At 39.0% G+C, this 139,997-nt stretch overlaps 3 protein-coding genes and 1 long non-coding RNA gene across 10 annotated transcripts; 2 read left to right on the top strand and 2 right to left on the bottom strand.

The window, feature by feature from the left end:
- Nucleotides 1-2,673: 2,673 nt before the first annotated feature.
- On the bottom strand, nucleotides 2,674-32,302 carry LOC134534742 (GPN-loop GTPase 3). Of its 4 annotated transcripts, none has more exons than XM_063373251.1 (5): nucleotides 32,063-32,302; nucleotides 10,452-10,648; nucleotides 7,681-8,115; nucleotides 4,905-4,943; nucleotides 2,674-3,052 (listed from the first exon to the last, which is right to left on the bottom strand). In XM_063373251.1, exons 1-5 carry the CDS (start codon nucleotides 32,105-32,107, stop codon nucleotides 2,782-2,784), a joined length of 987 nt encoding a protein of 328 aa, XP_063229321.1. In that variant the 5' UTR covers nucleotides 32,108-32,302; the 3' UTR covers nucleotides 2,674-2,781. The 4 variants fall into 4 exon arrangements, with proteins under 4 accessions (XP_063229321.1, XP_063229324.1, XP_063229322.1 ...); XM_063373254.1 differs by having other exon boundaries at nucleotides 7,681-7,884; nucleotides 32,063-32,299; XM_063373252.1 differs by having other exon boundaries at nucleotides 7,681-8,001; nucleotides 32,063-32,295.
- Nucleotides 32,303-81,153: 48,851 nt separating this feature from the next.
- LOC134535309 (uncharacterized) lies at nucleotides 81,154-89,250 on the bottom strand. Its single transcript, XR_010075605.1, has 2 exons — nucleotides 89,080-89,250; nucleotides 81,154-81,649 (listed from the first exon to the last, which is right to left on the bottom strand). It is a non-coding gene; the product is annotated as an uncharacterized LOC134535309 (long non-coding RNA).
- A 613-nt stretch (nucleotides 89,251-89,863) lies between these two features.
- On the top strand, nucleotides 89,864-98,386 carry LOC134535308 (uncharacterized). The gene is made up of 4 exons (XM_063374377.1): nucleotides 89,864-90,904; nucleotides 95,967-96,156; nucleotides 96,605-96,772; nucleotides 98,244-98,386. The coding sequence occupies exons 1-4, from the start codon at nucleotides 89,992-89,994 to the stop codon at nucleotides 98,359-98,361; spliced, it is 1,389 nt and encodes a 462-aa protein (XP_063230447.1). The 5' UTR covers nucleotides 89,864-89,991; the 3' UTR covers nucleotides 98,362-98,386.
- Nucleotides 98,387-108,779: 10,393 nt separating this feature from the next.
- LOC134534740 (GATOR complex protein NPRL3) lies at nucleotides 108,780-133,713 on the top strand. Of its 4 annotated transcripts, none has more exons than XM_063373247.1 (6): nucleotides 108,780-108,934; nucleotides 111,912-112,133; nucleotides 113,178-113,352; nucleotides 115,186-115,350; nucleotides 119,744-119,923; nucleotides 127,687-133,712. In XM_063373247.1, the coding sequence occupies exons 1-6, from the start codon at nucleotides 108,927-108,929 to the stop codon at nucleotides 128,215-128,217; spliced, it is 1,281 nt and encodes a 426-aa protein (XP_063229317.1). In that variant the 5' UTR covers nucleotides 108,780-108,926; the 3' UTR covers nucleotides 128,218-133,712. The 4 variants fall into 4 exon arrangements, 3 of the variants coding, with proteins under 3 accessions (XP_063229317.1, XP_063229316.1, XP_063229318.1); XR_010075532.1 differs by lacking the exon at nucleotides 108,780-108,934 and adding an exon at nucleotides 108,951-109,745 and having other exon boundaries at nucleotides 119,778-119,923; nucleotides 127,687-127,797; XM_063373246.1 differs by lacking the exon at nucleotides 108,780-108,934 and adding an exon at nucleotides 108,951-109,745 and having other exon boundaries at nucleotides 127,687-133,713.
- The last annotated feature ends 6,284 nt before the right edge of the window (nucleotides 133,714-139,997 follow it).

Raw genomic sequence — 139,997 nt, 5'->3', positions numbered from 1 at the left:
CCAGAATTTTCATTCTGGTTTTAGTTCATACAGGCGAGCTTCTACATTGAAACATGACATAGTTGTAGTTTGTGAAAAAAGTAATTTCGCCAAAGTGCTGTTCAGAAGATTTATTTTTATTTCTGTGCGTGACTATCAAGTTGAGTTTATCTTCTCTCTGGTATCAATAGTGTTGTGTTATGTTATGGTTTTGCATGGGTAAAATGTAAGTAAATTTATTTCCAACCACAAATCATTAGTTGCATACTTAACTGGCTCTATCAATACTGAGGCTATTTTTTTTTGTCTGCCTAAAACAATTTAAAGCCCTGGTACAATTAGGCGGTTCTCAGACATAACCCTACCCGATTCAAAATTGTATTGTACGTGACGTCACTATGAACATATCAAGATGGACAACTTTAATATTTTGAGTCATCAGCAGGGTGTGTGGATTCCATTCACCATCGTTTTGTGACATCATGAATGACATATGCCAAATCAAAGGTATATCTAATGTACAAAGGTGCAGTAAACTTTATTCTATACTAGGGATGTGCGAATCCTTGATTTTCAGTTTGGTTCAAATCCGATTCGAATCCCTGGCAATATTTGAGATATGAATCCGATTCCGAATATTAAGCACAGAATAATTAAAAATAATGTGAGTTCTCTTTTTTCTAACTGTAACTACTGGCAATTATTTATTACACTGAGATTGAAATGTTTATAATTATGTAAACTTAATTAATAATAAACACTTTAAAATATGAAAACCAAAACATATTCGATTCTCCAACTCAATCGTAATAAACTGCACGCCACAGGGAAATCTTAGTTTTATAAACGTTTCAGCAAACGAAACCATTTTTTCTCCAATAAATAGCCAAGACTTTTTTTCTTGTAGGTATGTAATTGTTTTTAGTTTATATAGTTTGCTATACAACGAAATTCGTAATTATAGTTTAAGCTCTCGAAATTCTTTTAATGTCACTGTGTTAATTATTTAATTTACATATCTTTCTTTGATACATCATATTATAAATACTTACGTAATTGTAGCCTAATTTTATTTTTCACTGCTAGTATTTTTGAGCCGTATTAAGTTAATTTATAACTTTTGTGAATATTCGTAATACTGTTCGAATCCATGTACTTAAAACGATTCCGGGTTCGGGTAATTGTGAATTCGAACCGTACCCGAAAATATTGGGTACTCGCACATCCCTATTCTATACTATATATTACATGAAATAAAACATTTAACAAGCAAAGTATATTGTTAAAACATGTTCACTCTCAAACTTTGGCTGGCTGAAGATGAGTTTGAGAGCATAATCAAGAGTGTTGCATTCACATATTTTCACTTTATTATTTTTATTATGTTATTTATTGAATGGAAATGCCAATTTTCTGAAAGCTGCTATTCACCAAAAAAAAAAAAAAATACAAGTATTTCAATGAGCACATGAAAATGTACATAGCCAATGTTTACTTTATTCGCAAACTCAGGATCTGTATTGACTACAGCAGGTGCTTAGCAAATTTTTGCTTAGTTTTCTTGACTAACATTATTATCTTCATTCTCAGCAATTAATAGTGTTATGGTGAGCAACGAAATGTAAGATATAATAATTTCAAATTAAAACTATGACCTTTAAAATATAAAAGTACCCATTACAACCATTTTAATATTTTCTGATGTTTTAATAAATAGCTTATGTTTCAGTAACTTAAGAAATTAAACCTGCCACATGAATATGTATATATTAATAATTTTTGGTTCTATTCAAGTATAATTTTTTTCAAGTTCAGGAAACTCAGAAACCATTATTAAATTGTTTACACTGTCTTTTGTTGGAATATAATATATTGACATCTTAAATTTGGTTGGTTTCATCATTAAGAAAATTCCTTGAAAAACTAAAATTTTGTTCCTTGAAAACCTGGAAATGTGCATGAATTTCAAAATAAAATTTTAGTAGCCACCCTGTTTTTGCAACCACATAACAAATTTGTGGTTCCGTAACTATTATTACGGATTGCCTCGCACACGTCATCTTCGAATGCAAGTTTTTAAGAGCTGGTGTGGACCTACCTATAGAATTTTTTTTTCCTTCCAGAAAATAAGTTTGAACTGAAAGTTGACTTACATGGATCTACAATTAAGCAGCCACATTTTTCGCTCACTGTAGTGAATAAACCACCTGCACACGCCATTTCTAACACTACATAAAAAAAAAGTTTTTTTCTAAACTGTGTTCCTAACCCATTTATTATATCTTGCACTTTAACCACATTTCAATGTCGCTGTACGTTACGTAACTAAAACACGAACTCTGTTGTCAGGTCTATGATGCGCTCAGCTCAGCGTGGAGGAGAAAGTTTACCCTTCCCCCTCTTCACTATAGGAAGTCATACCTGTCGTGTCTCAATTTCCAGTCGGCTGATATTGGCTTCAAGCAAGATACAATCTGCTTACAACGTACACAGCTGGGTTTTAAACATCCAGGCAGATGGTAACGGGATGCCCAGGTGAGCAGACTTCCACCCTCCCTCTGGCACCACACACATTCAAGAGTGGGGGGCGACGGACAGGCCCAATTCTTTCTTTCCCATTCAGAGCTGGATTATATCCCTCTCCTTGAAGTGTAAAACTACACTGCACTCATTAAAAAACTGGCATTCCATAAGTATGAATAAAATAGTGGTATATTTAAAAAAAAGAAATCATCACATAATTTCTTAAAAAATAAAAAAAAAATAAAAACCTTAACTTGCAAAAAAGCTCAAAATGTCTGATCAAGTGTCGCCACCTTCATCATCATCATCTGGATAGTCGAAGTCCCTGGTTTTCACGTCACTATCTTCTCCAAACTGGATGACATTATCAATGGTGAGCAACAAGTCTGCGATGTTTTCCTCGTCACGTACGTTCAGTGGGTAGAAACGAACCAGGCTATAGTCCTCGATGATACGACCAATAGCTTCAGTCAGACGGCGGTACTTAACACCCCACTTTGACTTGGTTTCCATTTCACCCAGCAAGCTGTGAGGGTCAGGTTCTAAGTAACTGCAAAAAAAAAAAAAAAAAAATACCTTCAGTTGTGAGCTTTCAATCATTAACATATTCAGTATAATTTTAAATATATAAACAAATATCATGTGAGAGCTATTAATTGTCACAAAAGTTATCATATTTATGAACACTCGCATAGCCTTTTACCACAATTAGACAACACTTAGTAAATACCAGGTGACAACATTTGTGAAGAAACACAAAATTCAAGAGCATTATTGAGCCATATTTACTGGAATAGCTCTAGAATGAGAGAAATAGCAAAGAAAAGGAAAGAAACTACAGCATAAGACCAATACCTAAAAATGTATTTTGATTTTACGTCTTCTCTACAATAAGAACTTTGACTATGACTTTACTCATCACAAATCAAGAAATTTGGGAAGAAATTGATTATAGCCTACAGTGAGGAACAATTCCAACATTTGCTTAGAGTGATTTAGGGAAAATTATGTAAAACTGAAATCAGGATAGCCAGACAAATTTGAACCAGCATCCTGGAATGTGAGTCCAGTGTCTTACCACATGGCTACCTTGATTCGTACAGAGCTTACTTATGTTACTGTTGCATGGAATGGTGGGCAAGGGCACACATATTTGAGGAAATTAAATTAAATTCTGCATACGCTCCTGCTGGTGGGGTAATGTACCATGCTTTAACTGTCCTGTGTTGCTTTAAGATACCTTGATTTCTTTCAAGCTGCAGAATTTAAAAGCATGGTACAGTAAAAGCTCTTTAATATAGCATGTTTGGGACCACTGATATGCTGGATTATCAAACATCAATGTAGTTTTAACAAAAATACCAAAGAAAAATATCCAGTACAATCATATTTAAAACAAGTCATTATAAGCTGCTCTATGGCAAGAAAAAAGACACACAAATACAGAGCAAACTGAAAATGCAGGCAGCACAGTGGTACAACCTGGCGGTAAAGTTAATAAACACCTAAATTACCTCGAGAAAAAAAAAACCAATTGATCTGTGTCTAATTACAGAATGTGCTGAACCCAATATACACTAGATTAAAGAGCACCATCTGTAGTCACATTGATCTACTCCTTCATTTGTTTATAAAAACAACTGGTTGACTTAGGTGGGTTGCAGAGTATAAATCTGCTACTTTGTAACTGATACACGCCTGTTTCAAGTACTGCAAACGAGTACACTATTCAAGTATCAAGTACTTTAGTATCAGTTTAGAATTCACCTGGAACAACACCACGGCCAATGTGCGCAGAACCCGATCGCAGATGACGGTCACTTGGGCGGAGCTTGTGAAAGGGGAGGGAGCGGGACGACGAATAAGGGATAAAGAAGGGAATGAATGTAAGGGAGGGGGAAGCCTAAGATGTACATCAAGATCTGTCCCTGCCCGAACACGCCCGAATATTCACCTTCAGCTCCGGTTTATTAATATATATTTATATTTCTCTGTTTATTTTAATGTAGCTATACTAACCTAACTAACCGTCCATAGTGTTCTAAAGTATTTTAATGTAGCTAACCTAAACGACCAATTTTAATATTTGAATTCATTTTTCCTGCGCAAAAATAAAACAAATCCCGAGGTTGGCCGAATGTGAATATTCGGGCGTGTTCGGGCAGGGACAGAGCTTGATGTACATCTTAGGCTTCTCATCAAAGTACGCTCAGTGCGCAGTGCGTGCTCCTTGCAAAGATTGAAGACTCCGATTACAAAAGGCGTGGAAAGAGAACACCGATACCTGTTTTGACTACGAAGAATGTAGAATGAGAAAACGGATACCTTTTTACGACTACGAAGAATGTAGAATGAGAAAACTGATACCTTTTTTACGAATAACGTGGAAAGAGAAAACATACCTTTTTACGCTGGTGATGACGGCACGGAGGATGTGTAACCTGTAATGAGAATGCTGATACCTTGTTGCTTCCTGGGACCGCTACTGTGTAGCTGATACAGAAGTATCAGCTACTTGAAACCAGTACATTATTGTATCAGTAACTGGTTGGAACTGATACCAAAAATTGCTGTAACAACCCACCTCTATAGGTGCCCGACCTGTCCCCCCGTCACGCCAATTCGTATCACGCGACATGGCAACACCTGGTCCTTAAAACTAAGTAGCCTCACATCTGTCATAAAGTGCAAATCTGTTTCATAATTTTCATTACCGAAAAGCTGACTTTACCTATCCCTCACTTAGCACGACTAATTACTTCCTAACAATGCTTGTGTTATTCTAAATTGCATATTCTGAAGCATTAGTTTCCACAAATAGCAAGGCTAATTTAATTCATGTGTTCCAAATATTCTAGTAAAATATACTTTACGTAATATAAATGTGTAGAATAAAACTCAATGATAAATATGTCACACCATAAATCTTTATATGCCTCCTATCGCACTTTGTATGACAAATATGACATTGCGTAACGGGAGATACATGGTTATGTACTTTATCGTCAGTCGGCTGGCTGACTTGCCCACCCGGGTGTAACCTTCAACTCACGTCATGTATCTATCCAAACCATCCTTTACTGACAGTGAAACCATTATATTTGTCCGGATAACTACATTTTAATTTTTCAAAAATTAGAGTGCTTAATGTGTCTTATCGCAAAATTGTTGCACAATTTATAAATAGATCAAGTTTCAAAATTAGGGGTGCAATTTTTATGCGGAAAAAAAAATTGTTGTTAGGTAAAGTTATTCATAAAAAACATAACCCTTTCATGGAAAGTACATTTATTTAAAAAGTAGAGTATAAAAAAGCAGGCCAAACAATTTAATTTAAATTAATAAGTCATGCAACAAAAACCTTTCTTCAACTTTAATAGAAAAATAAAATCTGTGACCCAAATTCGAGCCTGAACTAACGCATAACTATCGTCGTAGTACACACCACGAAAGAGTGCGGGCCATCAAATGTAGTAAACTGGGCACAAGACAAAAAGCGCGCATTGCATGCAATCGGCGAGATATCAATATCGATATTCAACTACGTGTGCGCGCTCTATATGAGAAGCAACATAACCAAACATGAATGATGCCAACTAGCACTGGCTACATTTTTATAACAGTACACCGCTGCGACACAGACTAACAGATAAAGGTTATAACGTTTAAAAACGTCTTTAAAAGAAAATTAAGCACACAGTTGACTTGCTTAAAACTAAAGTGCGACCAACATAAGCGTGGCCTTCATGTCAATCTGCGCGCCGTAATACTTCTAGTTTTGTCTCAAATACTTGAACACAATTCATTTTTAAGTAATCAAGCACGTACAGTTACTGGCAGCTGAATTGGCAGACGTTGCTTTTGTTTGTGTGACTGAGTTCACAGCCCAGTCTGTGGCCAGGCGACAACAGTATGGCACGGCGGTATATGCGCGGACGTAAAAACATTTGGTTCTTTACACTATAGCCGCAATTTAACTTGCCATAGCTGATGTTTGTACAACAGCTGATAGCGTAGTCAGACCTGCACACGCATCTCTTCCTTCCTTGTTTAGCTAACTGTATCCTATAGCACTTTTGTTGTTTACAAAAGTTGAAACAGACTTTGTGGCGTCGTGCCCGACTTTTTTTTTTTTGCCTGTGGAGATTTCACGCTAACTGAAATTTACAGACGTGCTATTCAAGACTGGGACAGTAAAATTAACATCGTGCTAAATTAATCCGTGTAATCTGAAGACGTGCTAAGTGAGGGATAGGTGTACACCAAAATGTTCAGTTCAAGTTATAGTACTAACACTTGCACTTTAATTATGGACTGCATTAGTTGTATACAGAATAATTTAAAGAAAACTACATACCATCATTCTAACATAAATTTATGTTTTACTTAGCCTAACCAATGCAATATTGTTATTTTAATAATATTATTTTTAATTAGAACAGTTATATTTTATGTATATAAAAGCAAAATGAAACTGTTATACCACTAACTTAATGAATTTCAAAAACAAGTTAAAATTTTTTGCCTTGTAATCATAAATAACACTTCTATTGATAACAATTTAAAATAAAATAAAACATGCTATACTTTTGGGAATTGGGGGGGGGGGGGGGGGGGGGAAATGTTTGATGCAGCAAAAAAATAATAATCAGAAGCATTTGACTAGTTAATGTAAAAAAAAATTACTTTGCTAACTTAGCAATTTATTTGAAAAGACAGCTAACAAAATCAAATACCTTGCTAAGTTAGAAAAGTCATTTTTTTACAGTGTGACTAGTAAAACCAGATTAAAAATTGTTGCCGCATATGTCCTGAAAAGAATTCCCCCCCTCCACCCGCCAAATGTGTGATTTTTAAAAATTGTTATCAATAGTAGAGTTTTTTATGATTACGTAGCATAAATGATTAGACACACTACATAATAATTTGGTGCAGGGTATGGATTTAAAATCTTTTGAAAAAGTGCTGATAACTCAAAAACTATTGACACTTTTTAATTTTTCTTATCACAACTAATTGATTGGCCTATCACCTGTTGTCAGATTCACGTTGAGTTATAAGACATTCTGTATATTCATAAATGCACAAGTCATTTCATTTTATAGGTATTCAGTCGTTTTTCTTCATGAAATTTTACAGCAGCTTAGTGGAGGATTCGCGAACGGTACCTAAACCCACCTGTCCAACTGGTTGCGCGCGGTCTTGCTCAGCAGATCCATCTTGCTGAGCACGTTGACGTGGGGCAGCTCCACGTTCACCATGACGCTGAGCGCGGCCATGGTGCCCGACAGGAACTTGGCCCCGTCTATCATGAACTGGGCGTCCAGCAGGAAGACGACGCAGGCCTGGAAGTTCCAGCGCTGCAGCAGCTCCACCAGCTGCCTGACGGTGGTCATGTGCGTGTACAGCTCTATCTGGCCGGGGCAGTCGAACAGCAGGTAGTCGTCGTCCCCTTCGCCCAGCTGCTCCTCCAGCCACTCCGGGTTCTCCAGCAGGTACCTGCAAGTCACTTCCCACCTCACCCTCACCATCGCTGAACTTCGCCCAGCTGCTCCTCCAGCCACTCCGAGTTCTCCAGCAGGTACCTGCAAGTCACTTCCCACCTCACCATCGCTGAAACACACACACCTGGTGATTTAGTACTACCGCCATTAAACAATCTTTTTGATAAAATAAAGACAACCTGTTTTCACAATGCTAACACTTCACCCAACGTTTTTAAGAATCCAACAGACATGAAGCGAACCGCAAGATGGACAAAAAAAAGCAGCTTCACGTAGTATTCGTGTAGTAATTCATGCATGACCTTCCCCCCCCCTGCTTGTTATGCATCACAACATAGAATAATACAGTTACTAAATTATCCACACAGGCCCCTCGAAGTAACGCTGTTCGATTTCGCTGTTTTAAGTAACGATGCCAATAAATTACGGCACAATTTGAAGGAGCACATTTTTTTTCCTTTTGCGTGAATTTTTATTTCCGCGCGAGCACAACATCAACAAATGACATTTGTGTAGCATTAAATATAATGCAACAAATTAATAATGTTACAATCAACTAATAATTTGCTCTTTCCCCATAAGCTTTATGCTTCCTTCATTGTGTATTTATTTCAGATGATGCCCGAGTGTTCAGCCAATGTTTATATTACGCCACTCTGCATGTCAGCAGCAGCTCTGGAGAGAGAAGTCAGTAGCTTTCAGGACTAGTTTACAGTGCGCCTCCTAGGATGTGCTAGTGGCAAATAATGTCTATGTCTGGTATCAAGTTAACAGGTTAAAAATATTTCTGATAATAGAAAATGTTAAGTTTATGCTTTTTAAAATATTATCAGAAAATAAACATATCTCCTTTATTAACAACATTATTTTGTACCTCATAAACGTCGTTAGCACCTACTTAGGAATGTTATACCCAAGCCCTATTATGAAAATAATACGATGCATGAATTTTTAAATTTAAATATTAGGTTGTTTAATCTCATACTGATATTCAACATTTATTTAAAAGTACTTCAAATGTATTTAATCATACATTAGTACTGTAAATTAGTTTTTCCGTAAGATGCATCTTGATTAAAATGGTAGTCAGCAAACACACTAACATAATTGGAAAACAAATTATTGTGTTTACGGTCTGTTTTCCTAGAACGAATTAGGGTGTTACTTCAAGGGTCTCAGATATGAATCCCGCTACCGCCATCCTGAATTCGGCTTTCCATGGTTTCGCCAAAATCACTCCGGAACAAGTGTTGGGATCATTTCTCAACATCCAAAGTCATTAATGAACTCGTCAAGATGGAAAGCGCCATCTGCGTTGTTGGAAGACTGCAGGCAGATTCACAGTCTGTGGTTCATGAGGGAGAGGAGAATGGAAGTCAGGCCACGGGTAAGACAGCAAGGGGACAGGATTGGTCTCCAAGTCTGGATGGTTGGACTAAGAATAACATGTTTTAAGTTCTCTGCAAGCTTAATGAAACAGTTCTGACTGGAAGATTACAATTTTGTCTGAAACAACTTAAAAACTAACTTGCAGGAAGTGAGGACGAAATACCCGGGCTAGAGGAGCGAGGAATTAGGCGACTTGAGTGGGCAGACTCTCGAGTTAGACTGACTCCTGTTACTACTCAAGGGGTTTCGTGTTGGATACTGCATTGGTACCCATACCATACGAAACGTATGATATAATACAAACATATCACATAATAATGTCTTAATTTAAAAAAAAAATGTTTTGTAAAACCCTTGGAGATAAAACATTAAAACACAAAATGCACTCTTAATTACACATGCTTTGATGCACCGGTTCACACAAATTACATACTGGACAGTTGGCGAGGGGTACTTCATAACAACTTTAGAAAGGCCTCGGGAAACCAAGGATCAGTGCCAAAATTTAAAAAAAATTAATAAATAAAAAAATTCTCATATGTTTACTGTTTATAATAGACTTAGTCTAGTTGGCAATAAGCTAAGAACAGTAGTTCACACTGTGATCCCCTTATTAATAGCAGCATAATGTTAGATTTGGTAATCAGTAAAATATGCTTTGTTTTTCATTTATACTAATTATTGGGAGCTGGAAAATTTCACCTGTGAGTTAGACTTGACATGATGATGCTATCTGATAATTTACCATTACCTTAAGTATTTTAACATTGACTAGGTTGGCACAATTAATGCCTTCTTTTTCTGTCAGTTTCCAATTGGCTTAGGGTTCTCAAAGCCATCAAATTATTAGTGGTGTGACTGACAATGAAATTGGTGGTGAAACTTATGCTTATGTGTAAGATTTTATTAAAGTCTTTCCTGTCATCAATTAGAATAATTGGAGAAATTATTCAATATATAAGTTTCTAACATCTTTGCAGTTTCATGTGAGTACCGATTGAAGCATGGGCACACCGCATTTGTAAGCAGATAAACAAAACTTTTCCATAGACTTACTCCATGCAAAAAATTAATCCTCCATTTGGCCCAAATCTGAGGTCTTCATCTTCCATAGCATCATCAATATGAATCAATTCTCGTATGTCAACCAGTGGCTGATAATCAAAATATTCTGCTGCTGGATCCAGGTTAACAACGTCAATGGTCCTCTTATCATCAGCAGCATGTTTTTGGAGAGTGGCACAATATGTTGACTGGAAATGAAAAAAAAAAAAACCAAACTAATTAACCATTTTAAAACAAGCAACTTAAAAACACCTATTTTTAATGACATAAGTACTGTGAGTGTAACTGCCCTATCACTTATTCAGAAAACTTCATTGTTCTTTAAACATTTATTTTCTCACAAATCCTTAAAGCATCTCTTAACATATTCTGGTTCATGCTCGAACTCAGATAGAGCATAGTATTTTAATACAATGAACAGCACTAAAGCAGAAAATGCATTTGGATTGTATGCATGCAAACAAAGGCTGCTAATTCTTACTAATATTATAAACCCAAAAGTATTTTTGATGGTTTGTACTTCTTTTATGCTGCAACAGAGCAAAATAGCAAAACAAATCCCCATAGAGCCAGGGAGCGATACAGGCTACTGATTATACCAGAGAAATGCACGGTTCCTGTGGGATAAATCTGAAGCGTGAAACTATCTGCAGGGTGTCTACCAGATCTAGTAAATTAAATTCCCTGATTTTTCCAGGTTTTCCAGGTCTAAAACTGAATTTTTCCAGGTTTTCTTTAACACAATTACGACATTCCAAGAAACTGAAAAAAAAATTGCATAATATTACATTGACGGGTTTCAAAGTATTTCAACTTACTTTAAAAAAATAAAAAATAAAACAAAAAAAAAAACACTTCTTCCAAACGTGGCCAAAGTGACTCAACTGATGGCAAATAAAACATGCTGCTACAAATATTTCACACACTTCCTTTTGCAAAAAAAAAAAAGTAAAAGGAAGCTCCCATCAATTTCACAGTGACTCAACTTTTGCGTCTATTGCACTTACTTCAGAACGAGCCAAATCCAACCTTCGAGCCTTCTTCAACTGCAATGCCTTGATCTCCTCTTCAACTCTTCTTTTTTCTGCCTTCTTCTTGTCTGTAGCTTCCTTTTCTTTTTGTTTTGTTTGCAGGGCTTCCTTACGCCTACAACTAGCATTTCTTACATACTGCTCTACACCTCCAGAATGTTGAACAAAGTCATACATCTGTCTTTGTGCGATCAGTATTTCTTCCTGCAAGTTTTCAGTCAGCTGATTAGAATTCACTGAAAATCATCTTTCCAATGATGCATTTCCATGGGAAAGTACAAACACCATCCTCACAAACTTTAGAAGGCCTGTTTTGGAAGCTACTGTATATGCCTTAAGAATGAGCATCCACAAGTGATCAAGGCGCCCGTCTTCTCGAGAAAAAGACGAGAACAGTGCTGCAGAATCTTGCAAGGAACATACCAACTGATATGATCACTCAATGTTATCAGCTTCTTGTCCTCATAGCCACCTGTTTTGAAGACAACATTCTAAACTGTACTTCACACGCTGTTTCCTCACACCCGAATTTAAAGCCACAGACGGACATAAGCAGGAAATTCCCTTGGTAAGATTGTACTTCAGGGGACTTTTGTCTTGAAGTTTTTTTACCATAACCTTTAGACAAGTCCTATCATTTTTCTGTAACAGGACAGACTTTTCTGGTACTTTCTCTTTCTTGATGGCATGGCGTACTGCATAACCCAACTAGATATTGTTTGCAGTCAATAGATTTTCCTGGTTATCTACATCCAATCGAGATACATTGCGTTTCTCCCTAAAGCTCTTCAGTACTTCTGGTTTCAAAATTTTCCTGCCAAAGCTAATAAAACCAGTGAATCATAGAGAAAAGGTGCCACGGGTGCTTCACTTTGGAACATTGTGAGAAACAATTCCAGCTCTCATGCCAAAAAATGGAAGAATGTCAATTTTACTTTTAGAAGATTATCTTCAAGAGCACATTTCACTACACTGAAAGAGAGAGATGAAATAGAAACTTCACTAACAAATTTCTTTCGGTGGGGTAACGTTTTCATGGCACGCTCAGCAACTGCAGTATTCCATCTGATTGCACAAAATTTCTCGGGAAAAAGCTCTGATCCAGTTATTCTAATGTAATCTGCCCTCCTTGCAGATATGTGCTTAAACAAATAGTAACTGTGCCTCAAAAAACTAAAAACGTCCCATTGTGTAACAGAAATTCCAGTTTTGAAAGCACCATGGACCGTATGAAGCCCACAGCTACCAATTTCTAGCAACGATGGTGAATCTTCACCAAAAGTGTCTGTGATATGTATTTTCAACGCTAACAAAAATGTCCAGTTTACGTTGAGGGCATCCATAAATACTTAAAATTAAATGCACCTATCGGTATAATCTGAACGTGGGAAGCACATGCTGCAGCACGTCATGTCAGCAGGATAACAGACCATCTTGAACCAGTTTGTATCACGTGATTTGATGCCACTTCCGAATCCGATGGTAAATAAAAGAATTTTGACGTGGGAACTGTTCGTTATTTGCCATTCAAAAATAAAAATGGGAGGGGATTCACATGATGCCACGTCAATGCAAGCTGATCAATAAACAAAAAACGTTATGCCAACTACAACCTACCAAACAAAAATTCCCTGATTTTTTAAAAAATTCCCTGATTTTTCCCTGATTATTCCCTGATTACAAAATTCCCTTATATTTCCAGGTTTTCCAGGGTCAGTAGACACCCTGTATCTGTGATATGACGGGCTTTTACATTTTTCATACGTTCTGTTGTCTCCATTGCAATGGCCATGGCATCGATTGCTTGCAGTTCAGGTTGTATACAGACCACCAAACATGGGCACAAAGGATTGGTGCTCTATTGACAAAAACTATTTTTATTTTTATTTTTATTTAGAACCACAAAGCCGTTTGTTTGTTTCTTAAACAAATTGATGAACTTTTGCACATTTGAAACGGGGGTGCGGCGTTTGTCCTAAAATCGTTTGTCCTAAAGCGTTTATCCTAATTTCGTTTGTCCTAAAAATTAGGACAAACGACTTTAGGACAAACGACGTTAGGACAAACGACTTTAGGACAAACGAATTTTAGGACAAACGACGGAACAGCTTCAAAATATTTTTACTCTGAGTTTTAGGACAAACGACTTTAGGACAAACGACTTTAGGACAAACGACTTTTAGGACAAACGACGGTTCCAGTATCGATAAATCCTTACTCTGAGTTTTAGGACAAACGACTTTAGGACAAACGACATTAGGACAAACGACTTTAGGACAAACGACATTAGGATAAACGACTTTAGGACAAACGACATTAGGACCAACGACTTTAGGACAAACGACATTAGGACAAACAACTTTAGGACAAACGACATTATGAAAAACCAAGTTAGGACAAATGACTTTAGGACAAAAAACTTTGAGTCAAACTATTTTATTTAAAAACAACAGAGAATGTGAGAACTTACAGTAAAAGAAAACGTTTGAAAAAAAAATGTTATATACTGGGAAAATACTTCACATTCTATGTAAAAAAAATTCAGCGTTTACGATCGTTACAATTTTTAGACATCTAGGAATGGACGACTACGGTTTCAACGACCTAAATCTGTTTTTTTTTTTATTTTGCCATCTTGGATCCGCCATATTTAAATAGAGCGCCCCACTCATTATGATGAAATTTTCGTCAATACCGCCATATTGAATTTTTCTGTTCCACTGGAGGCCGCCATCTTGGATGCCGTCGACTTTGTTTCTGTTCTTTGTTCCTAGATAGCGCCAGCAACGCTCTTGATTTTTTTGTTCTTCTGGAGGCCGCCATCTTGGATACCGTTGACTTTGTTTCTGCTGTTTCTTCCTAGAGAGCGCCAGCCTAGCTCTTTTTTTTTTTGTTCTTCTGGAGGTCACCATATTGGATACCAAGGACTTTATTTATGCTATTTGTTCATAAAGAGCGCCAGCGTCTCTCTGATTCATCACATAAGGTCGATGTTCCATTACCTACCATAGCTATTATGGTCCTTATCGACATATTAAATTTAAATTTTTTAACAAAATACATTGGAAGTGCTGTGATTCGAACCATTTCAGCTCTGATCTTTAGGTTGAAATACATACGCCTTTAACCGCACGGCCATCGAGACATTTACCAAACTGAGAATAAAAAAAGGTATATATACAAATAACATGCATATTCGGACTTGTAATTTTTTTGATTTGAAGTAATAATAGCACCACCTGTTCGAGACAGAACCACCATCATGTATTAAGACGTAACTGTAACAATTATCGTTACAGTCACAATCTTGAATATCCGTAATTGTTTTGTTAGAAAATCGGGAAAAAATTTAAAAATCATTAAAAAATTAATCAATCGAATTCAATAATAAAAATCTTAAAAAAACACCTTTGCACTTTTCGTTACGGTCGCCATCTTGAAAATACATAATTTTAATGCTAGAGATTCGAGGAAAAAAAATTACTTATTAGAATACTGATTAATTAGTTCGATTCCTGTCCTTGATTCGAAACTATTAGAGCAAAAAAAACAGATCCTTCCTCCACAGAAGCCACCTACAGACTGATCGCCACCAATAGCAAGGTATATATATATCGTCAGCTGGTATGACGACATGTCCGCAATCTTGTCTTCATCCGCTGGAGACCACCATCTTGTTTTCGTCTGCTAGAGTGTGCGCTGATACCATGTTAGTATAATATTCTGTTCACCATAACTTTGTCCTCAACTGTTGGCATTGCACTTTAACCTTGACCTGGAAATTTGACCTTGAACCTTAAAATTTGATTTTACCTTAACGACCATCATGGATCCGCCATTTTGCGTTCAGTACATGCTACCAGGAGCTACCACCTGCTAGAGGTCATTGCCACCATCTTGTTTTCGTCTGCTGGAGGACACCATCTTCTGCGTGTACTCGTCTTATAGAGTACGTTACCATCATACTTGTCTAAGTTTTACACGCTAGAGTGCAGTAATCATTTATTATTACTGAAGTGCCTGCCATCTTGAAATTTGGGCGCCATCTTGGAATCGTGTAATTATTTAGCTAGAAATTCTGGATAAAATTCCAAAATTCATCGAAAAATTCAGTCTTAAAGTAATGATTGATTATATCTATTCCTGTTCTTGGTTCGATCCTTGGATGATGCAAAAAAATAATTTTATGTAAAAAATAATTATTATAATAAATTATTATCAAAGTACTAAAAGAGACTTAAAATCATATATTACCCTCATCCTTTAAACCATTACGACCGCCATTTTAGATATTTGTATTTATTGACTTATTAGTTCGGGAAAAAATCAAAAATTCACGGAAAGATCACACATTATTTTACATATTGAATCGAAACTTTCTTCGATATATGAACGAAGCTGAAAATAAATTTAATTTAAATTCCAGAAAAAATGTCAGGTTCAAGAAATAAAACACCGCAAGTTCTTTTACAAACATCATATTTATCACATAATTTCTATCCTACTAAAGGAACACTTGCGAAAGCCAGCAATCTTATAAACATTTAGGCCTGCATAGACGAGAAACGACTAGTTTTTAGATCCAACAGCTCCAACTACTCCAAATGCTCTAACAGCTCCAACAGCTCCAGAGGCTCCAAATGCTCCAAATGATCCAACAGCTCCAAATGCTACAAAGGCTCCAAATGCTACAAATGCTCCAACTGCTCCAAATGCTCCAACAGCTCCAAATGCTCCAAATGCTCTAAATGCTCCATCATTTACAAATGCTCCAAAGGCTCTAAATGCTCGAACAGCTCCAAATGCTTTAAATGCTCCAACAGCTCCAATTACACCAACATCTCCATATTCTCCAAATGCTCCATCTGATTTCAATTACTTTTTTTATCGAACTTGACATGATTACATGCATGACTTTATTAGTATACATTTTGGATGTCAGTGGTGACTTTTTTACACCTTTTAGTTATAAATTTATTTAGAAATGAGCTTTCGAGAAATAATAAAATACATTTTTAAAATATCTTAATTTTTCTTCAAGTTTATACACATGCAATTAATGGAAACCATTATTTTATGTAGCCAGCTTCCCTCAGTTCTTTAAGTATGAAGGATATTTCTTTGATGCTCGAATAGTTTCCTGCACAAAGCGAGCCATGTAGAAGTCTTAGCCTGTCAACCAATATGTTAGGATCTTCCCATGAGGTATAATCAATATCTCTGCTACGTTCATCTTCCTTGTATGTTTATAATAAATATGATTATCCCTGGTGTCTTCTGTTTCAACACCAACCACAAGATAACTTTCGTCATCGAACCAGTGATTATCACAAGCTTGATTAGGATAATTTATTTTGTGCCGGAAATTAGGCATTTCGTCACCTTTTTTTTAATTTTTCTATAATTTTAAATATTTTTTTGGAAAACTTATTTTTTTAAATTTATCTGGTTGTTAAGGGGATGATTTACTCTTTGTTAGGCCGGTGTACGCCATGTGTTCAAACTTTGTGCCAGTGGACCGAAGACCCCTTTCCCAGGGGGCCTATCTGATATTTTGCTGTCAAATGTGGACGTGGGCAGCCCAGTTGAAATTTCTCTCGCTTGCAGTCACGTCCCGAGTTTGTAATTTTATTTCTCTTCATGACAAAAATTGCATAGAGCAGCTTCTGGGCTGCAAGCTGCTACTTCCTAGAGGCCTGCTGAGAATAGCAAGTCTCGTCACGAATGGGTCTCCAGTGGACCTGTGTTCCCACCTTAGTGGCTATTTCTGTCCCCCCTTCCTCTCACTCCACCTCACATTTGTTCTGAGAAATCAAGTCGGGAGCAGTGACCTGACGTGAACTTAGCCAATACGATGGGCTATTTCAAGGACTTTCTCCCTGGTCTTACAGTGACGTCCACGACATCTAGCGGCAGTAAAAGTAACTGCGGGCCTGGTCGCCAGCATGTAGAGCACACCCTCGCGACACCTGGTGGCAAGTCAGCTCACCGCCTCAATAAGTTCCACTTTACGCCGCTAGAAAGCATCACCGCAGCGCCATAAGGCACAATATTTCTTTTCGCGGCCTGTAGAAGTCGATTGTTTGTTGCCTTCTGTACTTGCCGGTAGTGAGTGCGCATGTCTGTGTTCTTGTCACGACCGCCTCGGACTCCTTCGCATGTTTTCGGCCATGAGCCGAACCTTCCCCCTCTTTTTTCCTAGGGCCGACCACCCGATTTAATTAGTAGCTTTGACTGTCATCGCCAGGACTCAGTACTCTGACCTCGGCTGCTGACCACTTATTCTCGGCGTCCTCTGCACTAAGAGGCTTTTCGCGGGAACGGCGTTTTTCGGTTGCATAAAAGATGTAGTCAGTTACTTAAGGGATGTGATCCCATTTGTACAGTATCCAGGCAGATGTAGTTTTTAGAAAAAGTCATGTGTAGTTAAAATTTTTATTTTTTTTATTCTTTAAAAATTTGTTTTCCTAACACACATCCGCGATTTCTCGGTGCGCGTCATCCTGATGTCGGCGCGAGACACCTCGGAGGCCCTGTTTCCACACCCTGTTTGGTGAGTAATCCGTTTTTTTCCCCTACCCATACTCCCGTTTTTTGGACTTTCGCGCCGACTGTGTATGATTGTCTGGAAGCAGGTCTAATTCGTTTTGAATTTGACTTGTGTTTCAGACAGGGTCCAAGTTTCTGGGGAGAGAAATTGCTCCCCGCATGATTTTCGGGACCTCCAGCTGATTTCCCCCTTTAGAAGTGTTTTCCTCTCGGTCCGACGTCATCCTGGGAAGACCCGGGTGATATGAGCTATATATATTTTCCGCTTGCATAGAAGGAACTAAATTCATTAAAAAGATACCAGTGAGCAGTGCTTTAAGAACGTAATCCTCAAGAACATGTAAAATCAAGGAAACTAATATATATATATGTAATCGTTCGGAGAATCTAATTTTAGTGCTATATTTGAAATTTTTTTAATGTAATCATTTGTTTGTTAAGGTGTAATATGTATTGTTTTAAATATTGTAGGGGCTCCCCCTTAACTATGTTAATTACTAAGATCTTTATTATCATGTCGAAATAATGCTAAAACAAAGCCTCTTAATAATAAACCAGGAAAACCTATAGTCCAAATTATTTATATAGTGTATTTATTTATCATATACCTTCTTCTACATAACGATCCACAAACTATCAAGTTACTAGAGTGCAGGGAGTGTAAATTTGGTCTTGTTCACCGCCTCGTGTCCTCTCTGGTAATTAACTTTAATTTTCTTAATATTTTGCCCAGCAGTTTCCAAGGTGTTTTTAATTAATTTAAAATAATATATTTTTTGGGCACGAGGAGCGTTACAATTTTATTACGTCATTACCATCGTTTTGATCTCAAGCCACCATCACTGTCTTCGCTCTTGACCGCTTTAGTTGCTTCAGCACAGTACTCAATTATGACAGCATCACAAGCTTGATCAGGAAATTAATTTTATTACACCGTTTCCATCGTTTTGGTCTCAAGCCACCATCACAGTCTTCGCTCTTGCATGATTTAGGTGCTTCAGCACAGTACTCATTCATGTCAGCCTTAGATTTGTCAGCACAGTCATCGATCATGTCAGCCTCAGATATGTCACCACAATCTTCAATCATGTCAGCTTCAGATGTTTCATCACAGTCTTCAGTCTTGTCAGCTTCAGGTGGTTCTCCATCTTTCACATTTTCATGGAGATGACTAGATATTGATGTAAATATATTTTCATTTCTAATGAGGTTTCTACTTTCTTCGTTTTTTTTTTTTTTGAAATTATTGTCTTGATATATATCAGTATTTTTAGCATTAGCTTTTTTACATACTTCATAATCATTATTGTCGTCTAATATTCTGCCTTCGTTCCTCTTCCACAATGTTGTAGCACAGTATTCGTTATCTTTATTCATCTTAGTTGTACAGTTCTTGCAATGTCTATCCAAGTAATATCTTCAACCGAAGGATTTATGACACTGACTGCAATTATATGGTTTTTGACAAGGACCCAAATTATACTCCTTCTCTCATGTCATTTAGCATTCTTTCTCAAGGTAAACACCTTGCTGCAGTATCTACAGTGATGTCGTTTTGATACAGCTACAGGCAACGAACCAGGGTACATGTTAGATTCTGCTACTAATGGCAGATGCAAACTAAGAGTTTTAAATTAAAACCATTACACAAATAGAATTTTTTAAATATTTCGTCAGCGAGAGTTAAATTATATCATGCAAAAGTACTGGTTGTAAGTAGTTATGCTTTTCAACAACAGATGATGCCTCGTGTTGCTGCAGGTAAATAATATTTATTTATTTTATGCGGGATGCGTATGTTCACTAACGATCGCAAAAGAAGGATGCCTTTGCTAGACTCCAAGGAGAAGGAAGTTTGCTCATCCAGTTAGTGTTTCTCATATTTCTCAGGGGATATTATTATTTGACTGAATAATGATTTTTTTAAATTCCACCTGATAAAAATATTTCAAGTGGTGATTTAGTAGCAGAAATTCACTAATTAAATTTAACCTTGAATATAATGACATGTCTCATTAAAAGTAAAACTCCTTCATGGAGAGATCTGTTTCTCAGAAATAACCAGAAGCACTTGGAGAAACCACAGGAATGATCGCAAGCACACGGAAAAAAACCATCAAAATATTGACAAGAATAATTAGGAGCACATGGAGAAAACCATCATAATATTGACATGGATAATCGGGAGCACACGGAGAAAACCACTACACATTTTCTTTGATAAATTACAAAAAAAAATTAAACAAAAATTACAAAATATAAAAAAACTGATTCTGCTAGCTTATGAACTTCTCATTATTGAGCAAAGATAGAGTTCTAGTCCAAGCCAGAATCAGTTTTTGTATGTTTTGTAATTTTTTTTTTTTTTTTGTAATTTATGAAAGAAAATGTGTGATGGTTTTTTTCTGTGTGCTCCCGATTATCGTTGTCAATATTTTGATGGTGTTCTCCGTGTTCTCCTAATTATTCTTGTCAATATTGTGATGGTTTTTTCCGTGTGCTTGCGATCATTCCTGTGATTTCTCCAAGTGCTTCTGGTTATTTATGAGAAACCGATCTCTCCATGAAGGAGTTTTACTCTTGATGAGACATGTCATTATATTCAAGGTTAAATTTAATTAGTGAATTTCTGCTACTAAATCACCACTTGCAATATTTTTATCAGGTGGAATTTAAAAAAATCATTATTCAGTCAAATAATAATATCCCCTGAGAAATATGAGAAACACTAACTGGATGAACAAACTTCCTTCTCCTTGGAGTCTAGCAAAGCCATCCTTCTTTTGCGATCGTTAGTGAACATCCGCATCCCGCATAAAATAAATAAATATTATTTACCTGCAGCAACACGTGGCATCATCTGTTGTTGAAAAGCATAACTACTTACAACCAGTACTTTTGCATGAGATAATTTAACTCTCGCTGACGAAATATTTAAAAAATTCTATTTGTGTAATGGTTTTAATTTAAAACTCTTAGTTTGCATCTGCCATTAGTAGCAGAATCTAACATGTACCCTGGTTCGTTGCCTGTAGCTGTATCAAAACGACATCACTGTAGATACTGCAGCAAGGTGTTTACCTTGAGAAAGAATGCTAAACGACATGAGAGAAGGAGTATAATTTGGGTCCTTGTCAAAAACCATATAATTGCAGTCAGTGTCATAAATCCTTCGGTTGAAGATATTACTTGGATAGACATTGCAAGAACTGTACAACTAAGATGAATAAAGATAACGAATACTGTGCTCCAACATCGTGGAAGTGGAACGAAGGCAGAATATTAGACGACAATAATGATTATGAAGAATGTAAAAAAGCTAATGCTAAAAATACTGATATATATCAAGACAATAATTTAAAAAAAAACGAAGAAAGTAGAAACCTCATTAGAAATGAAAATATATTTACATCAATGTCTAGTCGTCTCCATGAAAATGTGAAAGATGGAGAACCACCTGAAACTGACAAGACCGAAGACTGTGATGAAACATCTGAAGCTGACATGATTGAAGATTGTGGTGACATATCTGAGGCTGACATGATCGATGACTGTGCTGACAAATCTAAGGCTGACATGATTGAGTACTGTGCTGAAGCACCTAAAGCGGTCAAGATCGAAGACTGTGATGGCGGCCTGAGACCAAAACGATGGAAACATCGTAATAAAATAAATTATCCAAATCAAGCTTGTGATGCTGACATGAATGAGTACTGTGCTGAAGCACCTAAATCATGCAAGAGCGAAGACTGTGATGGTGGCTTGAGACCAAAACGATGGAAACGACGTAATAAAATTAATTTCCTGATCAAGCTTGTGATGCTGTCATAATTGAGTACTGTGCTGAAGCACCTAAAGCGGTCAAGAGCGATGACAGTGATGCTGGCTTGAGATCAAAACGATGGTAATGACGTAATAAAATTGTAACGCCCCTCGTGCCCAAAAAATATATTATTTTATATTAATTAAAAACACCTTGGAAACTGCTGGGCAAAATATTAAGAAAATTAAAGTTAATTACCAGAGGGGACACGAGGCAGTGAACAAGACCAAATATACACTCCCTGCACTCTAGTTACTTGGGAGTTCGTGGATCGTTATGTAGAAGAAGGTATATGATAAATAAATACACTATATAAATAATTTGGTCAATAGGTTTTCCTGGTTTATTATTAAGAGGTTTTGTTTTAGCATTATTTCGACATGATAATAAAGATCTTAGTAATTAACAAAGTTAAGGGGGAGCCCCTACATTATTTAAAACAATACATATTACACCTTAACAAACAAATGATTACATTTAAAAAAATTTCAAGTATAGCATCAAAATTTGATTCTCTCAACTATTACATATATATTAGTTTCCTTGATTTTACATGTTCTTGAATATTAATTAACAAAGTTAAGGGGGAGCCCCTACATTATTTAAAACAATATATATTACACCTTAACAAACAAATGATTACATTTAAAAAAATTTCAAGTATAGCACCAAAATTTGATTCTCCCAGCGATTACATATATATTAGTTTCCTTGTTTTTACATGTTCTTGAGGATTAAATTAACAAAGTTAAGGGGGAGCCCCTACATTATTTAAAACAATACATATTACACCTTAACAAACAAATTATTACATTAAAAAAATTTCAAGTATAGCACCAAAATTTGATTCTCCCAACGATTACATTTATATTAGTTTCCTTGATTTTACATGTTCTTGAGGATTACGTTCTTAAAGCACTGCTCGCTGGTATCTTTTTAATGAATTTAGTTCTTTCTATGCAAGCGAAAAATATATATAGCTCATATCACCCGGGTCTTCCCAGGATGACGTCGGACCGAGAGGAAAACTCTTCTAAAGTGGGAAATCAGCTGGAGGTCCCGAAGATCATGCGGGGAGCAATTTCTCTCTCCAAAAACTTGGACCCTGTCTGAAACACAAGTCAAATTCAAAACGAATTAGACCTGCTTCCAGACAGTCATACACAGTCGGCGCGAAAGTCCAAAAAACGGGAGTATGGGTAGGGGAAAAAAACGGATTACTCACCAAACAGGGTGTGGAAACAGGGTCTCCGAGGTGTCTCGCGCCGACATCAGGATGATGTGCACCGAGAAATCGAGATGCGCGTTAGGAAAACAAATTTTTAAAGAATAAAAAAAATAAAAATTTTAACTACACATGACTTTTTCTAAAAACTACATCTGCCTGGATACTGTACAAATGGGATCACATCCCTTAAGCAACTGAATACATCTTTTATGCAACCGAAAATCGCCGTTCCTGCGAAAAGCCTCTTAGCGCAGAATATGCCGAGAAGATGTGGTCAGCAGCCGAGGTCAGAGTACTGAGTCCTGGCATGACGGTCATAGCTACTAATTAAATCGGGTGGTCGGCCCTAGGAAAAAAGAGGGGGAAGGTTCGGCTCATGGCCGAAAACATGCGAAGGAGTCCGAGGCGGTCGTGACAAGAACACAGACATGCGTACTCTCTACCGGCAAGTACAGAAGGCAACAAACAATCGACTTCTACAGGCCACGAGAAGAAACATAGTGCCTTATGGCGCTGCGACGCTGCTTTCTAGCGGCGTAAAGTGGAACTAATTGAGGCGGTGAGCTGACTTGCCACCAGGTGTCACGAGGGTGTGCTATACACGCTGGTGACCAGGCCCGCGGTTACTTTTTCTGCCGCTAGATGTCGTGGACCAGGGAGAAAGTCCTTGAATTAGCCCATTGTATTGGCTAAGTTCACGTCAGGTCACTGCTCCCGACTTGATTTCTCAGAACAAATGTGAGGTGGAGTGAGAGGAAGGGGGGACAGAAATAGCCACTAAGGTGGGAACACAGGTCCACTGGAGACCCATTCGTGACGAGACTTGCTATTCTCAGCAGGCCTCTAAGAAGTAGCAGCTTGCAGCCCAGAAGCTGCTCTATGCAATTTTTGTCATGAAGAGAAATAAAATTACAAACTCGGGACGTGACTGCAAGCGAGAGAAATTTCAACTGGGCTGCCCACGTCCACATTTGACAGCAAAATATCAGATAGGCCCCCTGGGAAAGGGGTCTTCGGTCCACTGGCACAAAGTTTGAACACATGGCGTACACCGGCCTAACAAAGAGTAAATCATCCCCTTAACAACCAGATAAATTTAAAAAAATAAGTTTTCCAAAAAAATATTTAAAATTATAGAAAAATTAAAAAAAAGGTGACGAAATGCCTAATTTCCGGCACAAAATAAATTATCCTAATCAAGCTTGTGATAATCACTGGTTCGATGACGAAAGTTATCTTGTGGTTGGTGTTGAAACAGAAGACACCAGGGATAATCATATTTATTATAAACATACAAGGAAGATGAACGTAGCAGAGATATTGATTATACCTCATGGGAAGATCCTAACATATTGGTTGACAGGCTAAGACTTCTACATGGCTCGCTTTGTGCAGGAAACTATTCGAGCATCAAAGAAATATCCTTCATACTTAAAGAACTGAGGGAAGCTGGCTACATAAAATAATGGTTTCCATTAATTGCATGTGTATAAACTTGAAGAAAAATTAAGATATTTTAAAAATGTATTTTATTATTTCTCGAAAGCTCATTTCTAAATAAATTTATAACTAAAAGGTGTAAAAAAGTCACCACTGACATCCAAAATGTATACTAATAACGTCATCCATGTAATCATGTCAAGTTCGATAAAAAAAAAGTAATTGAAATCAGTTGGAGCATTTGGAGCTGTTGGTGTAATTGGAGCTGTTGGAGCATTTGAAGCATTTGGCAGCTGTTGGAGCATTTGGAGCATTTGGAGCATTTGGAGCCTCTGGAGCTGTTGCAGCTGTTAGAGCATTTGGAGCAGTTGGAGCAGTTGGAGCTAAGAATTAGTCGTTTCATGTCTATGCAGGGCTAAATGTTTATAAGATTGCTGACTTTCGCAAGTGATCCTTTAGTAGTATAGAAATTATGTAATAAATAATATGTTTGTAAAAGAACTTGCGGTGTTTTATTTCTCGAACCTGACATTTTTCTGGTATTTAAATTAAATTTTTTTTCAGCTTCGTTCATAGATCGAAGAAAGTTGCGATTCAATATGTAAAATTATGTGTGATTTTTTCGGTGAATTTTGGAATTTTTCCCGTACTAATAAGTCAATAAATACAAATATCTAAAATGGCGGTCGTAATGGTTTAAAGGTTGATGGTAATATATGATTTTAAGTCTCTTTTAGGACTTTGATAATAATTATTTTTTACATAAAATTATTTTTTTGCATCATCCAAGGATGAACCAAGAACAGGAATTGATATAATCAATCATTACTTTAATGAGTGAATTTTTTGATGAATTTTGGAATTTTTTCCAGAATTTCTAGCTAAATAAATACACGATTCCAAGATGGCGCCCAAATTTCAAGATGGCAGGCACTTCAGTAATAATAAATGATTACTGCACTCTAGCGTGTAAAACTTAGACAAGTATGATGGTAATGTACTCTATAAGACGAGTACACGCACAAGATGGTTTCCTCCAGCAGACGAAAACAAGATGGTGGCAATGACCTCTAGCAGGTGGTAGCTCCTGGTAGCATGTACTGAACGCAAAATGGCGGATCCATGATGGTCGTTGAGGTAAAATCAAATTTCAAGGTTCAAGGTCAAATTTCAAGGTCAAGGTCAAAGTGCAATGCCAACAGTTGAGGACAAAGTTATGGTGAACAGAATATTATACTAACATGGTATCAGCACACTCTAGCAGACGAAAACAAGATGGTGGTCTCTAGCGGATGAAGACAAGATGGCGGACATGTCGTCATACCAGCTGACAATATATAGGGGAGGACGTGGCAAGTTGGCGATGTTAAGAGTTCGCCATTGTTTATAATTTTAATTTTGGAAATACGATTTCCTTCTTTCCATACACGATTAGAATAGTCTTTTGTCGTGGTGTAACTACGTGGAAAAATCTATATTTCTATATTATCTCAAAAATTCTGCCCTTTTAAAAATATAATGCAAATGTGTCATCTTGCCCCGTTACCGGAGCAAGATGACTTTGACTACTGGGTAAGATGACATTTTTGACACAAGTTTAAACATATTTATTCTTAGAATGCAAACTACTGTAAACTAACTAATTTAACATTTTTACATGCTTTTTTTTTACATATATGGCATGTTATTAAAGGCTTGGTTTGTTGAAAATTACAATTAATAGTTAACTTACATAACTAATTCAGAGTTGGTGTTTTTATAAACAATAATCGTAAACAAATGTTCCTCCTTCAAAGTTCGAGCAGTCCTCGTTCCACCATGCGTGGCATTTGCAACACTCGATCCAGTCTTCTGATGGAGGGTCGACATAAATCTCATCACACACAGGACACTGCACTTCGGATATTTGAGCTGAAGTCATGCCTGGCGAAAGTTGGAGCTTCTTGGATTTTTCTCGAGAATCGAACTTCAGTTTCTTAGTAACAGTTCCTTTTTTGGCATCTCGAGACTCATGTCTTTGTTGCTTCAAACGTTCTTGTTCTATCCTCTGAGATTTTCTCTGAACCAGCATCGCTTTCATGGGTGAGCTTGTGATGACACTTGCACATTGCTTATGACTTCTCCTTTTTCTCACATATGGTCTTTCTTTAGGCAATGGTTTGAAATCGAAAACACTTCGGCACAGTTTTGGCTCAACAGGAGTAGCATTTCTTATAGGCCCTATCTTATAGAGAGTAGCATTTCTTTAAAGTCCTGGCTCAACGGGAGTAGAATTTCTTGAGGGTCCTGGCTCAATGGAAGTAGCATTTCTTGAAGGTCCTGGTTCTTCAGTTTTCTCTGCCTTATGTTCATTTACTGCTTTTTCCATCGCAAGATCATGATCGGTGGGGTTCGCTGCAGCTAAATCATGCTCAGCAAACACAAGGGGATCATAAGGCTCGATTCCACATTCTCGGAACCCATTGACTGCATTGCCGACTGTAGCTGCTTTTAAATAAGCAGTGCTCAGTAGCTCACCAATTTTTTTGTTAGTTAAGGCTTGCCCTGGATTAGTGACCATAAAGTTGTCACAAGCTTGACTGTAATAGGTTTTTAATGGCCCAAAAAAGGAAACATCCAGCAGTTGAAGACGATGGGTAGTGTGGGGTGGGAATCCGACCATAACAATGTGATTTTCCCGGCAAAAGTTTATAGCCTCCAGTGTTAAGTGTGGTTTATGGTTGTCAACAAGCAACAGGACATGAAATTCACTGGTTGCTTTGACATGTAGTTTGAAATGTTTCAAAAACAACACAAATATTTCTCCATTGCTCCAACTATTATCACTGCATTGCCCAACGGTTCCCGGAGGGGCTCTTTCCACAAGTTCAGGTCGCATCCGATTTCTTGCGAAAACCAAAAAAGGGGGCAGGTAATATCCGCAAGCATTAATGCAACAAATAAAAGTAACATTTCTTCCTCTCTCTGCCGAAACGATCTTGGAAACTCTCTTACTTCCTGTGGGTGAAATAACCTTTGGTAGCCTATTAGGTACAGTGGAAAGTGCATATTCATCTGCATTGTAAATGGCAGAAGCTGGAAATCTATGTTTTTCCCGCACTTCTTTCAAAATTAAGAAAAACTTGTCAACATTTGGCTTGTTAAAGCCCATTGCTCTAGCAATGGATGTTTCCTCTGGTCTACGAAAACTGAACTTACATTTTTTCAGAAAACTAGCCAACCAATCCTCACCTGCCATCCTGGTCTCCACATTGAACGGATGTGAAATTCCACTATATTCTGCAAAGTAAAACACAAGTCTTCTACATTGCTGTTTTGTCATCCCAAAAAACATGTTATCCGTTGCTGTCGAGTAGTTCCTTAAATCTTCTAGCTGCTCTTCAATGAAAACTTCTCAAAATCTTCCACCATGAATAGGCATTTCCTAGAAAAAAAAATACAATTAGGTAGGCTAAATACTTTTTAATTAGAATTTTTGTTTAATGAAAGCCTGTATGGCATGGACAATTAAGACACAACTGTAAAAAGCACTTGGGGCAAGATGACGAGTCGTCATCTTGCCCCAGTCAACTTGCCCCGATCAGCAACGTTATTAGTATTGGATTTTTTCGCTAGGAAAAAAAATAAAAGGTTAACAATATATAGTGGTTAAGAAAAGTATATTGTCTAAGGTAATAATGTGTGGCATTGAATAACTAAATATCTTACCTGTTTGTCCATGAGATATTACTTAGAAGTTCTTGAAAATTACAATACGTCAGACCAAATGTACGAACATCATCTAACAAACAACTAAATGATGGCAGCGGCTTCATTGTGCGATTCTTTAGTGCCCACCAGTGTGGAGCGCTAGTAGTGTCTGTTAGGTGGTGCTATCTAGTAACATGACGTGGAACTAAGTCATTCGTCATCTTGCCCTACTCGTCAACTTGCCCCGTCCTCCCCTATATAGGCCTACCTTGCTATTGGTGGCGGAGATCAGTCTGTAGGTGGCTTCTGTGGAGGAAGGATCTGTTTTTTTTTTTTGCTCTAATAGTTTCGAATCAAGGACAGGAATCGAACTAATTAATCAGTATTCTAATAAGTAATTTTTTTTTCTCGATTCTCTAGCATTAAAATTAAGTATTTTCAAGATGGCGACCGTAACGAAAAGTGCAAAGGTGTTTTTTTAAGATTTTTATTATTGAATTCGATTGATTAATTTTTTAATGATTTTTAAATTTTTTCCCGATTTTCTAACAACAATTACGGATATTCAAGATTGTGACCGTAACGATAATTGTTACAGTTACGTCTTAATACATGATGGTGGTTCTGTCTCGAACAGATGGTGCTATTATTACTTCAAATCAAAAAAATTACAAGTCCGAATATGCATGTTATTTTTATATATACCTTTTTTTATTCTCAGTTTGGTAAATCTCTCGATGGCCGTGCGGTTAAAGGCGTATGTTTTCCAACCTAGAGATCAGAGCTGCAATGGTTCGAATCACAGCACCTCCAATGTATTTTGTTAAAAAATTTAAATTTAATATGTCGATAAGGACCATAATAGCTATGGTAGGTAATGGAACATCGACCTTATGTGATGAATCAGAGCGACGCTGGCGCTCTCTATGAACAAACAGCAGAAACAAAGTCAATGGTATCCAAGATGGTGGCCTCCAGGAGAACAAAAATAAAATAAAATAAAGAGCTAGGCTGGCGCTCTCTAGGAACAAACAGCAGAAACAAAGTCAACGGTATCCAAATGGCGGCCTCCAGAAGAACAAAAAAATCAAGAGCGTTGCTGGCGCTATCTAGGAACAAAGAACAGAAACAAAGTCGACGGCATCCAAGATGGCGGCCTCCAGTGGAACAGAAAAATTCAATATGGCGGTCATGACGAAAATTTCATCATAATGAGTGGGGCGCTCTATTTAAATATGGCGGATCCAAGATGGCAAAATAAATAAAAACAGATTTAGGTCGTTGAAACCGCAGTCGTCCATTCCTAGATGTCTAAAAATTGTAACGATCGTAAACGCTGAATTTTTTTTACATAGAATGTAAAGTATTTCCCCAGTATATAACATTTTTTTTTCAAACGTTTTCTTTTACTGTAAGTTCTCACATTCTCTGTTGTTTTTAAATAAAATAGTTTGACTCAAAGTTTTTTGTCCTAAAGTCATTTGTCCTAACTTGGTTTTTCATAATGTCGTTTGTCCTAAAATCATTTGTCCTAAAAGTCGTTTGTCCTAAAGTCGTTTGTCCTAAAGTCGTTTGTCCTAATGTCGTTTGTCCTAAAGTCGTTTATCCTAATGTCGTTTGTCCTAAAGTCGTTTTCCTAATGTCGTTTGTCCTAAAGTCGTTTGTCCTAAAACTCAGAGTAAGGATTTATCGATACTGGAACCGTCGTTTGTCCTAAAAGTCGTTTGTCCTAAAGTCGTTTGTCCTAAAGTCGTTTGTCCTAATGTCGTTTGTCCTAAAGTCGTTTGTCCTAAAACTCAGAGTAAAAATATTTTGAAGCTGTTCCGTCGTTTGTCCTAAAATTCGTTTGTCCTAAAGTCGTTTGTCCTAAAGTCGTTTGTCCTAAAGTCGTTTGTCCTAATGTCGTTTGTCCTAATTTTTAGGACAAACGAAATTAGGATAAACGCTTTAGGACAAACGATTTTAGGACAAACGACGTGTACCCTTTGAAACTACCAGATGACAATTTGCTATTAAATTGTTGAGGCTCTCTGTCTCCTAACAATGCCTATTGCATTGTTTCTTTCTTTCTTTTTCGAGGTGCAAACGTGGCATACTTATGCTGAGGGGCATATGTAATAAGCTATGTGTATTCTGCTTATAGCACAGGTACTTTAGCTAATACGCTATATTAATATTATACCAGATAATATTTATTTGTTAGAAGATTTTTTAAGCGGGCCACAGGAAACAATCCAGTCCGTAGTCTGATATTGGCTATCATCTAAAATATCCTAAATCATTAATGTAGCTTACCAATTTTTTTTATGTTTTTGAGGGAGGACTACAACCCCCTTCCCCATCAACCCCCTGAATATTATGCCAATGATTTTCATATTCTCTTCTTAATTTATGACTAGACTCATTTAAGAAACGAGTTGAAAATCTGAAGTAGCACACTAATGTTTTGTTAGGGATGATAGTATTTTACAATATGATTAAACATTTTATTCAGTACAAGAGTTTTAATAACTACTTAGTTTTAAAGTATCATATTACTTGTCTCAGAGAATGATTGGAAAAAATGTAGGAATATTTTAAAAAATCATTATTTATGGAAATAGTTTGTTTTTTTTATGGAAAAGAGGCTCTCCTTCAGAATAACCCAGCAGAACTTTAAGAACTGAAGTTGATTTAAAAAAAACATATTTTGGCAAACAACAATAATGTTTTTGATGTTGGGCCCTGTTCAAGAAGATTCGTAATTTTACTGTTTCAACTGATTTAGAGGACCATAATTATTTATACTTATCCGCTTCTGTTTTTCTCTAGTTTAGAAAATGAAAGCTTATTAGGTTGTTACATTAAGTCACCTACTTTAATAAAATGCATTTTAAACACAATTAATGTCCCTGACCTGACCTAACCTAATGCTAACGTAACCATTAAAATGATAAACTAATAGTAAACAACTTGAAATATCACAATTCAATTTTAACGGAATAATAAAAAAATATGACAGGAAGTAAAAAAAAAACCTTTCCAGATATAATTTTATTTTTTTTATGTGCCACTCTCCAAGATAGTAACCCTTTGCCGACCTCCGTAGCGTAGTTGGATGCACACCGGCTTACGGTGAGAGGGCATCTGGATTTGAGTGCCAGGTAAGGTATGGGTGTTAATTTACGCACAATTTGAATGACGATATGATAATAAAAGACTTTGAATAAGAAATAAATTACCCCATGGCGCACATTTCAAATGGAGTAAAATGCTGCAGTTAAACAAGTTTGCCTTTCACACAATGCAGGCATTCAGATGAATGGTGGAAATGTGGAGGAAAGATAAGAGGAGGTTAGGGAGACTCACAGGCCTCGGTATTATTCAAGAACCTGTGATAGTGCACACATCAGGAGAGAAGGATGAAGAGGCTAAAGAGGCTGAAGAGGCTATTTAAAGATGTGAAGGAATAAACAGAAAAAAAAAAGCTACATTAACATGTTCTACATGAGAAAAGGGGACCATCTGAGGTAGGTAGGTTGCATTTCGTGTAGTGGAGGTTAAAGAGGGGAAAGCACTAATTTCTGGTAGGGACATGGTGGGATTGTGATGAGTTACACGGGCGTATATTGTCAGTTGGGGAAACAAGAGCTTTTATGATTACATTGAGAAAAAAAAAAGGGTATCGAAGGTTACAAGAAGGGTCCTAGTAACTGAGCAGTAATCCAATTACATGACGGCCAGTAAAAAATATAGTACAAAATACCGCTGTCTCTAGAGCAGACAATATTTTTAAGTAGCATGTTTTAACACCTGATAACCATATAATTTGTCATAGAATTGTTAAAAGTTAAGTCTTTACCTTTCCACTCCCCGCAGGTCCTAGAACGAGCTGTGCATATCGCATGTTTAACAATTAGATAACTTGTTGTCAAACATTACCGCGTGAACGAATTCAGACAGTAAACACGCCACAAAATCAAATCGCAATGTTGCCAACCACTAAGTTCCTTGTCATCAAGCAATTTAAGGTCGTTTATTTAAGGTAGGACATTTTGTGTACGGTGTACACTACGCAATAATTGACCTCAAGCGTTTGACGTAACGTAGAGGTTACTGAGCGAGCTGGGGCCTTATTCTTGACGCTGTCGGAATAATACCTCTAGCGGAATTGCTTAATTACGATAGAGAATTGCTAACCTGTCACACTGTCAAATATATTGTATCCAATAAATTGGACAACAAAATTTGAAGGGTGATTTTGGATGAAATACGTCTTCAAATATATTGTATTCAATATTATTTGACGAGCAATGTAAAATATATTTGAAGTCATTTCACACTATCAATTTTCTTTGAGTGAGCTCGTTTTACCAAACATTCTGTAGAGAACTTTAAATGACAGTATTTAGAATCAAAAACAAATTTTGGGTCAAGGAACGCGGGCTTTTTTAAGTAGGTTATATTCCAATTTAGGTATATTGTGATCATACACAGTTTAAAATTTACGTTTTCCAGGTGTTTGCAATGCCTGCATTAAGAGCATCAAAGTGTTTCAAAAGCTGTAGCTGTAAATGCAATTGTAGCAAGTCTAAGTAAACTAGAAGAGAAATCTAAGAAAAGGAAACGCAGATGGTGGACGAGACAGTGGATACTTTCCCGGCAAACAAATGGTGTTTTACCCCTTTTTGTCATGAACTTCGATACGAAGATGCCGATTCATTTCCGAACTATGTAATAATGGATTCTGAAAGTTTTGATCTTCTTCTTTCAATTGTGGAGTCTCGCATTGCAAAGAAGGATACTCATTTGTGCCAGTCTATACCAGCAAAGCAGAGGCTGGCAGTTACATTAAGATTTTTGGCGACAGGGGAAATGTTCTCTACAAGTATTCCACACAACACCATCTCAAAAATTTTACCTGAAATTTGTAGTGCGATTTATAGTGCTCTTCAAAAACAATATTTAATGGTATGTTTAGTAAGAATAAAACATATAATTAAATGTAAATCTGCAAGTAGGCATATCCCTTCTCATTCCCGCTTATTTTCTCACCCAACTAGCTGCTGTTGTATGGACACTTTCACATGTATTTCATCAAAATTGTTCCTATACTTTAAAGTGAATGTGTTAATTTTTGCTGTGTTTAGAAATTGGCAATTTTGTTTTATTTTGAATTAAGTGTATTTACTGTTACAAACCTCAACCTGAGCCTTTAAGCTAACTTCACCTCAGTCACATTATCTCTTTAAAATAATTTTTTAACGAGATATTAGACCAGGTATGCTTGTTTCGAACAGCCTGGGAAGTATAGGCTTACTGACAAGGATCTGCTACACAAATATTTACATTCACGAAAAATGGTATTACTTTCAAAACTTAAATAATAATAATTGAACACGTAGGCAGAATTTTAATATTTCTAGGCCTTTCTTGCAAATAACCAGAGCTACTTGCTTACTCAGAGATGCTACTTTAACATAAGTCAGTACCATCTATTGTCAGGAAATTATGAGTCTATATTCCAGAAAATTCCAGACAATACTTACAGAGTAGCAGCTATTGTGAAATAAGGAGAACAATGACTTATAAGAAAGATTGATTGGGTAAGCCAAAATAATTTTAGTTACATTAAGTCTCTGAATTGAAATATTTTAAAATTTATTTTAGGTGTTATTAATTTGGATTTGTAGGTAAAAGTTCCGAAATGCATATCCTAGTTTTGATACCTCATTCCTGATTGCACATTTTGTACGCAATGCTTGCTGTTTTAATTTAGTGTATCAACAATACCTGAACATAAGCAAAACTGGTATAGCAGTCAAATAATGATCGTAAGTTGAATAGAAGATGTTTTCTGGTTTAAGGACCATTATTCCAAAACTACAGTAACTTCTTTTAATCAAATATATTAACCTGCACTTCCGTACATACAGATTCAATTGGAGGAAAATATACAATAACAATTACATATTCCAGCAGGAAATAAAATAGTATTAATTCAATTACTGCATTTATTTCCCATTCGCCATTGCTGATATTTAAACTATTACACTTCGGAAACGGAAACAAAAGCGGCCGCTTTATTTTAGATAACTCTGATTGGCTGATCCCATCCAACATCCAACATATTTTAGAACCAGTCCTATACGTAAAATATTTGAAGGAAACTCTAGACATTCAATCTCTCAAATAAACATGGCTGCGATAGTGACGTTTAACGTGACGTCACAACCCTCAAAGATATTGGATCCAACATATTGGAAGGTGTTGGAAGCTAAAATTTGACAGTGTGACAGGGCCTTAAACACAATTCTTGAACGCTCGCTAGCGGAATTATGTATCGGAATGTCACAAACTGTCGGAATTATTCCGCCACCTCCATTGTTGGTGGAATCACAATTTCGATTGAGTTTGAGATTTTGTTGTCCTTTGGAACTTCGATTTGTTCAAAATGGACGCTCTGTTATGGTTCCGAAATACTTTAAAATCTCATGGTTAAGTTAGGTTATCTACATTTAAATATTGTGAAATAGTGTGGATTACTAGTTATATTAAGTCACATACATTTAAAACCAGCAATAACTTATTCCCCCCGTTATATTAAGTGATGTATATTCAGATAAAAATAAGCGACGGAATACTGTAGGCAGACCTATTACCGAGTCGTAGATAATTTGATTGAAATATAATTTATTCCTGAAGGAAACAAAAACATTATTTATATAAACTCATATGCATTGTTTTTAAAAACATGTCCAATTTATTGTTTTTTTTTTTTTTTAATTGCAACAGAAGTGCCAATCCAACCTTTAAAATCCATGTGTTCGTGTCGAGAAATAGCTCGTAATTGAACTACAATTTAAAGTCTAAGAATTTTATATTTGTGTCTGTGTTTGGTAATGTCAGTTTACTAATTATTAGGTAGGTACCGGTAACGAACGTTATATTTACAATTTTTCGATACTTAAAATTTTACCTACTTTTCATGAAAAATATCAAAATTTTCGGTGTGTGGAAATTTGATTCTTATTTGTTGTGTTTTGTGATAAGTAGGTACTGTTACATAGTTTCCATATAGCGTAATTCTTTTTCACACTAAATATTGCAAAAGTGTTTCATGTTTTGATTGGATCAGAACTAGAGTGGCAGGCTTATACAGGCTATCCACATTTATTCGTAAAATATTTTAATCTATTATGGGATTGAAATGCAATCGAAATGAGTGAATTTATATATAGATTTCGCTAAATTACAATTGATTGTGAAAATAAAGGTTATCTTTTTTACCCCTTCCTAACTTGCAAACATAGCCAACATTCATGTCATTCAGAAAATTTAGCTGAAGACAACATACACCCATAAAATTACACACAAGTATTATAAAATAAATAATGACAGAAAAGAAAGTTGCTAAAATATTGTTTAATAAATAAATATAGTGTTCTATGAAGCCCCTACTACAAAAATTACATTTCTCCCCGAAATAATTGCCAAGAAATTGTACATAAAAGTTATCATTATGGACTTGCAGTGATTATAAAACTGTTAAATGTACATATTCATAAATGATTTACTGAACCATGAAACACTTCATATTTTTTTTCTGTTCAAAGTATTCATAAAAATTTGATGGGAAGACCTATCTGTCCCTTTCCTAGATGCTGACTTAACAGCCATTATGGATTCGCCCACCATCCTGTACGTCACTCGAGCTGCAGTTCCCTACCAACAACTCACCATACCAACTACACTGGGCACCCTTTTAGCCAGGATCCATCAGGCCAGCATGAAGTCCACATGAGTTGAAGCATTTTCATTACTTTAATGGTTTTAGCGAGGGCCCAAATTAAGTTTATGCATGGCCAGCTATTCGAGGACAAAAGTGAGGTGGTGGGTATGATCCTCACACCTCTGAGTCTAGATGATCTCATCGTTCAATTAGACCGTGGGAAACTTGCCGATGTACCAGTCCATCATGGCAAGGAATGCGGCTGGTACAGCCATCAGCCCGAACAGCATAACAGAGAATTGGAAACTGTTCCCATTAGGAACTGTGAAGGAAGCCTTGGGCCTTTCATTCGGATGTACTGGCACCTGCCAGTACATGGACTGTAGGTCCAGAGATGTAAAAACCTGGGTGTTGCCTAATCCAGCGATGACTTCAGCAATGTTGATTAAGGGTGGTGGTGTGGGAATGGTGAGCTCGTTAATAAACTTGAAGTTTATACAGAACTTAAGGGTGCCATCCTTTTATTCGCCAAAACAATCCGGCAGTTATACAGGGACTCACTTGGCTCGATCACCCTGTCACTCAGCATATTGGTCAGCTGGTCCCTTATTGCTGTGAGCTCGCGGGGGCTGAATCCTACTGCTTGAATGAATGAGGATGTGTATTATACCATGGGAATGTGGCATTCTGTAATGGTAGTGTGGCACAGCAGGTTGACTGCCCCAACACTTGGGACAAACACTAACCACTCCTCTGTGGCTATATAGTGCCACACCAGCTTGTTGCAGCACACCTGCACCAACAGGCCCGGATTTTCGTGTGCAAGCAAGACAAACTCCAGTAGAATTACAGGCTCTCCTGTGGCACACGAAGCTAGTGCCTATTGGACAATCAGGGGCGCAACAACAGGGGGGGGGCAATGGTATTTTGCTCCCCCCCCTCTGAAACCTTGAAGTGGGGGCAAACATGGGCAAAGAAAGTGCTGTGTAATCAATTTTTAGATAATAAAACTGCTTAAATAGCACCATTTTCCACCTTGAAATACAAATTTTCCCGGACCCCCCGCTTCAACAGGGGGAATCGATGATTCTTTATAAAAAGGTATATTGCCCCCCCCCCCCCCCCCCCATTTTGGAAATTTAGTTGTTGCGCCCCTGATAGACATGATACATCTTGTGGATTAAGTCATCACATACCTCGCACATGAACAATCCATCGCGGAAAAACCAAGGACTCCTGTGCTTTTAACAATGCTCAGTGTTTGACAATATGGCAGTGTTTAAATTGTTCATATTCACTTCGGTATCATGCTAAATGACTCGCTATACAACAATCGTTATGTGTGTTGCTTCAGGTTATTTACTGGATTGTGATTTTGCTCATATTGTGCATACGCAGTACACCTGGGAGTGTTCGACAGCTGTGCTATCCATTGTACACAGTTATGTCTTTGGTCGCATGCAGGCTCCATCTCAACATGTATCTATGTTCTGGTACATTATGCTTGTTCGTTGATTGTGGTGGCTGTGCGGCCTGGCTGGAACTTGGTATTTATCACTTAGTGAGGGAGGGGAGGACCAAATGCATTTGCTCGGCTGTGTTAGGCTCTGTTTGGTTCCGCTTTGCTTTGGGAGCTCTCGTCACTGCTGGTTCTGCTTGGCATTCGGGTGGAGGAGGATGGTATCCTGTATTTTCTAACTAGGTGTGCTGCCAGAAAGAAAAGGAGGGGAGTGGTTTGACCTAGTGCATTATCCTGTTATTGACATCATTTTGGCATGTACAACAGGTTTCTACTGCACACAATAAAATTGAGATAGTCCATTGTTGCCCTATGCATATCATTCTCATGCACGTTGAATCATTGTTGTAGATCTACTTTTGGGGGGGGGGGGGGAATTGTGTATTTTTTTCAGCAAAATTCAACTTTGTTGGTGTCTAGTGGGTCTCCATTAACTACAAATTAGTATGATTTTAAATTTTATCATTTAGGACTGTTACTCTAGATGTTAAATCACGCACTAGATGTTTAAGAAATTCATTTTTCATGGTTTTATCAGAGTTTTATTTTTAACAACCTCTGAAGTACAAATTTACCCTAGACTTTGGGGCAAATGTTCACTGAGCTTGGAATTTCTATAAGATATAGTTGTTTCGCTGTTGGGGAAAATGTGTACACAAGAGCAGTTCAAGACAAACAAAACCATATAGGAATTTTTCTCTGACATTATTTTTGGGCAATCAATTTTTTTTTTTTGCTTCCAATATTTCATATTCACGTTGGTATAATTTACAAGGGTGAAAAATCAACTGAATTAGTATATAAGAAGGATCAATAAAATGTATTATAATAAATGAAAAATTTATTTAAATCAATTTAAATTTGATACAATATAAATAAAAATTTAAAGTCCTAGTAACTATAAAATCCAGAAAGATAATTTAAGAAGACCATGGGAAAAGAAGAAAACTGAACTGGAAAGGTCAAGATACCTCTCCTTCCGGCTGTTGACGCTGAAAGCTTGGTTATTATGTCCTCGCGATTCGTTTTACTGACATCATCACATTATGCATAAACAAAAGTGTGTTTTCCACTATTCTTTATATTTTGAATAACTAGCGACCCGCCCCCGATTCACACGGGTGCAATGCTGATACTAAATATACTACAGAATGTCTTTACATACAACTTTCACAGCTTTTTTGTCATTAGACAATACAAACATGTTTCTTTAGAGGTTACTCTTGAAAGAGCTACATATAATTGGCCATGTGAAAAACACTCAACACTGAAATCTAAGCCTGCAACGTTGAAAGTTTAACCCTGCGATTTATTAATGGTCATTGAAAAATATATCTTTACCGGAAATTGTAGGCGTTTAAATTGAAACGGTAAATCCGATGGTATCAGAGGAATTCGGGGAATCAATACATCTTCTCCGGTACCACATTATTTCTCGTAAAAAGTAAAGGATAAAAAATGGTTATTGTCGGTTATCCCTAAGAGATAGACATATACCATCGCGGACATTTTTGTAGACTTTTTTAAGGTGTACAATACTGTAGTACATTATTTTTATCTATCTCGTAGGGTTCAGCCAGCGTTTGCAATGTAAGAGCAAAAAAAAAGTGTTTATTTACGACATCACATTAGAAACCTCTAAAATTATCACTTTTTCTCTACCACATTATGCATGTATTATATATATAAACCTTCCTCTTGAATCACTCTATTAAAAAAAACCTCATCAAAATATGTTGCATACATAGGGACAGACAGACAGCAGGAAGCGACTTTGTTTTTTACTATGTAGGGATGATGCTCTTACTTTACCAACATGGTATTTAATTGTTTTTTTTTGGGTAGCAAATCATAGTAAAATCCAATTTCCTATTTAAATTTCCTCACTTATATATAATCAATATTGTCTGAGATGGCATACAACATTTCTTCTGGATCACTGTGAAGGTTATCTTAACTTTGAAGTCTGATGTCGCTAAGCTGAAGTTTCAGGTGGGAGGGTTTATCTTCCCTTCTGTTTTCTCTTCTTATTTTCGGTCTGTTTAGACTTCTCTCTCCAATGAGGAAGAACTACCACATGGGTAAGAAACCGAGATGGCATTTTCGAGGTGAGCCAAATATGAAATTTCAGCATGCAGAATAGGTTGCATCGAGGCGGAAGCTGGAAGATCTTAAATGTTTTCTTGCAAAGTTTGCTGATGGCGGTCGAATCTTTCCAGAGATTTAGGGTAGAATTTGTCGCTAGGAACCACATCCCGGTTGAAAGGATGAATACCACAACCTGCAAATCAATTTTTTTTATTAAATCCTCTGGCATTTCTATCCATGCTTGGCCCAACATTAGAGAAAACTCTTGTTTGCTTACTTTTGATCCATGAGTTGTTCTTTGCTAAAAGACAGGTTTTCATCCCATTTAAGCTTCAGGGATCGAAATATGGACTTGTCTAAGGGGTGCAGAAGATGCATCATGTAGGAAGGGAGTCTGAGAATCACAACATCTTCTTTCAGAGCCTCCCCTACCACTTCGGGACTTACATATGTGGAATGGCCATTAAAAACTACTAGAGCTGGTTGCTCAGGTCCCAGTGCAGTAATCAACTGCTACTGAAAATAATTTTGGAATTTTTCTGTTGTCATCCATCCTTTAGCTCTTGCAGAGTATGAGATCCTTAGATATCCTGATCCTGATGGAGCTAACCAATCACCCAATTATTTTTAGCTTTAAATATTATGAGGGGAGGAAACGTTTTTCCTGATGCACTACCTGCTGCAAGTAGAGTAGTATTTTCTTTTCCCCCTCCGCTTGTAATGCGGGATGATGGTGTGTTTTAGCACCAACAACTTTAGTTCGCAAAGGTTTAGAGCAAAATGAAAACCCATCCAAATTCCATATAAGGTTGGGTTTGTCATAAGCATTATGGGTATCCACAACGTCTTTCAACAAATATAATTTATTTCCCCACCAAAGATGGGTCTGTCATCTATTGCCTTGCATATTTTAGAGGTTCGGTTTTTTTTAAACAGATAAACCATGCTGAGACTTGAAGTTCGGAAACCAGTCTTCACCAGGGTAATTATTGTTTTATGATTCCACGTACTAGTGAACTACTTCCAACACCTCCTTTCTTGATAAACCAAAACCCCATCTTTCCATAGTTTTCAATGCCAGGGCTATGTTTTCTTCTTCAGCTACAGAGATTGCAGTAGCTTGATCTCTTACTGAACCTTTTTTTCTGAACTCTTGTACCTTTAAGCCTACTATACAATGTTTTTTTTTAAGGGATGCTATAAACACCATGAGCTCTGTGTGTAGTCATAACACCTTGACGTCGTCCGACCGAAGGCCACCCTAAAGCCCGACCTGCAACCGCCAGTATCCGACCCCGCTAACGGAACGCGCCCTTAGCCATGGCCCACCCGAGTCAGGCGAGCGCCGCGGAACAAAGGTATAATCAACGCCCATGACTTAATCGACCAGAAAACCCGAATCCCGCACATCTTAAATTCAATACACATTAACGGTGACATAATTTTTAATTAACAACCCCGTGCAAGGGAAGTGCGACGTAGGAGTGCCCGGGTCACTCACGTGTGGTATTTTAGTAATACAGTTGTGAGTGCTCCCCTTGCGGCCTTCAGCCTAATTTCGATAACGTAATGTGTAACTTAATTAAAACCACCTCAAATTTCCGTGTATCATTCGCCACTGGAGCAGTCATCAAGCGACAAACAGTCTCCAGTGTGACCCAGATTATTCAAACTTATTTCATATAAACTTGTTAATCTAATTTTCATAACATATATGTGTATTAGGTTAATTATTAATTTTTAATGTGGGAATTTAGAGCCACTTACAATCTTTTGTTTATATAATATTTTACGAATAACGGAACTTTTGAAACTTTGTGTTCACTGAACTTCCTTCTGGTAACTATAGTCAAACTTCAAAACCTTTTTTAATTACTCCCCGTGTGCGCCCGGTCCTTTTACGGTGTAGGCCCTATCCCAGCCTCGTAAACATAACACTCCCCGCACAACGCATTATGCGGGGCAGTGCAATATACGGCCGACACCCGCAATAACAGACTTTCAGTTAACTGCCGAAGAGCACAGGCACTGGCCACATCTAAGTGAAGACTTTAATTAATTTCATAGCGAGCCACGGTCCACGCAGGTGGGCCCGCGCCTCGCCGTTCGCAAATTACGGGATTGGCCGACTCCAATCAAACTCTCCTCCTCAACCTCGACTGGAGCGAGGACTTAACTTTAGTGACGACGCGTCAGAGCATCCAGTGTACTCGTAGTGTACTTTGTGTAGGGAACTGTAAATGCAAGTGTAATTACCAACGTTAATTAAACATCCACTCCGCACACTCTGTGCGCGACGTGTATGCAAACCAGACTCGTGTGTGTTATTTGTGGAACCTCCCCAACCCAGTTAGGGATCAGCGTGCTATGCTGTGTGGGGCCAGTAGTGCAGCAGTAATTAGGGGTCCCTAACATCACGACCACCGCCGCCGTTTCTAGTGGGCCACGCAGGGGCTATCGTACCCACCGACCCATCTTGTGGTTAACCACCGAGTTAGCCTGGCGCCCTCCTGGACACGTTTCACACAATAAAACAGCCTTCCCGCTAGGAACCCCGCCGGGCCTCGAACGCGAGGACCCGGGCGACGGCAACCTGCACGAATTTCAGCAAGAACTTCGTCCAATAGTGCACAGCTTTACTTGCGCTGAATGTTTTTCCCCTACAGGATTTCAATGCATCTTCTTACCGAAAAAAAGAAAAAAAATAGTTTCTTGGTGAGGAACAATCAAATATGTTTAGAATTAAAATCGAAAGCAAGAAATAAGAATGTAGGAACCACAAGAACACTGGGGTAAATGTCACAGAAAAAAGTACACAATACCTCACAACAGGAAAAAGTACGAGATGATTGTGTACTTCAAGACTATGTAAAGGTAGACAGTAATTTAAAGCCTTAGCTACTTAAAATAAACATAATTAATTACCTTGAAGTGATTTCACCACAAAAAAATAACTCCATTTGAAAATGGCAACCTGGCAACAATCCAAACACAGTTCTCCAAAATGCAGCTCACTGTGAAACACAAACCTTGAATAAGCAAAACAATGTTATAAAAACCTTCTCAATGGGATGAATGCACTGCCCTCTGAGAAGTGTCTGTGGTACTCAGTGCTTACATGTTTCATAACTAAGGAGCACTAGCTATCATAACCATACATTTCTTTTAAATTAGTACACATTTAACTCAAGTACACATTTACCCCATTCCACCCTGTTTTGGTCTGGTATCAATTCTGCTGGTTTTCTGCATGATTTTAACTAGCCATGCGAATCGTCACCATTTGTCATATTGTCTTGGTGGTTTTCGGGTGGTGGTGATGAGCTGGGCACAAACTATCAGGGTTCAGGGAGCTATGTGCCAGTACACATTGAGACTCTGAGTTCTCGGTCATGACCTCGCCACGAGGCTACAAGGCGGTAGGCAGAAACACAGAAAAAATAAACACCAGGATATAAATCCTCCAGGACGCTTTGGTAATTATGACAGAATCAAAGAAGTGGTTCGGGCGGATTGGTTTTATTGTAACATGGCGCTCTTATATGTGCGTCTCTGGTACATGGCATATCCCGGTTCTGGAGTAGATGCTCATAACATCATATACTGTATCGTGGCTGATACATGCATCATGCGACTGAAGGCATTATGACCCGTTCCCTCACTAAATGGTCATACACTCAAAACAATAACTTTGAAATGAAGATACATACCATGAAGAAACATTTGATACATATCACTGAAACACGAATGGTGTGATGGTTGGTTAACATGCTACACCCATTTGCATGCAAATGTTACAATACATTACATTATAAAATGATAATGAGCCATGTTATGTGCTCGCGAAGCATGACCACATGCTCCACAAACCCTTACATACAACAAATAATGTAATGTGAATACTAACGACCTCGTGGATCGAACAAAGAAAGGGACCTTGTAAGTCCGTGGGTCTTAACCAAAATGCCATTGCACTAACCACCAAACCGGCGGTTTGAATCCCTGGTTGCATCCTGCGACCAGGAATATGAATTGTATATGACAATAAAGACTCTCACTTGGGGCAAAAATATTTACATTAAGCTGCTGGTAAGTTCGTGGAGCCGTGGGACTTGCCATTGCATTTGAAAACTAAAGATTAAAGAAGACTTACTCTTGTTGTGAAAATCGGTGAAACACAAAGGATGAGGTGAAGTTCTGCTGTGGGTATCTCTCTCTACCCTCGTTGGCGTCAGGGCAATATGCTGTTGGTGAACTTACCAAGTGGTTATTCCAGCTAGCACGCCACTGAATGTGTGAGAGCGAGTGTGAGCTTGTTGCTATTGAAACAAATACTGTTTGTGTTAGGTGTGTGATGTACATCTGCATAAAGTTATTTGTCAGGTACATAGAGTATAATTTCCATTTAATAAAATACAAATGATTAAAAAACAATAAATTTATTCAATAATTAGCAATGACTGTATGGTTCTATGACGGCTAATGCAAATACCACTTTCACTTAGGTATTAAAAATAGGCCTTAATATTGTCGCGGGTTGAAATTTTGCAGGGTTGTTGAAATCAAATTTAGGGACTTTACTGACGGGACTCTGGGCTGGCTGCTCTGTTCACTCGTCAGCGCAAGTGGCGTGACCATGTAATTGGGGCACGGGGCCGGCGCGGCGCGCTGCGGGCTTGCAGAATTTTGTTTGTTTGTTTGGCCGCGCGCTGGCGCAGCCACGGGCCGCAGTTACTGGGGCGCGCTGTCGTAACAAGCCGCGCGGTGTGGCCTGCACATCGGGGTAGAGGGGGGGTAGTCTTCCCAGATGTTCTAGTTAGTTGTTTAGTAAATTTGACTTCAATAACGAGCTTTTGTTATGCTAGGCGCGGCAGGGCGCGCAAATTTAAGCGCAAGTGATTGGTGACTCGGGGCTCACTCAGGCGGAGGCTATGCGTCTCACCTGTGGTCACGAGTTGTTAGTTCGTTCGTGATGTAGGAATTCAGGCTCACTCAGGCGGAGGCTATGCGTCTCACCTGTGGTCACGAGTTGTTAGTTCGTTCGTGATGTAGGAATTCAAGCTTTCGGGCAGAAGCTATGGCCGACGCCAGAGGCCACGAGTCGTTTAATTTAAGTTAGGTCATAATGTAGTCATCTTCAAGCTTTCGGGCGGAGGCAATGGCCTTCGTCACTAGTCGTTTAGTTATAATTTTTAAAATGTAATGTTCGTTCGGATTTTAAGGGCAGGAGAGGCCCCTACGTTAGTTTTAAGTAATCGATCAAGAAAGGCTTTTCGGAAAATGTGAGTATGGACTTATCTTTGTTTTAATTTTAAGTATTAATTATGATTTGAGGTATTCGGAAGGACTAGGGAAGTGTTTAGTGAAGTTCTCTCATTCTCTCTCTTGTAAGGTCGTTCAATCGTTAAGGAAGTAAAGAGATTATTGTTTTAAATTGTAATCCCGCTATTTAAATGTTCTTTAAAATGATGTTGAGTATTTGACTTTAAGAATAAAATAATTTTAATTAAGTATTATGTTATTTTGCAAAATCTCCTTAGTTCAGCTCTCACCAGACATCCTGTACGGGATGACGAACCTATGATCCTAGGTACAGTAAAGTATTTTATGAAGTTAAGACTAGTTGATGCCAAGCGAGTTGTTTCTATGTAAAGAGCTACGATTCTCGCCCCCCCCCTCTGAAGGTGGATCGTGACAGAAATGGCGGTGGCACCGGCTAGGTGCACGTGACAGAAATGGTAGAGTTCGCCGGATAGGTTCTATTTCTGGAGAGAGAGAGAGGTAGATTTTTATGTTTATTATTAAGTTAGTTTCAGCTTCTGATAGCAGGTTATTAAGAGTTTACTTGAGGAGAATTTACGGAATTTAATCTAAGTGGAGGAAGTCTTTGAGATTTTTTTTTGACGTAACAGATGTTTATTTGAGGATACTTGTAAGGATAAAGTTTATAGTGATAAGTTGTTTTAAGTCGTTGAATTTATTGTAGATTTATATCGGGGATTATTACGTGAGGAGAATACGTTATAAGTTAAATGCTTATTAGAGATAATGCAAGTGGTTTAATTTAATTGAAGTTCATTTTAAGATTGTAGGTTAAGAGAATTATAATTTAAAATAAAGTTTTTTGTCGTAAATAGGAATTATTTTCAAGAGAAGTTTGTTTTGTTTTCGTGCGCGTAGGAGACGAGACGTACGAATTAAATCAGTCGAGGGAAGGATAAACGTTAGAAAGGAATTAAAGAGAAAACAAGAGTTTATTTAAAAGAGAGTTATAGAATTTATAGTGATGTTTTGTTTTAATTAGAAAAATGTTGAGAGTTGTTTCAGAACGACACGTCAGTGGACGTGGCAGAATGAACACGTGACGGGGAGGTGCTGAGACCTAGCGGAGAACGGAGGAACCGCAAGCGAGGGTTGGCGCACCTGATGGAATTCGGTGACGTCACGGGCTCATACGGAGACGTGGACGGCCGTGACCTTGTTTTGATCAGCTGTACGGTAACTTAGCGATAAGAAAATAGACTATTGGTTAAATAAATTTAAATTTAAGTGTGTTTTAGGAGAAGAGGAACTTTCAGTATGTAAGTAATTTAATTTAAGAAGTGTATGATGTATAGGCTAGAAGTGTTTCGTTGTAAGTTGTTTATGTTTTTGTTAGTTAAATTCTACCTCGGTTTTAAAAATATTTTTTTGGGATTTGTAAACATTATTAAGGAGGTACACTATAAAATCGATAAGCATTGAGAAAAGTGGGAAGGATAGTTTTTGTGTATAGAGGGAATTTACTCCAAAAGAACAGAGAGACAAAATTAATGTTTTCATTAGGGCGAGGGACCCTAAGGTGAGGCGTTGTGTCCCTGGGAAGAAAGGGAATTGTAGCGCAGACCATAGGAGATGGGCTGACTACGGAATTAAGGGTCAGGAGAATCCTGAGAGTTGTGAGTAGTTTGGGGCAGGAGTTCCCCATGGTAGTACCGAAGTGGCTATCCTGTATGGGATAGGGTACCATTTCAATGAAGTTTGTTGGTGGGGTTAGAGCCCCCTGTGTAGTGGGCCTATAGCAGATAGGCACTACAGTGAATTTGGTTATTTTGTGAGGTAAATTCCCTGGAGGTTAAGTAAGATTGGATTCAGTTAGGAAGGAGGGAAATGAGAAACATTGCTGTAGAGAGTTAGTGTACTTGCCTAATGTGAAATTGAATTTTACTAAATTAATTTAGGAGAAAGTTTTGTTCGGTAAATAAATAATAATGGAAGATAGCTAGATAATTAATTAATTTTTTTTTGAGTAAGGTGTTTTAAGTAATGAAATAAAATAAGGTGAAGTAATTTGAATAATTGGGGAGGAGTTTCTTTAAGAGTTTAGATAATTGTTTTTGAATTTATTGAGATATTCAGCCAGTGAAGTTTGAGTGTGAGAGATACAGTGAGATTTTAAGGAAATCGGTTGTTTATTAATTAGGACAAATGAGATTTTTTGATTAAGAGTCAGTAAGCATAGTTAAAATTTACGACATGATATTTGTTGACAGTTTACAGTTATTAAGGAGAAAACAGAGTAATCTATTTATTTTTATTTTAAGGGTTTGAAGATAAGATTATGAATTTTTTTTTTGAAAGTTTCTTGGGCATGTTTGAATAATTTTTATTTGGATTTTAAGAAATTACAGAGAAAATTTAATTGATTTACATTAGTTTGGAAGTATGGAGGTTTAGTGTTCGATTAGCCCTAACTTGATGGTCGGATCCCAAAAGAATGCCGTAAAACCGATAGCCAATTGAGAGGAATGCGGTAGGCGCTTGTGTAGAGAGGGGTTGTGGGAAAACTCCTTGGGACTGATGGCAGATCAGGGGCCCTAAATAGTGTGTGATGCTGTAAAACCAGTGCAGAGAAAGCCTGGTATGCTTAAATTTTTGGGCACAGGTTATGTAAACCTGGGGTTCCATGGGATTTAGTCATGTTAGCTGCTGTGAGACATTAAGATTTCCAGGCTCCATAGTAAATTCAATGTAAATTTTTGTTTTCTTAAAATAATAAATTTGTTTTTAATTTTTTTTGAGATATTTGATTTGTAACAGTGAATACAGACCCCGAGGAATAAGAGTTGTCATGCTGTGAGAGGAGAAGGTGGTAGGCCTAAAAGGGTACAGGCACCACAGAGGTTATGTGCATTGCATAATTTAAATATAAGGAAACTTGAGAATTTGAAATTTTGTTGTTGGGTTGGACACCCATAAGAAGAGTATAGGCAGAATTTTTATTGTTATGAGATGTCTAATTTAATTGAAAAGAAGAAAGTTTAAAGATGCAAGGTAACATTATTATTGTAATAATTGAAAGAGATTAAGAGGTAGAGAGAAATAGGCAGTTTTTGTTTGTAAGTACTAAAGTTTACAAATAGAAATTTAGTAACTAAGAATGAATAATAAGTTAAGTCTAGTGTAAAAGTTTTTTTTAAGTTTGTTAAGTTAAGAGTCACAAGTAAATTTTTTTTTAGAGAGAATGTCTTTGATAGGAAGTATTAGAAACTTATGGGAATTTTAGGGTAACATAAATAATGTAGGTAATGAATAATAAATAGATGGTAGGTCTTAAGTTAGGATTAACATTTGAAGCAGAATTTAATTAAGAAGAAGGAAAATAAATAGGCCTAATGAAAAGAACAAAAAAGGATTTTATGGTAAAGCATTTTTTTTAAGTAATAAACAATGAATAATAATGTTGTTTCAGGGTAATGTGTACTAATAATACAATTTTTTTTTTAGGACCAAAGAACAGGAATTATGTAATTTAAATTAACATGTATTTTTGAAACTGTTACAGATTCCTTAAGATGAGCTGAGCAGCAGTCCAGTTTACAAGATGACAAGAGTTCGAGAGACAAGATACAAGATCACTGAAACAAGAGCCAAGACTGAAGATTCAAGAGAAGAGAAAGCTGGCAGCCATGGACTTACAAGTGGAGATTAATAAGGTCATGTAAAGTTTTATTTTTTTTTATGGAAGACAGTAACTGGAGTTTTTTTTTGTTATAAACATTATTTACAGAACTTTTTAGGTTATAGTAATGTAATGGAACTAGTGAGTTGTGGTAGCTGTCAAAAAGAACTAATACCTTAAGTTTAATTTTTAAAGTTAATTTTCTTAATTTACAGAGGGATTAGTAGTTTTTTTTAAAACCTTATTTAGGTTGGAATTTAAATACAATAGCTTATTATAAATGTGTACGAACAGTTCAAGTTCACAGTACTGATAGGTAGGTCAGATGATCTTATTGATTTTGATGATTTGTTGTTTTGAGTTGATTTTTAAGTGTTGTGAATTAGACAATGAAATAGTTCTGAAAACTTAAATTATTTCAAGCTAAGAAATAGTAAAGTTAATTGTAACTCAAAGGACACCAGAATTTAATTTTTTTTTGAATTAGTAATGTTTGAAAATTTTATACTTTACAAGAAAGGTTATAAACAAACAGATCGGATGGAACAAGGATGCAGTAAATCACAATTTCATTTAGAATTATTGATTAGCTTTTGAGGTTATGAAGTAAAAGTAATTATAGTTTAAAAGTTTGAATAAAAAAAAAATGTTTTTTTTTTTATTTGTTTGAAATAGAAAGTTTAAAAGTTAATTAGTCATGATCTAGGTGGGTGATGGGGTGGGAATTGGCCACTCTTTTTCCCTATAACCTCCCTAACATGGCCTTCTATTACATCTAACAGAAGAAAAAAAAAGAAGAAAAAGAAGACTTAGTATTAGTTAGAATGTTTTTTCATGAAGATACCTGATGAACTTTTTTTTTTATTGTTGGGAAGAATAGTAGCAAGATTAATCAGATGTTTTACTCAGAAGAAGAAGAAGAAGAAGATAAAGCAGTTTTATGACTCGACAAGCCAGAGATTGGTGTTTCCCCTCTGCGCTTCTATTGACTACGTTGTTTACTCTCATGGGATAGCTGGTTCGGCACCATGGAGAGAGATTGGTGGGCATTGTGGTTGCCCCCAGAAGAAAAGAAGAGTAGAAGAGGTTATGGGTGGGTCATGTGAACTGACCTTCAACCCAGTTACTTCGTGGGGACTATTTGCTGTATAGAGAAGATCAAGACTCAAGAGTTATGGAAAATCATTGGAGGTCATGTTTCCCTTCCTTAAGTTTTTCCTATCAAATTATTTGCCTGATTAGATTATGCTAAGGGTGGGATACTTTATGTTAGCAGTTGAATTAATTAATTTTATTTTTTTGTGTGTTTGCATCCTTGCCCATCGATTGCAGTTTAGTAGTTAGTTTTGTATTTGTCAGGCGTGATGGTAATGCCTGTTGATGATGTTTCAGAATTGTAATCTGTTCGTGATGAGGATGGCACAACTCCGAAGCAGATGTGGGGAGAAGTTGTGAGCTGCCCTGGAAGCCAGTCCAGTAGCTGTTGGAGTTGAGTGGTGTTTGCTGATGGCCAGCCCAGGGAGCTACTCTTCTCGACAACACTGACTTCGAGGAGTTGCACCAACCTTCACGAGATAAGAGTTTAATTAATTGAAACACTGTAAGGACACTTAATTTTTTTTGAAGAACGAAAGAAGTATGGTAATAAACGGAAACCGAAAAAAAAAAAATAATAATAATTATCAAGAATTTGCACATTGTTTAACGAATACTGAGAAACTAAGAACAGTAATTTAATTTGTAAAGAGAGCTTCACTAACAGAACAATTTTTTTAGAATTGAGAACTCGAGCCTCTGAAGGTTCCTGTGAGAACAAACCAGATAAAAGTTTTACATTTAATTTTATGAATACTTGTTGTTTTAAAATAAATCTTATGCAGAATCTAGATGTATGTTCAGACAGCAAGGAACTAAGAAAATTATTATTTTTGTGAAATGAGGAATTTATAGTTATGGTTTAATGGAAAAAGACAATTTGTAATTTTGAGGTAGCTCGATGGGGCTCGAGCTCTGTGAGGGGAGGGTTATGTCGCGGGTTGAAATTTTGCAGGGTTGTTGAAATCAAATTTAGGGACTTTACTGACGGGACTCTGGGCTGGCTGCTCTGTTCACTCGTCAGCGCAAGTGGCGTGACCATGTAATTGGGGCACGGGGCCGGCGCGGCGCGCTGCGGGCTTGCAGAATTTTGTTTGTTTGTTTGGCCGCGCGCTGGCGCAGCCACGGGCCGCAGTTACTGGGGCGCGCTGTCGTAACAAGCCGCGCGGTGTGGCCTGCACATCGGGGTAGAGGGGGGGTAGTCTTCCCAGATGTTCTAGTTAGTTGTTTAGTAAATTTGACTTCAATAACGAGCTTTTGTTATGCTAGGCGCGGCAGGGCGCGCAAATTTAAGCGCAAGTGATTGGTGACTCGGGGCTCACTCAGGCGGAGGCTATGCGTCTCACCTGTGGTCACGAGTTGTTAGTTCGTTCGTGATGTAGGAATTCAGGCTCACTCAGGCGGAGGCTATGCGTCTCACCTGTGGTCACGAGTTGTTAGTTCGTTCGTGATGTAGGAATTCAAGCTTTCGGGCAGAAGCTATGGCCGACGCCAGAGGCCACGAGTCGTTTAATTTAAGTTAGGTCATAATGTAGTCATCTTCAAGCTTTCGGGCGGAGGCAATGGCCTTCGTCACTAGTCGTTTAGTTATAATTTTTAAAATGTAATGTTCGTTCGGATTTTAAGGGCAGGAGAGGCCCCTACGTTAGTTTTAAGTAATCGATCAAGAAAGGCTTTTCGGAAAATGTGAGTATGGACTTATCTTTGTTTTAATTTTAAGTATTAATTATGATTTGAGGTATTCGGAAGGACTAGGGAAGTGTTTAGTGAAGTTCTCTCATTCTCTCTCTTGTAAGGTCGTTCAATCGTTAAGGAAGTAAAGAGATTATTGTTTTAAATTGTAATCCCGCTATTTAAATGTTCTTTAAAATGATGTTGAGTATTTGACTTTAAGAATAAAATAATTTTAATTAAGTATTATGTTATTTTGCAAAATCTCCTTAGTTCAGCTCTCACCAGACATCCTGTACGGGATGACGAACCTATGATCCTAGGTACAGTAAAGTATTTTATGAAGTTAAGACTAGTTGATGCCAAGCGAGTTGTTTCTATGTAAAGAGCTACGATTCTCGCCCCCCCCCCTCTGAAGGTGGATCGTGACAATATTGTTACGAACGTGAGCAAGGCCGGGACACGGGCGGGTACAGAGTTGGCTGGCAGCTGCCGCAACATGATATGCGCCGCGCGCGCCTGGAAGATAACAAGGATTGTCGCTTTCCCCCCTCCTTCCCACCACTGCCCGCGCGGCGCCCTGCCTTTGACACGTAACTGAAACCTGGCAGCTGCAGAGTTACGCGAGTCGCTGACACGTGTTTCGAGAGATTTCTGCCGTCGTGTCGGCACGGAATGACGCGACTGGCCCCGGCCCCACTCGTGAGTTCCAGAAATGGCGGCTGATATATAAAAAGAGGATGTCGGCCTCAGCGGGGAGCTGTGGAGAGTTCAGAGAGAGAGAGAGAGAGTTCAGGCGGGAGCCTTCCCGCAGGGGAGCTTCCGGGGCGATAGTGCCGCGGGTACGGCAGAGTGGCGAAGTCCTTGGACGAAGGTTCCAGGGCAGGGAGTGAGTGAGTTCAGAGTGAAGTCGGGAGTTTTCCCGCGGTGGAGTTTCCGGGCGATAGAGCGGCGAAGTTCCTGGACGAAGGTTCCAGGGCGAAGAGTTCAGTTCCGGGCGATAGTGTCGCGGGCGCGGTGGAGTTCCGAGCGAAGTTCCGAGCGAGGCGTCGAGTGGGATCTCGGCGAAGGGGAAGTGCGACGGCGGCGTCGGAGTGCGGCGACGGAGGACCACGAGGGGTGCTGCGGCGAGAGTTGCGCCAGATGTGCGGCCCAGTGAGGCGTGTGGATTGTGAGAAACGAGTGACTGGAGGAAGCAACATTTTTTAAGTACAATTGATTTTTGGCATTTTTAGATTATTAGCTAGTAATGTAAATAGTGGCAATAAATAAAACTGTGTGTGATAAAAATCTTTAATTGGGTTATCCTTTACGAACCCGCAGTAAATCGTAACAATATACTAGAACACAACTCTAGTTAAAGGATATTTTAATTCCCATTTTGATGGAAAGCTGTGCCTTTGTAACTTGATATCTGATAATGCAAGAGGGCACACAATAAAATTCCGGAACTAGCTTGTATCTATCGGACCTCCAGGTGGTACTCAGCTACACTGGAAACTGGAGGGCTTTGCTGATAATGCAAACTACGGCGATGGCGATGCCTTCAGGAACTGCATCGAAGATCGGCATAATTCTGGTCCTAAAAAGTTTATAGTCAAATTTGATCTCACCAAACGTCGTAAATATTTGTTGTGGAATACTGCAACATTCGTCTTGAGGCACTAGATGTACGAAAGCGACCGACGCGGAAGTGTTTCACAAAGGCGTTGTAACTCCCTATTTCTGATGTACAATGTCAGATAATACTATCTCAAGACTTTCAGAAGATAGGATATATATCTAATTAAATCGCGGGTGATACGCATCTTCGGCCACTCGAGCGGGCAACCAAGGAATTGGCAAGCCCCAGCCCGAGCAACGTCTTCACCAAGCAATCCCGAAGGCTTCTCCTTATTTATTTTTTTTTTTTTAAATTATGCTGTTGAATTTGGTTGCTCACATCAACCAAAGAGCTGAAAGGTTTTCCCAGTCATTTCTCAATGGCAAGGTAGTTTAAATGGTGAAAAAAAAAAGAATAAATATCAATGTGTGTGTGTGCAAAGCTATGGCAAAACTAATAAAACTCCAAGGAATAATAATTCAGAAGACCCTGAAACTAAATAGGTATTATAAGAGGTAGTGTTGTGTTATATGACTGTCAAATGGTTGTCCTAACATACATCATTTATCACATACAAACATTCAACATATAACATACAAAATCAATATGATTTATCACAAAATGTTGGAAATTATTTTAGAACAATAATAAAAATAATAAAATAAAAGCTGTAAATAGTCTGACTGATTACAACGTGTGTGGTAATATGTTAAATTGAAGTGATATTTAAGTACATAAATATTTTTAGGCGTCATTAAAAAATTTTATTGACCAAGGATTGAACTAAGGACTACTATTAATATACAATAATTGATTGGTGAGATTTTTTGAGATTTTTCCGAATTTTTAGTTTATAATTTACAGATTTTCAAAATGTTGGTCAAGTTGGTCGACAAGACAGCAGATGCTATGACAGCTGATGTGATATTTAATTATATATATTTATAACTAAAATTATATTTTTTGTATCGTTAAGGAATCAAACCGTGGATGGGAATCGAACTAATCAATCAATAAATTAATGAGTTACTTTTTTGATGATTTTCGGAATTTTCCCGAATTTCTAGATTAATAACTATACATTTTGAAGGTGGCGACCAATATGGCCGATAAGATGGCGGATGCCACGATAATAAATACTACCACTGCACTCTAGCGGGTAAACCATTAACTAATATGGTGACGAAATGAAAAAGTGGATCCAAGATGGACACCATGTCATCATACTGGTTGACGTAATATCTAATATCTGCCTTGATATTAGTGGTGGGGGTCATATGCTGGTAGCCTCCGTGAAGGAGGGAACCCAGTCACCATTTTTGTTTGCCCTCATTATAACGGAGGACTCCATGATGTAAGTGCTTTTTAATTAAATTTTTTTTTAAATTTGTATTTAAATATATTTATTAATTTTGAAGCAGATGCTTCTGCTTCCAGCCGCAGCGCAGCGCTCCTATCCCCTTTTTCCCCTCTTCCCCCACCCTGCCGCCTGCATCCCTCCCGTATTTTCCCCACTCCTGTATTCTCCTTCTCTGTCCTGCGCTACACCAGCGCTCCTGGTGTCGTAGTTTCCAGTGCTATATAAGCCCGCGTTTTTTAGAAAAAATATCTCTCGTCCCTGTCTTCACTCATTAGGAGCTGTAGACAGTCCATCGGGCAGCAGTATTGTCTTTCTCCGCGGCATTCGGCGAAGCTATGTTCAAATATAACCTAACATTCTTGTTCGTGCGTTGTTACCGCGTCACTTGATATATTAGATATGGCCAGTCGTATTAATTATGTTCAGTTTTGTGTCCCTGCTAGTTTGTCTCTTTTCCATACCTAATTTGCTTCGTCGAGTGTCTTGTTACCTTGGTCATACAAATTATATTTCAATGGTTTACCCCGTTTTCACGTCTAAGATTTTAGCCGACTATGTGGGACTCAAGTGATAGCCAGCGACGCTTCTCGTCAAGCCACACTTACACTTGCCATAGAGATTCTTGATGATTAAGAGCCCTCTGCTCAGCCTAGCGGCCCGCTGTTTGTCGTTATTAGTATTATCTGTCAATTATTCTTCTGTGCCCGATGTATTATCTACTCTTATGAATATTTAGTAAAGCGCGACGCGTCGCCCCTGCTTAACAGTTGTGTAGGCTAGCCATGTACTCCGCCCATAAATGCGTATATCGTAGTTAAGTGCTGTTCGCTAAAACATATCAAGCTTGTATTTGTTCAAGACGTTATACGGAAGTTATTTTTGTTGTAACAGAATGTTTTAAGAATTATTGTAAAAGATGCTGTTAAAGATTGTTTATAATAAAAGTCTATTTTTCCTGCCTTCTCTTTGAATACGCGTCAAACTCCGCAAAACTTAGGTTTTATAACCTATTTGATTTATTCTAGTGAATTGTCCTCTGGAGTCAGGCCGCGTGTCTAGTGCCTAGGCCTAGCTTCAATTTTAAAATTTTATACAAAAATTGCATGTTTTCTTTCGCAGGGAATCGAACCGAGGACCAAAATGGATTAATTAAACATTTTAAGTAAAAAAATTTCTAAAAATATATATATTTTTTAATTTTTCCAGAACTTTGTGTCAAAATATAAATACTTTCAATTTTATGGTCAAAGTCAAGATAAGCCCTCTGCTGGGGCTTTGTGAGGAAAATTGCACCTTTGTCAGAAAAATTACCCTACTCTGAGGAAAATTGCCCCTCTTTGAGGAAATTAGGCCTCTCTGAATTTTTTGAGGGAAAAGATGGGACATTATCCCTCTTTCCCTCAAAAAGGGAAGTTCTCCCTCAAAGAAAGGAAATTTATAAGAATTATGAGGATATTTGTAGTAATTTCTGAGGAATGTTGAGGACATTTAACACCAAGATGGTCACCCTGACGTCGATTTCCGGTCGGTAATTGACCCCATCCATAACCAAACTCCGACTCCAGGGCCAGTAAATACATTCATATACTACTATTCAACTATTTATCTACAAATCATTCGACCCCCAATTTCATATGTCTGTTAAATCTGGGGCCATGCAGCAAAATACAATTTTGATAGGCTCCAGATAACCCAGAAATAAATTCCTCCGAGCCATTGCCGAAAGTGACTGGTACACCAGCAATTTATAAGTACACAAGCTGCCCAGAGTGGAGTATGTTCCAGATTTCATAAAACGACAAAATACCTAAGTAGTATAGGATAGCCGGAGCTGGGACATGGCGCTGGCGCGTGGAGCCGGAGCCGGTGTCCGCCATATTGGATTGTGACGTCACGGCGGCCATCTTGGAGGAGTGTAACGGGACATAGCGTAACGGGACAAGTTTGACCTTGACCTTTGACCCTCAAAATTCGCCAAAATTGTGCAAAAAATGCCCAAAATTCCTCAAAATTCGCCAAAATTTACATTTCTGTGAAAAAAAATTCCGCCAAAAAATCTCAAAAAATTCCACAATTCAAAAATCAGGATTTCGAAAATCCTCAAAAGTCGTTTTGCCCTAGAAAGAACCCAAATTCCTAAAAGCGGCTTAAAACTCCTAAGAGCTAGCCGCTCTAAGCCGTCGAGGACATGACCTTGAAAAATAGGATGCCATGACAGCCATATTGGATGATGACGTCACCGTTGCAATTTCCGTTACGGCCGCCATCTTTAAAATCTTTATTTATTATCCGATTTTAATGAAACTTTTTAAAAATTATAAGAAAATTCAAATAATAACATTTTAATAAAAAATATTTAAAAAAACAAACATTAACGACACGGAGCTCGGAGTCCTCGGTTCGAACCCGACGAGTGCAAAAAAAATTAAAAATGGCGACCGATCCTTCCCCCTAGGTGGGTGCTAGCAGACTGACTCCCACCACTTTTCTTAAAGCATATATATCGTCACCTAGTATGACGTCATGTCTGCCATCTTGTCTTCGTTGCTGGAGACCACCATCTTGTTTTCGTCGGCGAGAGTGCGCTGACGCCATGTTAGTTTAGTTCTTATCCGCTAGAGTGCAGTAATCATTTAGTACTGTGACACCCACCATCTTGAAATTTGGCCGCCATCTTGAAAATCCGTGATTATTTAGCTAGAAATTCGGGAAAAGTTCCAAAATTCATTAAATAAATCACTCATTAACTTACATATTGATTCGATCGATCCCTGTCCTCGGTTCGATACCCGATCGATGCAATAATGTTTAATTTTATGTAAAAAATAATAATTTCAATAAACCATGTTCAACATTCGTAAAGAGACTTTAAATCATATACTACCATCATCCTATCAGACAACAAGACCACCATATTGGAAATTCGTAATTGTAATGCTAGAGATTCGGGAAAAAGTTCAAAATTCATTAAATAAATTTGTAATCCATATAATGATTGATTGGATCGACTTAGGTCCTTGGTTCGATCCCTGGCCGATACAAAACAACTTTAATTTAAAAAAATACTAAAAAAGTGTTAGGTTTGAGAAAATAAAAACACCACAAGTTCTTTTAAAAAAAATTTATTACATAAATTCAATACACTACTACAAGTACAAAAAACACTGACAAATTACCAAAGCCTTTTGGATTCCACGATTCAAACAGTCTTCTTAATGGACGAAGTAAGCCTTTTACATGACTTTAAATGTCTATCCGATCCGATCATCACCACAGCCAGAGACGGACTGAAGTTCATATCACTTATATAGTCTCATTAGACGGTACAACACATGAGTCAAATCGAAAACCATGTTCAGTATACTTCTCGGAGCATTTTTTTATAATGTCGATGTAAGCTATCGAGACGTGAAATTAGTTTATTGCACTTATTGCACTGAAATTGTATTCTTTGAACATTATTAGAACAACCGCTTCTTTCATGTCTGCGAGCATTTGAGGTAATAGTAAATGATGCACCACAGTATTTGCACTGATGCGAAGTACGCTCTTCATTAATTGAAGTATTCAATGCTGATGAAAATTCAGCTGATGGTGGAACCGCACATATCGAAGTCTCCTCCAGTGTTGTCAGAGGCGTTGCCAACGGGATCTGCTCCAACATCGTCGGCGCCGAAGTCATGGTTCCCGTAGTCGATGGTACATCCTCCATCGAGTACGACGTTAAAGTCGGTAAAGATGCCATCGAAGTCTCAAGAACAGGCAATTACGCGACTTATGCACCAGAAGAAACAAACTAGGTGATCCGTACACCGTCGACGGCAGTAACAAACTGAGCGTCCTGCTGTCTAGGACTCGTTTATATACATTAACCGGTTTGAATAATACGCTAGTCAAATCAAGAACAATTTACTAAAATACTAGAGTCAAAACAACATTAAAAAAATAGAAGCACCATCAACAAAAAAGGAAGCACATTTGGAAGCACCTTCAAAAAAGGAAAAACAATAGGAAGCACCGACAACGAAAAGGCAGCACAATAGGAAGCACCGACTACGAAAAGACAGCACATTTGGAAGCACCGACAACGAAAAGGCAGCACATTTGGAAGCACCGACTACGAAAAGGCAGCACATTTGACAGCACCGACAACGAAAAGGCAGCACATTAGGCAGCACCGACAACGAAAAGGCAGCACATTTAGAAGCACCGACTACGAAAAGACAGCACATTAGGAAGCACAGACTACGAAAAAACAGCACATTTGGAAGCACCGACAACGAAAAGGCAGCACATTTGGAAGCACCGACTACGAAAAGGCAGCACATTTGGAAGCACCGACTACGAAAAGGCAGCACATTTGGCAGCACCGACTACGAAAAGGCAGCACATTTGGAAGCACCGACTACGAAAAGGCAGCACATTTGGCAGCACCGACAACGAAAAGGCAGCACATTTGGAAGCACCGACTACGAAAAGGCAGCACATTTGGCAGCTCCGACAACGAAAAGGCAGCACATTTGGAAGCACCGACTACGAAAAGGCAGCACATTTGGAAGCACCATCATCGAAAAGGCAGCACATTTGGAAGCTCCATCAACAAAAAAAAGGCAAAAAGGAAGCACAAGTTACGAGATCTAAATCTTAGTTAGAAATCAGAATACAAGAAAAAAAAACATTAAATTCTTATAATTTTAATTATTTATTTTATTGCTTTACATTATACAAATGCAAGTAAAACAAGCCATTATTGTATGTAGCCAGCATTCCTCAGTTCCTTGAGTATGAAGGATATTTCTTTGATGCACGAATAGTTTCCTGCACAAAGCGAACCATGTAGAAGTCTTAGCCGGTCAACCAATATGTTTGGATCTTTCCATGATGTGTAATCATTCTCTTCTACCACCATCTTCCTTGCACCTTTATAATAAATATTATGATCTCTGGTGTCTTCTGGTTTACCACCAACCTCAGGGTAACTTTCATGTTTGAGACGGTGATCATCACAAGCTTGATCAGATTTATTTAATATATCACTTCGTTTCCATCGTTTCGGTCTCAGGACACCGCAACATTCTTCGATCTTGGCAGCTTTAGGTGCTTCATCATAGTCTGTGTCTTTGTCAACAGCCTCAGAGTCACTGTAACAATCACCGTAGAAGGAATCGTCTTCACCCAATTTACCGTAATAATTCGATGTTGATGATGTTGAAGTGTCTTCATCGTCTTCATGCTTCCTTTTTAGGAGTCCATCATTTTTACAAAGTAGGAAAGATCTACTTTAATTCGACTGGAATATATTCTCACTTTTCACGTTAAGGATTCTTCCATTGTCTTCATTCTTCCGTAAATCATCAACCTCCTTCAATTTAAGTTCTTTGACGAGATCGGAAGAGCCAAGAAAATTATTGTCGTAATGCAGATCACTCTTCCTTAGGCTAGTAGATTCATCGTTGTCCTCTAGCTTGTACGCAGGCTTGGCGCTACAAGTTCTGCCATGTCTTTTTAGGCTCTCTCTCCGCGTAAACGACTTGCTACATCGAACACAACTTATCATATTGCGCAGTGGATTTTTAACACAGTCATTCTTCTCGTGTTGTCTTTTATTCTTTCTCAAGATAAACTCTTTACTGCAAAACTTACACCTATGTTCTTTCGATACAGCGTCAGATCCCAAATCGGAATTCATATTATTTACTGAGACTAATGCCAGATACCAATTGAGTGATTTAAATTAGATCCAATACTTAAATAGAAATTTTTTCATATTTCATCAGCGAGAATTAATATATCTCATGCAAAAGTACTTTATGCATGTAGTTCTGCTTTTCAACAACAGATGTCGCCACATGTTGCTTGCAGGTAAATAATATTTAGTTCTTTTATGCGGGATGCGGGATGCTCACTAACGATCGCAAAAGAAGGATGGCTTCGCTAGACTCCAAGGAAAAGGAAGTTCGTCTTGCATGTTGGTGCTCCACAGATGTCTCATGGCGTAATATTAATTTGACTGAGTAATGATATTTTTTAATTCCACCTGATAAAAATATTGCAAGTTTTGATTTAGTAGCAGAAATTATCGAATTAAATGTAACTCCAAATAAAATGACATGTCTCATTAGACAAAAAAAAAATCCATGCAGAGAACGGTTTCTCAGAATAGTCAGAAACACTTGAAGAAACCACAGGAATGATTGCAAGAACACGGGAAAAACCATCAAAATATTGACAAGAATAATCAGGAGCACACGGAGAAAACCATCATAATATTGACAAGAATAATCAGGAGCACACGGAGAAAACCATCATAATATTGGCAAGAATAATCAGGAGCACACGGAGAAAACCATCATAATATTGACCAGATTAATCAGAAGTACTCGGAGAAAACCACCACATGTTTTCTTTGATATCATAAAATTACAAGAAAAAATATTTAAAAATAAAAATAAATTAATAAAAAAAATAAAAAAATGCATAAACAGTTTCTGATAGCTTGTAAACTTATCATTGTTGAGCAAAGATAGAGTTCTTGTACAAGCCAGAAATTTATGCATTTTTTTATTTTTTTTATTAATTTATTTTTATTTTTAAATATTTTTACCTGTAATTTTATGATATCAAAGAAAACATGTGGTGGGTTTCTCCGAGTACTTCTGATTAATCTGGTCAATATTATGATGGTTTTCTCCGTGTGCTCCTGATTATTCTTGCCAATATTATGATGGTTTTCTCCGTGTGCTCCTGATTATTCTTGTCAATATTATGATGGTTTTCTCCGTGTGCTCCTGATTATTCTTGTCAATATTTTGATGGTTTTTCCCGTGTTCTTGCAATCATTCCTGTGGTTTCTTCAAGTGTTTCTGACTATTCTGAGAAACCGTTCTCTGCATGGATTTTTTTTTGTCTAATGAGACATGTCATTTTATTTGGAGTTACATTTAATTCGATAATTTCTGCTACTAAATCAAAACTTGCAATATTTTTATCAGGTGGAATTAAAAAATATCATTACTCAGTCAAATTAATATTACGCCATGAGACATCTGTGGAGCACCAACATGCAAGACGAACTTCCTTTTCCTTGGAGCCTAGCGAAGCCATCCTTCTTTTGCGATCGTTAGTGAGCATCCCGCATCCCGCATAAAAGAACTAAATATTATTTACCTGCAAGCAACATGTGGCGACATCTGTTGTTGAAAAGCAGAACTACATGCATAAAGTACTTTTGCATGAGATATATTAATTCTCGCTGATGAAATATGAAAAAATTTCTATTTAAGTATTGGATCTAATTTAAATCACTCAATTGGTATCTGGCATTAGTCTCAGTAAATAATATGAATTCCGATTTGGGATCTGACGCTGTATCGAAAGAACATAGGTGTAAGTTTTGCAGTAAAGAGTTTATCTTGAGAAAGAATAAAAGACAACACGAGAAGAATGACTGTGTTAAAAATCCACTGCGCAATATGATAAGTTGTGTTCGATGTAGCAAGTCGTTTACGCGGAGAGAGAGCCTAAAAAGACATGGCAGAACTTGTAGCGCCAAGCCTGCGTACAAGCTAGAGGACAACGATGAATCTACTAGCCTAAGGAAGAGTGATCTGCATTACGACAATAATTTTCTTGGCTCTTCCGATCTCGTCAAAGAACTTAAATTGAAGGAGGTTGATGATTTACGGAAGAATGAAGACAATGGAAGAATCCTTAACGTGAAAAGTGAGAATATATTCCAGTCGAATTAAAGTAGATCTTTCCTACTTTGTAAAAATGATGGACTCCTAAAAAGGAAGCATGAAGACGATGAAGACACTTCAACATCATCAACATCGAATTATTACGGTAAATTGGGTGAAGACGATTCCTTCTACGGTGATTGTTACAGTGACTCTGAGGCTGTTGACAAAGACACAGACTATGATGAAGCACCTAAAGCTGCCAAGATCGAAGAATGTTGCGGTGTCCTGAGACCGAAACGATGGAAACGAAGTGATATATTAAATAAATCTGATCAAGCTTGTGATGATCACCGTCTCAAACATGAAAGTTACCCTGAGGTTGGTGGTAAACCGGAAGACACCAGAGATCATAATATTTATTATAAAGGTGCAAGGAAGATGGTGGTAGAAGAGAATGATTACACATCATGGAAAGATCCAAACATATTGGTTGACCGGCTAAGACTTCTACATGGTTCGCTTTGTGCAGGAAACTATTCGTGCATCAAAGAAATATCCTTCATACTCAAGGAACTGAGGAATGCTGGCTACATACAATAATGGCTTGTTTTACTTGCATTTGTATAATGTAAAGCAATAAAATAAATAATTAAAATTATAAGAATTTAATGTTTTTTTTTTCTTGTATTCTGATTTCTAACTAAGACTTAGATCTCGTAACTTGTGCTTCCTTTTTGCCTTTTTTTTGTTGATGGAGCTTCCAAATGTGCTGCCTTTTCGATGATGGTGCTTCCAAATGTGCTGCCTTTTCGTAGTCGGTGCTTCCAAATGTGCTGCCTTTTCGTTGTCGGAGCTGCCAAATGTGCTGCCTTTTCGTAGTCGGTGCTTCCAAATGTGCTGCCTTTTCGTTGTCGGTGCTGCCAAATGTGCTGCCTTTTCGTAGTAGGTGCTTTCAAATGTGCTGCCTTTTCGTAGTCGGTGCTGCCAAATGTGCTGCCTTTTCGTAGTCGGTGCTTCCAAATGTGCTGCCTTTTCGTAGTCGGTGCTTCCAAATGTGCTGCCTTTTCGTTGTCGGTGCTTCCAAATGTGCTGTTTTTTCGTAGTCTGTGCTTCCTAATGTGCTGTCTTTTCGTAGTCGGTGCTTCTAAATGTGCTGCCTTTTCGTTGTCGGTGCTGCCTAATGTGCTGCCTTTTCGTTGTCGGTGCTGTCAAATGTGCTGCCTTTTCGTAGTCGGTGCTTCCAAATGTGCTGCCTTTTCGTTGTCGGTGCTTCCAAATGTGCTGTCTTTTCGTAGTCGGTGCTTCCTATTGTGCTGCCTTTTCGTTGTCGGTGCTTCCTATTGTTTTTCCTTTTTTGAAGGTGCTTCCAAATGTGCTTCCTTTTTTGTTGATGGTGCTTCTATTTTTTTAATGTTGTTTTGACTCTAGTATTTTAGTAAATTGTTCTTGATTTGACTAGCGTATTATTCAAACCGGTTAATGTATATAAACGAGTCCTAGACAGCAGGACGCTCAGTTTGTTACTGCCGTCGACGGTGTACGGATCACCTAGTTTGTTTCTTCTGGTGCATAAGTCGCGTAATTGCCTGTTCTTGAGACTTCGATGGCATCTTTACCGACTTTAACGTCGTACTCGATGGAGGATGTACCATCGACTACGGGAACCATGACTTCGGCGCCGACGATGTTGGAGCAGATCCCGTTGGCAACGCCTCTGACAACACTGGAGGAGACTTCGATATGTGCGGTTCCACCATCAGCTGAATTTTCATCAGCATTGAATACTTCAATTAATGAAGAGCGTACTTCGCATCAGTGCAAATACTGTGGTGCATCATTTACTATTACCTCAAATGCTCGCAGACATGAAAGAAGCGGTTGTTCTAATAATGTTCAAAGAATACAATTTCAGTGCAATAAGTGCAATAAACTAATTTCACGTCTCGATAGCTTACATCGACATTATAAAAAAATGCTCCGAGAAGTATACTGAACATGGTTTTCGATTTGACTCATGTGTTGTACCGTCTAATGAGACTATATAAGTGATATGAACTTCAGTCCGTCTCTGGCTGTGGTGATGATCGGATCGGATAGACATTTAAAGTCATGTAAAAGGCTTACTTCGTCCATTAAGAAGACTGTTTGAATCGTGGAATCCAAAAGGCTTTGGTAATTTGTCAGTGTTTTTTGTACTTGTAGTAGTGTATTGAATTTATGTAATAAATTTTTTTTAAAAGAACTTGTGGTGTTTTTATTTTCTCAAACCTAACACTTTTTTAGTATTTTTTTAAATTAAAGTTGTTTTGTATCGGCCAGGGATCGAACCAAGGACCTAAGTCGATCCAATCAATCATTATATGGATTACAAATTTATTTAATGAATTTTGAACTTTTTCCCGAATCTCTAGCATTACAATTACGAATTTCCAATATGGTGGTCTTGTTGTCTGATAGGATGATGGTAGTATATGATTTAAAGTCTCTTTACGAATGTTGAACATGGTTTATTGAAATTATTATTTTTTACATAAAATTAAACATTATTGCATCGATCGGGTATCGAACCGAGGACAGGGATCGATCGAATCAATATGTAAGTTAATGAGTGATTTATTTAATGAATTTTGGAACTTTTCCCGAATTTCTAGCTAAATAATCACGGATTTTCAAGATGGCGGCCAAATTTCAAGATGGTGGGTGTCACAGTACTAAATGATTACTGCACTCTAGCGGATAAGAACTAAACTAACATGGCGTCAGCGCACTCTCGCCGACGAAAACAAGATGGTGGTCTCCAGCAACGAAGACAAGATGGCAGACATGACGTCATACTAGGTGACGATATATATGCTTTAAGAAAAGTGGTGGGAGTCAGTCTGCTAGCACCCACCTAGGGGGAAGGATCGGTCGCCATTTTTAATTTTTTTTGCACTCGTCGGGTTCGAACCGAGGACTCCGAGCTCCGTGTCGTTAATGTTTGTTTTTTTAAATATTTTTTATTAAAATGTTATTATTTGAATTTTCTTATAATTTTTAAAAAGTTTCATTAAAATCGGATAATAAATAAAGATTTTAAAGATGGCGGCCGTAACGGAAATTGCAACGGTGACGTCATCATCCAATATGGCTGTCATGGCATCCTATTTTTCAAGGTCATGTCCTCGACGGCTTAGAGCGGCTAGCTCTTAGGAGTTTTAAGCCGCTTTTAGGAATTTGGGTTCTTTCTAGGGCAAAACGACTTTTGAGGATTTTCGAAATCCTGATTTTTGAATTGTGGAATTTTTTGAGATTTTTTGGCGGAATTTTTTTTCACAGAAATGTAAATTTTGGCGAATTTTGAGGAATTTTGGGCATTTTTTGCACAATTTTGGCGAATTTTGAGGGTCAAAGGTCAAGGTCAAACTTGTCCCGTTACGCTATGTCCCGTTACACTCCTCCAAGATGGCCGCCGTGACGTCACAATCCAAGATGGCGGACACCGGCTCCGGCTCCACGCGCCAGCGCCATGTCCCAGCTCCGGCTATCCTATACTACTTACCTATGTGTTCTTTTGGCCAAGTTCCCACCCACGCCAATTCTTTTATGAAAGCTATTCCCAACAACGACCCAGCCAAACACCAACAATATAAAAAAACCGCGACTAGCCTTCCTCCCCCCCCCCCCCCTCAACCACCCAGGAGGCCAAAAAATTTGCTTTCTAGTCCTCGCTAGTTGTTTTCTCCGGATTTTCTGTCAAGATAATAGATAATATAATACAGTAACATCAATAGTTTGTCTTCTATCGAAGCATTGTACTACTATGGCTTTTAAAACATATGCCCCATTATGGCCTCTGGCTAAGTTGTCGGCGGTCACTATGGCTAAGCATTGCACCGCATTTCATCTTAACTTTAAATTTAATTTTAACTCTTTGACGTGAATACGTCTTTAAAATTGCTTCCATGGTGGGAGGCAATTCAAAAAAGAATTATAACAGAATCGGGGGATACCGTTTGGTGTTGTAAACAGTCAACCGTTTACAGGTTGATTTCATTATCTCATGTTTATTGTAAATTAATTATTATATTTAAATATGTATTTGTATTATAAGTTGTACCAGCAATCACACTAATATGGATAGCTAAGGCCAGCCAGTATGTTTAGTCTTTGGAAATTGCAGCAGTTTAATAATTTATTGTCTTCATTTAATTATTCTTTGGACGCCTATTCCTTTTTCTGCAAGATTTACATGAGTTAAACACAGGTTTAATTACCGCACATTGGATTTTACTACAACTGCTGAGTATTTCTTCCTGCTAGTTGCGAGCTCGCTGGTTGCTACAACAATTCCTGGGAAGTTGAGGTTGAAAAGGAAGGAATAGAGAGAGGATTCTAAGACGCCATGTTCGAGAGAAGACGTTTCCCTTGCGATGTGTTGCCAAAAACCTGGTGCCCGCAAAGGAAACAAGAAGATCGTGTCCGCTACGATAGTTAGATACTACAGTGTAAACGGAGTATTCAGATAGGAGAATTCTGAGTTCATCTACCTCAGAATACAGGGTATACGCCTTAACACGACATACGAGGTGTTTCGCGAGTGCTTCCAGCATCGCGACTTCTACATCTGATTCCTGCCATCTCGTGGTGAGAATTTCCCTTGTACTACCACGTTTTTCAGGACCATTTTGGTGTCGCCGATCCAGTCAATGAGTCGTAGCCTACGGCAGTCGTAGTGGATTAGAACTCTATTGCAGCGTCCCTTTCTACAAGTTCCTGCGACCATACACCGATCTACCCAGCAGTCCTGAATGGCCGAAGAACTTGCCCTACCACAAATTGAGCTAGTACCGGTAGTTGCAAACCTTGATAATTCAGTAATGACGGTGTAGTATCGAAACTGGACCCGAATCCATTCATGTCTGGCTATCTGTATTTGGTAGGTTATTTAAAAGCTGGTACAATGTTAAGATAATCTGAACCTAATCTTTCTAGTCAAACTTATTCAGATCAATAATTTTCAGTTCAAGTGTTGTACATATCTATGTGTTGCAATTATATCAATTATAGACATTTAATAATTTGATGTTGCTTTAATTATTAAATGTTATCAGTTTTTGTATTAATCGTACACGAGTACAGTCAACAACCATACTTTGCCAGCCATTTAACATACATTACCCTTAACATACACTACATCGTAATATAATCTGTAATTACTCAAATATAAGTAACTGTGACGTGTTAACTGTGTCAAACGCAGTTGTAATAGTCATAGACAGAGACACACGTTCGCGCCACAGTGTTGCAGCTACATATCTATCATCTCCATCCAAAATTTAATTTTCATTTTTAAAATTTATTCTTATGGCTATTTTTTGTGTTAACTCATTGTATGCGCTGTCTCCCTCACCGGTTTACACTCACACGAAGATACGCCTCCGAGTGCGATTTTCTTGGGTCTAGGTTAGGTATGTCAGAGGGATGACATATCCCGATCTCAGCCTGCGAAGCCTTGGACCTTTACACTTCACGCACAACGAGTTAAACCAGGCCACTTTGACACGGAATAGTTAACAAGCCTCTAGGCACAGACAATCACGATACTCACGAGTAGGGGCCGTAAGGCGGTTTTGTGACCAATGTAAACATGGAAATGTAAATATTGCCCTGGGGGCCGCCATCATGTTTCATGGGGGCCGCCATTGTTGTTGACATTGGTAACCAGGCCGTGCCACCATCACCACCACTGGGGGCCGCCATATTATTATGGGGAGGCCGCCATCTTAGTTCAGCCTTTAGTTACCGGAGCGCGCCATAGTCGCTCCGAAGGCGGGAATTGTATACAAAAAATCCTGGGTGGCGTGGGGATTCGATCCGTGGGACGCAGCAACGTCGAGGTTACAAGGCAGACGCCTTAACCACTAGACCACGAGATCAGATTATCAGAGTAGAAATAAATAAGGAACATATGCTTTAAAGAAGCTATGCTTTAAAGAAGCTAGGTTTAACCCACCATGTTTTTAGATTTTGAAAAAAGAAATAAAATGCCGCTATGCTTAAAATACCCGTCATATTGTATGCTTAAACTGCCATGTTTAAATTTCGAAAAGAAATAAAATATCGCTATGCCTAAATTTCCCAAAAAAAAATCCGCCATGATGTATGATTAAAACACACACCCCCACCATTATGCCTAAACCAACATATTTAAATTTCCAAAAAGAAGTAAAATTCCCGCCATACTAGCTATGCCTAAACCGCCATATTTAAATTTCGAAAAGAACAAAAATATCGCTATCCTAAAATTTCCAAAAAAAAAAAATACCGCCATGATGTATGCTTAAAACACACTCCCCCACCATTATGCTTAACCGCCATGTTTAAAATTTCCAAAAAATATGTCTATAAACCCCCACCACTCCACAACCGCCGCCATGTTGTATGCTTAAACACCCACCCCACCCCAAGTATGCCTAAAAGAAACCCCCGCCATTATGCCTAAATAAAATGCTGCTATGCTTAAAATCCCTGCCATACTAGCTATGCCAAAATATTTTGCTGCTAAGCTTAAACCCCACTCCTAGTATGCTTAAAACACCCACCCCAAGTAAGCCTAAAACATTTACCGCTATGCTCAAACCGCCATATATAAATTTGGAAAAGTATGCTTAAACCACCATGTTGTATGCTTAAAACAATTGTTTATTTAATTTCCAACCACCATATTTTAACATTTCCAACCGCTATGCTTAAAAGATGCCACCACCCAGAGTATGCCGCTATGCTTAAAAGCCCCGCCATACTAGCTATGACTAAATAGAGCGCAACATAACCTCAAAACCCCGCGCAGAGAGAGCGAGATGTTGTCCGCTGGAGTGTCACTCATAAACTGCGTAATTATAATCCCCACATCATATTATAAGCATAATAATGTCTTTAAATATAACACTGTGTGTGGAAATGCTTTAGTGGTACAAGCATAGTCAACATTTATAATATTATAAAGATAGAAAATAAGCATAGTTAGGACAAAGACTATTACTTTACGTCGAGTAAAATTAAGCTTTGTACAAACGTCGTGCTGAGAGCTGGAAACCTCGCTCGTGCGCCGGCGAGCAGGAATGTATTAAGAATAGTTAGTACCCCTAAAGTTAACACGTAACGTTAAGTAATTAAAAATAAAAGGTAGATGCGGCACGATCGACAGAAATAAATTACTAGCGCTCTGAGACATGTACCAATAAGCATACATAAAAAAAACTCACCGGATCGCACCCCACCCACCCCGGCGACGTGTAACTAATAAATATAAAATAAATGTTGTGTAGGGTGCTGCAAGCATGTTCTCACACCGGTAGCCGCGCTGCATCTGTGGATGACTCGCGAGCACTGGCTTCATCAGCCTGTGTAATCTGCACAGGCAGTGACTCGCGCTGTGGCACTACTTCCATTATGCAACTAAACAGAAAACTATAAAAACAGCATACTTATACCAACTGGAATCAGTACCTATAGTGTTATGCATTGTACACGAAAGAAGGTACAAAGAGGCGGAGGAATAATAAACTCTGTTATTAACAAGCTGCCAGTAGAAGTACATCTGCCAGGATATAATTTATGTGGTACGGGAACGAAACTCGCCAAGAGACTAGCACGCGGAGATACAGGAGTCAACTCCCTTGACGAGGCGTGTCGTCTCCACGATATTAGCTATTCTAAAAGTAATAACCTAAGTGACAGACACATAGCCGATGGTATATTAGCGAACCAAGCCGCACAAATAGCAAAGAATCCCGCAACGAAATTCGGTGAAAAGATTGCAGCGTGGGGAGTCAATAAGATAATGAGAGTAAAACATAAGATTGGCGGCGATGTCTCAACAAAGAAAAACCGCGCGAAAAAAGGCGGGCTATTACCTTTCATTTTCCCAGCACTGGCAGTGTTAGGCAGTTTGATTGGTGGAGCGGCGAATATAGCCAAGACCGTGAACAACGCACAACACAATAGTAAAATGCGGGCGCTTGCAAAAAACTGTTCGGGCCTATACCTGAGTCCCTACCCAAAGTCAGGGGGAGGGGTCAAGCGGAGAGTAAGGAAGAGGGGCGGGAAAAGGAAATGAGGATACTGAGTAACCTGCCAAAGCGAGCCCTTACCACCACAGATCTAAAGACAGCAATTAGGAAATTAAAAATTCCACGTTTTAGAAATGTGTTTATGAAGGATAAATTACCCACAAAACCATATCACAACGAGAGCGGTATTATTAATTTAGATATGAGTAAGGGGCCCGGAACGCATTGTCTAGCGTATGCCAAGGTCGGTCGTACGGCTCGGTATTACGATAGTTTTGGAGACCTGCCGCCCCCTTTAGAAATGCAGCGATACCTGAGAGGCTGCAAAATAACATATAATTACGATAGACAGCAAAGGTTAAACTCATTCAACTGCGGACACTTGTGCATAAAGTTTCTCATCTCGGTATATAAGAGAACCGGCATCGAAAGAACATGCCCATCACGCTAATACTAAGTGGAAACACATCGGAACTGTGTTCAACACACTTCCCACCAATCGACGTAAGTGACGGGTTATGGCAGCTCGCTCTCGTGGATTTTACCGTATACAATTCCATCCCAAACGTGGACGAAAACAACCGAATGTTTAGGTACAAGCTGAAGAACGAAGAGATGACGCGAGAAATTAAATTACCTATAGGTTCCTACGAAGTCTTAGACATTGAAACATATATTAAACAACACCTACCCACAGACGTAATGTTTTCGTTGAAAGGTAATCCAAACACTCTACAATGCGTATTGCACAGCAATGCACAAATCGACTGCACCAGCGACTGTTCCCTAGCCCCGATGCTTGGATTCGAACCGGAAGTCTACGAGGCGAATAAAATTCACGAGTCGACCCAGCCTGTAAACGTGATGCCGGTAAATGTGATTAGAATCACGGCGAATATCATTGGCCACAGCTTCCTTAATGGAAAACCAAACAGTACAATACACGAATTTTCCCCGAACGTTCCTCTAGGATATAAGCTCAGTGATATGCCTCAAACACTCATTTACAGTCCGGTTACCATGCAACAAATACGAGAGTTGGTTATTAGAGTGGTAGACCAGAACGGTTAATTAATCAACTTTAGAAAGGAGGTGATTACACTACGCTTACATTTGAAAAAAGTATGGGGGTAAGATACTTTGGTTTGTATAAAGGGGCGGGGGTGAGCAAGCATAGAGCCAGTACGAAAGCAAACATCAAGCGGTTAACACCTGCCAACGTGAGGTTCCTAGAAAAATTAGGTTTCAAAGTATTTCCAAATGGAATATAGTATACTCGATGTGCAACAATCACCGCAGTTTGACGATGCAGTCTCAAAATGTGAAATGCACACGTACAAACCATACATTGCGGGACCGTATGAGCCAAGTTCCGAGATAGTTATAGCAATACAAAACTCTGACATGTATACGCACATTGCTAAATCGTTTCTGCGAATTCGCGGTGCATTCACGAAACCAAACGGGCAGAAACCAGACAATAAAAATCATAAACAATGGTATACTACATATGATAAATCGAATATCATTCGAACTTAACGGTGTGACAATCGACGAGGTACGCGAAGTTGGAATTGTGGCAATGGTGAAAAACTATTTATCGCGCACGCGTGATGAAAAATCCGTAAGTAAGATTGCGGGATAGTGTCCGGATGGCGATTACAGTTTACCACTTACAGCGCAAGGCGAGTTTGAAATATGCATCCCGTTGAACCAGTTGCTAGGCTTTGCAGAAGACTACAAACAAATATTAATAAATTGTAAACAAATGCTCGTTATAATCACTGCAAACAGTTATATTAATAGCTATAATGGACACAAGCGATCAACCACAGCAAGTGATATTAAGTTTGCACTCTATCGACTGGCTTGTTCCGCATGTAACGGTAAGCCCTGCCCAGCGCACACGGCTGTTGAAAATGGTTGAAAAAGGCTGCGACATAGATATGGCTTTCAGATCGTGGGGAGTAGAAGTTTACCCAAGTTTACCACCATCACAGAGCGTCAGTTGGGCTGTAAAATCTAGCTTCTCCAGCGAACGCCCTCGTTATATAATAGTGGCATTTCAAACCGGCAGGCATAATGTTCTAGGCGCAAACAAATCTAAATTCGATCATTGTAATTTACAAAATATCAAGGTCTATCTTAATTCCGAGGCGTATCCATATTCAGACCTAGCAATAAACTTTATGAATGGTTACTACCTACTTGCATATAATATGTACTCGGACTTTCAAACGAGCTACTACGATAGACTAAATACACCTCTACTTGACCCGGAGGGATTTAATGATGAAGCCCCTCTCTTTGTGTTCGACGTGTCACGTCAAAACGAAAAACTAACCTCAACCGTCATAGATTGTAAAATAGACATTACCGCAGCAATCAATATACCGCCGCTAACACAGGCATACACAATTATCCTACACAATAGATTAGTATCGTACAACCCGAGGGATCAAAGTATTAAAATAATGAGCTAAACACGATGTATGTTCAGTCGTGTCTCAGCTGCCATGGCGAAGTGTGTTAACCTTCAAGGCTTCTTCTCACAGCACGGGTTTATCGTTAAGGAAGTTAGCATTGCAGACTCTGAAGGGAACGTGATTACGCGCTCGTTTCAACCACTATTTGCGTGGGAACATTTAATTAGAAAGCATCAACAAACAAATACGTGTCTCACCAACAACTTCCACAATCTGAAATGGGAAGACGGAATATTTCCCTACACAAGTCTGCCAAACATATTGGCGGCGCACCTGAGTGGAACTATAATGGTCGCCGGGGCCGAACAGAAATATTGGCTAGCTAAACATTGTCGTAAACATGTTCGCATAGTGGATGTTCAAAGTGTATATGGCTGCCCATAATTAAAGATATTAGATAAATCGTACAGCAACAACCGCAGAGGTACAAGACCGGTATCGTTGCGCCACAATGCAGCGCTGCTCAGAGCATGGATGAATGAAAACATTGCCAGGAACAATGAGAAGGGGTAAATTTCAGAGGAGGAGGAGGAGGGGTAGGCTTCAAGGTCGCAGCAAGCGGCTAGAACGTATAAAACAAAGACGAGATGTCGGTATAAATATAGCTCGGTGGTCCAGAGTAAACACCTACTCAATGCCTTCGTATCTAAATACCCAAGTAACAGGTTGTGCACCGAAATGTTGCCATTCAGAGTGCTGTGATTGCATAATACATATAATTATTCATCTAGTAAATATTGTTTTAAATAGACACGCAGGTCTGTGCGTGAACAGTCGTGCAAAAACAGTGACGGTGTAAAGATGGCTAGCTTTAATCCCCGGAACATGTATCCAGATATAAATCCAGGCGTAGGCAGTGTAGAGTATAGTGAGTGGAGCCAGGGTGCGTTGAGACATGTTACGGAAGACTGTGACTCTACCGTGCACTCGAAACATATACACAACCCAAGACCGGAAGACCTGCCTCTAGAAGTGATTCCTTGCCTGGCTTCGGCGGTTAGTATGCTACGCAATGATACAACTCTACCCGCAACAAGTGAAGAGGTCTACGCACACGCCTTCGAGACGCAGCTGCCATTTCCCGCCTGCAGCCAGACTTCACCGCCGCCGACGCCGTCGTCGGTAGAGCCGAGACGCCGACGCCGCCCTTCCTCCCGCAGAGCGCGGGGCCTTGATGAAGGCGATCTGGGTCCAGTGGTGAGCAATGACCACTACCAAGCATTGGACGAAAGAGTGTTAGACATTGCCAGAACCGCACTGCGCAAATTGCTTACAGACCTTATAAAGAAAATATAATGTAACTTTTATTTCATACGTAAAAATTGTTTATACATAAAATTGTTTTTAATGTAATGTAACATAACACTTTTTTTAAAAAAAAAAAACTTGGTTTGTAACTCTATTCCAACGGGTGTGGGCTAATAAAAACAGAAAAAAATGTCTCGATGTATTTTTCTTTCTACTTGACCCTGACAACCACATAAATATTTTTTATAATGTGTTCACACTTGACTTTGCAAACCACATAAATATTTTTTATAATGTGTTCACACATAAGAGGGAAAACGTCCGTGTGACGTACATGTTTACGGACGTGTGGCGAAAGTGTGTCCAACCCGGACTGACCTAGCTGGGCATGCATAAATACCACCGGCGGGAGGTGAATGCTTGCATTTGATGTCCGCGCATGCTACGTAAGGGAAGGCTCATCTGCTTGATTCTACTTCTGTTAATTGTATTACACATTTTCTATTAATCACGTCTCTACGCGGTCCCCTCCCCGACTGCTGGCTGGGCGGACTCCCCTCTCAGACTGTGGGGTGGGCTCCCCTCCCCGACTGCGGGGCGGGGTAAGGCTCGTTGTCATGACAACACGGAGCGGAGGGGACTGCGCTCAGTCGCGTTTACTGCGTGAGCAGAGTAACATGTTCACATAGCTTGTGCTCAGTCACGCGTACGGCGACACATTGCTTGGGCTTCACTTAGTATACACAAAACAGTTTCCTTTAATATTTACAAATGATGTTTATTTTATGTTTCCAGAACATTATTTGTACCGCTGAACGTAACTTCCCGTCTATCCCCTCCTCACAATGTCTACTCCCCCCGAGGCGAAGCAACCCCGTCCCAGTGAGGCTTCCATGTCGGATACTCGCGACAGCGGGCGAGCATCCGGGGTGGAGCCGCATGAAGCTGGCGACCTGCCTCCCATGGAGAGTGTTATCTTGGACTCCGCTTTTGCTAACCGGATAGTGGACTTTCGGATCGGTAATGATGTTGAGTCTATTGATCCCGATTTAGACCAGTTTCTACAGAGATGTAGGTTTCCCTTTCTGGCCTTAACTTCCGTCTTGGTACGCCCCTTTAAAGTCTACATTTCACTCTCGGCTTCATTTGTTAAGGAATCTGTAGAGGGAGGCGAGAGTGAGACATTTCATTTTACAACCCACTCAGCCGCGGTAATGCTCTCTGATGAGGTAGGGGAAATCTATGATTCAGTATTCATTGCGGAAGTCAACAGGAACGTTAGCGAATTCGCTTCACGTGGCAGTGGGTGGGCTCTACAGCGATTGATTAACATGGATGTACATGTTTCAAGCTATAGGGCTTTCACTGTTGGCGCGCCGCACACGAAATTACCAACATTTTTAATCCAATAGGAAAGCTTGTGTCAATATTGATTGTCCCGAGCAGCATTTCATTCTGTATGCCGTTATGGCAGTTGTGATTGTGGCGGAAGGCAATGTTAAACGAGCCAGGTCGTATCCGGATCCACTTGTGGCTTTCAATACGTCTGGTTTGAGTTTCCCGTCTACTCTCCATCAGATTAAAACATTCGAGAGAAACAATAATATTTCCGTTAACGTTTATGCATGCGTAGACAGTAAGGGGAGTATTGTTGATGAATGTTTTAGTGGTAAATCTGAATCCTCTATCCAGCCTCTTCGCGTATCCTCTGAGCGAAGAGCGAGACATGCAAATGTTTTAGCGATTCGTTCTAGTGAAGCGACAGGGAACCTACACTTTGTAACAATTAAGAGTCTGTCCAGATTATTGCATCCCCAACTGTCAAAGGCTACTCATAAGAAATGGATTTGCGAGCGCTATCTTCAATACTTAACAAGTGAAGACAGGTTAACTTCACACACTGTTCTCTGCAGCCAGCATCCAGCAGTGTGTTCCTGTTTCCCTACAGAGGAGAACAAATATTTACAATTTACAAACATTGCAAAACAGGATCGCCTCGGCTTTATTGCGTACTGTGACACCGAGTCATACCTTAAGCCGATATCCACCTGTTTACCCGGTGATGAGACATCTAATACCACACGGGTAAACGAACATGTACCATACGCATGCAGCATTTTGTTAGTGTGTGGATACGATAGCTCTTTGACCAAGTATGTGCAATTGGAGGGTGATAATTGTACTGCTGAAATGGTCGCAGAATTAGTTTCAATGACAAAGTGGGTATGTGATATTTATTCAAAGACCATTCCTATTAAGACACTGACTCCAGCCATCTCCGCAAGGCTTGCGAGTCAAACACATTGCCATATCTGTAAGAAGGTATTGGCTGGGCAGAAGGTGCTCGATCACTGCTATTTGACTGGTGAAATACGTGGTTATGCCCATTCGAAATGCAACCTGGCGTTCAGGATGCAAAAGAAACAGCTTGTCGCGGTATTCCATAATTTGCAAAATTATGATGCCCACTTTTTAATGAAGCATTTAGTTTCGCGGCGGATTGCACAGCCGGACGGCTCCTTTGTTGTGGAGAATCCCGGCGAGGTCAAAGTATTAGGCGTAACTCTAGAGAGTTACAAATGTATTACTAAATACATACCTGTCTCAGGTAATGTGCAAGGAGGCATGCGCACTGTGCGTCTTCGATTTACTGATTCACTTAACTTTTTAAATTCATCTCTGGAAACTCTTGCTGGCAATCACATGCCGGATCAGTTGAAACTCACCCGCTCAATGTTTCTGGATGACGCACAGTTTCAGATAGCTAACCGTAAAGGTGTGTTTCCCTATGACTTTGTTATGTCTAGTGAACATTTGCAGACTGCCTCGCTACCACCAAAGGAAGCGTTCCATAATGTATTGAGTGGCACGGACGTGAGTTATCTGGACTATACTCACGCTCAAATGGCTTGGGATGTCTTCCATTGTGCTACATTGAAAGAGTACGCACTTAGTTATCTGAAGGTGGATACTTGTTTGCTGGCCGATATATTCGAATATTTTCGTTTCGTTTGCCTACAGCATTATTCGCTTGATCCCGCTCATTACATTACCGCTCCCTCGCTTGCATGGGATGCATTTTTAATTAAAACCGGTGTGCGTCTTGAGCTTGTGACCGACCCGGACATATATCTCTTCCTAGAGTCTGCAGTTCGTGGAGGTATTTCAAATGTAAGTCGAAGTCACGCGAAAGCTAATAATGTGTACATGTCCAGTCACAACACGAGCCTTCCGTCTTCATAGATCTGTTATTTCGATGTAAACGCTCTGTATGCTCACACAATGTTGGATAAGCCTCCTGTGGGTAATTTCCAATGGGTTCCCAGGGATGAGTATACGAGTTGGGATTTCAACACCATTGACATCGATGGTGATACATCATTTTTCGCGGAAGTAGATTTGACCTTTCCCGATGATTGTCACGATCGCCTATCAGATATGCCTCTGACCCTTGTGAATGGCGTACCGCCAAATGGGCGTATGAGCAAATTACTGTTAACTCTCGCGCCGCATACTAAATATGTTGTCCATGCTAAAACACTGCGGCACTACGTTCAGTATGGGGCGGTCATCGGCCAGGTTCACCGCGTGCTGCGGTTTGAGCAGGCAGCCTGGATGAGGGATTACATAGCCTTTAATGCTGAGCGTCGTGCCCAGGCTGCGAACCCCTTCGAGAAATCGTTTTTTAAATTACTGTCAAATTCGGTCTACGGTAAGAGCTTGGAAAATACGCGAAAGCATAAGGATATACGCATCGCTTCACGATACGATTCCATTTATGGGGCGGCTGAGCTGATTGGTCGTCCGACATTCAAGGCTCGGCAAATCATCGATGAGAGATTAGTCCTCAAAGAGATGCAAAAATGGACGATTACCTTTGATAGACCATTGTACACAGGTGTCGCTATTTTAGATTTATCAAAATTAGTTCTCTACGATTGTCATTATAATTACATGCAAAAGAAATTCCCTCCACAGTCTCTGCATCTCCTGTACACGGATACGGATTCTTTAATTTACCATGTTGTGTGTGACAACATTTACGATTCGATTCGCCCCGATTTAGCTCACATGTTTCGACACTTCAAATTATGCGCCAGGTAATGAGCAATGCTTCCCCTTGGTTAATAAAGGTGTAACAGGGTGATGAAGGATGAGGCCGCTGGCAATATCATCACGGAGTTTGTTGGTCTTCGCCCGAAGCTTTACGTGTTTAAGATGGAGGACGGTTCTTCGAGGCGTAAGGCCAAGGGAATCTAGGCCAGCGCACTGCGTTCACTCCTTTTTCCTCAATACCTGGAATGCTTGCTTCAAAATTCACGGGTTCTTGCGACCCAACACCATTTCCGATCGCGAGGCCACACTGTGTTTACGGAGCGTGTGACCAAGGTAGCATTGTCTTCAGGAGATGATAAGCGTTGGCTTTCTGAAGACTGTGTCAGCACTCTACCTTGGGGACATAAGGACCTACGCCTTTCCCCGGGCCACGATTAGCCCTTTCCATTGTTACGTTCAGCTATGCTGTCGTCCCCGAGGGATGGGGTGGCCTAGCGCTCCGATCCTCCCACCCCCCCTCGAACCACGCACCATTGCACGTGGAGAATAACCTATTGGTATGTCACAGTACAAACGTATTTTCTTTTAAACATGTAATTTATTTTCTTTTACACAAGTTAACACATTTAAAGCTAGAATTATCTTAACGTAATTTATACAAACGTTAACGAATTTTTTAATTTAAAGCTAGAATGTTCTTAACGTAATTTATACAAACGTTAACATATTTTCTACACATGTGAATGTAATTTATTTTCCATATATTTCTTTTAAAAAATAAATGTTAACATAATTTATATAATTGTTTACGTGTTTAAATTATCTTTTAAAGCTGGAATGATTTTAACTTAATTTTCATACTTTTATATAAAATAAATTTCTCTTTTAAACATGTAAATTATTTTTTTTTCATGTTAACATATATTCCTTTCTCTTTTACAAATCTTAACGTAATTTCTTTTAATAATGTAATTGGTTTCTTTTACACAAGTAATTATTTTCTACACATGTGAACGTAATTTTATTATTTTACACAAGTAATTATTTTCTTTTACACACGTTAACATGTTTTCTCTTTTACACACATAATTATTTTACACACTTGGGTTATGCTGTAGCTACTGCGTATGTATTGTTCTGCAGATCTCCCCAACACAAGATGGATGTATCCACACGCGACGATTTGGCGAGCCACATTCCGCGGGAGATAGCCAAGCTATTTTTCATGGAGGAGGTGGTGGAGGGTGAACCACATCCACTGCGGGACCTTCGAAGACGTGACCCTGAAGTTGGCCGCAGCGATGGGTCGACCGCGCGTTCGCTGCAGCCGAGGGAGTTGAAGTGTTGGCGGGGCCTTCGGGGTTGGGGTCGTCCGCCACACATGATTGATCGACGTGGATATTATATATACCCCTAATTAAATAAAACCAACATTCTTTTTTACCTGTGTGTTGTCTACATTATTTCTTTTTCCACCTCTGTATGTTCCTTGTGCTTGCTCCTTTCCTGTACGCAGCGATGGCCTGACCTTGTTTCTCTGTGGTAAACACTTTCACTGTCACCCAGCAGGTAAACACATTCATGGTCGCCGGCGCATGAGCGAGGCTTCCAGCTCTCAGCACGACGTTTATGCAACGCTTAATTTTACTCGATGTAAAGTAATAGTCTTTGTCCTAACTATGCTTAATACTTAACTATCTTTACAATATTTATTTTACTTGACGTAAATTAATAGTCTTTGTCCTAACTATGCTTAATACTTAACTACCTTTACAATATTTATTTTACTTGATGTAAAATAATAGTAACTATGCTTAATACTTAACACATTGGCAGAAAGCAAATTACTACACAGTGTTTGTACAATATTATAAATTTTAACTATGCTTATTAGTATTTGAACGTGATCTACCACAATAGAGGTCCTACATTTTTTAACTATGCTTATTACTTGGCGTGTTGCACAAGTACTACCACTAAAGCATTTCCACACACAGTGTTATTTTTATAGACATTATTATGCTTATAATATGATGTGGGGATTATAATTGCGCAGTTTATGAGTGACGCTCCGGCGGACAACATCTCGCTCTCTCTGCGCGGGGTTTTGAGGTTATGTTGCGCTCTATTTAGTCATAGCTAGTATGGCGGAGCTTTTAAGCATAGCGGCATACTCTGGGTGGTGGCGTCTTTTAAGCATAGTGGTTGGAAATTTTAAAATATGGTGGTTGGAAATTAAATATGACAATTGTTTTAAGCATACATGGCGGTTTAAGCATACTTTTTCAAATTTATATATGGCGGTTTAAGCATAGCGGTAAATGTTTTAGGCATACTTGGGGTGGGTGTTTTAAGCAAACTAGGAGTGGGGGTTTAAGCATAGTGGCAAATGATTTTGGCATATCTAGTATGGCAGGGATTTTAAGCATAGTGGCATTTTATTTAGGCATAATGGTGGCGATTTCTTTTAGGCATACTAGGGGTGGGGTGGGTGTTTTAAGCATACAACATGGCGGTTTAAGCTTTTTGGAAAATTTAAACATGACAGTATTTTTTTTTTGAAAATTTAAGCATAGCGATATTTTATTTCTTTTCGAAATTTAAACATGGCGGTTTAAGCATACATAATGGCAGGTATTTTAAGCATAGCAGCATTTTATTTCTTTTTCGAAATTTAAAAACATGGCGTGTTAAACATAGCTTCTTTAAAGCATATATTCTTTAAAGCATATGTTCCTTATTTATTTCTACTCTCATCATCTGATCTCATGGTCTAGTGGTTAAGGCGTCTGCTTGTAACCTCGACGTTGCTGCGTCCCACGGATCGAATCCCCACGCCGCCCAGGATTTTTTGTATACAATTCCTGCCTTCGGAGCGACGGTGGCGTGCTCCGGTAACTAAAGGCTGAACTAAGATGGCGGCCTCCACATAACAATATGGCGGCCCCCAGTGGTGGCCACGGTGGCGCGCCCTGGTAACCAATGTCAACAACAATGGCAGCCCCCATGAAACAAGATGGCGGCCCCCAGGGCAATGTTTACATTTCAATGTTTACGTTGGTCACAAAACCGCCTTACTGCCCCTACTCTCACGTGCATCAGTCAGCCAACTGACAAGGGGGGTGGGAGCCGATCGACAAGCGACAGCTTCTTTCACTTAGTCTGGACCGTGAGTGAGCCACTCTTAATCTTAAAATCGCACGCTTCGCACCCCACCGTCGCGTCATTTCCAGTGATTAGAAATAAGTGACGGGGGTCGCAGTCTTGTACCGACTTCCCACAAAGAGATTCATAAGAGTGTATAGCTCATGGTTTCACGCTCCCGACCGAGCAGGGGAGGTTAGAGCGGTGAAATGAACATTACTTGCGAGAATACATGTATGCCATGGTGACAAATTAATAGTAAAAACAAGTGTTACGAATTTTTTTTTATTTTTATTTTTCTCTGATAAACAGTAAGCAGCAACAAACAATAGAAACTATTACTACTAATGTCACAAAAGTTACAACCCAGCATCTGAGAATAGGCATTTGTTTATACCTGTGGAATACACGAGCATCTATAATATCCAGCACCGACCTTAACACAGTTTTCTTATTGTCATTGTTGACCTGAATGTCCTCTGAAGATGATTCCAGGGGCTTTGGGATCTGTGAACGCCACGATCTAAAGTTTCTTTCATTTTTTCCCTTGCGTACACAGTCGGATTCGTTCGGGTTTTCACTGGAATCTCGACTGTTTAATACTGACTTTTTTACTGGTATCTTGACAGTAATTGGCATCGACGTCGCTGTTGTGCCGTAACTTCCCTGCGGACGAGGAAGTCTGCTGGATGAAAGAGATGAAGCGCTATCAGCATTTTCTTCAGGTCTGCTAAGTGAAGTATGAGCTTCCATCATAGGCTTGCAAACAACTGTAACAATTATAAGTATAAACATTTTAATAAATAGCTTTTGTACCAGTCCTTGACGGGATTTAATTTTATTTCGTAACAAAGTGTTCTAAGATACATTTCGCAGTTGGTGATGATATCGTCATCGCCTATTATCTATTAGCCTACTTCCTGTACAAACTTGAAAGCCCTAGCTGTCGTTTCATTAATTAAATTTAAGTCAATAGAATAACAGAAATTATGAAACTAAGAGAAGCAGTTACAGTTAAGTTTAGTCATTAACGATCATCCAAATTCTAAACTGGTAGTTTATTTAGGGTCGACTGAATGACTACAGTAGTTCTGAGTTAAAAGCTGCAAACTGTTATTGATTTTCTTTTCATAATACAAGTATACTTATTGCTTTTTATCACAACATATATACTTAAAAGAATTTAGAATAATCTCTCAATTTATAGAAAACATACTCTTTAATTTTTATTCATTAATTTGTATGTACATAAATGTTAAACTTAGTGATGGCTGTGGTAACTTACAAATAATTGCAATTTATTTATTTTCGCAAATGAATATGCTACATGTTAATTTGACAATTTTTTTAACTTCTGTAATAACTAATTCGAAAATTGTTTGATAAGAAAAGTATATTGACAAGGGTTATCTCCTTGTGCTCCTTCGGGGCCACAATTTATATTGTCTTGTAATGATCCGGTTAATTCCAGGGGGGTGTGAGGGGTGAGATTTTGTACCCTTTAATTGACCACTGAAGTATGTGTGTATTCTTAGCTTGCCGTCGTCCGGATTCTCGTGTTCGAGACTGGGCGTGTATCCTAGCGGGAAAACTGGCTCGTAGTGAAATGTGTTCTGGGATGGCGACAGGCTAGCTCTGCGTCTAACCAAGTTTGGGTTCTGTGGGTGCGTTGCCCCTGCGTGGCCCACTAGGACCGTTGGTGACGTTTGCGGTTGGAGGGATCCCTAACGGCTAACACGTCACAGGCCCTGTGCAGCATAACACGCTGATTCCTAGCAGGGGTAGGGAGACTCCACACAATAACATACACGGATTCGAACTTTCTACTGTCGGTGACACATCGCGCACGGAGTGTGCGGAGTGGACGTTTAATTGGTTCAACAGTTACAATTACAGTTTACACTTACACGAAGTACATTGAATTACCCTACGAAATTACATTGAATTAACACTGAGTGCTCTGACGGACTGTCAATAATCTAAGCCCTTACGCCAGTCGAGGTTAAGGGGGAGGTTGATTGGAGACGGCCAATCGCGAAAATTGCTAGTGTGGCGGCACCCGGGTCCACCTTTGTGGACCGCGGTCCGCAGTTAGATTAGATGCAAGTTCTATGCGTAGCTGTCGTCGGTGCCTGTACACTCGACGTTTAACAAAAAATCACTTGTAGCGGGGGTCGGCCCGTGCTGTATGGCGAACTGCCCCGAGTAATGTCGGCGAAAAATGATAACTAAAGAGGAAGATAAATGGGATAATGCCAGCTTGAATGCAGCGCAGCATAAAGATCCTGATAAGGAACCCATTTTAAGTTTGCTAGAGAATGGTACTGGATGTCCAATGTGGCATGAGATCTCCAGTGGCCGAAGGGCTGTGAAAGCTTACTGGGCACAGTGAGACACCTTAAGGATGGTGAATGGCCTTCTTATAAGAAATGGGAAAGTCCAAATGGAAAAGAAGTTACTATGCCACTACTCTTTCCAAAGAGTCTAGTGGCAGAGATGTTAAAAGAAATCCATGATGGTATCTCTGGTGGTCATCCAGGGGTGAACAAAACTCTAGCCAAGACCCTTCAATGCTACTATTGGTTGAGGTGTCACCAGTATGTGGGGGCTTGGTGTAGACAATGCGAAGCATACTCAGATAAAAACGGGTCACAACACCGTTGTCATGGGAAAATGAGGGCCTACAATGTAGGGGCCCCCTTTGAGAGGATAGCCATCGACATCGCCGGACCTTTTCCCAACCGATATATTCTAGTAGCAATGGATTACTTCAGTAAGTGGCCAGAGGCTTATGCACTTTCTAACCAAGAAGCTACTAGCATTGCTGATGCAATAGTCAACAACTTCATTTGCAGATTTGGGGTACCAATGGAGCTCCTCTCAGACCAAGCCCATAATTTTGAGTCGACAATATTACAGGAGGTGTGTCGGTTGCTGGGAATAAATAAAGCCATGACTACTGCCCTACATCCTCAGTCCGATGGCATAGTGGAGAGGTTCAACAGAACTCTCAAGGAACACATTGCCAAAGTTGTGGCCGACCATAAACTGGATTGGGATCAACACATCCAGTTGTTCCTAATGGCATATAGATCTTCCATCCATGACTGCGAGTATTGTGTTTGGACAGGAGTTGAGGCTGCCCTGTGACATAAAGTTCGGTCGTCCTCGCAGGGAGCCGACCAGCACCTCTGATTATGTGAATCGCCTAGAGGAGCAAATGGCGCTTATATATGAAGAAGCCCGCAAAAATCTTCGACTAGCGACGGTTCGAATGAAGACAAGGTAAGACCTGAAGACTAACTCAACCTGATTTCAGGAGGGTGATTTGGTGTGTCCGTACAAATTTCAACAAGGAAGGGAAGGTGCCCTAAACTTCAAGCAACTTGGGAAAGCCCTTATGAGGTATTGAAGTGGCTTAATGATGTGGTCTACAGCATCCAGAGAGGAAAGAGGGGATGGATGAAAGTGGTACATTAGGATCGATTGGTGTAATATGCCAGAAGGGATGCCTTACCTGTTCGGGACAAACAGGTTTAAGGAGAGAGCAGTTTTAGGAACGCAGATAGGACCACGACGCGCGCCAGGTTCGGCGCTTGCTGGCGGCTCAGCACGGCCACTGACGTTACGTGCCACTTATTGGTTTAAGGCATGCCTGGCGTGCCTGGCCGGAGTACAATGGTCTTCACTACCCACCCCCTTCCGCTCCCCGCACACCGACCCGCCTCGGGCTATTGTCACCTTTAGCGGCCTGGGAATTTCAGGCTTAGAGAGGCCACCGCGAGGAATGGCGTGAATCAGTGTCGTTGTTCTGGGTGTTTCGGGCGTCAAGTCGGTCCGGGATGACGCCACAAGTCACAACCACTCTCGTCTCTTCGAGAAGGTCGTCACGGTTATATTAGCGATGACGCCGGCCTCCACGGGAGTTCCGAGCGAGTTTCGAGAGTACGGAGAGTTCTGCGAGTGAAGGAAAGTGCGACATCGGCAAAGAAGGTGAGAGACCTGCATGAAGTTCCGTTTTCCAAGTGTTGCTACTCGTCAATTAAAATTTAATAAATGCGACCCTCTGGACTTTATAGACGATATAGGTGTGATTTTATATTTGCGTATTTCAGATTAAACCTGTTTAAGTCGTATAAGCTTGTTTCATATAAGTCAATGACACCCACCTTAACATGTAAGAAATAAACACCCGAAATATCTGTTCAGAATTGCTTATGGAGGGTTCCGTGTCATAATTATTTTTAACTATAAATTATTTTTGTTTACAGTATTCTTGGAATATTTTATTCATATATATACATACTGAATACGTATGAAAGAGTTTCGCAATCGCATCTATAGCTTTTTCAAGTTACATTCACAACAAAACCGGTCAAAAAATTGGCAAAACAAAAATTTTATGTTTTTTCCTTCGTCCAAAATAAAATCATCCATACTAATGCTACACAGAGTGTGTGTGAGTTAATTTGTTTGTCCGAAGTAAGCTCGAAAACTTCAGGACCGATTTCAAGAATTCTTTTTCTGTTATAAAGCTACATTATTCCAAAAGGACATAGGCTATGTATTATTTTAAAAATAATTTTAAAAATAATAAAATTCTTAAAAATAACAGTAAACAAACACAACATAGATTTATTTATATCTTTAAGACATGAATATCAGGAAGAAATATACAAAGTTACACCAAAGAGATATGGAAGTGTGGCTATAAATTGAGTGTGTATTAAACTCATTTTCATTACCTTTATTTTTTACATTTTTTTAAGTAGGTAGGTAAGAAAATGGACATAGACTAGGTTTCATTTTAGATGTTTAAAAATAATCATGGTTCTATTAGATATAGCAATATTTGTAACTAAAACCAGTGGTCTGCAAGCTTACGCTAAGATTACATTTACAGATATAATGCAGGCAATAACGAAAAATAACATTTTATTGAAACTTTAAACATTGGCAGTTTTCTACTCCCTATAGGCGCACATTCCTCGCATTACCATCAGGGGCGTAGCCAGGGGGGGGGGGGTTTAGGGGTTCAAACCCCCCCCCCCCCTTAGCACCAAATATTTAATTAAATTTCTTATTCATCACTCAAACAAATTTCATATTAAAAATTAATAAAATTTTTACCATTACAATATTTAAATTTAAGTACCGAAAACTGCTAAAAATAGCACTATTTTACACCTTAAAATCCAAATTTTTCCGGGGGAGGACCCCCGGACCCCCCACCCCCCACATAACACCCCCCATACACAAATCCTGGCTACGCCACTGATTACCATGATCCCATGACTTATCTTTTCAATTTAAGTGACTACAGTTTTCAGTTAAACAAATTTTGGAAAATGTTAAGTAATTTTTGGCAATTTTGGGAAGTTTTAAAGGTTAAGGTCAAAGTTTAATGAGATGGCCGCCGTGACATCAGAGTTAAATATGGCGGTCGACACCACAGGCTCCATTCCCAGGACACAGCCGCAGGATCGGCCAATATGTACTACTGTATCCGACATTGTTGGCAGTGAAAGTAAGTAACTATATTAACTATCAAGATATTAACTATCAAATGATTATCCCGTGACATTTGACCAACTGATTTTCAACTCAGTTTTTTCAATATATAAATAAGGGTTATACAAACTTTTGAGTTAACCATTCTAACCACGACACTTTTTTTTATTTACCACTTTTATTAGTGACTTATAAGTAAAAGTATTAATTAATTTTTAAAGCAGGAATTACACCTGAACATTGTAACATCTCAACAATTTCTTGCCACAATATGACTGATAAATATAAACAGTTCTCTAGTCCCGCCAAAGTGGCTTCCTACTCTACTCTTATTGCCAACTGTTACTTTTTTTTTTTTTTCAATTGTGCACCCAGCTTAAATCATTCCTTCGTTGTTCCATTAACCATCTTCTTCCGGCTGACGGGAACGACAGCTCTGTCCTTCTGGCACGGCAGCCTACTCCTATATGAATGCCAATCCCATTTAATGCCTGTTATCCGTGTCCTTGGAGGGGGGTGAGAGACTGCGTGCGCATGTGAAACTGTGCTAAACTCGATCTACAATCAGCGATACTCGCAATCATATATATATATATATATATATACACACACACACACATATATATATATATATATATATATATATATATATATATATATATTCTTCAATGCGCAACTTCGATGCACGATTGTACAAAATTTCAAACGCATTTAGTTTTGGTTCAAAGCATTGCATAATCCGTGACATTTAAAATTTATTTTTTATGCCGAACTTTGAGTGGAACACCAGTGCCATTGAGAGAAATCGAGAGCCCCGGGGGCAAATAATTTTGTCATCTTGTTATTTAATGTCTAACTTTTCAATGCTCACCAATTAAAAAAAAAATTATTAAAGTCTGTAAGCGTTACACTGGCCATAACTCTAAATTTAATCTCTGCATATCGCATTATTTATAAGGTTTCCTATGAATTATACAAACTCTAGACAGTATGTTCGTAAAATAATTTTCTAGGTTTAATAGTATATTATTTCAGTTTAATTTAGACTATTTGCAACAAATTATACATCAAATTGAACTAACCTAGGTTTTTTTTATTACAAATGTTGAATATGTGCACCTTTAGTTGTACGGCAAACATCCAACCTAGAGTCCAGTTCTTCCCACACTTTGGTTAACAAGTCCGAAGTAATGGAAACAATAAAATCTTCAATTCTGTGGCTCAACTTTGGCAAATCATTATGTAGCGGCGGAACTTAGATACAATATTTTATAAAGACCCAAAGCCCTTTGCTGTGACCACTATAATGAGTGTTGTAAATTTGCAATTGTTACCGTGAAGTAAGCATGCTATCGATATATATTATATATACACACTATAGCTCTCATTATGTGATAGTAGGTTTTACGGACACAATATCCAGCTTGTTTCCTTCAGATTTTCACGCGTAATTAAAAGTATGTGTTTATTTTGGGGTTTAAGAATTCCTTAATTTTGGTTATAAGATTATTAGTTTTATTTCGTATAAGTAACTTCCTTAATCGATGAATAATCCTAGTGTTTACTGTAGATATAAAAATACTGTTAAAAATACGATATTCGTAGATATTGATAGTATATCCTCCTCCTTGCATTTGTCTATAAAACAAATAAATCATTATAAATTAAACTGCACTGTTCTATGAATGTAATTTTCTCGTATACAATTACATGTCGTTATGTCAGGTGAACGTGGCGGCCAGCGAAAAATAACTCTGTCGTCTCGACCGTTATGACCAATCCAACGGCCAGGGACTTCGACGTTTAACCACTCTCGAACAAAGAGATTACAACGGGGAGGGGCCCCATCCTGTTGCCAAATAAAGTTTACTGGTTTAACCCTATTATATTATTTCGCGTTGCAAGCGAGAAAATAACAAAGCAGTATTCGCGCAAGCGCTTACCTAAAACTGTTTGAGTAACTCCTGAACTGTGACCTTGAATCAACAATCTACAACGCTTACAGCCGATACTATTAAATTTTATAACTGTGAAATTCTTTTACGGACATACTGCACTTGTAATTTTGTCCTAGCAATGTGAACACAAGCATTAAAGAAAATTTCAGAAAATCAACTAGGGCCCTTCTGGTGCCCTTCCCCAAGCCCCCCTCCCCCTCCCCTACCCTCCCACACCTTCCTGGGCCCACCCTCTCGGCAAGCAGACATATTAGCAACAACAGGGTTCCATCGCGCTCGAATTCCGTTGTGGCCATTCTGGTTTCTGTTTTCGTTTGTTTCCCGAAATAACTCTAGTCGACTGCTGGGACTGTTCCTTACCATAGTCCATGCGCGGTTCCTTTCATATCATCCCACATAACCTCTAGCCTCTAATTCCCACTGCCGGCGAACCTTTAATTCCGAGTGAATTAAAGGTTTATTGCATATTTGTAAAATATACGAACTCGATCCAAATACCACAGAGGCTGCAGTGAGTTGAGTTGTTTATTATCTCGTATGGTCTCATGACTTGTATGACAAGTTATTTTTTGCACGTCATTACATCATTTTGCTGATCAAGTCACATTGAGAAGAAAAAAAAACATTCGCTAACTTGACTGAAACGGAAACATATCACCACCTAAAAAACAACCAAACCATCTAGTAGTTTAGAAAAATATCGAGAGTCGAACGTTAGTTGATATACTTACTTAGAAAATGTATTTTTCTCTCTTATTCTGCTGTAACGCAGCTTGATATTCTTTTAAGTATGTTCATTTTTATATTGTTGTCACATGTCCACGTAATTGTTATCATTGCCAAGCTCATTACTTGGTAGCGACAGTCTATAAATCTAGCTTGTTTTCTTTACATCCGCGTACTGAGGCTTAAGGCTTTATCGGTGCTCGCTCTCTGATAATAAAAGTAATAATAAGACTTATCTTCAAGGATAAGATAACACTGTTGTATTGATAGATTTTTTTTCAGGTATTTGCTGCTACCACTGCTTCATACTAGACCTTTTTTTTATTCCAGATTAGGTTACAGGCATTTTGATTTAAGTATGTATCTCAGAAGTCAATCGTGCAATCAAAGAAAAAATTCACCAGTCTTTTATCAGAGGAATCAAAAGCCCTTTGCTGTGATCACTCTAATGTGTGTTGTAAATTTGCACATGTTATCGTAAAGTAAACATCTATCGAAAAACATATGCTATCGAAAAATATATATACCTATGTACTGTAGGTATCATTAAGCGGTAGTATGTATTACAGACTGTGATAACACAATATTAAGCCCTTTTTTTTCTCTCAGATGTTCGCGCGTAATTAAAAGTATGTATTTGTTTACGAATTCCTTAATTTTGGTTATAAGATTATCAGTTTTATTTCGTATAACTCCTTAATCAATGTAGATTCTTAGTGTTTAGTGTATATATAAAAATACTGTTAAAAATACGATATTCGTAGATATTGATAGTATTTCTTCCTCCTTGCATTTTTCTTTAAAACAAATAAAGCATTATAAATAAAACTGCACTGTTCTATGTGTGTAATTTTCTCGTATATTTATGAGTTTATTTATTTAAAATTTTCTTAGAATATACTAAAGTGTAAATAAAAATGGAGAGGGATAAAAATACAGAAATTGAAGCGGGAATTTTGACTTCGAGTGCGATGGGGAATGGCAATAGCAGCACCGACGAAATTTCATCTGCAAGCAGCACCATTGAAACTTCACTTGTAAGTGGTACTGTTGGAACTTTACTTGAAAGTGACGTCGTTGTAACTTCTCTTGTAAGTGATATCGTTGAAACCTCACTTGTAAGTAATATCGATAAAACCTCACCTGTAAGTAATATCGTTGAAACTTCGCTTGCAAGCAGCACCATTGAAACTCCACTTGTAAGTAGTACCGTTGGAACTTTACTTGAAAGTGACGTCGTTGTAACTTCTCTTGTAAGTGATATCGTTGAAACCTCACTTGTAATTAATATCGATGAAACCTCACCTGTAAGTAATATCATTGAAACTTCGCTTGGAAGCGACACCGGAACTTCACTTGAAAGTGGTACCATTGGAACTTTACTTGAAAGTGACGTCGTTGTAACTTCTCTTGTAAGTGATATCGTTGAAACCTCACTTGTAAGTAATATCGATGAAACTTCACCTGTAAGTAATATAATTGAAACTTTGCTTGGAAGCGCCACCATTGGAACTTCACTTGTAAGTGGTACCACTGGAACTTTGCTTGAAAGTAACGTCGTTGTAACTTCTCTTGTAAGTGATATCGTTGAAAGTTCGCTTGGAAGTGACACCATTGGAACTGAAATTGGAAGCAGCACAGTTGAAACCTCACTTGGAAGCGACACCGACGAAACTTCACTGGAAAAAGTCGTCAGGAGGCCAGGTGTAAGAAATCAAAACGAGGAGGTACAAGGGAGAAGGCTGTGTTACTTCGTCACTGACAGCACCTACAGAGGAACTTGGAATGATGTGGGGATGTCGGGGCAAGGGAAATACGTTATGCCTCACGGTGAGTAAACTTATACTACTTAAGAAATTTCTCTTCTCCGTGCTGCCTTGCTTATGGCACATGATGCATGCTACCCTTCCTGCATGGCTTAACCCTTGCATGATTAGAGCGTATGGGCTTCGGCCTGAGACGCATTTAGTCTCCCTCCCTAACCCGGAACCCTCCCCAATACAGTTTTTAGTTAGTTTAGGGGGGAAAAAAATTGTGGCCCTTCACGCGATAAAATTGTGCCTCAACACACATTAAAGTTTTCTTGGCTGCAATCCTTTTAATGGGAAATGAGGTCGTTGAAATATCTCAACCGCAGCCATAAAATAATTCAAGGGACTCATTGATTCCATTCATTCAAAGATTTCTGTTTCAGCCATGTTGTAAGTTTTCTTGATTGAGATTTCTCAGTTTAAAAAAAAATAATGAATTTCAATTGTCAAGAAACTGTTTGAAAACAGTTTTTAACATCTTGGATTTAAAAAAATCAGATCATCAAATAAAATTAATATAATAAATAAAGTTTCTTAAATAGTTCAAGTAGGTCCTAGGTAGGTACTTAAAAAGTGTGTGGAATGTCTTTTAATAAACACTGCCAATTTTTATTGAATCTATTCTTTGTAAAGAGCCGTATCAAGGATTCTGTAAAGGAGGGGGCCAAGTTTGACCATTGCATCATTTTTTTATGAGTAAGTTTTCTTTATAGTTGAAACCCCGTTAATAGTGGGCTTTTAGAACGCCAGCGTTTGCACACAGAAATATAAGCAATGATTTGGCTTGAGTAAGGAAAGCTGAACATTTTGTGTTTCGTATTTTATTTAATTGTTTTAATACTTTGTTGTTAAGAACCTCGTGTAATTTTTAGGGCCGGTATTATGACCTCCAGCTAAATCTTCAGGTTAGCTAGCCTCCTGGTTAGGCTAGCCTCCGGTTAACGAACGAGGGGTGTATTATGACCCATACTTAGGCTGCGGTTGGCTAACCGGAACCTGACGAAGCGTGTGGTGTAATAATGGGTGTGTTGGTAATGAAATAAACCAGAATTTGGTCACTTTTGTTGCGAGACAGTTTTTTTATTTCTGGTAGAATGTTAGTCAGCTGTTTGTTTGTATTGTGATTCGGAATGTTTACAGCTGCAGTAAATAAATAAGCCGCGAACTTCATCTTGCAACAGATATAATTAAATTAACCAAAAACTACTTCGACGTCAAACCTGCTTTGTATTAAACCATAAAATTACAATTTACGATTCAAAACCGTGTGTTTACAACTTTACTCTTGTATTGAAACTCATGATTTTGTTAGGTTATATATTAAGCCAAAACTAACGAAGTACTAATTCTATACAAACAAATAAATACGGATGAAATTTTTGCTAGAGAACTCTTATTTCTTTCATAAATTAATTTCATAATCAAATAATATAGTAATATAGACCCTGTTTCGGGAAAATACTTGTCGATTTTCGTTTCACTGGTGTAGGTTTCATTTTTGTACTAATAGTTTCGTATCACGTATCCAAATTAATCCGATCCTGATGGAATTAGTTTTTGGTAGTATAGGATGCTTGCTGTTTTAATTTAGTAGGTCGAGAGATCCTAGACATATTCACTGGGGAAATAATTATGATTGTAAAATGTATACGAAAGAAATATATTTTTACAAGACCTGACATAATTTGTTTGTATCGTGATATGTTAAGTATTTTGAGTTATGTACAGGATTTTTAACATTCTAAACTAAAACAGCAAGTCTAATGTAAAACAAGACCAACATATAAAGGGTCATGCCGATAGGATCAAGGGATAAACTTGGATACGGGAAACAGAATAGTTCCAGTGCTGTTTTCGTTTTGCACTTGCGTGGCAGGTAGATAATAAGTACCTAAAGGTTTGTAAGATAGGGAAGGGATAATTCGGTAACATTTATTTTCACATTTAATTGTATTCATTGAATTAGAACCACGTCTGAAGTCGTATGAAGTCATTTCATTCCTGGCGTATGTCCACTGTATTACGAATAAAAGTTCACAGATACAACTTCCACGAAAACACGCATTTTATAGGTAATAATAACCCTCGTTTTGCAATTTTAAATTCTCTAATATACACATATTCTTAAGCAGGAACATTTAAGTTTATATACATTGCATACGTTTATGTACTTTGTGATCAATTAAAGTCAAATAATAATACACGACTCGACGAGAATAGAAAAGTGTGACTACACTTTCATGTCATGTAATTTTTAATAAAACTTTGACGAATACAGCGAAGCATTTTATATTTAGTAATTAATTATTCCATCGCATCCTGCAAATATTCAATAGAATTCATCAAAAAGTCATCATCACTATCAACAACTAACCTCGCTTGATACATCGCCATTATATTTTCTGTAGCTTAGCCTCTGGTTAAGCAGCTAGCGGCCGGTTCATCCACCCGCTAGGTTAGCCGGGACTTTAACTGGAAGGTAGACGTTAACAGGGAGTCATAAAACCGAAATAAGAGCTAGCCTGCGATTAAATTTTAGCCGGAACTTTAGCCGGGGGTCATAAAACCGGCCCTTAATAAAACTCTGACGAATACGGCGAAGCATTTTATATTTAGTAATAAATTATTCCATCGCATCCTGCAAATATTCAATAGAATTCCTCAAATAGTCATCATCACTATCAACAACTAACCTCACCTGATACATCGCCATTTTATTTTCTGTCGCTTAGCCTCAGGTTAAGCAGCTAGTGGCCGGTTCATCCACACGCTAGGTTAGCCGGGACTTTAACTGGAAGGTAGACTTTAACTGGAATAAGGGTCGGTATTATGACCTCCAGCTAAATCCTCAGGTTAGCTAGCCTCCTGGTTAGGCTAGCCTCCGGTTAACGAACGAGGGGTGTATTATGACCCATACTTAGGCTGCGGTTGGCTAACCGGAACCTGACGAAGCGTGTGGTGTAATAATGGGTGTGTTGGTAATGAAATAAACCAGAATTTGGTCACTTTTGTTGCGAGACAGTTTTTTTATTTCTGGTAGAATGTTAGTCAGCTGTTTGTTTGTATTGTGATTCGGAATGTTTACAGCTGCAGTAAATAAATAAGCCGCGAACTTCATCTTGCAACAGATATAATTAAATTAACCAAAAACTACTTCGACGTCAAACCTGCTTTGTATTAAACCATAAAATTACAATTTACGATTCAAAACCGTGTGTTTACAACTTTACTCTTGTATTGAAACTCATGATTTTGTTAGGTTATATATTAAGCCAAAACTAACGAAGTACTAATTCTATACAAACAAATAAATACGGATGAAATTTTTGCTAGAGAACACTTATTTCTTTCATAAATTAATTTCATAATCAAATAATATAGTAATATAGACCCTGTTTCAGAAAAATACTTGTCGATTTTCGTTTCACTGGTGTAGGTTTCATTTTTGTACTAATAGTTTCGTATCACGTATCCAAATTAATCCGATCCTGATGGAATTAGTTTTTGGTAGTATAGGATGCTTGCTGTTTTAATTTAGTAGGTCGAGAGATCCTAGACATATTCACTGGGGAAATAATTATGATTGTAAAATGTATACGAAAGAAATATATTTTTACAAGACCTGACATAATTTGTTTGTATCGTGATATGTTAAGTATTTTGAGTTATGTACAGGATTTTTAACATTCTAAACTAAAACAGCAAGTCTAATGTAAAACAAGACCAACATATAAAGGGTCATGCCGATAGGATCAAGGGATAAACTTGGATACGGGAAACAGAATAATTCCAGTGCTGTTTTCGTTTTGCACTTGCGTGGCAGGTAGATAATAAGTACCTAAAGGTTTGTAAGATAGGGAAGGGATAATTCGGTAACATTTATTTTCACATTTAATTGTATTCATTGAATTAGAACCACGTCTGAAGTATGAAGTCATTTCATTCCCGGCGTATGTCCACTGTATTACGAATAAAAGTTCACAGATACAACTTCCACGAAAACACGCATTTTATAGGTAATAATAACCCTCGTTTTGCAATTTTAAATACTATAATATACACATATTCTTAAGCAGGAACATTTAAGTTTATATACATTACATACGTTTATGTACTTCGTGATCAATTAAAGTCAAATAATAATACACGACTCGACGAGAATAGAAAAGTGTGACTACACTTTCATGTCATGTAATTTTTAATAAAACTTTGACGAATACGGCGAAGCATTTTATATTTAGTAATAAATTATTCCATCGCATCCTGCAAATATTCAATAGAATTCCTCAAATAGTCATCATCACTATCAACAACTAACCTCGCCTGATACATAGCCATTATATTTTCTGTTGCTTAGCCGCCGGTTAAGCAGCTAGCGGCCGGTTCATCCACCCGTTAGGTTAGCCGGGACTTTAACTGGAAGGTAGACGTTAACAGGGAGTCATAAAACCGAATTAAGAGCTAGCGTGCGGTTAAATTTTAGCCGGAACTTTAGCCGGGGGGCATAAAACCGGCCCTAAGCCATAAAACCGAAATAAGAGCTAACCTGAATTAAATTTTAGAGGGAGGTTAAGCCAGGGGTCATAAAACCGGCCCTTAGTCAATCATATGAATAATTCGCTTGAACAAGTCATAAATACGTATGAATTGATGTTATTAAACACATGAAAAACTCATGTCAAGTGTGTATGAAAGAAATGCTTACAAGTTACAAAACACGTGTGCAAACCGGAATTAAATATAAACTGCTTGGAAACACAATTCATGGATCTTTGAGGTGTGAGTGGCATGTCGGGATGTAATGAGGAGTATTTACATAATTGTAGCCCACTAAGGATAAAAAAAAATTATCCATCTAAAATAATTTCTCTGTAACCTTATGTAGCTAGGTTATATAATTTATAATTGTATGATTCTCCTTTGCATATTTTTTCCCTTTAAAATTGTGGAAGGGAGGAGTCCGGTCCCACAGACCTCCCCCCTCCCCCCCCCCCCCCCCACCTTTTATGAGGCTCCGTCCCAGACTCACATGATTCAATAGCTTGGAGAGTAAGTTTCGTGAAAATTACACTATTTTACAGGCGTAGTGTACGAAGGTGGCATGCTGGATGGAATGTTCCATGGACCTGGAGTTCTCACGTACCCTTCTGGGGCTCGAGTGAAAGGTTCGTGGAATAAGGGCGTTGCAGAGAAAATGTCCTTCGTATTCGCAGATGGCCTCGAGGTAGATGATTTAAATTCTTGGACCTACTGCAAGATGCCTGACAGGAGGTGAGTGATTTGGAGCGCTTTTCCAGCTAACAATTGTGATTGTCAGTCACAACCATCTGCGGTGTGCCTATCAGCTGCAATACTAATTTGGTCGAAATTTCAGATAAGAAGTTATTTTCCATGGTTGCTGCATCTTGAAAGGAATAGTCATTTCATTAAGTTTCTCCCATTAACGAGTTCTGGGCAAAATATTTAAAAAGTAAAAAAAAAAAATTAATTACAAAATAATATGTCTTATTTCATACTTAAAAAAACTAACATTAAAAAAGCTTTTCTTTGCTGTGAAACTTTTTCAACTATGCTTACCTTAAAACTATAGTTAAAAATAAGTTGAAGAAATTCAGGCTTCTAATTTTTGGACAGAAATTCAACTCAAAAGCTATATTTAATCCACTCATGTTCAAATGGTAGCTTCTTTCATCCTAATGTAGTGACTATGCATTCTCAGATTCTCCTCCGAACACAAGCGAGGTTTACAACCGGCTGGCCGTTCTCTTCTCACGCAAGAATCGCCGCCTAAACATCTGCCTGATGGCTGCTATGATGTTGGCGATGGTGTCTACGATCCAAAAACCAAATGTGTCCACAGTCCCAACGATCATTCTACTATTCTCCGGTAAGATTTCAGCAGGGGTTGTATAAATTAGAACAAGCACAGTGCATTATGTTTCTGGTTGTTGAAATCTAATGATCGATATCAGCATAGTGAGCTTAGGTGTTTGTGAACTTATACTCAGAAAAAAATATCTATTTTCTATTAGCCATCAGTATTTTCCATAAACTCATGGTATTTGATTTGATATGGTGTAAAAGCGCACAGTTATGCACAGAGGCTTCATGGGGATTAGGCATCGCCATCTTGCAATTACAAATATTTTGATATTGCTTCCAATAAAGCTTCCGTATCAAAAAATTTTTTGTGTTGACATGGCACAGAGCTAAGCTTTGTTGAAGTTCACACTTGTAAACTGGTGTGGATATCATAATAGTTGTAGTCGCCCGCGTAAAGTAATAAGTTATTTCCTCGCGGCGCTTGCAGACTAGAGCCCGTTAGTAAATATGTGTTTTCTAGCAAGATATAGGTCTGGGAAATATGATTCGTGCCTTGACATGCCAAAAAAAAAAGTTGGGATAAATAGTTCAAAATTAAAATTATAGCAAAAATATGGAAAAATGCTAGATGGTGGGGCCTAATCCCCCTTAAGGAGACGAGACCAAAATTAAGGTGGACTTAGAATCACTGTGTAACAACTCACTACTCATAAATTTAAGTAAATCTGGATGCGAAATTAAAAAAAAAATTACAGTAACAATAACGGTAGGTCGTGCGCACAAGACGTGACCTCCATGTTTTTGAACCTACTGATTCACAATAGCTCATGGGACGGTCGTGTGAATGGGAGACAGGTCGTGTGTATAGCAGGGAAATAAGTATATTTTATTTCTGTTACGGACGCATGGTGCAACAACCAATGAGAGTAGAGTAGGAAGACATTTTGGCAGGACTAGAGAACAGTTTATATTTATCAATCATGTTGTGGCAAGAAATTGTTGAGATATGACAATGCTCGGGTGTACTTCCTGCTTTAAAAATTAATTAATGCTATTACTTCTACGTCACTAGTAAAAATTGGAAATAAAACAATGTGTCGTGGTTAGAATGCTTAACTAATAATTTTATACAACCCTTATTTATTTGTATGTTGAAATAAAAAACTGTGCTCACAAATTGCTGATCAGATGTCACGGGATAATTTTTTAGTAGTTAATATAGTTACTTACTAACACTGCCAACAGATGTCGGATACTTCGCGAAATTTCAATCACTGAAATTAAGAGTAAGACTTCAATTGTGAACCGACTTCGCACATATTTTATGCACAGTCGTGAGCATGGCCTGCTATGCACTCGCTTATTTTTTTTTATTGTGAACCCAGCCTTATACCGGGGTGCTAGGATACAACCCATGACTCTAGTCATATTAGCATGGTGCGTTAGCAATCTCTGCCACCGAGAACCATTCAGGGTGTGGGAATAAACAAATTAAAGTTGGCTGAAACAAATAACTAGATGTTGTTTTCTTTCAGTATTCCAACCAAACAAGAAGAATCCTGGATTATGCAACACTGTCGCAGAGCTGTCCGTGAAAATGTTGGCTTCAGGCCTGATCTGTACGAGAACTTATTTAACAGCACAGCAGAATAAAATTGTTGTTAAAGCTTTCATTCTATTTACAATTTTTCTTCTTATATATAAAAAATGAATGAGTAGTATACGAATGTATGTCCGGGGACATGTCGCTAGCGCGTGGTGCCGGGAGCCGACCGCCATCTTGGATAATTGAGACGTCATGGCGGCCATCTTGGAAATCCTTGAACTTTGACTTTGACCTTCAAAATTAGCCAAAAATCGCCAAAATTCCATTTTTTTTAAATCCCGCTAAAAAATCTCAAAAAATTCCACAATTCAAAAATTAGGATTTCGAAAACCTCAAAATACTCTTTGCCTTAGAAAGAACCCAAATTCCTAAAAGAGGCTTAAGCATCCATGTCTAAAGCCTCTGATAAGCCTCTGACATCATCTAGGATTATGACCGCCATATTGGATTATGACGTCACCGTTGCAATATCCGTTACAGCTGCCATCTTGAAAATCCGCAATTTTTATGTTAGAAAATCGTGAAAAATTTTAAAATTGATAAAAAAATTACAAAAAATTCTGGCTTGTTCTAGAACTCTATCCTTGTTCTACAAATGAGTTCACAAGCTGACAGAAGCTGTTTTTTGTAATTTTGTAATTTTTTTGTTTTTATTTATTATTATTTTTTATTATGTTTAAATTTTCTCTGTGATTTTTTGATATCAAAGAAATATGTGTGACGGTTTTCTCCATGTGCTCCCGATTATTCTTGTCAATATTTTGATGGTTTTCTCTGTGTGCTCTTGGTTATTAATCTTGTGGTTTCTCTAAGTGCTTCTCGTTGTTTCTGAGAAACCGATCTATGCATGAAGGATTTTTTACTTAATGATTCATGTCATTTTATTCAGAGTTAAATTTAAATAATTGAATTTCTGACACTAAATCATCACTTGTAATATTTTTATCAGGTGGAATTCAAACAATACCATTACTCAGTCATATATAATAATAAACTCTGAGAGATCTGAAAATCACTAAGAAGCAAGACGAACTTCCTTGTCCTTGGTGTCTAGCGAAGCCTACCTTCTTTTGTGATCGTTAGTGAGCATCCCGCATCCAACATAAAATAAATAACTAAATTATGACTCAACACAACAAGTGACAACAAATCATTCCAATAATCAGGACTACTTGTAACAAGTTCTTTTGCTTGAGATAACTTAACTCTCGCTGTTTAAATATTAAAAATATTCTATTTAAGTAAAGGATCTAATTTATAACTCTCAGTTTGCATCTGGCATTAGCCTCGGTAACTAATATGGATCCTGATTCGGTGTCTGTCGCTGTATCGCAAGGACACAGGTGTAATTATTGCAGCAAAGAATTCATCTTGAGAAAGAATGGAAGATAACACGAGAAAAATGATTGTGTTAAAAATCCACTACGCAATATCATAAGTTGTGCTCGATGTAGCAAGTCGTTTACGCGAAGAGAGAGCTTAAAAAGAAATTATAGAACTTGTAACGCTAAGCCTGCGTACAAGCTAAAGGTCAACGATGGATCTACTAGTCTAAAGAAGAGTGATCTGCATTACGTCAATAAGTTTCCTTGCCTTGAAAGAGATTATGTTCATGGCTCTTCCGATCTCGACAAAGAACTTAAATTGAAGGACGTTGATGATTTATGGAAGAATGAAGACAATGGAAGAATCCTTAACGTGAAAAGTGTAAATACATTCAAGCCGAATTGTGCGTAAATTATATATTATTAACTTTTTAATTAATTTTAACAAGGTGGGAAGTATTTTAATAAAATTCCTTGTCAAACATCAGGTACAAGACGGGGTTTAGTTTTTTTAAAAGTCTTTTTCATTTATCTCGGAGACATTCATATAGTTTAACCTTTCGCTCTGCAAATCGAATGATTCAATAGTCGGCGTAGTTGTTCTGGTAAAAAACAATTCTAGTGGGGGGTGTGGAACCACTTGTGAATCGCGGTCAGAAATTTAGTGATTGATATTGAATACTGGTACATATAATTTAAAAAATTGATTGTGTATATAAGTAATAGAAAATGTGTTTATAAACTTATTCAAGTGTATTTATATAAGTGAGGTTATTTTCACGTATGTATAATTTATCTGCCTTATAAATTATTGCATTATGATTTAATAAATAGTTAAAATTAATAAATTAAATTTAACATTCATTATATTTATTGATTTGCATTACTAAATTTAAATCATCTCGATTTTTTTTACTAAATTAAATAATTAATTTCATCAATGTGTTTATATTACTATTGAATACTAAGTATTTAATAAATTTTTGTAACAATAAATTTAAAAATAGTTTAGTGACTTAAATATGTGGTGATACCAAATCGCGGCAGTTCATACCAGCTCGCGACAAAAATAATAAATTAATAAAGTTAGTTACCGAAAACAAAAATATTTTAATGTTTTTATTTATATACTTAAATTTACAGGCGTACAAATATAGTTCCCTTTCTTAATTTAGTTTAGGCTGGCTGGCAGCCTGGCGGGAAACGAAGAAATTCGCCCCCAAAACAACCAGTGCCACCAAATGGAAATGCGCACAGCAAGGTACAAGTTCTCAACCCCTGCATGGTAGACGCTTTTCTACTCTGGCCAACTCTTCTTCCAGATACATCCTATTGTTTCCCGTAACTAACCTGCACACAATATGCATGATTTTTGGACCCCTCATGTAAGAGCCCAGGGTTTTCCCTGTGTCTATGCAGGTTTTACCTGAGTCACTTTGACGTGTCCCGGCAACAGCGTCCAGTGCTGGAGTGGCTTGAGGTGGGGTGAAAGGCCCGCTGGTGTGCTGACAGCTGCTCCTTGTCTCTCGGATGTTGGCACTTGTCTGAGAATGCCTGTGTCCGGTCCTCGTGCTGGGCAGGGAAACAAGGAAAGGGAAAGGTCCTAGAGTGTAATCTTCGGGAAGCCTCTCCAGGAGGAGGGTCCTAGAGCTAGAGGTGGGTCGAAAAGTATCAACCTGATACTTTGGCACTGATACGCGCCTGTATCAGGAACGGCAAACGAGTACACTTGAAAAGTATCAGAGACTTTAGTATCAGTTCAGAATTCACCTGGAATAACACCACGGCCAATGAGCGCAGTACCCGATCGCAGATGACGGTCACTTGGGCGGAGCTTGTGAAAGGGGAGGGAGCAGGAACGACGAATAAGGGATAAAGAAGGGAAAGAATGTAGGGGAGGAAGCGCAGGGGAAGGCGTTGAAGCCTTGAAGGAGAGGCGCAAAGCGATATTGTTACAAGCAGGGCTGCCACTCATGGGTTTTTTCCACCCAGATCTGGGTTTTTCCAATGGTGTTTGGGTTTCTGGGTTTTTAAATAATGAATTCCAACAATTCTAGGTTTTTTATAATTTTAATTATTTTTATACCTAAAACAATAATAAAGGTAGTAGCTACTGTATCTGTTGCAATATCTGTTTGATGAATGCAAACAAGTCTATGTGTTTCACACACAAAAATACATATAAACACAAAACTAGTTTTCAAGAAGCTAAGTCGAATATTAAATTTGACACATTCTTCAAAGAGGCTTGCAGAACACAAAACCAATGCAACAATTAACCTTCAAACCAATCTTGTAGAATCAGACTCTGAATAAAGACTAACGTACATGATGCAGTTTTATAAAAACAATTACCGGTTTAAAGAATGCAGTGATGGTGTTTGTTTTGTCATGTATATATTTGTAGGTTTTTTTATGATATGTGCTGGTCCAAGAATTACTTATACAGCCATTTTGCTGCAGTGTAATTTTCTTGTATTGGTTGTATTTAACCGTTTTCAGTCTTGTAAGGTAATTAATTGTTTTATATTAAAACCAGTTATGTTTATATTTTTGAATTAGTACGCAAACATTTTCAACGATAGCATTTTAGACGCATCTGGGTTTTTTACCCATGTGTCTGGGTTTTTTTGTAGGTTATCTAGGTTTTTCATGAATATCAGAGTGGCAGCCCTGGTTACAAGTCGTTTTGTTTATTGTCCTACTTCAAAGTACGCTCAGTGCGCAGTGCGTGCAACGTCTCGTTCAATAATAAAACTAATGAAATTTTAATATTAAAAAGTACATTAATACAAGATATAATATTTATATTTGTGCACCTAACAGCTATGAAAATGCAAATAAATTCTCAGTTGACACTAATAACAGATGTAATCAACATATGGACTTTCTTTTTTCGAAAACAATTAGTAGCTAGTGTTTTTATACATTTAAAATTCACGATTTCATCAAAAATAAAAAATAAAAAAACAGATAGGTACATTAGTGAGCATACTATATCAATGTTTTTTCAAATGTTTCTTCAGATTAGTCGATGATTTATAACTCAGTTTTTGTTTACACAAATTACAATTAGCAAACTCATTATTTTCCGTGAAAAAATTCCACACAAATGAAGTCTTTTTCGTGCACTTATCCATTCCTTATTTCACTATAAAGATACTAACTATAAAGCATGACAGCCCGCAACATGGTGATACACGGCCAGGACGAACTGCAGTGAATGTTTAACTGATTGATACTGGTTGTATCAGGCGGGCATGAGAGTATCAGAGGTAGAGAATTACCAGGCGTGATAAATAATGTATCAGATTCTCCTTCCGGTCGCACGGTCTGCGTAAGCGGAGCTTTGTTGCCTCCTGGGACCGTCTGATACAGAAGTATCAGAGAATTGTAACATGGTACAATGCTGTATCAGTATCAGGTTAAAACAGATACCGAAAATTACTGTAACAACCCACCTCTACCTAAAGCATAATCCACGAAGGGCCACTCCAGGGGAAGAGGGATGCTTAAGCATAATCCTGAGGACCCCTCCGGAGAAAGTGGAGGAGGGAGAGGGGAGAGGGGAGAGGAGGAGGAGGAGATCAGAAAGTAATATAATCAATTCCAGATTCCTGCAGTATTAGCCCAGATTTTTTTTAGGGTAAGGATCTCTGGCTGGCCCAGTACAAGCCAAGCTTATATACAAGTCGGTTACATTATCATTACAGTCAATATTTACAGATTTAGCCTTTGCAGCATGTTCTATAAGATGTCACTGACTGTCCTGATTATATGCTAATTTCTGACTCTCGGGATGCTCCCAACACGAGCGGAAGCCTGCTCCTTCTCTGAGTAAAGACACAATAAATCCCACTTATTTACATTCTGCAGCAGACGCCATCTATCGGCGCCGGGTGCATCACCATCTTACAGGATACTAGCTTAGGCATAGAGATTAGGTAAAAAATATCCTGCGGTGTCGGAGCAGCCATGTTTGTTTCAGGGATGAGCAGGTAGCACTCGCACAAGAGGGCCGAGGCCAAATGCAGGACACGAAAACTTTAGTTATCTTTTAGACTAGTCAAACCAAAGGGGCGCCAGCCATGGCGCAAATCGCAGCCAAGACTGACCAATAAACCCCTATAAGCACACAATGCACGCGCCCTTGTTCTGCATGGTTGAAACCCCGCATAGTAGAGTGTATAGGCTCCAGCCTGAGACACAGTTAGGTCCTCCCCTAACCTGGGAACCCCTCCCCGCAATACACAGATTAAAATAGGCTAGGAAAAAAATGAATAAAAATGGATAGTCGGCGGTTGCCTCTCAGGGCGCACACATCTCTCCCGCGGGCTGTTGGCCAGGATGTGCCCTGCGACCTGCTAGGTTACCGAAGGCTAACAGTGCGCGGGGAGGTTTGTGCCACCTAGAGGCAACTTGGCAGTGCCATCTGTTATCACGTCCCGTGGGTGGCGGATACAGGAATCCCAGCCCGAGAGTTGCAATCTCGCTGGAGTGACTGCAAATAACCAACAGCAGTCTGTGGACCACTGTCCGGCTTGGTGGAGTCGATATCACGACTATCGTGGTGAAAGGTAGACTGGATGCTGATCGGCGCGCAGCTGGAAGAGGTTTCGTCGGCGAAGGCACTACAGAGGAGTTTGATGTGCCGTAGTAGCGAAGGGTAGACGAACTGCAGGTTGGAACTGGCGGAGCTGCGGAAAACTGTGCGCGCAACAGAACTGAACAGCATCGGAACTCGGAAATAAGACTTCAGGGACCTTCTGCTGGGGCTACTGTATGGCTGGCAGTTGTAGCCCCGAGCGGCGGGCCATTAACCAACTCGGAGATTTGTGGCAGCGAGGATTTGCGACCCACCCTTCCCCCACCCTGGCTTGAAAGGTACACTGCTGCCAACTGGAAGAAGGAAGATGAAGATAGAGCATCACCAGGCTGCCTGGAACCCCATGCGCCCGAAGTTCGAGCCGGTTTACTGGCTCGTCTGCCCACCGCCGAGAGCACGTGTGCTCTCGGCTATCGAGACAGGCCTTAGATGCCGGTGAATCAGTGGGTTTACATGCGTGCAAGAAACACACCACAAATGCTGAACAAACAATGATAAATGGAAAACAGTGTGCTTATTCAGTTGAACATATTATATAATCTTCTGTGTGTAAATGGGAACATGCTTTTACTACAGTGCGACAGTGAGTTACACATGAAAATTGTTCGGATGAAAGTGGGTAAAACACTTTAAGGGCCCCGCCTATCTGGGAACATAAACTGCGTGCGCAGCGTGTGACCCTGAAGTGCCAAAGCAGAGAAGAGGCTGGGTGACAAATTACACAATACAAGCCCTTTTACCAGGCTTTTCGAGGCTGCCTCCAGGCCTCGCATGCATGGAAATGCTGCAAATGGTATGTGCAAGTAATGCAGTCATCAGGAGGCCCGCTACTTGACATACTATCTGCTCATCTTTCCATAAAAATGCCAAGGCACTGCAGTGTCAACTGTCAGGGCAACCCCCTGTCGACAGGTCAGTGTAGACAATAGTAAATGTAAACAGTTTCAATGGACTACGTTATTAGCCCACCGGACAAAGTAGCCACAGTTAGCGATACTCTGCATTGCACTGGTATGGCGCATGGTTAGTTCTTACCCACATTAACCTTGCACACAGGTGCATGCGCACGTATACTGATGTGTTTCCAGCATCCTGGACAACGATTCCCAGGATTTGTAGCTTCTGTAACTCTACATGTGCTATGTCAAGCATCACAATGTCACAATCTGGCCTCACGATGCGTCCTGCTGAGACTGTTCTTTGTACCATCCACAAATATACGCACTGCCTGAGAGCTATGGCACTGCAGGTTCTGGAATGTACCTAATACTCTCGTAGCCTGTGTCCCTATAAGACAGTGTTGCTCCAAACTTCTGGCAGAGCCTAACCTGGGCAAGCCTAGATCCCAGCCCTGTTCTAGGGTGCCACAGCTCCAGAGCTCATCCTGTCCAGACTGCTGCCAGAATGGCCACCTTGTGTGTAGTATCATGGGGAAGTAGCATCTCGGAGTCCTTGAGTCTAGTCCCGACTGGGCCACCACCGAGGCCAGATGTTATCCTATGCATTCTGCCTTCTTTTATTTGTCAACATACATTCGTTCAACAAGTTCTTTTGTATATTTTGTGTTGATTCGTGGTACTGGAGACAAGGAGTGTTTGAGTGTGTTGTCAGTGGTGTATGTGTTTGTAGTGGCACTCCGCAGTTGCCTCACCTGCAATAAAAGTCCTTCTGGTTATACAAGGAACTGTGAGTAATGATTTACCACCCAGTTGTTGTCTTATCGTAGTGATTTCCTGTGCACTAGAGGTACGAAGCTGGTTGTGGTATGGGGTGTCTCCACAGACCCTCAACACATGGAGCAACTATTAGTTTGGTAAGTTTCTGCTACAGAGATCTCCGATGTGGATGCATTCTCATTCAGCCACACTTGGTCAGATATACACTCCCACTTCAGAATGTAAGACTGCATTTCCACAGAGCTGGCACTCAGAAAACCACAATTCCATCCTTAGCAAAGTGACCGAGTGATGTCTGTCAAGGCTACACTACTCTTTCGGACACAGGATCGCATCCAAAAAAAAAATTTAGTGTGGTTTTCCAAGATATTCGGGAAAGATTGTGAATAAGCTTTGCCTTGTTGGGATACAACTGTAACCTAAGTCACTGACTGTAACTAGAACGTGTATAAACCGAATCCCACTAAGAAAAGATAAAGGTAACCATTTTAATAAATGGTGCCCTACACGAGGCTAGAAACTGGTTTCAAAACATTTTAACAGACTTTTGCATCCATTGATACAAGTATTATTGCGAAAATTGTAATTTTCTCAAGTAATTTTTAAGTTGTGATTATTTCTTCTTAGTACATACCATTAAAGTGTACAAAACGTATTCCAAGATAGTTTGGCTAACATAAAGTTTAATTTGTCACACTAATATGTTTGGTATGTCCCTGACGCCACTCCCGCTGCCTGTTTTAGTTTTTTAATTAAATATTAACGTTGTAAAAGATCTCAGGGGTTTTAACGGGGGTTCGGCCTCGTGGCTGCAGGCAGGAGCGCGTCTCGGTTCGGAAATTACCTGGGCTGTTCAGGCCACCCAGGACGCCTTGTAAATGAATGGTAAACGAGTTACAGGACACTGCACTTTATTCAGTATTGATACACTCATTCGTCCCGATACTGGCCGCGTCCGTTGTCGGACCGCTGTGACACGCGTATCCCTGTATGTAACGGCTCGCGCGACCAAGATAGATTGCAAAGTTATATCGATAAGCTGAACCAGTGGATTCTCGTCCCTATGAAAGGTTTAGCAGATAAACACGAAACTGGTGTTGCCACAACTTAGGCTGGCTGGTAAATACGTAGAAAAGTTCCTATGTTCAGGATTGTTTGCAGTCTAGCCTGCTACGAAATATTAACGTCTCTGAAATTACGTGGACATGCCAGCTGGAGACGTACACGTAAAAGTCCCTTGGAAATGAAAGTTATTTAGATAAAACACACGTTACAAAGTACATGTTTAGAATGATGATAATTAAAAGGCGAAAGTTAGTCAGTGTTATTCTCAACACTTATTACGGAGGATCTACGACGATGACGATTAATTGGCTAATGAGCCGAAAATTGCGTACCACTACTACGCAGTCCTTAAACTGGACATGGAATTACGTATGAAAATAAAGTTCCCTGATGGGAAGAATTTAATAAGTTAAAAGTCGCACGAAATATCGTGCGACTGGGTTGGGGTCGGCGCCGAGCTGATTAAAAGATTTACAAAACTTACACTATTGCTGAAATGTTGAAGAGATGCTAGAGCTGATGGCCCGACGTTCGCGGAGCGCCCGACCCCTGCGAGCTCCCAACGGTAACTGAGCGCGAGACCGCCCTGCGGCCTCGCGCCTAACCACGTGAAACGCGGGAAAACCGACCCGGCCAGTTTTGGACTTAAAGACAAGTTACAAAATATATGCTTATAAAACCATTAGACATAATTTCCCTTACATGAATCCTCTTTTAAATTGTTATTAATTTAGTTGTTTTAATTTGACAAAATAAGTATACAATTAATTAGGCGCGTTGCCACACCCGGCCGGGCGCTGACGTCGCTTTGGTGTTCGTCGCGGCGCACTTTCACACACTCGGCGGACATCACGCTCGGGCGTGTTCGGCGCACTTAAGAGTAAGTGTTGTTGTGACATAACGGCCTGTGCGAACCAGAGGGAGCACCGGCGGTCGGCGTCATCCCCTATATTCACGAAAAACAATATATACAAGTTAATAGCAATAGAAAGGGGTTCGCCATCTCGACGAAATCAAGAAAAAAGTGAGTTCTGTGCATGCGCAGAATTTGGGCAACAGATCGTTGATTTGGATACCGATATATATTCCCTATAAATAAAGGACTAGCCATGTCCTATTGTGCACTAGGAATATGGTTATGATCTTCATTACTGTTCTCTTGCTGGTGAACATGGAAGTTTGTGTGTGAGAAGTTGAATAAGTAATATTTAAAAATAAAATAACACCCGAGCAAAGCAATATAAAGACAAGACAGAAAATGTTACATTTTGCAGAATAAATTATTGTCCTAAATTTAACAAAAAAAAAATGTAGCTTATCTGTGGTAATAATTAACAGAAATATTGGATGCTTGTGGAGGGCCAAATAAAATCCACATGCAGTAGAGAAAGTTAATGCTTTCATTGAGGGAGAAATCTTTGTAATGCATCGTCTACGTCTAACCACCGAGTTAGGTGCCAATTCACATATTAGTTCTCGTTTTGATGTGCAACTTACTTCATTGCCCTCATTCATTACCTTTTAAACTATTATGAAATGTCGCCACTCAACTGCCATGTACATTGTTACCTTCAGAGCAGTGAACAGTTGTGGTTCTGAAAGTATTTCGGACAAGTATTTTGAACAAATCGAAGTTCCAAAGAACAACAAACTTTCAAATCTCTATCGGAATTGTAATTCCGCTAGCAATTGAGGTGGTGGAATGATTCCGATTGTTTGCGATGTCCTTCCATTACTTAATTTCGTTAGCATTTGTTCAAGATTAAGGTTTAGCAAATCTCTGTCGAAATTAAGCCATTCTGCTAGAGGAATTATTCCGACAGCGTTAGGAATAGACCCCCTTGTTGAAGTGAAGTCTTTGCTTTAGATTAAAGTTACCGACATCTTCAAGAATACAGTCCTGGGTGATATCTAAAATAAAGGTTCTGGAAACTAGCCTAATGAAAAAGTATGGATGCAAGTTTAATATTGATTGTATACTCGTTGGTTGTAAACTAATATATGATATATCTGTGAAATGAAAGAGAGCTGAGGGAAAAAAAATGAGGACTTTAATCTTAGTACAGTTTTATTTTTTAAAGCGGATTTTTAAAAGTAATTGTAAATTCATTGGCGATATGTATTTTATTGTATTTACGTAGCATTATCTTCCTGTTCCGAAATTTTGTACAGTTTGGTGGGAGTTCTAACCTGTAGATATGTCAAAATGTCTAATGTAGGCCTCAGGAAATGGAACCAAATCCTCTTAGTGTTATCCTCGTGAAGAGTGATAGCAAGGGTGACAGGTTGTTGTTTAGGTATCCTTATGCAGCTGAAACAAAATCAGAATGTGGACAGCAAACGCGACGAAAAAATCCTTATTCATTGACAGTTACTGAAGATCTGCTCCAAAGCCCCCCTCCGCAAACGTCTAACATTTATAAAGGACGATTAACTGGATTTTCGGATGAGGTATTATCGACTTTGTTTGCTGTTACGAAAGATCTTTGCGAACAGAAATTCGAATTGAAAGTAAATGATGTAAGATTTGTTGGTCATCCAACTTTGCTAACATCTAGTTTTAATGAAGAAAACCCATCAATAATTTTAATGAACATTGTTTTTGCCTTACGTGCAACAGCAAGTCATTCTATTGTTAAATGTTATTATGACTTGAGCAAGAGACTTGGTGTAGCTCTGCGGCGTGAAGAAATAAGATGTGGCTATGTAAGCAAAGAAACTAAAATACTGGTAACAGCTCATGATGAGGTTGCAGCAAGGTACGACAGAAAGGCTTTTGACGAATCACACTTTAAAGCTTTGTCGACAACGAATTCGAAGGTCGTAACAGTTTGCGTCACATTGATGTTCACAGTGTAGTTAAATGTACCTATATTCATACTAATAATCTCTGTAAAATGCACATATGAAACAATTTTATTAAAAATGTTCCTTCTTAGATACGCCCCCCTTTTTGCTATACTCTTAACAGATAATAACTACATTTCAAAGTTTTTTTTAATGTTGTTTTGATTTTTGTAGTCATGGCAGTCTTAGTTTTAAAGACTTTTATGTTATTGCATGACTAGCACGACCATACAAATCAACCAATGATTTATGTTACGACCTATGACTTCTTTTGCAGTTTGCATTGTAGACTGGGCTTTTCTTCATTATCATTATAACCTATGGCATTTCTAGCTTTATGCTGGTTCGCTTGGGATATTACCATTTATCTACCTATAAGTCATATTTTCCTAATATTGAATTATCTACAAACAAAGTTAAGTTTCCCTAGTATTTGTATGAATAGCAGCGGTTCTAAAACAAAATCTAAAAGTTAAGTTTGGGATTGCATTTGCCTGGAGTAATTTCAGGAAGCCATTGAAAACGGAAAAGGGTGTAGTAGACCGAGATTGGAACCGATGCCCTACAGAATGGGAGTCTCGTGATTTACTGACATGCCACCTCAGTATAATTTTGGGTTTTACAAATTTCTATTGATAATCCCTGTAATTTGTTTTTTTAAATTTTTCCTTATACTCAAATTCAGTAGTGGTAAGAAATATAAAGGTATGTAAAATTGTGTTAAACAAAACGTTTTAAAACCCCCTTTGAAACATCTCTCTCTACTCCCCCCCTACCCTCCCCAAAATTAATTTCATTGGTTTTTATAAAAAATTTCTTTGGAATGAAGTAGTAGTTTAATGTATCTTTTCAAGGGTAATGATTAGTATGTCTATATATTTTTATAGAATTTTTATTAACAGTATTAAAGGGGCCCATCTAGTCAATGTTAATGAGGAGAATCATAAGTGGAAACCTCATTGATGCTTCTAACGCAAGGCTCTGAACTGGCGTGCAGGCTTATCGTTCATGAGGCAACTACGATACTTAAGCGGTAACAATAACATTATATGGCAGAGAAATGAAGATAAAGGTGTAATGCAAGTCTCCTTGAATTTTTTTCAAGAATCTGTATTGGGTGTTTCATGCTTAAAAATAATTATGAAAAACCATGTTTTCGCCATTCATGGGTCTAAAATGACCTCAGTTTGAGAGAAACGTTAAGCTCATATTATTCCTTTATTTAAAACATACCTATTTGTTCTTTTAACAAATATTGGACAAGTCAAATAATAGGCCTACATAAAATGCAATTATACAATAGCAAATTTATTAATATTTTTATTTAAATTATATTAGAATAAATTTTTCTTCAAGTTAATTTTCTTAAATATTAATAGTCAAAGTGTTAATTGCAATGTTTTGTGTCCACAAACTTGTATGATGTTATCCCAACAAAGTGTAAATTATTACCATAGTAAGTATGATATGCAATGAGCTTACTCAATTCTGCAATTTGACTTGCATTGGGTGCAGTTTCTATAGCTGATGTAGAAATATGCCATTTCATTTGTTCCATTTAAAATGTTATAATTTTATGCTGTGAATTTTCTGTTCTTAAAATATTCTATTCCAGCACAGCAGTGAGTTTAAGCTCCGCTAATTTGGTTGCAAATCTATACTCATTACTTACCTATTACCTATATTTCCTGAGTGATTGTGTTTGCAGAATCCTGCATATTGCAAAATGTACTGGGTAAGTATACCAAGTGCATATTGGTCAATTACGATTGCAACCATTGGCCATTTTATTCCCACTTATTTGTGTATAATCTGTTTCTGACTCAATTGCATTCTATGTAATTGGTTGAATGTACTGAAATTTTTTGAGTTGTGGCTTAGTCAGCTGTCAATGTGTGTGTTCTATTCTCATTTTCCATTAAAAGTTTTTTTTTTTTTTTTTAATTGTGTGTGACCATTGAAGGTAGAATTAAAATAATGTACTGTTTTGGAAACAAGGGTAGTAGTAGTAGTGGAGAGTAGACACTAATGTTCATGCGGGGATCATAAAACTGTAGTAACTGATGTTTTGTTTGAAGGCCGGAACCGGAAGTGCAAGATGATGTTCCTTCCCCGTTTGACCTGGTCCTGGAGCGAAGCCCGCTGGCGAGGGACCTGAGGTCGCTGTATGACTCTCTCATCTCGACGGGGCTGGTCCACGTGCGCATCAACGGCTGGATCGAAGTCAGCTTCTGCCTGCCCCAGAAGGTTCACCAGTTCCACAAGAAGGGATTCATCATAGAACCGGAAACAATCCAGAAGTCAGTCTTACTACATTCGCTACTGTTAGTTCACTTAAACTTGTGAGATAGTAAACAACAGTACTTACTCCCGCCAATCCCAACTAATATGGGCAGAGACCTGTTCGGATTACCATATTTTCGATAAGCCGATTAATTGCCATAATGCAACTGCGTGTAGTAAAATACATCTATAAGCATTTAGTTATCATGTAACACAGCCGATAATACTCTTAAAGCACAAAATCACAAAAAATAATAATTAGGTATGTCAAGATTATATTAAAAAAATGGTAAAATGCAAAAAAATGAATTTTTTTAATATTAATAATTTGGATTAGCAGGATTTTCAGATTAGCATTACTTCAAGTATTAAGATTTTTTTAAGCATTATTTTGTCTTAACATCTTGTGGAGAGCAAGTTTTGTAGGCAATTGACATGATACATGTAACAAGGATGTTAAGCGAAGGAATTGGCAGTGCCTACACTTGTCTAGAGTGATTTTGGGAAGCCAATGGAAACCAATATCAGGATGGCTGGAGCAGAATTAGAATAAGAGTACAGGGTGCTCCTTACACAGTACAAAAAATTTGGGGTCGCAAAGACATTGTTTTGTAAATATTGTTTGTATGCACTAATATTTAGAATGGTATATTCATTGATCTTTAATCTACTATACTTTGGTTTAGCACATTCTGTAGGCACCGTAGCTGTTTGAGTTCATATTTTTTTCAGGAGATATGTTTAAAAAGTAACATCAATGTGTATTTTTTCTTCCCATATTACCACTTTTTTAAAATACCATGATTTTGTAGAATAATTTGTTTTATTTATTCCCAGTTTAACTTTATTTATGTTTGATAATCCAGCAAAATCGCTAATCTGGCACATCTGTGGTCCTGAACGATTTGGATTAAAGAGCATTTACTGTTGTATGGTATTAATCATTTGCATTGCATTTTTATTACTCAAGGTTATAGCTCATAAATTTGTTTGTAGAATTATGAACTGTGTGTGTGTTTATTCAGTTGTAATTTGTTAATTGTAGTTATTATTCCTTGCAGATGTTTGCAATCCTTAAGGCCTTATCATGGGTTGTTATTGCTAGTAGATTCTGCAGAGCTATTGGACGACTTGCCACTTGATGCATCACCGGCGCTTGTGCGTCTAATCAAAATGTACAGTCCCTTGAAAAGTCTTCAGACACTGGCAGCAGATACTGATCTCACTTTGTCGCAGGTAATTCATTATACTTCAACAAAATTATTGCTATTTTTCAAGCAACATGTTAAAGTCTGGCAGGTGGAATTTGCTCTGGTTAAAGAGTAAGTTGTTAAAATTATTAGGAATACAGATATTGTAAATTTACTGTTGTGTTTTGTTTTTCATTATTTAATCTATTTTTATAAATTTTTAAATTAAAAGTATTACTGAAACATTAGAAATTTTCAGAAAAAAAAAATAAAGATGCAAATGATAACCAGAATTACAACCTGGGTTCAGATTAATCCAGTTTAAGGTTTAAAGGCATTAGACAAGGAAGAAAAAAAAAGATGAGCCAAAATGTAGATGAAAGATACTTAAAAGTCAGTTCAGGAAAATTCACCCCTGGTGTTCAGGTAAGCATTTGATTGTTTGAGAAGAGCGACAAATACGAATTGCAAAGCAGGATGTCTGCATAAGCCTTTTGTAATACCATGTTCTGGAATCATTGCTCTGCCAGACAGTGTTTGGCCACTTGCTGTCACAGTTATTGTTGTTGCTCAAGTCATGAAGAAGTGAGAGATTGAGCAACATACTGCAAACAGCTCAGATTTGTCACTATGTGACACATCTTTTTGGACTATAAAAATAAATTTCTTAACTCTTTCAAGACTATTAAACTATGTACTGTTTAATGGGTTGGACAGTCATTGTCCACATTTTTTAAAAATATTATTTTGATGCTCTAGTAAAATTATTATCATTTGTGCATAAAAAAACTATAAATGGTTCTTTTTGGGCATGTATTACAAAATGCATCTCAGAATAGTTGGCAGTCGTATACAATGAAAGCAAATGTATTTAAAGGAAAGTTGCTGCCTGTTAGCATGTATGTACCAACTGTCAGACTAAAAAACTGCTCGTATCACGCATGAGGAAGGTCCTAAAAATGTTAGGACAAAGTGTTGGCTTTAATGGAGACATCAAGGTTGCTATTTGGGATTGATTCTATCCGGCAATAGACATTCTTATTACCTATCTAGATGGAATTTTCCTTCTTCCCAAACATTGGGGTAACTGCCTAACACAATGGGTAGAGACAATATTTTATGGTTTTATTTGCAGGCCGATTTAGTTTTTAAAACAGGTGATTTCTGTATTATTTTTTATGAAATATGTTTATTAAAGATGGTAGCATATTACTGAACAAATATAACACTAATTTCTTCAAAATCAGTGTCATGTTGATGCATGTATTATGCAAATTTACAATTTAATGATTTTTAGTAAGCACATCTAATTATTCAGAACACATAAACTTAATCTTTAAGTATTTTTATGTTTAAAAAATGTACTATCATCATAATGTAAAATAGTCGCAAGATTAAAGAGAAGTAAACTTTTTTCCAATTTTTTTTTTGCATAAAATATGGTACAAACTTCATGCTGAAGAAATTACTTTCATTGAATTTAAAATTTAAATGATTACGTATTTGTCTAATAGAATTAAGTTATGATTGAAAATGCTGATTAGTTTCATGATTTTAATCACATTTTGGTGCTTTGGGTGTTTGACTTAAATATTTGTGATACATGGTGTGTTGGCATGCTTTTCTGTGTTATTTTGGTTTTATCGCAATCCCCCATATAATCTTGTTCCTATGTGTCACTTCTTGCAAGCTACGTTGTGCACAATTTGCTTCATTGTGGTAAGTACTACTCTTCCTACTTGCTTGTATTTTGCCTACATTTGGTTGTGATCTACTCAACTCAAACCAGTTTAATGTTAACGTGCCTCATAAAATGAAGTTGGAAGCGGCTGTTGTGCCTGTTCTGTGGAGCTCTGAGAGCAGTTCTGTTCACTCGCAGGTGTTCCAGCTAACGGGCCACTTGTTGTACTGGGCCAAAGCAACTGTGATATACCCCTTGTGCGAGAACAACGTCTATGTGATAGCGCCCGACGCGCCCACCAGTATCTACTCCCCCCTGGTGGAGAAGTTCTCGGAGCACTTCCCTGGGGTTCATCTGCTGCAGGTATGTCAGTTTGCAGTTCAACCCCTATAGTTTAGTTTTTTTTGATAAACAAATTACACACTACACTTCCACGCTGAAAGACACACAAATACAATGCCCAATATGGTTTAGGCAGCCAAAGTCGGGTGTTCTGAACATAATAGCTGAGTGATCTTAAACAAGAGAACAAGCATAATTGTATTAACTAGACGTTATTCTTATTTATTTTCCAAATTAGATGACAAAATTTCTATATTAAGACAAACCTCAAAATGCAAATACTATGTGATTAAATATGAAAACAGCACAATAACATACAATAAATAACTTGACTTTAACGAAATATAAAGATTAATGCCGCAGCACGCTGAACAAATGCATATACATGGATATACAATTAGATATATTGCGCAGCAACGCGTAATATGCAAATACAATTACACATTAAAAAAAAAAAAAACATTTTAGTGAAATGTTACAGCAAATGACCGACCCATGGGCAAAAGGGCAAGCAAAAGACTAATAACTCACGTGAGAAGGCATATTTCACAAGCATGGAAATGTCCGCAATTATGAAATCTAACGGGGCGAACGCACGAACAAGCAACTTCGTAGATGCGAGAACAAGCTATATAAAGATAAATTTATTTCATAGCCCAGACGGGGTGAGACTCAACACAGAACAGAAGACATAACAGATAATAATTTAAGAATGTACTGATCACTACAAAAATTTAATCACGGAATCATAACACAAAAAAAAGAGAGAAAGCACTTGAGATGCACACTTACCAGACATGGCTTTGCAACGCTCGATGTGGAAGCACCACGCCTATCAGGCACTAACATCAAACCAATTAAAGGTAGCTAAACACAGGACTTTGAAAGGAAAAAAATAGAAAGAAGGTGCACGAAGAATTTATAAACTACGTTAAAAACGCGGCTACCCTTGCGCTACATAGACCATTCTAACACCGCAGCTGTTGCAAAACCATGACGGTTCGTGATCTCGTGCGATTAATTACGGCAAACCTATCACATCGCAGACAAAGTATTCAGCTGAATCACAAAACCCTAATGCTGCGACGGACTGAGGACGAATAAGACCCTCGTCCGACGGCGGACCAACACTATAGAGCCTCCTGCCTACGCCACTGCGCAAGCACCTCGGCGAGGTAGGGGAAGAAAGGGCACATCAGGAAGGAGGGGAGGAAAAGGGAAGGGGACCTACGACTGACGGGAGGTCGGCAAACGCGCGCACGTTTGAAACAGTAGCAGCAGCCGCTGCAGTGCGATCCAAAAGGTTTTTATTGGCATTTTATGAAGAAACCATGTCTCTGTGTGAGCATGTGCAGAATGCATACACTATCGCACTATTAAACCTGTCTGTGGCCAAAGTAAAGAATGTAGGCTGAAATTAAAAGTAATGCTGAACGTCTGCATCAGCTGTGAATGCGACCATGTGTCGGGTGTGTGCGGGGCAGATGGTTTTGAAGGGGAAGGGGGAGATCTGTCATCTTTGCCACCAACAAAAGGAAAGAATCTGAAAGCAAACGACTTGCAGAGTGGTTCTATGGCCCTTCCCCCCCTCCCCCCTCAAATGAAATTCTGCATAGGTTCCTGTAAGGTGTCGTTTTACAAGCTGGAAATCACTTTGATAGCAGAAAGTAGAGGGTAAGTAAGGTTCAGTTGACGAGCTTGTTATACAGCATTGTGAAACTATAATGGTGTTCTTTGCATGTCTGTCTCTGGCTAACAATTTGTGACGTCATTCTGCAGCTACTCTGTTTAGTTGGTATAGGGAAATTTACGTTAAACTGCATTCAAATGTTGTTTAAACAGTGATTATCAATAAATGTTGAAGATTTTTAACAGTTCTCCATTAAAGTAAATGAAAAGAGACATTTGATATCTGTAAAAAGTTTGATTGCCTCATTTATGTCTAAATGAGTTTTTTTATCAGTGGTTTTCTCTTTTTCAGTCCGACCTAGGTTTTAAATGGACGAGAGTATTTAAGTTTCTCCAGTGTTCTCAGAGTGTTTTTTTTAGAAAAATACATATACAACACAAGTTTGACTAAAATATAGCTTTACATTTGTAGCATGACTCCAGTTGTTTGCTATGACAATCATGAGTGCCAGTCATCTATGAATACGTACATACATAGTAAAATGGTTTATATAAACAAAAAACTGTCAGAAACTACTGTGTGTGCATTTGGAATAACATAAAGTTGACTGATAGCAATAAAATTGAAAGCATTCAAAATAAATTTTAATTAATTAATCTAAAGAGATTTCATTATTCTAGCATTACATATCTCTCAATTCATAGAGACAAAAATGACGCACTCTTTATTCAAAATTGCTACAACTCTAAAATTAATTGTAAGTGTATCCTTGAAAATTCTGGCTTGAGAGTACCACAATTAAATAGTCGTTTAAGATACTTTATGCATAGTTAATAACAAAAACAACCTTATCTATGGACTGAGTTCTAATTACAATAAATTAAATTTTTAATTCTATCGGATGAATAAATTGGAATTTGTAATTTTGCAATCTAGTTAATGCCTTAGTTAATAACTTAGTAAATAGTTATAACAGAGATTTTTTCTTCTCTTTATTTTGTTTTGTATGTACTTAAAAATGTTTGTGATATTATTGTATTTGTTGTGGTGGTTGTTGCATTAGTTGTATGTGTTGTCACCACTAATATATAGTAGGCCTACTCTTGTCTTTGTGTGTTGGCCATGTGCTGTTCTTACCTGCAATGGTGCCGACAGGGGTGGGAGTCCATTTGTTTGCGGTGATAACCTTGCGTTTGTCTTGTATGTTTGCCGTGCCCACCATCCAAGTCTAACGATTGTTGGTGGGCATGTCACAATAAATTTTAAATAAATAAAAATAAATAAATATTTTACAAAAGAGACACAAGTGAATGCCTCAACACTCATGTATAAATGTGTTGCAGAATGCACATATAACACAACCAATTATCTTTGCCAAATCTAAAGTCGACTTCAAGTGTTCTCCTTAACACTAGAGCTTACAAATTCACAAACTCTACTTCCATAAGACAAACAAAGTGGATTGCTGTAGCTGTACCAGTCACACAAAAGGGTACCAAACACCTGCCAATGTGCATAGATATTTATGTCCAACCATAACCAGGCTAAAATTTTATGAGTGCGAGATTCTGCTTAATGGGTTCAAAGACCATTAAAATGGCAGTCGAAACAAAGGCCATTTAAAAAATGCCCACAGTTATACTCAAAATGATAGAAGTCCAAAAAAAAAAGTCACAGTTGCTACAGTTTTACTGCACCTTTTACAACACACCTTAGAAAAACGGGCTGAAGAACGAAATCGTTAGCTTCAACGACGAATGTGTGACATATAAAATTTAGTCACAACACACGCTAAACACAGACTGATGGCCTGGTATAAGGTCATTGCTTATGTGTCAAAATGCAGCCACTTGCCGTTTTCTCAACTGCTCCTCCTCCGCTGGGGAGGTTCAACTTCTTCATCGTAGAAACAAAGTCATGGACATGACCAAAGCCCATGATGTCCTTAGCTCGGCCACATTTGTCGGAGTCCTCTGCAGCTTGCAGATCAAGTTCTTAATGCCGGTGGCGCCGTGCAGTGGTATGGAAACGAAACACACACGAAGGTTGATAACTGAGTCACAAATTTACCGGTACACTCAGACACGTGGAAAAAGGTTCCGCTCCAAACTAAGTTAATTAATAAAACCAAAATAATTATAAAAGAATAAGTGAAACATATAAAGTGACAGATAAAAGAACTGAATAAAACTTAAAATACCAGCACGAGAGACTGAGGCATGCAGCACGCCTCTCTGTATGTAAATGATAGGGGAGGGGCCAAAAAGATTGTATGATTTGTTTGTAAAAAATTTGGTGTTATTTCAGTAAAAGTTGAGTATCCAGATATATCATAACACACTGCATATATTGATACAGGGCAGTCAAGAGAAACCATGGGTCTGGGGGCAAATAATTGTGTCGGGCCCACTTCTGTTGTTTAATGTACAACCCAACAGTTTAAAAAAATATAAAGAGTGTAAATGTTAACTGTGGCCGTAACTGTAAACGTGATGTGTGCCATCAATTTACTTGCAAAATTTCCTGTAAATTCTTTTAACAATATACTTGTAATATTAATCCTATTTGGGTAAACCCAGGCATTTAAAAAAATCACAAAATGTTATGAGGAATTTTTTGGTTTTCAGGCCCCAAAAAATCTGCCCCACACTTTCCTCTTGATGGCCTTGATCAGATATGCAGATAGTTTTATTTTTATGATGTTAAGCTGAACTGTTTTGTATGAGGCACTTGTGTTGTGGCATCATTGAGGGTAGAAATGATATGGGTATTTTTTGTTTGCAGATCATGAGTGATTTTTCTCTTCCTGCATCAATAGGGCAGAAGATCAACCCTTTGCAGTACTCGCAACAGCACTCGCAGCTGGTCCAGATGGTAGTTTGGATGCTGCAGCACAGACTCCTGTTGCAGTTGCACACGTATGTGTACTTCATGCCGACCGCGAATGGTCCCAGCGGCCCTCAGGTACATTTGCTATTTCTCAGTTATAGGTAGGTTTATGCAAATTGTGTTTTTTTAAATCTAATTAAGGAATATTCTTCTTTAAATTATATAATTTATAGAAAATTGTTAACTTTATAGTTTAATGTCTTATTCCAAATTACTCTTTGCAATTCTGAGTTTTCCGTCTGTGCATTAATTTTAGCAATATTGATTTAATGTTTATTAGTTTCAGTGTCTTTGGAATTCTTAAGTTTGTTGATAGCCAATGGGCGAGGGTTTTTGTAATTATCTTGTTTTTTATATTAGTGAATTTTAATTGTTTATTCAAGTATTTTATTGTAAGCAGGGCTAGATTTTAAGGAATATTTTAACCTGCCCAACGGACAGGTGTAATCGAAAATTTGCCTGTCCGCCATCCAATTTGCCTGTCCGCTGTTTTACCCAAATAAAAAAAAATTCAAAGTCGCTGAAAAAGTGAGAAAAAAGGAATTTTGCTATATTTTGCACCTATTTTTATCACACACTTAACATCCTTATTTAATCATCATTTTCAGACGAGTCTCTGTCTGAGTCACTACACGAATTACTTTGCTGATTCTCTCTTGAACATCTTCGATAAGGAGGCTGAAAGGGTCAACGTTTTCTCTTAACATTATGATACCAGAGATTTATTGCTGGTGCTGGATCAAACTCACTTTCAGAAGGTGACTGTATTTGAACACGCATGAGGGCAGACAGTGTATCATCATTTAGACAGTTTCGCCAGTCTGTCTTTATAGACTTCAGTCTTTACAGACTTGAGCAGCCCGTAACAAAAACTGATCCAGATGATTTTGAATGCGTTTCGCAGACTTTGCACAACATTTGTTTTGTTTCTGTGTCGTAACGAAGCCAAAGAAACTCGGAACACCAAGACGTTAAAAAGGTACGGGACCGGGCGATTTTGTCATATTTAACATTATATTCTGACTTGTCCTCGTCCGTTTTTCTTTTCTGGTGGTTTTGAAGCACCAGTAATGAATTTCCACATTGTGTAACGCAGTTAAATAAATATTTAACAATCGCCGTGACAAGGTAAACTGTAAAAGATTACCGTGTCCTCTGTAAACAAGTAATGTTTATTTTTTGATGCAACAGTTGACAGGCGAATTTTCAAGCAGTCGCAGTCACTGCAGCCACTGTCAGCTGCATCTGGAGTACGCCGTGAAATGTTAACCACGCGAAAACGCTTTTCTGTTAAAAAAAACTATGTTAAAGTAGAGCAAGGAATTAGTAAAGTCGCGATTTATAAAGACAATAAATTAAAAAAATTATGTTTTGAAAGTATACAACGGTAAATTACGTAATTGTTGGCTGCACTGCAACGAAATTAATATTAAAACATGGCAACAAAAACAAACATCATCGGTGTGAGACGTTTTGCATCTCTAGCATACGAATACGACTATGTTACGTGAATCATGACGTGAACGTAAGATTTTAAGAATTATGATTCAGAAGATTTCAGAACGGTTTGTACATAACCTACTTTTTTTCTCGCGGTATACAATAGCCAGAGTCGTCCGTCACAAAAGAGCAGCCATTATTGTTTATTTATAGATATTGTCAAAGACGTTTTATTTGCGGTCGCATAAATGTTATTAATCACCTCTGCTGCATTAGTGTGTGCGAATAACCTCGGCGTCACAAGTTGCACCTGTCCACCGGACAGTTGCCTTTTTTATTTTGCCTGCCCGGACGAGATTTTGCCTGTCCCGGGCAGGCGGACAGGCGCTAAAATCGAGCCCTGATTGTAAGTATTCCTTATAGAACCCTAAATTAGTTTAGTTAAGTAACATGGTTGTTTGTTACATATATAACTCACATTAGCCAAATCCCGAGGTCAGAACGATTTTGTAAGGACAGTTTTGATTGGCCAGGACATGCCAAGAATTTATTATAAATCCCTAATCCAAATGTTTGGAACATTTTATTAGTAAGATTCCAATCTGAGTGAAGGACGTATATGAGATTGTGCATCTAGAAGTTAATATCAGGCCAAAGTAAGTTAAATATAGCCAATGTTTGTTTTGAATGTACATCAGTGGAGGTGTACAAGAAAAGATGATGTCGCCTTGTAGGAGTTTGTGAGATATTTCCAAGTGAAATAATGAAGATTTGAGTTGTCTTCGGAGGCTAAGCTAAGTGAAGAGATCTTTTTAGGATGGTGTCGAGGACTTACTTAGAAGAGACAACTCATCACGACTTGAAAATTCCAGAAGAGTAGTTATCGACGAATAAATTCTATTGACAACTGCGACATTGACGAGTATAAAGGACTGAATACCGTCAAGACAGAAGAAGTTCAAGTGGTCACCGGGTTGGATATTGGGACCCGTTACAGCTGCCAGGAGTGCACGACGAGACTTTATACAGTCTTCTACTTGGATAGTCATCACGACTCTACGAGAGAACAATCCAAATCCGAGTTTCCAGTCTTCAGTTCGAGACCAGCGACTCCGATCAAGGAAGATGGCAGTTGCCATGGACCAGGTAAAGAGAACCCTATGATGTTTGGGATTTTAATCGAGAACTGATGCCAAAAGTATATAGTTATTTTATTCCAGGTATTGTAACCACTGCAAAATGTTTTTAGAATTTGTCTATGCTTATAGTGTGTTTGAAAGTGTTGTTTTGACAGTTGGTAAAGACCACACAATATGAAATTAGTTGTTCCCTCTGTATATTTCTTGAGAATTTAGCCATTTTGTTTATATTATACTGCTAAACTAGAAATCTGGAGGTTGTCCCTGCAGTAAGAGAGTTCTCAGTAAAGTTGAATAAGATTCCCGTACCATTAGAGTAAATATTAACTTCATTGTATTTCCTGTTGCATTGAATACAGATGACTTTTGAACCTTGGCTATTTCATAGCAAATTTTATAGCATGGTCCAATCCATTTGAAGTCTAATTTGTTAGTTAACCTTAGATTGTTATTATTGAAACAAAACCCAACTGGACTAAAACAGATACTTATGTCAGTATAATGCAGGACTGTGTACAAATCTTATTATTTTTTGTGAGAAACTGTTTTCTTTTGCTGGCCAGATTAATGTCTTGTTTTAACTTTGTAGAATTTAAACTGTTTTATTTTTGCATGTGTGCACCCCAGGACTCTTATTACCTATTTAAAAGACTTTATCATATTTCATTATGAAATTAATTGTAATGTAGTTAATTTTGCATAGTTATTAGGTAATCTGTTTTCTTTGCTTCAATATTATGGGGCTCCTTTCTTTTTGATAAAGAGATCACGTGCGTGTGATCATTTTGCACTTTGCCTTAGTGTCTTAGTTTAGCTGTAATTTCTTTTTTGATTATTCATGAGCCCTGTACATTCCCATGTTTGTGTATTTGTTTGTTCATTAGCACCTGGTAAAATAAATTTTATGAATTTAAATAATTTGTTGGCTTGGAATTACTTTTCATATCTCACTGCTAATCACACAGCCTTAAATTGATGACTCTGCTATTTACTTTTGCCCACTCCCGGCCTTTGGTTGGAGACGTATATTTGTTATGGAGAAATGGCCTAGTAGGGAGCGGGTATGGGGGTAACTTAACTGTGTGGAACAGTAGCAAAAATTTTTTACCCTCAAAATAAATGAAAACAAGTTTCATATATGAGTTTTAAAAAAAGAGGTTATATTCCATTTATAAACTAAAATACATGTACATTTGCATTGCATGCTTTTCTTAGAATGAGTTTGTTTGGGTAATTGAGTAAAGATATAAGAATATTTTAACAAAAATGTTTTTTCTCCTATATTGGTTCCGAATCGGTGAATCTGCAACAGTTGTATCAGTGGCTAGGCTACTAGGATGTTATTCTGTACCCGCTCTTTTCACGCATAGATTGATTTGACTTAAATTTGTAGTGACTGTAAATAAACCATACTTTAGTGTACTTTTGTGCAGTATGGTTAATTCTCTACACAAATAAATGGGTGATTAATATTGACAGAGATATATTGGAAATATCACTTTGCATATCTTAGATTGAAAACAATTTAACAAAATTAAAGTTTATTTTTAATAAATAAATAATAAATATAAATAAATCAGAATTAGGGTGGCCATATCAGAATTGTACCCAGAATATACGACATATGAATCCAGTACGTAACCCCTACGTTATCTTACTCCTGATTAATTTCTTAAAAATACAGTTTTAATTGTAAGAACTATCCTTGCCTTGATTTAATTTAACATGCATATTAAGGATTATTCTTTTTTAAATAATAGAGGAATTCAGTATTTTAACATATTTTCCAATTACTCTTTGCAATTCCGAATGTATGTTTTTTTTTTTTTTTTTTTTTTTTTTCAATACTGTTTAACTTCTTAGTTGAATACTTTGTCTTTGATTTTCAAGTTTTGTTTATAGCCAATTAAAAGTGTCCTTTGTAATTTGTGATTTTTATATTTATAAGAGCTGTGCTGATTGGCCATTACATGCCAGTAAGAAGTTCATACATCCAGAGTGTTTGTTTGGAAGTTTTTAGTCTATTTTCAACCTTAACGAAGATCAGTCATGTGTCAACGATTTTCAAATTTTGAACACTTTATTTCGAAGAAACAAGATTGAGTTACATATTTAAGAACAAGATTTTCTAATGAAGAAATTATCATCACCAAGTGAACTATGTTTTATGTGGACATTGATTGTTTTGTACCAAGTTAAGAGTAGGCTAAATCATAAGAAGAAGCCTTAACTTCAGTGTGAATAATCTACAAAAATTCTTATTTGAACGAACTCATCTGGAAGTACGTAATGCAGATGAAACAGACTACAGGATGATAATTTTCCACCACACCGAAAATATTACTACATCGAATCCCTCCATCGATGTTGCATCTCGTCTGCCACCTCTGAGAAGAAGCCTACGTTCCAGCTGATTGAAGCAGTCATTGTTCCGTGAATTCTACAATTTGCTGTTGACTTGTATGTACTGAACTTTTGATCTTCGTTGGAGATATTCTTGGTGGATATTGAAAGAACGATCGTCGTTTTGATGAAGGATTAAGAATTACCAATCTGTTGGATGTCTCTAAAAATAGGGAATGTTGGCAAAAAACTGGTATGTACTGTGTTAATACTATATTGTGAATGTGTGTGTAGTCAGCTACCACATTTTTCAATCGGTTTTGTCATTAGAATCATATTATTTTAATGATATCAGAGCTCCCCATTAACTTTAGATTCACGTTTTCACTGTTTTGTATTGTCCGGAGGTAGCCCTGGAAAACAGATGACTCATGTTTTACTCTACCCCTGTTGATTGAACTAGTAACATTATTTTTATTTTAACTTTGCTTTCTGAGAGTTTATGCCATTTGCTGTAAGGCATTTCTGTCAAAGTTTTGAATCTCCAGTGGTTTAGATAACATAGTTCTATGTTACTAGTAAACCAATAACAGAGATAACCAATTGGAAAACTAAAATGTCCTGTGTTGAAATGAGGTAATGGTTTTTTAATTATTGTTTTAATTCATGTTCGATAGTAATCTTTGCATGATTCTGAACTTTATGGGAATAATTGTACTTGTCCAGATAGTTCATTGCATAATAAAACACAGAATTCATAACAATAAAAATAGTTTGTTCTGGTTTTCCATCAGTTATTTAGTATTCTCTAATACTAGACTATATTAAAATTACAGAACAAGTCGAATTTCATGTCTTGACCTCACTGCAAACTGTAATCTGTTATTGAAATCACAAATTAAGTTAGAATCACCCGTTAAAGCCAATTTTATACTTACAGTTTATGTTTATATCCCTGTAAATATTATAATACATATTTTTAAACATTTCATATATTGTTAGTATGGTGTCCAAATATATAAAATAAGTTTATGTCACAAGGGTGAAAATGAATAAAGAGAATCACACTTTATTTACATTTTGAAAATAGTAACAGCATAAATTTTGTTGCTGAAGAAAGTTTTGACAAAGCGTTGTTCACGAATCAATTTTAATTAACTAACTACCGTGTTTTATCGCATAATCGTCGCACGCGCATAATCGTCGCAACCATATTTTAGGCTGTCAAAATTGGGATAAAAAAACTTCTCGCGTAAACGTCACTTGATGTTTTTGGTCCCGCTAGTAGATGCCGAGCACTTTGTGTAGGTATCTTTTCCGTATAAAACGATGTATTTTAAAGTAGAAATCTAATATTTATTCGGTCATTACCACTTACTTAATAAATTAACGGAAAAATACGAAGTTGTTTGACGTGTAAAATCTGATCGTCTGCATCGCCGTGGTGTAGGTATAATCTAAAATTTAATTTCGGCCATTACCACATATTTATTTAATTAACGGAAATACAAAGTTGTTTGGTGTAAATTTTCTTTTAAAGACTTTTTAAACAGTATTTCCTTTATCTGATTGTCTATTTTACCGCGGCGTACCGCTTATAAAAATGTAGCCAGCGCATCATTTATGTTTGGTTATGTTGCTTCCGTATAGAGCGCGCGCATGTAGTCGAATATCGATATCTCGCCGATTGGATGCAACGCGCGCTCTCTGTCAGGTGCCGAGTTAATTAAATTTGATAGCCCGCATTCTTTCGTGGCAAGTATGTATTACGACACGTTAGTTCACATCAGATTCAAGTGGCTTGCGTTCGCGTTTGAGTTTTGGTTTTTCTATTTAAAGTTGAAGAAAGGTTTTTGTTTAAGGAATTATTAATATAGATTGTTTGGCGTGCTCTTGTATACTCCACCTTTTCTTAAATAAATGTACTTTCCATGAACGGGTTTTGTTTTTATGAATAACTTTACCTAACAAAAATTTTTTTTTCCGCATAATTGTCGCACCCCTACTTTTCAAACTTGATTTTAGAATAAAATGTGCGACGATTATACGAGAAAACATGGTATATGCTAAAATGTATCCTTGCAACTGATACAGTAAAATAATATCTTATGCTCTGGATATAGTTTTCGTGTTCTAGCTCACAAAATTTTCGTTCTAGGAACATATATGTTAAAAAAAAATTTTCTTGAGAACATTTGAGTGTATTTATCTGTAATATCACTTCTGCTTCTCTTAATGCTACTGACTGCTCACTTAGCAAGAAAGTAGCTGTGAGAACCGAGCACATTTTCAATCATACATGGTTATGAATTTGTCCTCCTTCAATGACGATTAATCTTCACAAGTGAAAATGCTGCCGCTGACATTAATGGTACCTTATAAACTAAAGGACAGGGTCAATCCCAAAATAAACAACCGTAACTGTGCTGGATGTCATGAAAGTTTTTTTTTTCCATCAGCCTTTTGCTATATTGCATTTTGTTTTTTTCACACCTATATTCAGTTTATAGTCACACATTAAGTGTAAATAGTAGGAGATTGTCCATATAAATCACATGGAAATTATCTCTGAAGTGTCTCGATTAACCGAGGTTCTGCATTATCCGAGCTGACCTAAGGCGCCATTACCCGTACAGACTGATGAAACATTGGCTTGAGGACCTAGAATATTATCTAACCATTGTTGAAAGCCTTGAAAAAAAAAAATCAACCTCACAGATGTCATTTATTGGTTGGGCGAATCGCGAAATGACGTGAAAAAAAACTGGAAAAAACATTACCCTGAAAAGTAATAACTCTGGGCCAAATAAAAACAAAATACTATTTTCTTATTATATCCATGTTATCCGTGATGTTTAGTTTTTCTGAAACGAAACAAGATTGGCATGTTCCTGTGTTGGTTGTTATGTTGCACAGGAGCGTCCTCGGAGCAGCCACGGGCTGCAGCCGGGCTCGACCAGGGACGGCAGCTACCAGAGCACGCCCGACGAGCAGCTGAGCGTGGGTACTGCCAACCGCGCGGCCAGCGACACCTCGCTCAGCTCGGGCACCAGCGACGGGGCGGCGTCCCCGAGGGCCCGGGGCCGGACGGCCGCCGCCCCGCAGAGCAGCTCCCTGGTGTCCACCGACAACGAGGCGAGCCTCGCGGAGGACGGCCGCCGCCCCGGCGCGGTGCCCGAGGAGCTGCTGGCGGGCTTCTCGGAGGAGGAGCGGGCCGCCGTGCTGAGGATCCCCGCCGCGACCGTCCCCGAGGACCTGCGCCTGCTGGTGAGGCTCGACCGGCAGGGCTACCTCCGGGGCTGCCACCACGTGGAGGAGATCATGTACGCGGAGAACCTGAGGCGCTCGCAGCTGCTGCAGCTGCTGGACAAGTTCCGCGACGTGCTCATCACGTGCCAGACGGAAGACCCGGCCGTAGCGATGTTCTACTCTCATTCCTACCCGTAGTGCCTGCTTTCCTACAGTTCTTGCATGTATCTTGTGTGTATTTCCAAGGACTTTCAGCATTCTACGATACAATTTTAAAAACCAAACAAATAATATTAATATGAGTTCCAGGTCTCTTTTCAGTTGAAATAAGTTACATAAGGCATTTAAGACACTAGTCAATTTATGTTCAAAATTAAAAAAAAAAAAAAAATTAGAATAATTATATAGGTAATAGTCAATCTTGAGAATGTTTCTGAATGCTCAGATCTCTCCAGCAACTATAGAATATTTGCTCTTTTATCATATGTTAGTAACAGTTTAAAGAAGGATAATTACATGACTTGACCTAACTTCTGCGTTATAGCATATCTTTATTTAATCAGGTCGTGATCCCATATAGACACCCTGTGGGACACGACAGTAAATATTTGAAAATTGCCCGCACAAATACTCTTGTGCTGGCTGTGAAAAAGTTTGGAACAGAGTTACTTCAAGGTCCGGGTGTCAGTGTAAACAAAGGGACGGGCCTAAACGTGCGTAAAACATATTGGAACATGTTTTCTTATCCCATTAACAATTATTTCTTGGCATAGACTATAAAATTATTATGTACAACGTTAAGTCTAAAAAAAACGAAAAAGAAAGGTTAATTCTATGTTATTTTTTACATAGGTTCCAACGTTTTCAGGGAAAACGTAATTTTTGCCTCACATCAAGCAATAAAATAAATTTACGTAAAACTAGGTATAAATATAAAATGCATAATAGCTTCTCTTGTAAACAAAGCCATCTTGCTTTTTCACAAATTAACAAGATATAATGAAGATATGAAATGTATAACTTTGTGTTGTACGCACAGCATTAAGAGTAATGTATCACGTTTATGTCTTTCATAAATAATATTGATTGGTGCTGTAGTAAGTAGGGTTCTGCGAATATTTGAAATTTCCGAATTCGAGTTCAAATTTTTTGATATTGGATTCGTCAATTTGAATCGAATTCATTTTACAATAATTCGACTTGCAAAATCTGGCCCGGATACACTAATATAAGACATCCCCCCCCCCTCCCATAAAGAAATGTAAATGGACGATTACATCTTCCACTTACAAAAATTATACAGCGAAACCCCTTATTTACGTTACCGTTATTTACATTTTCCCGTTATTTGAACCATTTTATTCCTGTCCGGTATTAACCCCATTTGATGTAATACAAAAAATTCCCGTTGTTTACAATGCGCTTATTGCTTTACGCAGTTTACGCCGTTCGTTCTGATAAATCTGTTTACTAACTTAATTAATCCTATTACAAAGTAATCTGATGTGTAAATCATGTTTTAAAGACTTTTCAAAAGTTATAAACTTCATCTTTAACGTCTTGGGAGTCGCTTTATACCGCTTATAAAAACGTAAGCAGCGCCAGTTTGGTTGTGTTGATTCCTGTATTCCTGTATAGAGCGCACACACGTAGTTGAAGATTGATATCGATAGCTCGCAGACTGCATGCACGCGCGCACTCTGTCAGGAACTGAGTTAACCTGCACGATCGTTATGCGTATAGTAGTTACAAATCACGTTCTTGTTACGGGTTTCTTTATTTAAACTGTGAATTATGTGACAAGTTTTTCAAAGGTGGTATGTTAAAAATATTTAATGATCTATGTTATTTTAATAAATATTCTCAGATTTGATTTGAAAAAATTTTGAAACCCTAATTTTTTTGAAATTCGATTCAAACTGAAAAATCACAATTCGCAGATGTCTAGTAGTAGGGGAAAAAAAACTGCGTTAGATATATTGAAATACTTTATTATTGAAATTTATTTCCTGTGTTACATATGTATGATGTACCATGTGTCATGTTCAGAAATGGCAACAATCAACTTTTAAAAACAGCAGTATTTCGTGCCATAATTTGTGTTTTAAACAATGTTTGTATATATTAGCATGTCTCACAATAAAATTGTAGTTATCGCGTAATACGTCGTTAAACCACAATTCACGAAAATGTCATGTCTGTACTAATGGGGAATGTTCTGGATCATTCTACCAGCGACTTACCTGAATTGAATTCACTCATCTTAGGTGTATATAAATAGTGCTAAATTTTTTGTGGTGCCAGCGGCACTATTGCCATATTAGGTTTTACTATATTTTGTTATTTGTTAAATCTGTTATGAACAGATATTTATTATTTAGATTTTCCTCATGTAACAACAATTTTTAGAGGTGCACACTACAAAAGTTCACTTCACGAAAATAGCAGTTGTTAATATACATTACTAGATCCTGCTGCCGCCACACAATGTAGTTACTGTACCTCATTCCTAGTTTGCAGTACTTAGTGTAATGATTATTTACTCTTCTCTGTCCAATACACAATTTCTGCCATTAAAAGTGTCCTTGTGAGACTAGGTGACTTGTCTGTGGTTCAGATCAGTAAACTGGAGTGCTATGATTCGTGTTGAGTAAATAGAGAAGCTGTCTATTAGGACATAATGTACAGTATCTCCATAAAAGAATGTTAAAAATATAATAGTATCAACTGTTAGCATTATAGCATGTTGGTTCCAGCTCACAATTAAAAAGTAACTTAAACAGTTTCAGATAAGCGCATGTGTGAGTAGTGCTTTGATGTTTTCTCCCTTGCAGCACCGCCTACGCAAAATGGCGACTCCTGAACATAATTTCCCCAATTAGTAGAGGGTGAACCTGTAATCTTTATTCGGTAACAGGATTGTGCCCCCCCCAACTCCCCCAAAATTGGAATCGCTTTGTACAATAGTGGTTGAACGTCTAAGTCCTTGACCGTTGGATTGGTCGTAATGGTAGAGATGACAGAGCTCTTTTTGGCTGGCCTCCACGTTCACCTGACATAACGCCATTTAATTTTTTTCCTTTAGGACGTTATAAAAGATTGTGTCTACGTTCAGCAACAACCTCTTGATTTTCCAGAGTTGAGACAACAAAATGGAAGAGGTTATTGCTTCCATTACTTCTGACTTGTTAACCAAAGTGTGGGAATAATTGGACTTTAGGTTTAAATGTGTGCCATACAACTAAAGGTGCACACATTGAAAATGTGTAAGAAAAACTAAGTTTGATGTATTATTTGTTGTAAATAGTCTAAATTAAACTGTTAAAATATACCATTGAAACTAGAACATTCTTTTATGGACATCCTGTTTCCTGTATTTTAGGTGTAACAGGAAAATGTGTAAAGGGATCAACGGAGAATCAATATTGAAGTACTCAAACAGAACCGAGAACTGGGAAAAACATAGAACTGACACATCACTAATATCAATATGTTATAAGAATGCTGACCTCAACTCAATGGCAAAAGTACCTAACATTCACTACTGTCAGTGGTAATACACAATAGTACAATTCTACTTTCACAAACATAAAAAAAAAATTGAGGGGCTTCTCAAGGCCAAGAAAGCAATACAAGGACTTTCAAGAACTGTAAGAACCGTGAGTTGCACTTTGTACCTGTTGACTTGTAGTTTTTCAGTTTAGCTGCAGATATCATGCTTGTATGTATAATTTTATACATGTCACTAAGTATAAATTTCTCAGCCAGCTCTCTGATTATGTTAACTGCCATAAAGTGTTTAAACTATTACTTATCACTTATCAGGGATAGATGTAGACGAACAATGTCATTGGAAGTACGTAGGCATAAGATAAACAAGAATACCTTAAGAATTTTTGTGGATTGGGAATTGTGAGGCCATCCTCTAACCTATAGGAGAAAATAAATTTATTATTAATTATGGATTGAATCTCCATTTTCTTGAATCTAGGTCTCAAGGGTCAAAAATGGAATAATTTACAATAAATGAAAAAAATAATAAAAATTATTAACTATGCTGTTAAAACATTTAACCCATTAAATTTTTTTTTTTTCCCCCGCAAACTAAGTTTTCAGAATCAATACATATTGTAATATTATTTATATAATTACATGTTAAAAGTATATATCTTGGGGAATGGTAACAGATTATCAATGTTTAATTTTTCAGTTTATTTTATTTGCTCTAATATTTTTCTTTGAATCTGTTACCTAAAACATTGAATCCTTTGAAGACTAAGGATTTTATTGTATTTGAGGATTTGATTGGCCCATCCCTAATGTATATATAGGTATATAAACATAAACATTTCACTTAGTTACATACAGTGAAACCTAGCTACCAGTACAAAATATGCTCATAACAAGCAGTAATCATGATAATCAATTCCCAATCCTTCAAAAATGTCTCATTTTCACATTAATCTCAAAAACAGTGCATCATAAAGAAAACGTCATCAAGGTAAAATTATTACACATTTGATTATGGTCAAAAAACATCTACTTGACATTTTGTAACTGTTTTGGCAAATCTCAGCCCTTCAATGTGTACTTAACTTTTATTACTGTACTGACACAGTTTCATCTCTTCACTGTATGGAAACTGCTTCAGTGAATAGTTGAATGTTCTATACTCTATGACATGAGTTATGACTAAACTGCATCACTTATGCCACTTAACCACTCTTTACGGCCCGAACCTCAGGCTGAAATGCACCAACTTCCATAATTATTTTTTGCTGTATTTACTTGAATTTTTCTAGCATTACTGATAGTTATTTTATCAATTATGTTAAATAAAAGCAACGGATTTAAAGGAAATTTCATCATTGGCGTAGAAACCTATTGGATGGAATTTTTTTTTATGCTTTATTTTGTTTAGTATATTGTTATATTGTTTTTGTGTAATTTTTTTTACAGATCATGTGAATATGTACAGTGTTATAAGATTTTAAATTTTAAAATGGAAATAAAAATATGAAATAAATTTTTTTTTCATGTTAACACAATGGTTGTTATGATTTTGGTGAGCTGCTTGCAGCTTTTATTGTCTTTTCACTTTTTCTTATAGTCATTTTTAACCTGCCCCAACTTGTTCCTTGCTAAAAAAAATTGACAGTTTTCACTAGCAGACAAACAGCTAATTCAGTTATGCTTTAAAATATTTTTTGCTCTAAAGTGCCATTTGTAAAATAAGTGAAACCTAAATCATTTGCAGATTTAGTGTACTAAATAATTACTTTTTTATGGAGACAGTGGAAAATACTGTTTATAATTCATAATTTTAGCACTTATATTATGGCTTGTAGCATTAATCAAAAAATTAATACAACCCAGGTTCTCTAACACTTTACATCAACCAATTTACGTGAGTTTTTACTTTTTCACCTAAAGTCCCATCTCCTCAGTCTATCTGGCAAGATAATAGATGCATTACAATACACATTATTATTAAATGACACATTGCATGCAGAATTAACTGTAAAACATTTTCCTGCACAATAGTATACAGTTTTCCTTGTAATAATTCATGCAACCAACACTGCCAATCTGGAAAAATAAACTTTTCTGACTGAACTCTGAAATGATACATCATTACATCATTGTGATCAAGCCACAGACTATAGATATTTCACTGCGCTTCAAATTAATACATGTGTTTGTATTCCTTGTGTTAGTGAACATCAGATAGAGATTATTTATGATATACAAAATTTGATTAAAATACAAACTAGTTTTAAGACATTAAGATACTACATAGCATGAAAAATAACATATGTTTTTTAACCACGAAGTCATAGTGCACGGTGTGCCGTTAATTAGTAATTTCGACACGATATATTTTAAATTTTTATTATGATTTTAAATTTTTGTGTGGAAATTTTATTTGCTCTATTAGAGTGTGATTTTAATTTGTTAGTCTGGTGTACTCCTCTGAGTTAAACTTTGTCTCAGTGCTCTGAAGCCCCTTTTCCATCGGCGTATCGGATATTTTGCTGGCCTAATCCCTGACTGGCAGACAGCTTACCATTTCCCCCGCCTTCAGTCACGCCTCAAGCCTGTAATATCATTTCTCTTCGTGACCCTAACTGCATAGACAAGCCTGTAGCTTGCAGGCGACCAGTTCGCAGAGACGAGCTGAGATTGGCTTTTTTCATCACGTGTTAGTGTTATGTTCGCTCCTCTGCAGCCACGACGGGACGTAGATTCCCATCAGCGTTGCATTTTACCCCCCCCCCCCCCCCCCCCCTTCGCAGTTCCAAGTAAGACCAATGACCGGTCGTAACCCCCTGGGCAACAGTGACCGTTCTCAAGGTCTTCTCGCAAAAGCGAGTGTGCCAAAACTGAACACAAGAGCCACCTAGCGACCAAGTCGCGAACTTCTCCGCTAACCTACCCTCTAGGGCGCCAGAGAGCAGCACCTGCTTTCCCTTGAGTTATATGGACGCCAGGCGCGAGTCGATTGTTTTCAACTCAGACCCCTCCGACAGAGTTCTCTACTGTCGCCCAGTGAGGCCAACTTCAAGACTCCTGCTAGAGTTTTTTTTCTCGCCCGCATTCGGGCAAGTTCGGAATCTTTCGGCGGCCCAGACCTCCCTCCACCTGTTAGAGCCGGCGGGCACTTTTAATTACGAGACGCAGTTTGCCGCGACACAGATCTACTCGCGTCGCGTCTGCCGACAGATCTCCATCGAGTATCGGCGAATCGGCAAGACTTCATCCGACCGCTAACGACTATGTAGTCGCTTTGCATAAGGGATGCTATCCCTCAAGTCAATTCTAGTAGATTAGTCTGTCTGCATAGTTTAATTATTTGCCTTCAAAATTTTTTTTCTTTTAATCTGACGTCCCTCGGCTTCTGGTCCCTATTTCCCTGTTTGCTAGAAATGTCCGTTATGCCCGTACTGCTCTCGTCGGAGAGGTGTGGGTCCAGGCCGACGTGGCCGGGACCTGGAAATGTGGGACCTGGAGGGATGGTGAGGTAGAGTGACAGGTAGATCGAAAGGACCACTCGCTGTTAATCGGTTCACGAGCTCTTTTATTGCGTTCAGAGAGCTTGCCGCGGCCTGGCGGATCCGTCGCGGGTTGCGCGCCTCTCCCACGATGACCCGGACTCCCGGAGACAGTCTCGTACGGCCCACTCGTCCCGACGCGTACCGGCTTTTATCCACGTAACAAAGTTCCTGATAGTCAACTATGTTGTAACGGCACGTGACGCGTGCGCGGCCCCTACGTACTGACTCGTAACGTCTGCGAAAGTTCTGCGACGCGTAACGAAGCTTACGCGTCCCGTAATACGTGATGCGTGACGTAACTTACGTACTCGCAACTCAGGCACCCACTCGCGTGGGCGGCTCGTCGTGGGCAGCACGGCTGCTGCGAAAGATGCTCGTCCTACGGCGGTGTCGCCGGACCGTGAGCTCGACACCCGTCTCGCGATCAGCGCGGAGCGGAGCGCACGTCCGCCGCTGCTCGAGTCCTGAGTTCAACTACTGCTCTCCCCCGCTCGTCCGCGGACCGTCGCGCGCGGGCGGCGGGGGAGTGGAGGGGAAATCGGCCGGCGTGGGAGAGCGCCACCCCTCGCGACGCGGATGAGCGCCAGGCCGCGCTTACATACAGACACTGCGACATGATTACGAGAATTACAAGACTATTACTAATAAATACATTACAGTTACATTATTTACACACTTATTAAAAAGTCACAGTCATTTAGCAAAAATATATACAACATAGAATCTTTTATACACTAATACTGGATCACTGGCGTGCTAGGGCACACGCGGGTGCGTCCCTGGCCGATGCACACACTGGGGGACACTATGGAGGACGTTGACGAGGCATAACGGCCTGAAGGAGCCGAGGAGACACTTGAGTCGACGTCAAATGCCCCCCCTCCGACGAGGCCGTTATGTCCGTCAACGCCTCAAATTTATTCAAATGGACATGAAGCACCGGGCCGTGGCACTGGAGAACTGACCTGCTGAGTCCGGGACCCTCGTGACAGATGGAAGGGGCGTGGCACCTTTCGCGTCGCCCGCAGCAGCTGGCGGCGGCGTCGCGTCAAAGGCGGCCCACGTGACAATCCGAGGGGGCGTGGCACCTTTCGCGTCGCCCGCAGCAACAGGCGGCGGCGTCGCGTCAAAGGTGGCCCACGTGACAATCCGAGGGGGCGTGGCACCTTTCGCGTCGCCCGCAGCAACAGGCGGCGGCGTCGCGTCAAAGGTGGCACACTTGACAATCCGAGGGGGCGTGGCACCTTTCGCGTCGCCCGCAGCAACAGGCGGCGGCGTCGCGTCAAAGGTGGCCCACATGACAGTCCGAAGGGGCGTGGCACCTTTCGCGTCGCCCGCAGCAACAGGCGGCGGCATCGCGTCAAAGGTGGCCCACTTGACACTTCGAGGGGGCGTGGCACCTTTCGCGTCGCGCGCGGCAACAGGCGGCGGCGTCGCGTCAAAGGTGGCCCAATTGACAGTCCGAGGGGGCGTGGCACCTTTCACGTCGCGCGCGGCAACAGGCGGCGGCGTCGCGTCAAAGGTGGCCCACTTGACACTTCGAGGGGGCGTGGCACCTTTCGCGTCGCCCGCAGCAACAGGCGGCGGCGTCGCGTCAAAGGTGGCACACTTGACAATCCGAGGGGGCGTGGCACCTTTCGCGTCGCCCGCAGCAACAGGCGGCGGCGTCGCGTCAAAGGTGGCCCACGTGACAGTCCGAAGGGGCGTGGCACCTTTCGCGTCGCCCGCAGCAACAGGCGGCGGCGTCGCGTCAAAGGTTGCCCACATGACAGTCCGAAGGGGCGTGGCACCTTTCGCGTCGCGCGCGGCATCAGGCGGCGGCGTCGCGTCAAAGGTTGCCCACGTGTCAGTCCGCGGGGGCGTGGCACCTTTCGCGTCGCCCGCAGCAACAGGCGGCGGCGTCGCGTCAAAGGTTGCTCACATGACAGTCCGAAGGGGCGTGGCACCTTTCGCGTCGCGCGCGGCTACAGGCGGCGGCGTCGCGTCAAAGGCGTCCCACGTGACAGTCCGAGGGGGCGTGGCACCTTTCGCGTCGCGCACGGCAGCAAACGGCGGCGTCGCGTCCAAGGTGGCCCGCATGACAGTCCGAGGGGGCGTGGCACCTTTCGCGTCGCGCGCAGCAACAGGCGGCGGCGTCGCGTCAAAGGTGGCCCACTTGACACTTCGAGGGGGCGTGGCACCTTTCGCGTCGCCCGCAGCAACAGGCGGCGGCGTCGCGTCAAAGGTGGCCCACATGACAGTCCGAAGGGGCGTGGCACCTTTCGCGTCGCCCGCAGCAACAGGCGGCGGCATCGCGTCAAAGGTGGCCCACTTGACACTTCGAGGGGGCGTGGCACCTTTCGCGTCACGCGCGGCAACAGGCGGCGGCGTCGCGTCCAAGGTGGCCCACGTGACAGCCCGAGGGGGCGTGGCACCTTTCGCGTCGCGCGCGGCAACAGGCGGCGGCGTCGCGTCTAAGGTGTCCCACGTGACAGTGGTCGCGGCACGCCCTCGTGTGTGCAGAGCGGTTGTGTCAGCACAGCCGGTTCGCACCGCGTAGGCCCCTCGTGAGCCCCTATGGCAGTTGGGGGCGGCGGCGTCAGGGGCGGCGTGTCTGAGTCGGCCTGCCGTATCCACCCGGACGTCGCGTGCCAGTCGTGCCACAGGGGCTGGACGGGCGCGGCTTCCTCCGTCTTCAGCGATGTCCTGCTCGGCGTCTCCACCCCATAGGGCGGGGGCTGTGTTGGAGGAGGTGTCGGAGGCAGCGTCGGCGGCGGCGTCGTGGGCAGCGTCGGCGGCGGCGTCGGTTGCAGTGGCACTGGAAGTATCGCCGACTCCTGCAGCGTGATGGCGCCCGCCCAGTGTGACCACTCGACCTTCGCGGTCGAGACACTTGCGGCACCAGCCACACCCAGTTTCGCTCGGCACTGGTCACACGTAAAGCAGGACATCCATTCCTCTTCTCGCGCGACCAATTGTGAACACTCCCCGTGCCACAGATTCCCGCACGTCCCGCAGATCCGCCCATCCGATGTCCCGCCGGGGCACGAGTCCGCACCGCACATTGTCCTACCATACGCCCGGTACTCAAAACAAAAGCCGCACTCGTAATCTGCGAAGTGCTCGCAGCTCTCGTCGGGCTCTGGGAAGTCGGCTTCCGCCCATGTCTCGTACGCTTCCTGGAAGTCGTCCATGCTTATCGTAAGTCTCGCTGCTCGGTAATTCAGTCCGTGTCTTCCCGCGGCGTTATCTTGCACCGAAGATCCCTGCTGCGTCGCGATCTCAGGTTCGTGGCGCTCCCACGACACGTTATCTGTCGCGCCACCGATCCTTGTCGCGTCGCCCGCCGTCTCCGGTTCACACCGCTCCCACGTCGCGTTATCTTACGCCGAACGTCTCGAGTTCGCGTCGCTCTCACGCCGCGGTATCTCTCGCCGAGACGTCTCGTGTTCGCGCCGTTCCCGCGCTGCATTATCTCCCGCCGGCGCGCCGGCGCGCCGTCTCGAGATCGCGCCGCTCCCACGCCGCGCGGTCGCACCTGCTTCCGTCCTGTCCTGCATCTGCGCGCTTGCGTGCGCTTGCGTGCGCTTGCGTGCGCTTGCGTGCTTACGGCCACACTAGTTGGGCGCCAAATGACGTCCCTCGGCTTCTGGTCCCTATTTCCCTGTTTGCTAGAAATGTCCGTTATGCCCATACTGTTCTCGTCGGAGAGGTGTGGGTCCAGGCCGACGTGGCCGGGACCTGGAAATGTGGGACCTGGAGGGATGGTGAGGTAGAGTGACAGGTAGATCGAAAAGACCACTCGCTGTTAATCGGTTCACGAGCTCTTTTATTGCGTTCAGAGAGCTTGCCGCGGCCTGGCGGATCCGTCGCGGGTTGCGCGCCTCTCCCACGATGACCCGGACTCCCGGAGACCGTCTCGTACGGCCCACTCGTCCCGACGCGTACCGGCTTTTATCCACGTAACAAAGTTCCTGATAGTCAACTATGTTGTAACGGCACGTGACGCGTGCGCGGCCCCTACGTACTGACTCGTAACGTCTGCGAAAGTTCTGCGACGCGTAACGAAGCTTACGCGTCCCGTAATACGTGATGCGTGACGTAACTTACGTACTCGCAACTCAGGCACCCACTCGCGTGGGCGGCTCGTCGTGGGCAGCACGGCTGCTGCGAAAGATGCTCGTCCTACGGCGGTGTCGCCGGACCGTGAGCTCGACACCCGTCTCGCGATCAGCGCGGAGCGGAGCGCACGTCCGCCGCTGCTCGAGTCCTGAGTTCAACTACTGCTCTCCCCCGCTCGTCCGCGGACCGTCGCGCGCAGGCGGCGGGGGAGTGGAGGGGAAATCGGCCGGCGTGGGAGAGCGCCACCCCTCGCGACGCGGATGAGCGCCAGGCCGCGCTTACATACAGACACTGCGACATGATTACGAGAATTACAAGACTATTACTAATAAATACATTACAGTTACATTATTTACACACTTATTAAAAAGTCACAGTCATTTGGCAAAAATATATACAACATAGAATCTTTTATACACTAATACTGGATCACTGGCGTGCTAGGGCACACGCGGGTGCGTCCCTGGCCGATGCACACACTGGGGGACACTATGGAGGACGTTGACGAGGCATAACGGCCTGAAGGAGCCGAGGAGACACTTGGGTCGACGTCAAATCATTATTATGAAGAAATCATCCGCGCCCTGCCGCGCAATTCGCGAGCTCCAGATCCTGGCTGACTCCACGACTGCAGCGTGCTGGGCAACTCCCCTGTTTTGGTGAGTGATAATTCGCGACCCCCCCCCCCCCCCCCTTTTTTTTCCTTTAAATTTTTTTTGGGCATTTTCTGCCCCATAGACTGCCTGTATACAAGTTCTAATCAGGTTTGATTTGGACTGTTGCAGACAGGGTCGATGACAGGGAGAGACTGATGCTCCCATC

This window comes from Bacillus rossius, chromosome 8, assembly GCF_032445375.1.
Source record: "Bacillus rossius redtenbacheri isolate Brsri chromosome 8, Brsri_v3, whole genome shotgun sequence".
Lineage (NCBI taxonomy): Eukaryota > Metazoa > Arthropoda > Insecta > Phasmatodea > Bacillidae > Bacillus > Bacillus rossius.
This window is presented reverse-complemented; position numbering and strand designations above follow the sequence as displayed.

Bases quoted from the DNA above. Each gene is read 5' to 3' on its own strand.
- LOC134534742 (XM_063373251.1), bottom strand. From the start codon at position 32,107: ATGCGATATGCACAGCTCGTTCTAGGACCTGCGGGGAGTGGAAAG. The intron at 4,944-7,680 runs GTGGGTTTAGGT...TTCTCATTACAG, and splicing joins GCGCGCAACCAGTTGGACAG to GTTACACATCCTCCGTGCCG. The intron at 3,053-4,904 runs GTATGTTTTCTC...TTTTTTTTGCAG, and splicing joins GTCATCACCAGCGTAAAAAG to TTACTTAGAACCTGACCCTC.
- LOC134535308 (XM_063374377.1), top strand. From the start codon at position 89,992: ATGGAGAGGGATAAAAATACAGAAATTGAAGCGGGAATTTTGACTTCG. The intron at 90,905-95,966 runs GTGAGTAAACTT...ACTATTTTACAG, and splicing joins GAAATACGTTATGCCTCACG to GCGTAGTGTACGAAGGTGGC. The intron at 96,157-96,604 runs GTGAGTGATTTG...ATGCATTCTCAG, and splicing joins TGCAAGATGCCTGACAGGAG to ATTCTCCTCCGAACACAAGC.
- LOC134534740 (XM_063373246.1), top strand. From the start codon at position 109,216: ATGGAACCAAATCCTCTTAGTGTTATCCTCGTGAAGAGTGATAGCAAG. The intron at 113,353-115,185 runs GTAATTCATTAT...GTTCACTCGCAG, and splicing joins CTGATCTCACTTTGTCGCAG to GTGTTCCAGCTAACGGGCCA. The intron at 119,924-127,686 runs GTACATTTGCTA...TATGTTGCACAG, and splicing joins ATGGTCCCAGCGGCCCTCAG to GAGCGTCCTCGGAGCAGCCA.